The sequence below is a fragment of the Staurois parvus genome, unplaced genomic scaffold, assembly GCF_062004578.1.
Source record: "Staurois parvus isolate SC_StPar_1 unplaced genomic scaffold, SC_StPar_1.0 ptg000376l, whole genome shotgun sequence".
Taxonomy (NCBI): Eukaryota; Metazoa; Chordata; class Amphibia; order Anura; family Ranidae; genus Staurois; species Staurois parvus.
Window position 1 is genome coordinate 2,521,152 of NW_028318172.1, and position 144,179 is coordinate 2,665,330.

At 41.8% G+C, this 144,179-nt stretch overlaps 1 protein-coding gene across 1 annotated transcript; it reads right to left on the minus strand.

Annotated features, from left to right (window-relative positions):
* Positions 1-14,726: 14,726 nt before the first annotated feature.
* Positions 14,727-109,627, minus strand: ECE2 (endothelin converting enzyme 2). Its single transcript, XM_089685495.1, has 19 exons — positions 109,331-109,627; positions 77,518-77,604; positions 63,633-63,777; positions 58,922-59,137; positions 54,928-55,052; positions 51,794-51,940; positions 47,555-47,620; positions 38,304-38,492; positions 37,693-37,835; positions 32,071-32,185; positions 31,491-31,601; positions 31,303-31,401; positions 28,219-28,296; positions 28,007-28,110; positions 27,555-27,665; positions 24,858-24,925; positions 19,845-20,035; positions 19,632-19,727; positions 14,727-19,523 (listed from the first exon to the last, which is right to left on the minus strand). The coding sequence occupies exons 1-19, from the start codon at positions 109,361-109,363 to the stop codon at positions 19,347-19,349; spliced, it is 2,301 nt and encodes a 766-aa protein (XP_089541621.1). The 5' UTR covers positions 109,364-109,627; the 3' UTR covers positions 14,727-19,346.
* Positions 109,628-144,179: the final 34,552 nt, after the last annotated feature.

Consider the following 144,179-nt stretch of genomic DNA (forward strand, 5'->3'; position numbering starts at 1 on the left):
TTGCCAGGCCAATTTTCAGTGCCGTCGCACTTTGAATGACAATTGAGCGGTCGTGCAACACTGTATCCAAACTAAATTTTGATCAGTTTTTCGAGATGAATAGAACTTTCTTTTGGCAGTATTTAACCACCACTGGGGTTTTTATTTCTTGCTAAACAAACATAAAAAGACCACAAATCTTGAAATAAAAGTTTTCTTAGGCTCTGTTATAAAGTTTTGTAAATAAGAGATTTTTCTCCTTCACTGATTAGCACTGATAGACTGCACTGATGGTCATTGATGAGGAGGCACTGATGAGGCTGCACTGATATGCGACACTGATGGGCATTGATAGGTGGCAATGACAGCCAGCACTGATGGGAACTGATAGGCTGCACTGATGGGCATTGATGAGGAGGCACTGATGAGGCTGCACCGATATGCGACACTGATGGGCATTGATAGGTGGCAATGACAGCCAGCACTGATGGAAACTGATAGGCTGCACTGATGGGCATTGATGAGGAGGCACTGATGAGGCTGCACCGATATGCGACACTGATGGGCATTGATAGGTGACAATGACAGCCAGCACTGATGGAAACTGATAGACTGCACTGATGGGCATTGATGAGGAGGCACTGATGAGGCTGCACCGATATGCGACACTGATGGGCATTGATAGGTGGCAATGACAGCCAGCACTGATGGGAACTGATAGGCTGCACTGATGGGCATTGATGAGGAGGCACTGATGAGGCTGCACCGATATGCGACACTGATGGGCATTGATAGGTGGCAATGACAGCCAGCACTGATGGGAACTGATAGGCTGCACTGATGGTCATTGATGAGGAGGCACTGATGAGGCTGCACCGATATGCAACACTGATGGGCATTGATAGGTGGCAATGACAGCCAGCACTGATGGGAACTGATAGGCTGCACTGATGGTCATTGATGAGGAGGCACTGATGAGGCTGCACCGATATGCAACACTGATGGGCATTGATAGGTAGCAATGACAGCCAGCATTGATGGGCACTGAAAACCTTCACTAATGTGTGCTTATGAGGTGGCACTGATAGGCTGCACTGATGGGCAGATGAGAAGGCACTGCTGAGGCTGAACTGATATGCGGCACTGCTGGGCACAGATAGGTGGTAATGACAGCCAACACAGATGGGCACTATTGGCCACACTGATGGAGCTACACTGATTATCAGGGCACTGATGATCAGTGAAGATGTACCCCTGAGAAATGCCGCTTACCAGCTCCCTGCTTCTCACACATTGTCAGCATGAGAAGAAGACTGCTGATAAACGAAATTTCCTATTTGCACTGTGATCAGCTATGATTGGACACAGCTGATCACATGGTAATAGACGACTCTTATCGGCCCTTTACCTGGACACGTGATCAGCTGTGTCCCAAGGACACAGCGATCACAGATTGCGCACGGTGCGCTCCTTAGGGGACGCATGGAGGGGGGGGGGGGGTTTCTGGGAGGACGTCCATGGATGCCCTCCCTGAACTAGCCAACCGTGCTGTAGCCATCTTTTGGCTATACCATGGTCTGGAACTGGTTAATCTGTTCACTGCCATTTTTTGCAAACGTATTAAAAATAAAAATCATGTTAGTCCTAAAAATTAAGTAAAACCCCCAAACATTATATATTTTCTGAAAGTAGACATCGTAGGGAATGAAATTGTGGTAGATTGAATTTTTTATACCACACGATTTTAGCACAACAGTTTAGGAAACTCAGCATTCCCGTAAAAAAAATACACTAAAGTGAATTTTAGGGCACAAAAACACAATATATTACACAATTTCTTGATAAAATGTAGAAGGCAAGGTTGTGCTGAGTAAATAGACACCCAACATGTCAAGCCTTAAAATTGCAGTGACAAACTTTGGTACCCTATATTTTCCATAGGCGGTGCTTTAAAAGCCCTACAGGTCATCATTTTAGAGTTGATCATGAATAATGGGCCTAGAGTAACTGATCTCACATAACGCTCAATCAATGTTTTTGTGCGTAGGCGCCCCAACGCATGCATTTATGTTTGTATGTGGGCTGTGAGCTGTTTTGCTTCCATTTGAGTCAGGTTGTTAGATTTACACACACTGCAACCTATGTCGGTGGTAGGAAAAGGGTTAAAGCCTAAGTTTACTTAACCTCTTGCCTACTGGGCACTTATGCCCCCTTCGTGCCCAGGCCAATTTTCAGATTTCAGCGCTGTTGCTCTTTGACAATTGCGCGGTCATGCAACATTGTACCCATATGACATTTTTAGCATCTTTTTCACACAAATAGAGCTTTCTTTTGGTGGTATTTAATCGCCACTGGGTGTTTTATTTTTTGCGCTATAAACAAAAGAAGAGCAAAAAAATTTAAAAAAAAGTTTTTATTTCCATTATAAAATTTTGTAAACAGGTAATTTTTCTCCTTCACTGATGTGCGTTGATGAGGTTGCACTGATGGGCACGGATAGGCAGCACTGATGGGCACTGATAGGCGGCATTGATATGCAACAATGATGGGCACTGATAGGCGGCACTGCTGGGCTGCACTGACTGTCAGCACTGCTGGGCACCACTGATGGGGGGCACTGGTGGGTGGCACTACTAGGCACTGATGGGCACAGGTGGGTGGCACTGATGGGCACTTGTGGGCGGCACTACTGGACACTGATCATCAGTGCCCTGATAATCGGTGCCGATCTGTCCTCTGACAATTTCTGGTTATCGGCAGTACTTTCCTCATGCTGTGACAAGGAAATTGCAGCTGATAACCGGCAACTGCATTTACCAGTAATCTGCTGTGTCATTGGACACAGCTGATCACGTGGTAAAAGGCCGCTGTGATTGGCCTGTTACCACAACATGTGACCAGCTGTGTCCGTAGGACACAGCGATCAGGGAGATCTCCGCGTGTGTGTCCCTGGAGGCGTGCGGAGGGTGCACTCTGGGAGGACATCATATGGCACCCTCCCAGAACTGGACAACAGCGCTATAGCCATCATTCGGCTATAGCGCGGTTGGCAAGTGGTTAAAAACAAGGAACATCACATATGATCAATGCCATGTGCCCATTGTTCTGCTGTTTGCCCCCCTCCCCCCAATCTGCCGCCAATAGTGCAATGGGAGCTGCCACAGGTTCTTGTCAAGAGTGCCCGATCGTGCCTGCCCAGCTCCTCCATTCATAGAAGCTGTACTACATCTTCTACGTATAAATAAAAAAGGTTCTATGAATGAAGGATGGGCAGATGATTGATAGTGCCACCCTCTCCATCCATAGATCACATTTTATTCATAGAAGCTGTAGTATGGCTTCTATGAATGGAAAAGCTGGGAAGGCTTAGTGGGACACTCTTGAAAAGAGCCTGCAGCAGCTACTTACTTTTATTAACCCTTGCCACATTCAGGCTTTAAAGTGACCCAGTTACAGATGAGTGAAAAGACTTTATAAGTGGTTGTAAAGGCTCAAGGTTTTTTTTATCTTCATGCATTCTATGCATAAAAGTAAAAGACATTCTGTGTGCAGCAGCTCTCCCTATTACCTGAGCCCCATTACAATCCAGCGATGTTCATGAGAGCCTCGTCTCTCTGGGAACTCTCCCTTCTCATTGGCTCAGCCAGTAAGCCAATGAGAAGAGAGGGGGGGCCGAGCCATGGCTCTGTGTGTGAATGAAATGCTCTGGGGGCACTTGGCAGGAGGGAGGGCCCAGGAGCGCCGACGGGGGGAGCCAAGAAGAAGATACTGCTCCATGCAAAACCACTGCACAGAGCAGGTGTGTATGACATGTTTTTTTTTTCGCTGTAGTTAGGAGATTTAGAGGCTTTTCTCGACTTCATCATGGTGGTTTTGCCTCATTGACTTGCATTTCTCAGGCACTCCTATTAAAGTCTAAGGAGACAAAAATGCTTGATTCCGCCCCAAAAGGGGATTTAAGAAAAAAAGACAAAAAAGTTGTAAATTCCCAACCATGGCGCCTCCTGCATGGAGTTTGCATGTTCTCCCTGTGCTTGTGTGGGTTTCCTCCGGGTACTTCGGTTTCCTCCCACACTCCAAAGACATGCTGGTAGGTTCATTGGATCCTGTCTAAATTGGCCCTAATATCTGTATGTATGAATGTACGTTAGGGACCTTAGATTGTACACCCCTTGAGGGTTAGGGACTGATGTGAATGTATGATATATATGTAAAGCGCTGCGTAAATTGACGGCGCTATATAAGTACCTGAAATAAATAAATAGGCAGGGACAGAGTGGGTCAGAGGCTGGCACAATTTGCCCTACAGGTGGGTTTTAAAGCTCGTTTAAAGTGGAGTTCCACTCATGCTGTCAAAAAATAAAAGTCAGCTGCTGATTTTTCAAAAACAGCCACTTACCTGTCCCTCGGTCCCGTGGTGTGTTCCCTGCAGCCCGTTTCACCAGCCGTCCTGTATTCCAGGAGGCCGGCATCTTCACTGTGGGCACCCGGCTGTGAGCCGGCTACCCACTGCGCATGTGTGAGTAGTGTTGCGCTTCATGAATGGTCCTGTAGTCTTCTGGGACCTGTCACGTGTCCCAAAAGACTACAGGGAGGGAGGACACCTAGGCGATCAGACCGGAAGTGGGAGCGGGTACCTGTCAAATTTGGGTACCTGCTCCCCCCCCCCCACCCCTAAAGGTGCCAATCCTTAATGGGGAGCGGGGGAGCAGTCCTTAAAGTGGAACCTCCCCTTTTGGGTGGGGCTCCGCTTTAAGGCTGTTTACTTTTTTTTTTAATTTACCTTTATCAAAATATCACAGAATTACATTTAATTGAAGTTTATACACTACAGCATGTTGCAACCTGGTGCATTGAACTGCAAAAAAATGCAGACATGCTGGATTTGTATGCAGCGCACCTCAACACAGCGTTATGGTGGGAACAGGACACACAGAATAAATTTGTTTTCTAGGCACCCTTGCATTGAGCTGGCGTTGATCTATGCACATTAACGCAGCTCAATAGCACAACCGGAGCCTAAGAGCATGTTCGCATCAGTCTGCACACTAAAACACAAACACATTGGTGTATGTTGGGTGGGGCCAGTGAAGGGCATCAGATTGAACTGTTTAAATTTTATTTTTAATAGGCTTTATTGAAGTTTCACAAAATTACACTTTATTCAACTGACTTGTGCTATGCTAAAATGTATACCGTACATCATTTAATTTCATGCAGCGCACACGAGTACACATGTGTAAACAGCACAAAGAAAACAATTTTTTTGTTATGTACTGAGCTTTCCTTGACCTATGCAGATCAACACAGCTTAACAGACATGGTTTGACTGAGCCCTCACTCTTTGCTAATAATGTGTAAATACTGGAATGTCCATAGTCCAGCTACCACACACATAATCATATAAAAAGCCACTGTTTACTGAATATTCTTTGTGTAATTTAATTTTAAAGAAGGACCCCAGGAATTGCACCATTTTTTAAAAACTGCTGGCTTTCAAGGGGTTAAATCCAACAAGATATAAACCTCCTCAGGCATTTATCTCTTTTATTTTCTATTTGCATTTTTACTGAGCACTGGGAGTACAGCTATTACTCCCAGAGCTGTGCAGAGAAATGCGGCTGCTCAGTGAATGCCCGCACCTCCCCTCTGCTTATTTACAGAATAATTTGTAGTTTTTGAATGGATTCACACAATACAAATTCTTCTGTGATTGGGCAAGAGGAAGAGCAGGCAGAGTGGCTGCACAAAACTCTACAACCGCAGGAGACCAGCACTAAAGTGCCAGTGCTCAGTAAAATAGAAAGTAAATGTAAAAAAGTAAATTAAAGAGATGAGTCCATGAGGTGGCATACAGCTCATTGAACTTAAAGTAGTTCTAAAGCTAAAACATTTCTTCACTTTAATGCATTCCCTGTATTATGGTAAAAAAGTTTTTCCATTTGCTGTTTCACCCCCCACAAACATTTTCCTGGGTCTTATATTGATCCAGCTCTGTGCCCATCTGCAGTTTCTTCCCCCTGTCATTGTTTTCTCACAAGAAGATCAAGAAGCAGTGGAAGCCATTGGCTCCTACCGCTTTCAGTCAAATCATGTGAGCAGAGAGCGGGCGGTGGGGCCGAGCCACACTGTGTTTCTATGAACAGACACAGTTCGGCTCAGGAGTGTGCCAGCATGTCTGCCCCATACCAAGTGGCTTGCTATTGCAGCAGACACTGAAGAGGAGAAGCTGAGAGCATTGATGGAGGACCAGGGGCGGACTGACCATTTGGAAACTCGGGCACTGCCCGAGGGCCCGGGGTCAGTAGGGGGCGCCATGAGATGCCCCTGGTACCTTTTTCGTAGGCTTTTTTGAGTTTGGGCAAGGACACGGGCCTCATGATCCCCTTTTGCCCGGGGGCCCCATGAGTTATCAGTCCGCCCCTGTGGAGGACCCAAGAAGAGGAGGTTCAGGGACACCCTGTTCAATATCATTATATATAGTATACCATGTTTATTATTTTAATTAAAAAAATACCTTTAGAAATACTTTTATCCCTTATAAGCCAGCATTTTTTTTTAACTGCTGCAATTCCTGGTGTTCTTCTTCAACCCTGTGTACAGGACACTGGGAATGTGTCTTGGACGGTGGGTATATTCCCCTAGTATTTGAGTTGTCGTTCCTTAAAGGGGGGAAGTTTTGAAGACGTTGTGTACTCAGGGGTTTTCACCCATGCAGGGTGAGGTGGTTCAGGGTAGTTTGGCTAGAGAGGACTGACTTCCAGTACTCTCTGGATTGATAAGTCTTTATTAGGGGCCCAGAATTTCAGAGGTTTGAAGAGTTTTGGGAGGCAAGAACCTCCAAACCCTGATTACATGGACTCTGGTTCTGAAGGGGTTAGGCCAAAGGCAAGGGGGTCTTGAAAAGCAGTGGGATGGAATCAGCACCTGTGTCACTGAGGCAGAGTGGAGTAGTTCGCAAGCTGTGAGCAAATCTGACAACTGAGATGCTTGTTTCTGAAACCTAACACCAGTGTGGGCCCGTGAAATTGGCGGCGAGCCTGCTGTGTGGTTCCCTTTAAAACTATGTACTGTTTGCTTTTCTTTTTTGCCAAAGAAAATTATTTTTGTTTATCTTCTTGCTTTCAGGCCTGGTTCACACTGTGTGGGTCGGTTGCAGGAATCGCATCTGTTCCCGCACCCACAACCATCCGCAGCTGAATTGCGCTGCTCTTACAAGACGCGCAGGGCTGCCATTCATCCTGAATGGCACCCTCATGCATCTCAGCCTGCAGTGTGATTGGTTTCTTTGCGGATGAGTTTTTGAAAAGGTGCATGCACCTTTTTCCTGTGTGAAACGTAGGCACAGCAGCTCGCACTAGTGTGAACAAGGCCTAAAAAGCGGTTGTTGGTGATCTCGGGACCCCCCATATGGTACCGTATTTGGGCTAGTTTAATACTATTACCCTATAATTGTCTACTATAAATTGTGTATTTTAAAGACATTGGGGGCTGTTTTTCTGTTTAATTTGATTTATTAATTTCAAAGCAAAAAGTAACTGAATTAGTGATGCAGGGGCTACAATAAATGAATGACAAATACGAGGACATAGACTAAGACACAAATGCAATGTCTAAAACAAGTACGTTCAAGGACTCCAACAGTTTTTGCATTATGGAACGTTCTTAAAAGTTAAAGTGAATGAATTGATACAAGGACCAAGTAATGCCAAAAAGATAAGTAATGAGGAAAGAACAGTCAGAAATGAAAGACTAGGAAGAAAGGAGGGGGACACAAGGAGGAAACAAAAGTCCTCTCCCATAAACTCTAAGGGATTCAATTATTTATAGGACACTCAGGCAAATGGGGTCAAGGAGGGCATAGCATCAGGCCACAATTTCTTTAAAGCAGAGGTTCGGTCTGTAAAAAAATAAATAAATAAAAGCAGCTACAAATCCTATAGCTGCTGACTTTTAATAAATGGACACCTACCTGTCCCAGAATCCAGCGCCATCCTCACTGGGGCTAGTTCTTCACTAGCCTCTGAGTTCCTGGCTTCGGCTTCCTAACTGTGAGCAGTCGACTGCAGTTTTCAACTTCACAGTCGGGTGTCCACTCTGCATGTGTGAGTCATACTGCACTCTGTGAATGGTCTCTCAGTCTTCTTGGACCTGTCACATATCTCAGAAGACTATGGGGAGGGATGTTGGAAGGAGAACTTTTGCTCGGATCACCTAGGCGGATACCTGTCAAAACTAGGTACCCGCTCTCCCCCTCCAAAATTACAATCCAATTTAGGCAGAGGAGTGGGGGAGGATGTCTTAAAGCGAAACTTCCCCTTATGGGTGCAGCGCCACTTTAAATTTCAAAATAGTCACTGATACACATTTTATATGGATATTATTGTTTCATAAATTTTTATGATAAACTTACAATGAGAGTCAGACAAACCCCTTGTGGTATACATACACTCTGGCACAGGCTATGTCTAAATAATAATTCTTTCTTTTAAAGTGGTACTAAACATGCATGGGTAGAGGTGAGCACCATAATGTTCAGGTATCACATCATACTTGCACATTATAGTACGCTTTAACTCCTACTGTGATGTCCAGTTCAGAAATAACTGGTCTAGGATCCTGTCAACACTTCATCCCTTGCTTCTACTATCACAACCAATATTTCTTTTGGGTCCCATGGCAATCCTCTCCCATAGGAAAGCCACTGCTAATCTAACGTCTGTCGACATGCCAAGAATGATCAGGGCTTTACATTACCTGCTTGCACTGTGCAGTGTACAGAACAGACCAAAAAACATCACCAGGAGCCAGGGAAAAGGTTTCTTGGCAAAAATTCTACCTCCTGGTGATGTTCTACTTTATATAGATCTCCAGTTTTCTATGAACTTGTGTGTTGACAGGAGGAGGAGAGCAGTCAGGCCACTAACAAGAACAGTGACTCTTCACTTCTACTGTATAGGATCCATATTGTTTAGTAGATGTCACAGATTTCAGTACATTTTTTTTAATTCACAATCATTTTCCAAGAGGATAAATGTGAGAAACCATCAAAGCGTCCTCTGTTTTTCACTATTGTAGTACTTTTGTAACTGACAGTACCATGCCATGGGCCATATACCCTTGAGATCAAAAATAGTCAGATTTGGACTACATAGTATAATGTGGTTTTTTAACAAGATGTCTTTCTAAGATTCCAAGCACAATGTGATTTTCATTAGGCTGCTTTTGGAATTCCCCAGTGTCTAACTTCCCAAAATAATCACCAGCATGACATTATTTAGCTTTACAAAGATATATGGCTCTTGCAGGGTGAGCACTCTCAAAAGCAATTACAATTAAGATAGGAATTTTTCTCTGGTAAAACAAATTGGGCCCTGTTTTATCTTAGGTTTTTATCCTTTGCCTAAATCACCTGGGGAGTTTCAGGATACATTATACTTTTTAAAACTGGCCCCCGCACCTATTTATGTATAGTAATGCACATTAAGACTCACATTTAACACATTACTGCAATGTGATATAATGCTTGCATTGGAGCTCAATAATACAGCATACATCAACACATGAAAAAAAAAACCCACACGTTGTCACATGCACAGATTTGAAGGACACTTAAGGATGAACTCGATAGACATTCGTCTTTTACAATAATAGGTACCATACTCTAGGGGCTTTATAACTATGTTTCCCAAGTGGCATGTTGTGATTTTGTTCAAGGGAAAGCAGCAACCTTCAACTATGCAAGTGTGTACTTAAGTAAGTTACAGAAGAAAAACACATCACTTCTGGCAGTTGTTGAACAACATTGAGTACATCCAAGCTGAATATATAGGTGGGATGTAAGGTTAGCAATATTTTATGTCAATGTGTGCCATTAGTTTATTACCAGTTTTACTGCCCCAATATAATCGTAAAGTTCTGCTTAGATGATAAATGACTGAATTTTTCAAGTTTTGTCATAGGGATACATAGCCAAATGTTCTAAAGATCAATCAGTCTGCTTGGTATCCTGTTTTGATAATAAAATAGTTGTGTTGTTGGGATGGGTACATAGGGATTGATTTACTAAAGGCAGATAGGGCTATTTGCCTTTAGTAAATCAACCCCAAAGAGTAAAGGCTGAAATACTGATATAATAATATTGCAAAGAATGCTTCTTCCCTGCAGCACTTCCAAATGTCTGATGGCTTAGGTTTTTGCACCTATGTTCTCTGCTGAAGGGGAATATCAGTGTTAAAATTGTCTGATTTACTCCTTTAATGTGTTACCAGGACCCTGCATTCACTATATCTGGTCTCCCACAGTACACACAACATGGAAATGGTATTACAGTCAGGTCCATAAATATTGGGACATCGACACAATTCTAACATGTTTAGTTCTATACACCACCACAATGGATTTGAAATGAAACAAACAAGATGTGCTTTAACTGCAGACTCTCAGCTTTAATTTGAGGGTATTTACATCCAAATCAGGTGAACGGTGTAGGAATTGCATATGTGCCTCCCACTTGTTAAGGGACCAAAAGTAATGGGACAGAATAATAATCATAAATCAAACGTTCATTTTTTAATACTTGGTTGCAAATCCTTTGCAGTCAATTACAGCCTGAAGTCTGGAACGCATAGACATCACCAGACGCTGGGTTTCATCCCTGGCGATGCTCTGCCAGGCCTCTACTGCAACTGTCTTCAGTTCCTGCTTGTTCTTGGGGCATTTTCCCTTTTGCAGTATGCTTTGCGTCATTGTCCATCTGCACTGTGAAGCGGCGTCCAATGAGTTCTGAAGCATTTGGCTGAATATGAGCAGATAATATTGCCCGAAACACTTCAGAATTCATCCTGCTGCTTTTGTCAGCAGTCACATCATCAATAAATACAAGAGAACCAGTTCCATTGGCAGCCATACATGCCCACGCCATGACACTACCACCACCAAGCTTCACTGATAAGGTGGTATGCTTAGGATCATGAGCAGTTCCTTTCCTTCTCCATACTCTTCTCTTCCCATCACTCTGGTACAAGTTGATCTTGGTCTCATCTGTCCATAGGATGTTGTTCCAGAACTGTGAAGGCTTTTTTAGATGTCGTTTGGCAAACTCTAATCTGGCCTTCCTGTTTTTGAGGCTCACCAATGGTTTACATCTTGTGGTGAACCCTCTGTATTCACTCTGGTGAAGTCTTCTCTTGATTGTTGACTTTGACACACATACACCTACCTCCTGGAGAGTGTTCTTGATCTGGCCAACTGTTGTGAAGGGTGTTTTCTTCACCAGGGAAAGAATTCTTCGGTCATCCACCACAGTTGTTTTCCGTGGTCTTCCAGGTCTTTTGGTGTTGCTGAGCTCACCGGTGCGTTCCTTCTTTTTAAGAATGTTCCAAACAGTTGTTTTGGCCACGCCTAATGTTTTTGCTATCTCTCTGATTGGGTTTGTTTTGTTTTTTCAGCCTAATGATGGCTTGCTTCACTGATAGTGACAGCTCTTTGGATCTCATCTTGAGAGTTGACAGCAACAGATTCCAAATGCAAATAGCACATTTGAAATGAACTCTGGACTTTTTATCTGCTCATTGTAATTGGGATAATGAGGGAATAACACACACCTGGCCATGGAACAGCTGAGAAGCCAATTGTCCCATTACTTTTCGTCCCTTAACAAGTGGGAGGCACATATGCAAACTGTTGTAATTCCTACACCATTCACCTGATTTGGATGTAAATACCCTCAAATTAAAGCTGCAGTTAAAGCACATCTTGTTCGTTTCATTTCAAATCCATTGTGGTGGTGTATAGAGCCAGAAATGTTAGAATTGTGTCGATGTCCCAATATTTATGGACTTGACTGTATTTTAGTAAATATAAACTGCTAAACACCATCAGTGGTATATAGCAATCTTGTGACTTCTATCAGTGTCCATCTGAGCACTGGTTAATGCTTGTAGGAGTTTTCATTCTGCTCCGACTGTCCTATGAGATTTCATAACCTCTGACCCTCTGTCTGGACAGTGCTGATTGGCCCTGTGCTGATCACATGCACCCTCCCAAAGAAAAAAACCTCTTTAGCTATACACTCTAAACTGAGCATGTGCAGAGTAACTCCTAGAGCTCTGTACTATCAGCAGATTTGGAACAGTAGAAGGGGAGGATCAGGGAAGACAGGATCAAACAGCCTTTTTACACAATGCAGAGGATTAACCCCTTAGATTCCACAGTGAGTATAACAAGCATGCTTTACTGCATATACAGACTGATTTTACTGTTGTGGGTTGTCAGTTCTTTGATCCAGGATTATGCAAGTGAAGTCAGAATTTCTGTCCTGCATGGTTTCCCCATTTAAGAAACATTGAAGCCTCAGGTTTGGCATGACAAGCAGGCAATTACCAGTTTAAGAAGTATTTAAGCAGAAGTTAGCAAAGGAGATCTTCATTTATCCCTGAGCAAATATGACAAGGGGGCTGTTGTTTTCACACATACAGTGGGGATGGAAAGTTTGGGCACCCCAGCTAAAAATTTGTATTAATGTGCATAAAGAAGCCAAGGAAAGATGGAAAAATCTCCAAAAGGCATCAAATTACAGATTAGACATTCTTATAATATGTCAACAAACGTTAGATTTTATTTCCATCATTTACACTTTCAAAATAACAGAAAACAAAAAAATGGCATCTGCAAAAGTTTGGGCACCCTGCAGAGTTAATATCTTGTACTGCCCCCTTTGGCAAGTATCACAGCTTGTAAACGCTTTTTGTAGCCAGCCAAGAGTCTTTCAATTCTTGTTTGAGGTATCTTTGCTCATTCTTCCTTACAAAAGTCTTCCAGTTCTTTGAGATTTCTGGGCTGTCTGTCACGCACTGCTCTTTTAAGGTCTATCCATAGATTTTCAATTATGTTGAGGTCAGGAGATTGTGAAGGCCATGGCAAAACCTTCAGTTTACGCCTCTTGATGTAATCCCCCGTGGATTTCGAGGTGTGTTTAGGATCATTATCCATTTGTAGAAGCCATCCTCTCTTTAACTTCAGCTTTTCCACAGATGGCATCAAGTTACCATCCAAAATTTGCTGACATTTAATTGAATCCATTTTTCCTTCTACTCGTGAGATGTTCCCTGTGCCACTGCCTGCAACACAACCCCAAAGCATGATTGATCCAACCCCATGCTTAACAGTTGGACAGAGGTTCTTTTCATTAAATTCTGTGCCCCTTCTTCTCCAAACGTACCTTTGCTCATTCCGGCCAAAAAGTTCAATTTTAACCTCATCGGTCCACAGAACTTGTTTCCAAAATGCATCAGGCTTGACTATATGTTCATTTGCAAAGTTCAAACGATGATTTTTGTGGTGAGGACGTAGAAGAGGTTTTCTTCTGATGACTCTTTCATGAAGACCATATTTGTACAAGTATCTCTTTATAGTGGAATAGTGTACCACAACTCCAGTGTCTGCCAGATCTTTCTGGAGGGATCGTGCAGTCAAACGTGGGTTTTGAATTGTTTTTCTCACAATCCTGCGAGCTGTTCTGTCTGATATTTTTCTTGGTCTTCCAGATCTTGCTTTAACTTCCACTGTTCCTGATGACTGCCATTTCTTAATTACATTCTGAACAGAGGATATTGACATCTGAAAACGCTTTGCTATCTTCTTATAGCTTTCTCCAGCTTTGTGAGCGTCAACTATTTTCAGTTTCTGTTTTCTAGACAGCTGCTTAGAAGAACCCATGGTGCTGATTGTTGAGGCAAGGTTAGATGAGTCTGGGCATTTAAAACCTTTGAGATTGACATCATCTGGTCTTCCCAGACGATGATTGAGAACAATCCATGACACTGGCAGGTCTCAGCTTTGCAAAGGGGGCAGTGCATGCTATAAATTCTGCAGGGTGCCCAAACTTTTGCAGATGCCATTTTTTTGTTTTCTGTTATTTTGAAAGTGTAAATGATGGAAATAAAATCTAACTTTTGTTGACATATTATAAGAATGTCTAATCTGTAATTTGATGCCTTTTGGAGATTTTTCCATCTTTCCTTGGCTTCTTTATGCACATTAATACAAATTTTTAGTTGGGGAGCCCAAACTTTCGATCCCCACTGTATGGCCAGCATTAGAAAGTATAGAATTTTCCACAGGTGATGTAATTCAGTTTTTGTTATGACTCTCCAGTTATCCATCCTAGTGAAATTGATAACACAGCTCCATATGAAGCAGCCAGAACCCTAAGTTCCATGCACACTAGCGGTTTTTTTAAGCTAAAAAAACGCTGGATAAAAACTGCTGGTAATAGCATTTTATGAGCGTTAGCGTTTTATTAGCGTTTTTACAGTACACATTAGAAGAAAAAAAAAGCTAGAAAAAAAGCTGTTATGAGCATTTTAGTAGCATTTAGGAGCATCTAGCGTTTTTTTCTGCCAGAAAAACACTCCAGAAAACTCTACAAAAGAATTTTTTTTCTGCTCCTAGACGCTGAAGCTCAAAAAATGCTAATAGCCTAAAGTAGCATGCAGGAACACATAGGGTAACACTATTTAGCTTCTAGGAGCAGAAAAAATATGCTGATAATAGCTTCTAGGAGCTTAGAAATACGCTAGTGTGCATGGAGCCTAAAAGCCCATGTAAGCCTGTGTACCACTGGCACTCTATCCAAAGCTATAGTGGTTAAAAAATGCTTTATAGTGTATATCCGTGTTAATGTCTTGTCAACAGTGGAAGAATAATTACAGTGTATGCCCAAATAAAGAATTCTCAAACACAAATGCAAGCAGATTCTTTTGAGTTTAATAGACATGAAAAAATAAACCTTTTCACAGATACACATTAATGGAGAAGCCACGAGCATCTAGTAAACAGTAACATTATATAATGAGGTGATGTGTAGTTCTTACCCACTGAGTCAAATTATAGGATCAGTGGAGTTATATGCAAACATTGCATTATTTGTGAAATATCCTACTGCATGAAACCAAGTAGAATAATGTGAAGCTTACTACAGCCAAGTGATAGTTCACACACAGGTGTCCCTGTATTGTATTTAAATTACTGAGGATTATAACCCATGTGCTCCACTGAGACTTGAGAAGATTTGTGGGTTTAATGACCAGATCTAATGCTACCTAACGGTGCTCAAATTAGAAGCACAAGGACTACACTTACCACAATGCACTGCTTGACAGTCTGAGTACATGGATGAGCAGACAGTACATACCACAGGAGCGAAGCTGTCAATAGTTCAAATGTGTTTTGTGCTGCAATCTCAAGCCATCTGATACTGATCGGAATCTTTTCCAAAAGATCATCTATGATGGCTGCCTCCTGAGTGAAACTCCTTGTATCCTTCATGTCAGCACACAGATTGTGTGTAAAAATGGGAGAAACAGCAGATGTCACAGTGTGAGGTAGGTGTGGAGGGAACAGACAACAGATCTATCGATACAACAGCACATAGCCCCATCCCTCGCATTGAATGGCATGTGCCAACTGGCTTTCTCTGCCTAGAACATGCTTATGCAGCCTTTATTTTAATTCCTAAAAAATGTCAACTGGCTGATCATGTTGGGTAAGACTGTAAATTGAATGGGAAATCTGCAGGCCTCTAGTAAAATTTTGGTAAGCTGTAAATTTTCATGATGTCCAAATCAGGCATACCTAGAGTACTTTCTCTACTGCTGGTGTTGTCTGCTGCGGAACTGTGCAGATTTCAAGCATGTACTTTACAAATAATGTATTGTTTTAATTAGGGTCATGCAAGCATTATTATCCAAAAATCTGGACATCATACTAACTGGTGTTGTCTAAATAGGACTTTGGAAAGAAAGGTATAGTAGTGAAATTCTTCCACAGGTTGTCCTAGGCCTTGTGTCCTATAGTAGTGGTATGGTCTGCAACAGTGGCAGTAGGTTGTCAAATGACAGTCCTCGGGCTGCATATAGCCATTCTAGGGCCTCAAAGCATTTATGACTTTTTGTCTCTAAGAAATATTCATATTATTTCTCCTACAGACTGGCAATGATGCTCCCTTTGCAGTAAATGTAATACACAGGAGGAAAAGAAACATCTTTACCCTGACATAGGCTACTTGCCTAAAAGTGAGAACTCCATAACTGACTAAAACTTCTTCATGCTATGTGGCACTATCTGAATTAGAATCTCTAATATAAATCTCTATGTGGGTGTGCTGGCAATTAAGGCATGGTTTTCATTTTTCTCTTTTAGAGTCCCCTGTGTTTTATGGATCCCCTGTTGTCTCTTTGGGAGGTTGAGGTCTGTCATTGCTGGATCATCTAAGAATGTCACAATGAATTTAGTTCATGCAGTAACCGTGATAGAGCTATGTAAACCCCTTTTCCTGCTACATTTTTGGGTATTGAAAGATAGTGAATGTCTTTAAAATGATTGTATGGTATCCCGGAGTAGCCTGGCAAGAACACCATGTGACGTTAACTCTTTTTCTAGTCTCAAAAGCATGATGCCAGCGTGATATGTGTTCCATACAGTGCAAAAGAGGAGGATTGATGGGGCAATAAGACCCCTCCCAGTATAGGGACCCCCATGACAGCAGACGGTCAGATGTGTGGTGAAGTAAAGCTGACACTGCATTTAGCACCAGCAACATCAACACACAGCATATTTTCTAAGTATACACATGTGCAGCATATTGGTTTTATCACTTAGGACACAGACAGTGTATTCTCATAAAGCACAGTCGTTTCAGATTGCACACACATACAGATAGCTACTGCAATTGCATTACTTCTCATCACATTCATACAGTACCTTCCATACATACACTTTCATACAGGCATTGCGTGTACATTTCCCAAAATGCACTCATCCTACCACTTGGTAAAGTAACTTCTGTGATGCATGAAACATCACATAGCCTCTTTCTTCTGCTCTGAAAACAATTCCAATAAGCGTGGAGCATGCATCGGGTGCCACTGTGACAGTACCAGCAAGGTTTTGGGGCTTGTACCCATCACTTTAAATACCAGCTATGACTCTGTAAGGAATAAAGAAGCATTTCTGTTTATTTCCAGCTTCGGTTATCTGTTGAGTTTCTAATAATTTTATTTAAAAGGAAGAGCTTAACTCCTCTTTAGTAAAAAGTGACAGCCCAAAGGCTGAGATGAACGATGACAGGATCTGAATACCACTAGGGTGCTAGCTACCACATAGTCAATATAATATTATCAGAGCACAAATAGACTGCATATATACAGAGTATGTTCTGTGCTCAAATCAAATTCCAAGTACATCTCTTTTTATACATACACACAAAGTCACCATACTACACTTGCCATCCATTCAGTGCTATACGAGAGATAAATCCTACGCACTCCTGAATACAATTTAAAATACCCATGTCAGTCCACATCCGCATATCAGTCAGTCGTTCATTGCTAAAACACGGTTTTGCATGTTAGAGCAGCTAATAAAGTAGGGGTTTCATAAAAGGCATATTAATGGTAATATGTTCTGGCACTTGATTTGCTTTGTGATAACAAAGCGCTCTATTCACACCATCCATATCGATGTTTGAATGTAGCGTTTTAACCACACCACAATACAAACATTTTTCGAAGTGTCCTTCCATTGATAGTCTAATACGGTTATCAGTTGTGATCTGTCAGGTACATTATGCAAAATAAAGAAAAGTAGTAACCAAGATAACACTTTGTAATAAGCTCTCATTTTAAGTAATAAAGTTACACTATATTAACCAACAGCAACCAATCAGAACTTTTCTTTCATTGTACATATTACCATAAACTGATAAAAATGATGGGTGTGTTAAATAGTGTAACCAATGACTTGGAACTCTCACAGCTCAGTAGATTTATAAACCTGCACATGGTTAATTGTCAAATCCTTTGCTTCCTTGACCCTATAGAAGTTTTATAAATATAGCTATGTTAGCTTTAAAGACTTCTAAGCAATTCAATTATATTTAGTTTTGTAGATAAAAATATCATGGGTGAATAAGCCAAAACTATTTGTAGTCCAATGATGTTGTTCTTTATGCTATTAGAGATAATTACTTTCTCTGTTTGGCACTTAATTTATTGAGCTGCTTCTATCTTTGGTCATAATTATGCTACGTCATCATGATAAAAACAAACCTTTCATATAAACCTTTACAAATCCTGTCTGTCGCTAACAGATCACATCCACTTTTGTACCATCCGTCACACTTTATCACCAATCATACATGACAAATCACATACAATTTATCATCACATTCATATCAGTATCTCACATACTTTAACATAAGACTTAAAGGAAACCTGTTTCTGAGAAATAGAGAGGCTGCCATTGCTGACCTTCATATGAAAATGCTAGTTTCATATTGATCATCTGACATGATCCGGGAACAACCGTGCAAATTAGAAAGTCTGAATGAAAATCTGCATGCTTAATGGTCAACACTTCAGAAACTACTGAAGCTACTGATTTACCATGGCAGTCACGGAACTATGATACATTTTCTGAAAGAGAGGTAAGCAATGGAGACCTAAATACTTACTACATGTTTCCCTTAAGGTAGAACTCCAGTTATTTTTAAAATTCATTTGGATAGAATAGGAAGGGGTTTTAAAACTATTTTATTTATACTGACTCACCTTTGAGAAAATCTCCCCTTACTTCCTGTTTTGTTATTGAATCTATCTGATGGGAGACATAGAGAACAATAAATGCACTTTTATTGGGTGAGTGGATAAAGTTTATAATCTCTGTTGTTGCAATGTATGACTATGTTGAGGAAAATGTTTTTCTTTCTGACATGTCAGCAGAACAGGAAGTGAGGGAAATCTACCAAGAGGTGAACAGGCAGTGGTGAAACCATACAATGTGTCTAACCCTTACCCTAACTAACCAAAATTAAAGAAAAAAGAAAACTTTTGTTAGAGTTCTACTTGAATTGTTTTCTTTATCCAAATTAATGTTGAACAGGTTGAATAACCCTCTAGCTTCTTATATCCTTTGAAGATTCTGGTGGTGATAACTCTGTTTCTTATTTTCCACAGCTATCCCAAAGGGTCTCACGTTCTTTGCTGCATTTTTTACATAAGTGACTTTATATAACTAAAATGCAGTGTGAGCAAGATTCAATATGTAGAGTAGAGCTGGTAAAATAATAGATCATGTCTTTACAAGCTGACAGAACTAAGAACCTAAGAGACCTTCACTTAGTAAAAGCAAACCTTGAAACTTTAGAGATCACACCACTGGAGTTCCTAAGAGATACAAGACAGGGGATGATTCAACCTACCAACACCTCCCATAACTGAAATATCAGTTTTGGTAGAGTTACCATGTAACGTTAATCTCACGTATATGCAGAACAAGCAGCCATACTAATGTGTGCATCTAGATTTTCACCACACATCACAGTATTTTCCTGGGTTCATTGGGGTCCCTTTGGGACAGTTGAAATGTTCAGCAAAGTCTTTTGAGTTTGACAAGGTTCCAATCACTCTGAACTTTGCAGGACTGTGGGGATCCGTAACTAATCCTTCATGGCTACTCTCTGGAGTACGTACAGAGCACCATACCTGCAAAAAAGTAGAAAAAGCTCAGTGCCAACATTAATGTTCACGCAAATCTAGGACAATTACTGTCATTTAGGACAGTCTACATAGGTCCGTTATTTTTCTTTTCACCTGTGCGAATCCAACAAAAAAGAGTTGGTGGTTGGACAGCCCAACTCCAGGCAATCGTTTTTCCTCACCATGTTTCTGCAGCCAAGATTTGTAAGCCTGAAACAAGAATTTGACATATAAAAGTATTTCAAGCTAGTAATCAAGACCAAAAAATGCTACACTAGTATTCATAAAATCTGAACAATGCCTAAGATGATATAATATGTCACTTACATGGTATGCTGCTTTCAGTCCTCCATTGTCTGCTATGTTTTCCCCCAGTGTTTGTCTTCCATTGACTTTCTCTCCATTTACACTGTAAGCATTGTACTGACTGACCATACACTCAGTACGGTTTTTAAATGCTTCCAAAGAAGAATTTTGCCACCAAGGTCGCAAATTTCCATCCTCATCATATTCTCGACCTGCAAAGGAACATGACAGTGGATGACTGGGCTTAAGTGTACTTCATATAACCCATGTAAATCACTAGTACCCTTACCAACAAAAATATATAGCATTACTACTCTTAATTCTTGTTCCTATCGTCTACACAAAGTCATTGACTAATAAGCAATTATTTCTTTTCTGCACTAGAGTAACTTAAAAAAAATCTCCTACTAGTGCATATATTAATTGACACACTATGCAAGTCTTGAACTACTGTACTCCAGCAATGACCTGTATGAGGTCCACACAATCCTTGGTCATTACAGCATGACGGGATGGTAAAGGAGTAAGGCTTTATACTAAGTATTACTAAATATTCTATTGAATACCTAAGTGTAGGGTCTTCTCTGATAACTGGCTTATTGCAAGAAAGTAGAATATGAAGTCTGGACTTTACTCAGCTTTTTTTCATGACAAAATCCTAACCTATGGAGGAAATGTCTCCAAAAAAACATGTGTTAAGGTATAATAATATATTTTTTTTAATTCAACGGATTTTTTTTTCTTGGAGGGCACACAGGAAGTCATTACCTTTGGTTATACTGCTGCCTACAGGAGGATTGGCAAATAATAAAACAGAAGCCAAGGTTAACCCCTCACACTACCAGCATACCTCTGGTCTGTAGCAAAGCTCAATATGAGAGAATTATCATAAACACAGAGGGGTGGAACCTGTGTCCTCAATGGACTCCAAAAACAATTTTCCTGTGGATGCAAAAAAACATTTTTGCTCTTGTCCTTTGTGGAAGAAAAAGGCATAGATCAGAGTGTACTGATCCCCAAGGGGTTCAGGGTTCTGAAGAAGAGGGTATAGCCCTCGAAACACGCAAGACAGTTAGGATCCCAGTGAAGTCCTCCTGAGATCTGGAGTATGCTGAGTCTAATGTACAACTATGCTACGGATGTGTAGCTCAATATGCTGTTTTATTTACATGGTTTGGGAGTATATTTTAATGTGGATTAATAAAAACTGTCACATGGAATAATGCATTAGGCTGGTGTGCCCTCTTTTGTTTGTGTTTTATAGTTGATCCCACAGGGCCACCAGGGCATCTACTGCTTTCACTAGAGGATCCCTGTACCTGGAGGCATTCCGTAACTAACTTTTACCACCACAGAGTTAGAAAATCATCCCGCATGAAACCCAGTGCACAAATGTCTCTTCCAGGCTTTTACAATGGTGTCCAGTCCAGTGGGGCCTGGACATGAATCTCCGAAAGCCAGCTGGAGAAGACTGCACCAAATAACTGCAATTAGAGAGATAAACTCTAACAGCGATGCAGAAAAGAATCTGCATTGAGAAAAAAAAGTTTGAAGAGCTAAAAAAAAAGGGGGTAATATCAAAAAGTTAGTCTTTCGCACAGTAGAGCTGAAAAAAAGATGTCCATCTGCTTAGAGCACTAGCAAAAACTAAGGCACACAATACATGAGAAGGGTTATTTAGGGCGGGCCTACAGTTTGTTGTTTTTCAGTGTCCAGTCTTCCTTCAGGTGACATTATAACTGAAGGTTAAGATTTACTGTGGCCCACAATGGACACACAAAGAAAGAAAAGTTCTTTTAACTCTTTAATACCTGAGCAATTCTGGTTTCTATTTTTTTTCTTTTACACGGCATTGGTTTAACTGTTCTGATCATGATTGACATTAATAATAATTCTGTATGTCAAAGGTACAAATAGGCCTTCTATTGGCAGTAAAATTATATAAATAATTATTTGTGGTCTTAAGAATATATGGGGAAAAGGAAATACAATAAACAGTATTTAGTAGTTGTCCCCTCATTAAAACTGAAGTTAACTTAAAAACATTTTTTTTTTTACAGCTTTAGTTACTTAACTTACCCATAATGAAGTATGTCCCACGAAGAGCATTCTGCTGGATTCTGTAGAAGTCTTCAGTCCTCTTCCCGCTGCTGAACGTGGGAGTTAACAACTTCAAGCTGGGCTGCACTAAAGATGATCCAATGTGGACACGCCCCTCCTGCTCTCTTCTTCACAGGATTCACTGAGAATCTTGTGACTCATCAGACTTCCCCACTCACAGATTGTGTTGCAGGCAGTAACCAGTAAAAGAACATTTCTCAATTAAAGCGGAGCTCCACCCAAAAGGGGAAGTTCCGCTTTAAGGATTAGCACCTTTGGGGAGCGGGTCCCCAAATTTGACAGGTACCCGCGCCAACTTCTGCTGCGATCGCCTAGGCGATCGGAAGCGGAAGTTGTCCTCCTACTCTTCCTCCCCGTAGTCTCCTGGGAAACATTACAGGTCCCAAAAGACTACGGGGCCATTCACAAAGCACAGGGTTTCTCGCATATGCGCAGTGGGCATCCAGCTGTGAAGCCGCAAGGGGTCACAGCTGGTTACCCACACTGAAGATGCCGAAGCCAGGGAGAGAAGACAGCCGTTGAAACCAGCGGTGGTGAGGACACCGCTGGACCGAGGGACAGGTAAGTGTCTGTATTTTAAAAGTCAGCAGCCACAGTTTTTGTAGCTGCTGACTTTTATTTTTTTTTTCCAGGTGGAACTCCGCTTTAGGGAGTAGGCAGGAGGGGGCAAGTCCCCATCATCTCAGCTTTAGTGCAGTAAAGCCTGGAGACCAAAACTGTTAACCCCCACAGAGCCGAAGGTTCAGCAGGAGGAAGTAGACAGGGAAGCCCTGCAGTGAAGATGTCTACAGAATCCAGCAACCTCCACATCATGGGACATACTTCATTAAAGGTATGTAACTAGAGTATCGATCTGTCTAGATTTGTAAATTATAAACCACATACCTGTTAAAACTATGTATTTTCTTGGAGTTTTTAGCATGCACAAACGTAGGTACTGTAAATGCCATTTACACACAGATAAATCTTGCCCCAATAATGAGAATTACATGAAAACCTATTGCAACAATATTTTTTAAGCTGAATAGGATGTCAGATGTTGGTGATGAATAATACTATATAATCATGTTTAAGACTACATTTCTGTACATTTGAATATTAAACACCACATATTTGTACCTAAAGATAGAGGATGCTCTGCTCAACCCATCTCCCTTTTAGCTCCAGAAAATGGTATAATTCAAATCTCCTCTTTACACTCTACAAGGTGACAAAAGGCAGCAGCACATCAGATGCACTAAATGCCTCTTTATTCATTACTCATATGCTTATTACTAGGGATGCATTGATATATCAGCAGCCAAAAATAGTGTTATTAGCAAAATGCTAACAGGAAAAAAGGTGCCGATATATGCAAAGTCGAGTCTCATAGACTTTCATGCAAAAACACTCACTAGTGACTTCAATGCAAAATCGTGTCTCATAGACTTACATGCAAAGCTGCGTCCTCATTGACTTCAATGCGAAAACACCCCCTAGTGACTTCAAAGCAAAATCGCATCTCATAGACACTCATGATGAAACGCTCTCTAGTGGCTTCAATGCAAAATTGCATCTCATAGACTTTCATGCAAAGTCGCATCCTCATTGTCGTCAATGTAAAAACATCATAGACTTAAAAGCAAAGTTGTGTCATTGACTTCAATGCAAAAACGCCCCCTAGTGACTTCAATGCAAAATCACATCTCATAGACTCTCATGCAAAAACACCCCCTAATGACTTCAATGCAAAATTGCGTCTCATAGACTTTCATGCAAAGCTGCGTCTCTATTGACTTTAATGTAAAAACGCCCCCTACTGACTTCAATTGCAAAATCGCATCTTATAGACTTACATGCAAAGTTGCATCCTCATTGACTTCAATAAAAGAAAAACACAAAAGGGCGCACTCTCCTTGTGCATTACCTGGAGTAGCTTTGAAAAAGGGAGTTCAACTCCCGAAACGCTTCAGATTTCCCACTGGGCACCATCATCACAGGACTCCAGTTGTGTGACATTGACCCATTTGGCTTCATGTTTGTTTTTTACATTCGTTTTGTGAATATCCATTTGTCACGTTTTTAATAAATTCATTTGTAACCACGGTAATGCACGAGGAGAGTGCGCCCTTTTGTGTTTTTCTTTTGCTAGCATCAAGACTCCCCCATCTTTAGAGGGCTGCACCTCACCAAGTGACAGTTACCGTTTTATATGTGGACCATGAAGATTAGAGCGCTGATGTTTGTTTCATTTGGATGTCATTGACTTCAGTGTAAAAACACCCCCTAGTGACTTCTATGCAAAATTGCGTCTCATAGACTCTCATGCAAAAACCCCCCCTAGTGACTTCAATGAAAAATTGCGTCTCATAGACTTTAATGCAAAGTCGTGTCCCTATTGATTTTAATAAAAAATGCCCCCTAGTGACTTCAATGCAAAATTGCCAACCATGGTAATTACATTTTTTTTAAAATATAAAAACTGTCTGTTTCAGTTTTGGTCTTTGGCCATGTGCATCCTGAATTTTTGGTTTTGGTTTTGGCACCAGAATTTTTATTTTGGTGAACCACTACTTATTACTTCAGTATGCAGATAACAATACCATACTGTATACTGACTTAACATCCTTAGTTGTCATTCAGTACTCTTACCTGTATCTGAGGTTGCAGCTAAAGAGGAATTTCAGGCATTCGATGTGCTGTTACCTTTTGTTACATTGAACAACGTACACAGTTTGACGTTTTTATTCTTTCACAATAAGCTTTGTAAATTGAGCTTAATGTGTACTGTTGTTTCTTACATTACCTTCAACTGATAAATCAGAATAAGCCTTTTGTTTATATAATGCCAGATATAAAACATTCAACACAATGACATCTATTAGTCACCCTGAACACCATTTCTAGCTGTAGACTGCATAATTTGTCACAAACCTTGATCATCAAATGCATGCGTCAGTTCGTGTCCCATCACCACCCCAATACCCCCGAAATTTAGAGCCCTGAAGAAGAAGAGGAAACAAAAGCATGAGTGAGAGGAGACATGCACTAGAAATGCAAAAGAACAGCTTAGTGTAGTATTAGTGTGGTGGTTTAGTTTTTAATGGCAATAAAGGTCAGTAGAATAGTGGTGAAAAAGTAAGTGATAATTTAAAGATTAGACCCTGATTTCTGATATAGTTACCATAGTAAGGCATAGCAATGGAATGATCAACATTTTGAATTGTGTTTATGTCTACTAAATGCCTGTGACATCTGTTTCCACCTGAAATTTTTTTCGGATAAATAGAAGTTGGAACAAGCATAAGGTAAGTGGATTGCAGAGTGACTACCTTGATCATAAAATGGGCAGTTTTGATTCAGTTTTGGATTTTTGGCAGTTTTGATGTACTGTAATATTTTCCTGTGACTTTAGTTACTGTGAAAAACGTCAGTGGCTGTTTACACCCCTTCCAACCATGCCACTAATCTGAATATAGTAACTGGCAATTGCTTTGATATAATTTTCAGTACATATCTGTGGAAAGTATTTTGGAGAGATTTGAGTTGGAGGTATAGTTTAGTGTGGTGTAGATATACTTTCTGTTTATTCACCTGGAGGTTATGACTACAAGTTATTAATGGTACTGATCCAATCTTTTTATTTTGTGTAAATCACATTCAACCCTTTGTTTCTCTTGCTTATCTTCCAAAACGCATTTTCTTCCCTTTGGTCCAATTGGCTTTCAGAACTTGCTGTCTGTTCCTCAGTTTCCCTCTCCACTAAAAGCTGACTCCACAGCAATTTGTAGGGAAGTCCTTTAACACCAGAAGAGACTGCAAGAGGTGAGAGTGGTGCGGTCTGCAGGTCCTGTACGTTATTTACACGTATATATACAAAGTAATGGATCAGGTGCCAATTCACTGATATCCACTGAGTTAGATTATGGTTTTCAACTGTGGGAACCTGGGAGAGACTTTCATAAGAAGAAAAAAATAGAAATTCTAACATCTAAAATGTCCATAACAGTATAATAAAAATCCCTAAGGCAGCCTGTCGCACCCTTTTTACCGCACAGGAACCCATGAAATTGTTTTCAGGCCTCAGGGAAACCCCATTAAAATTCATAGCACATAGTAAGGCTGGTAGGTCGTAAAGCGTTTTAAATAAAATAATAAAGAATGGGGTTCATGTAATAATAAAAAAATGGAATGGGTAATATTAATGGATAATTATTTCTGTAATTGTTAGCTGCAGTTCATCAGTCAAAGGTTCTGCAGTAACTCTGATCCAAATGAAACTGGCTCTTTGGAAGTTGTATGCACCAGCTGCGATTGACACCCCCTGAAGCCAAGCACAATTGGTCTTGTGGGAGAATGGGCATTTGCAGACAGTAAGTGTGCCTACTACAATGCCCTTTAATGAAAATGAATAAACACGCAGTGATGAGGGAAGAAAATTATAAAATAACATAGCTTTGGCCATGCACCAGAGACATATGCAGATGGGCCAAAATAGGTGAGGCTGGGGTTCTTTAATAAATTAAACCTAGCCTGTAAAAGAAGATATTTACCTTTCTGGGGTTCATGTCTTAAAGCTCTGCTGTGTTGCAGATCTCCAGGCATTGCATGTAACACTTCTGGGTATGTCAAATACCTACTGGCCCCTTTGCCATGCAAGATGTAGGTGCCAGCATTAGGAACCACAGCATGTGGCAGGGTATACATCATCTTCTTCTACAGTCTTGGCTTCATTTAATTTGGTGTGCTTACTAGCAAAGTCGCTTTCACATAACACGTAACCTGACCATTAAATATCACCTTCAGCCTCAGACTTAAAGTAAACTTGCAATGAAAGAAACATGGAAGCTGCCATTGCTGACTTATTCTGAAAATATTAGTAGCCTGACTAAAATACTGACCCTCTGGCTTCAAATCATTGCATTATTTATACCTTGAACAAGTATGCAGAAATGGACAACTTCTCTAAACTTCTTTATCTGTATGCTTGTTTCAGGTTGATGACTTGAAGTATTGAAGCCAATGAGTCAGCAGAAAGCTGGCCATACTTGGCTCAGCCTTTTTCATTTGATTTTGCCATCCGCACATTTAAGGTGAATGGGGAAATCTTCCCCGCTGTGTCTTTGTAATCTTACAGAATACACTGATCAGTTCTGCAAGTGATTTTTGCTGACAAGGTCACTGTAACCCAATAGACCATAACCTTAACCCCCCAAATGCCTGACTGTAACAGGAACCTAATTTGTAACAAAGAACTAACGTCTATAGCAGAATACTTACCTAATAATGCACCTCAAGCAGCAGCACTGAAAGCTACTAGAGCACCGAAATGCCAAAGAGATAATATTCCAAGGTTCATAAGCATATTGCTTGATTTTTTATTCGATTGATTATTGTTTACTTGTTTGCATTTCAAAATATGTTTATTTCCTTTTTATTTAGGGAATTAGGTATTCATCTTATATGATAAAATTTTGAATGTTATTCAAATGAAGAAAATGTTTTTTTTAATATATGTACAGTATATTTAAAGCAAGTAGAGACATTGCAGTGGCACCAAATGCTGATTTCTAGTACTTGCATAGAATTTGTCAATAGGCATTGTTCAGCTTGCAAGTTCAACATACGTACTTTGGATGTGTAGGAGCATAGAATGGAGCCTGAAGTATGCCTGCTGGAAAGACTATTTCATTCTTATTTGGCAGGTAATAAGCATTGACAGTCTGGGGTGTCATACTCCATCTGCAAAAATATTAGATAAATGAATACCTATTCTGTGTTTCAGTACACGACAGCTGTATAAACAATACATACAGGATAGGCAGATGTGTGCAAGCACATTATTTTTTATTTGTTTCCACACTGGGAACCAGATAGCACTATGTGGTTTCCCTGTGGCTGTGATTACAGAAAAGATGCAGGGACCATTTCCCTGCATTTCCCATAGGTGCAGCAGCCTATTCAAATGAATGGGCTGCTGTGTCCGTGCAAACGCGGCTGCTGGGAAACTGCCAAAGTGTGAACCTAAAGCATGTTTAAATCATTCTGTTGGTCTATCTGTAAAATCCAAAAAGTATTCTTACTGTTCTCGGTTAGGTGGCTTTCTTAATTGTTCAGCCATTAGTTTGGCTGAAAAGTTATAGAAATTCAACATGTTCTGAAAGAAAGAGTCATCGGCCACTTCAAACTGGGAGTAAAAAGACAAAAAAAGCAACATTACTGTGAGTTCAATGTGTAATTTTTTTAATTATAAAATTCATGTGTGGGTTTTTCTTTTTATCTAATATCATCTTACCCCATCATACACCTCATCCAGTTCTTTAGTGTCCAGTATGAAGTCAGGAAATCCGATCATGTCATATATGGCGTCTGCCTAAAACATCAGACAAAGATGATCATTGCAGAGCTCTGTATAATTACGTGGACATTGTCAACAGTCTCCATATTTCCCCATCCCCGGATAGGCAGCACTGATAGGCGGCACTGACTGGCACTGATAGGCGGCACTAACAGGTGGCACTGATTGGCAGCACTGATAGGTGGCACTGACTGGCATTGATAGGTGGCACTGACTGGCACTGATGGGTGACACTGAAAGGCAGCTCATATGGGCACTGATATGTGGCATTGATGTGCACTGTTAGGCACAGAAATGTGGCACTGATGGGCACTGGAAGGTGGCATGGATGAGCACTGACACATGGCACTGATGGACACTGACAGGTGGCACTGCTGGGGCTACACTGATCATCAGGGCACACGGATCATCAGTGCTCTGATGATCAGTGTAGATGTCCCCACCGAGGAATGCCGATTACTGGCTCTCCTCTCGAGCTGTCAGCGTGACAGCTCATGAGGAGAGAAATGCAGATAACCGACATTTCCCTGTTTACATGTGATCAGCTGTGATTGGACACAGCTGATCACATGACCGAGCCAACATCTTTGGCTCTTTCTGTGGATCGGTGATCCACTGTGTCCGAGGGACACAGTACACCACCGATCGCCGCACTGCACGCTCCCGGAGCCGTGCATGCACGGTGAGAATGGGAGGATGTCATATGACGTCCTCTCAGAACGAGAGAACCGCCTTGCGCTTGTCATTGTACTATATGGCAGGCGGGAGGCGGTTAAAGAAGTTTACTGAATTCTGATAAAATTGATGATTGGGGGTCAGCAAGTAGATTGAGTAAATTATGCACACATATGTGGTCCTTATAACTCAATCTTCTTGAAGCTAGTTATATGATCAGAACCTGCAGACAACTTTTGTTCTCACCAGATGTCACTAAATTGGCCACATGCTAATATGGGGCTAATATATAAACGCAGGACTGGGTCTTGTAGTCACTGGACTGGTGCCACACATTTACTTTATTTCTCATCTGTTACCTACCCCCAGCCCCCTTCATTGCTTCATGCTTAGATTTCTCTAATCCACCGCTGTCCCTTCATTGTTAAAGCTGTACCCCAAAGCAAACTGCTATATATATAGATTAAATATTAAATTATTTGTGTCCATCTTATTGTTCCAGAAGCAACTTACAGTAACTTACAGTAACTCCCCCAGTCCTAGCTTCTTATTTCCTCTGTAACAGAGCCACGTCCTGTGTGATGCTCACTTTAGGGCTGGCAGAAATCCTTTTTGGCGTTAGCCATGCTTGATGCCTCACAAACAAATGTGGTAAACTTAAAACTAAAAAAACATAAATGAATGAAAAATAAATGGGGCTCAATTGATGGACCACTTGCTTTATTTTGCCATCACTTTGTTATGTTTCTATATAGACTTTATAGGAAGAAACTCCAGTGTCTGGGGTCCATACAAGTACACTATATGCCCAAATGTGTTGGGATGCCTGCCTTTATACTCACATGAAAATTAATGGCATCCCAGTCTTAGTCCATAGGGTTCAATATTGAGTTGGCCCACCCTTTGCAGCTATAACAGCTTCAACTCTTCTGGGAAGGCTGTCTACCAGGTTTAGGAGTGTGTCTATGGGAATGTTTGACCATTCTTCCAGAATCACATTTGTGAGGTCCAGCACTGATATTGGACAAGAAGGCCTGGTTCTCAGTCTCCACTCTAATTCATCCTAAAGGTGTTCTGCCTGGGTTTTCAAAGGTTTTTGGTCCACACAAAGGAGATTTACTGTATATCCTTTGTAAGTATTCAGGACGATTTTTAAATGAAAGTTTTCATGCCCAGAGTTCCGATTTATTAATTAAACATTAAATCTCCTTGTACAGCAGCATGCAAATGTACCGACAAAGTACATGCTGATAGAGTGAGAGAGGAAAATGGTGACTGCAACTGCAGACTTGGATTCAAGCATGTTTTCATTCGTTTATCTCCATTAAATGGAAGTAGTTTATGGAAGAAAGAAAAGATTTTTGCCTTTTGTTCAGCTCAGAGGAAAATGAGAAGGACACTGCATTTCTGGCAATATCAGCAAGCATGCTTACTCTACTCTGTGAAAATGTTCTTGGGCTGACAAATGAAAATAACAATTTAACAATGTGTTATATTTTTGTTCTTCGGTTTAGTTATCCTTTAAGTGATGCTAAGTTTGTTTCTCGTTAAAGTGATGCCAAACCCAAAGGCAAACATTTGTTAGACTGCAGCTTACCAATTACATGTGATAGCTGCATTAGTTTTCCTTTTTAGGCTTTCTTTCCTTTAATTTCATCTAGTGATCCTACCAGTAGCTCTGTTGTTTTTCAACAGAACAAGCTCTCCTGCAAATGCAGCAGTTCAGAGTGTTGAGAAAAACTTTTTACCACTGATCAGCTTTTATTTATTCATGTAAAACCTTTATCACAAAGAAAGCAAAACTATTAACTAGTAACTGCAGTTTGAGATAGTGTTTGGCTTCAATTTGTTAGTGTATCTAAACCTGCAAGTACATCTAATACTCCCCCAGATTAACAATTCTTCTGTCCAAAGGTGCCCCCTGTGCTCCTTCATCCAAATTGGTGGCACGCTAATACAGGTATGTTACTGGCCAGATCACCAGGTGAAAAGCAGAAGGAAGAGGCCTAAAATAGAAAATGAATGCAGCCACCAAATCTAATGAATGATAAGCTGTAATATGTTAATATTTTTGGTTTTGGGTTTAATACCACTTTAACTGTTGAATGCAAGTAAACACAGTCTAGTTTATCAATGTGTCTTGAAATAGTTTTTGCATTGCTCTGTAGCTACCAATCAAGTGACAGCAGTCATTTTCCTGTGCAGGTCTGAAAATGAAGTTAGAAAGTTGATTGTTTGATATGAACAACAAGGATAATTCTGCTTTTAAACTCTTTAACTAAATGACGTTCACAAGTGCCTTGTTGTGAAAAAATAACTGACAGAATTAAAAGCGAAGTACAACACCTTCTCCTTAGCTGTTCTCTTTGTCTTCTCATCCATCCATGATAAACTTGCTAAAGTGAATTCAAAGGCTGTTCGGATTTCAGCAATCATCTGCTCTGCCTGAATGTAATTGAATTGCAAATTATTGCTGCTCCTTGAACACCGATATACAATTACTTCAGAGGTTGCATCCAGTCATGGGTACTTACAATTGTTTTACTGTTCTTATCAAATGTCGATTTAACAAACAGAGATCCCAGAGCAAATCCAAGAGTATCATCTGTATTGGATAAACAGGTCTGCCAGCGAGGGGTGCAGGACTGCAATCAAGAGGAAGAAAATGAGCAAATGACAGCGGGAACATCGAAGTACCTGTATTTTGATCAGAAATTGTTGGAAATGACACTGTACTGGTGCCCATACAAAGCCCCATATTTGCTTTTGTTCAATGGTGGCAGTAAAAAAGTCATATAACAATTTATGTTCAGCAACTTGCAACCAACATTCTGGGAAAAATCCTTTGACCTGTTAGTTATCATTTCCTTTTTCCAATAGAGAACGAAGCAAACCTTTAATCCATATGATCCATAACAGAACAATAGCAGTGTGGTAATGCAAAAAGTCATAGATAGATCTGCCGCAACCCATCACTTTCAGAGATCTGCCACTGAAATATAATAATAAAGGTAGCCTAATATGACCCCACTTTAGAGTTGAACATCTTATGTTTTCAGAAACAAGGGCAAGCCCATTTAGAAGAAGCTAAAGAACACGACTTTGTAATAGTACCTTTTTTGCCCCATACAGTGACTCAAGCAGCTTATCCTGAGCTTTCTCAAATCTGGAATCCAGACTGGGTGACATCTTCTGGACCAGATTCCAAATCAAGTAATTGTTTAAGATCCTAAAGATTGAGACAAGAGAGAAAACATAGGAGGATATAGGGTGAAGAGAAAAAACACCAAAAAAAGATGTCCCATTTAGAAGTTATTGACAAATGTCTGCAAACCGAAAATAGGAAGTTTAAAACCTTCAGTTCCCTTTTGACATACAGTATGTAAAAGCCCAAGTACAGGGGTTAATGTGCAAAAACCTGAGGTACCCACAAGCATGACATGATATTTCTTTATCTGCCTGTTTTCAGCTAGATCAGAAGATGATCCTATGTCTTTAAGAGCTATGGTTACTGTCTAGAGCAGCGGTTCTCAACCTGGGGGTCGCGACCCCTTTGGGGGTCGAACGACCATTTCCCAGGGGTCGCCTAAGACCATCGGAAAACACATATTTCCGATGGTCTTAGGAACCGAGACACCGCTGCAGTCTCCGGCGATGTGTGGGCGGGATGATACGCTGCTGTCACCCAGCCACACCTCCAAGATCGCTCAGCAGCTCCGCCTCCTCGCCGCTGATTGGCCACCGGAACTGTAGCTCAGGAGAGGCACACAGGCGGCCAATCACCGGCGAGGAGGTGGAGCTTGGAGAGGAGGAACCAAGCGGCAGCGCGCGTACATCAAAGAAGACCGAGGGAGCGAGTGAAGAGGAGAGCGGCCAGAGAAGGAAGACAGCTGACAGGTAAGTGAGAGAGCGAGCCCAGGCTGGAGCAGGGGTCAGCAAGGTAAGTATCATTGGTGTCAGTGGGAGGAATAGTGCCCCATCATTTGTGTCACTAATACCAACGATGGGGCACTATTCCTCCCCCCACTGACACCAATGATGGGGCACTATTCCTCCCCCCACTGACACCAACGATGGGGCACTACTCCTCCCCCCACTGACACCAACGATGGGGCACTACTCCTCCCCCCACTGACACCAACGATGGGGCACTATTCCTCCCCCCACTGACACCAACGATGGGGCACTATTCCTCCCCCCACTGACACCAACGATGGGGCACTATTCCTCCCCCCACTGACACCAACGATGGGGCACTATTCCTCCCCCCACTGACACCAACGATGGGGCACTATTCCTCCCCCCACTGACACCAACGATGGGGCACTATTCCTCCCCCCACTGACACCAACGATGGGGCACTATTCCTCCCCCCACTGACACCAACGATGGGGCACTATTCCTCCCCCCACTGACACCAACGATGGGGCACTATTCCTCCCCCCACTGACACCAACGATGGGGCACTATTCCTCCCCCCACTGACACCAACGATGGGGCACTATTCTTCCCCCCACTGACACCAACGATGGGGCACTATTCTTCCCCCCACTGACACCAACGATGGGGCACTATTCTTCCCCCCACTGACACCAACGATGGGGCACTATTTCCCCCCCCCCCTGACCCCAATGATGGGGCACTATTCTCCCCTCCACCACACTGACATCAATGATGGGGCACTATTCCTCCCACTGACACCAATGATGGGGCACTATTCCTCCCCCCACTGACACCAACGATGGGACACTATTTCCCCCCCCCCTGACCCCAATGATGGGGCACTATTCTCCCCTCCACCACACTGACACCAACGATGGGGCACTATTCCTCCCACTGACACCAACGATGGGGCACTATTCCTCCCACTGACACCAACGATGGGGCACTATTCCTCCCACTGACACCAACGATGGGGCACTATTCCTCCCACTGACACCAACGATGGGGCACTATTCCTCCCACTGACACCAACGATGGGGCACTATTCCTCCCACTGACACCAACGATGGGGCACTATTCCTCCCACTGACACCAACGATGGGGCACTATTCCACCCACTGACACCAACGATGGGGCACTATTCCTCCCACTGACACCAACGATGGGGCACTATTCCTCCCACTGACACCAACGATGGGGCACTATTCCTCCCACTGACACCAACGATGGGGCACTATTCCTCCCACTGACACCAACGATGGGGCACTATTCCTCCCACTGACACCAACGATGGGGCACTATTCCTCCCACTGACACCAGCGATGGGGCACTATTCCTCCCACTGACACCAGCGATGGGGCACTATTCATCCCACTGACATCAGCGATGGGGCACTATTCCTCCCACTGATACCAACGATGGGGCACTATGCATCCCACTGACATCAGTGATGGGGCACTATTCCTCCCACTGATACCAACGATGGGGCACTATTCCTCCCACTGATACCAACAATGGGGCACTATTCATCCCACTGACATCAGTGATGGGGCACTACTCCTTCCACTGACACCAATGACATCGCACTACTCCTCCCACTGCAAAATTACAGTTATGAAGTAGCAATGAAAATAATTTTATGGTTGGGGGTCACCACAACATGAGGAACTGTATTAAGGGGTCGCGGCATTAGAAAGGTTGAGAACCACTGGTCTAGAGGAACAGCTGATAGGTAGGTTATAAATCCTGATGTGAACCCTATGGCTAAAAAGATGACACTTATTTGAGCTCAGATGTTATGTTTTTCTGATTGTTGATTCTGGTGTATGAAGGCTGTCAGATGTGCATACATATCCAAATGCCCTTGTAGGTCTATTGGCAGCATTAAAAAGGCAAACCAGCCTAAAAAAGCTCAATAATAAAGACCTTTCATGCCCACATAAATCTGACACAGTTACAGTACATAGTAATGGAGATAGCAATATCTACATTGCTTTATCAAATACCACCTAGTGGACAGCTACCTAAAATGACAACATAGCACTTGTGTGCATAGAAATCAAGTAACTATTGCCCGGAAGTTCCTTTGGCATAATACATTAATTCTCTAAAGTCTGCTATATACCTAAACGTATGTATTGTTAACTCTGCATTTAAAAAATGGATTATTCATTTCAATTGTTTCCATAAATGTTTAGTTAGGTATTTTCATCATTCAGCCTTACCAGGTCAGTACACATTTTACGGTAGTCTGTACTGGGCCATACCATATATAAATGTCAGTGTGACTTCTGCGCTACCTACTGTGTGTTATTAACCATTTAATAAACCAACAAATATCAATAGTAAAGTGATATAATACATATAATTCGTGGTTAGGGTGCTGCTCACATCATTATGTGTTCCCGCACTTAATTATCAGATATTTAGTAGGTAATATGCAGCGCTCCCTCTAGATCACTATCATGGGTTCAGTAAATCAAATGAGCATTCCTAAATGTCATACAAAAGTGCATACACTAATTTCTGTGAATAATAATATAGCAAATGCGCATGCACAAATCTCATGCCAATGTGCCTATAGTTTACTCCTGTAAAAAATTATATAGTCCAGACACCTAAATCCAAACAATCTTTCAATATCCTTTTCTTTAAAAATCAAAAAAGTCCCAATGCCATGCAGTAGAGGAAGATGCATGATTTGCACCATTATATGGCATTGGGACTTTTTTATTTTTAAAGAAAAGGATATTGAAAGATTGTTTGGATTTAGGTGTCTGGACTATATCATTTTTTACAGGAGTAGACTATAGGCACATTGGCATGAGATTTGTGCATGCACATTTGATATGTTATTATTCACAGAAATTAGTGCATGCACTTTTGTATGACATTTGATTTATTGAACCCATGATAGTGATCTAGAGGGAGTGCCGCATATTACCTTCTAAATAACTGGACCATACCATTTAACTCCTCATACTATACTAAATCAGTGGGTTTTGGCACTGGGACCTGTGGTATGTTCAGCACACAGGACCCTAGTGCAGAGAGATGAGTATGCAAACAATGAGTTAAATTTACAGACAGAATTAGTGTTAGGGTTACAGGTAAGGTTAATGTGATAATGAGTGTGAGGGTTACAAGGGATGTTGTGAAGGCTAATGTCAAGCTTACAGGTAGATTTAGTGCTATGGTTAGTGTTAGAGCTTCAGGGAGGTTTATAGCGAGAATAAATGTAATTCGACTACAGGGGGTGGTGTGAGAGGACCTCTCAGCTCCGTTGCACATCACCTGATACTGAAAGGTAATGAGAGACATTTATCAAGCAAATTAGTGACATTAGATGCAAATCAGACCGCCTCCCATTTACCAAACACCTCTCATTTATGCAAAAAATGTATTGTGTATTTGCAACCCCAGATCCCTATTCCCATAATCCTGGGCAGTCAACTGTGACTGATCTAAAAAGGTATGCGATTTTTCACTGTAGATGGGACAGATTTTCACTTTATATAAGGGTTTCTCAACCAGAGTTCCTAAAGAGATTGCTAGGGGTTCCTTGAGCAATTTTTGCCTCTTCGATAAATTCCCACTGACACCATTGATCTATCTGTAAGGTAGTAATGCTTCCCAATGTCCACAAATATAAGGAGCATTTTTCCCACTGACTAACACACCAGTGTATCTAGTTGTAGATATAGTGATTTTTAGTAAGGGTTCGCTGAGACCAGAAAGTTATTTTAAGGGTTCCTCCATGTTGAAAAGGTTGAGAAAGGCTGCATCATACAGAAGCACAATTAAGAAGTGGTGAGGGTCAGGTTTCATTCAGTGGCAGTGCCACTTTAGAGTAGCAAAAGGAAGAATTTATGAATCAAGCTGTAACCTTGAAATAAATCTGACTCAAAATCTTTTTTATAACACTGCCTGGTTGAGTGACATCATTGACAAATGTTACCCAATGTATCATTTAATTAGCACTTCTGTATGCATATATGCTTGGTGAATTTATCATTAGTATTATTTTTTTTTAATGATGAAACTGCCAGTGTATTTTTTCTACTTTTGCACACTGGGGATCATTAGAACCCTAGAACCCTTTGTTGAATCTGGACTTCTTTCTGTGTTGTTCAAGCTTTAAAGGGGCAGAACTTATTCCAAATGAGCTGCTCCCAATTTTCTGCCATGTGTATGTCCTATTTTATATGTTCACAGAGAAGACAGTAAGACAAAACTTTACAATGGTACCCTATTGTGGCTTCACATATTAGTGGAAATGTATGCAACAGAGATCTTTGTGCTGGCTAACTGACTTGATTGCTAGGGAATTTTACTATTGTCCATTTTACAGGTAAGCCTGTCACACCCAACTCTTTCAAGGCTTAAGCCGACCATAGATGATGCGATTTTCTTTCCTGCATCCTGTGGTCGCTCGATTCCTCCATCAACACAGTCAGTGTTTATAGGGGAATCCCTCCAGCAGAGCTATCGTGTTCCCCAGCAATGGGGCACAAGCCGTCCCTGCTGGGAGAACACAGTGATTATTGTTACTGACTATAGCCACTGGCAAAAATTGCATGAAAAATCAAACAGGCAGGTTGTACCCAAGTCATACAATATTTGAATTGGGCACAATCAGCCTGATCATAGATGGTTCCTATCTCGGCCGATCCCTGTTGAACCAGCCGAGATTTGAACCATATATTGTTTGAAGGTAAGGTAATATTACACAGGTATGATATGAACATAAGTAGATGATTTATTAGAATAAAGAAAAAAAATTATATTTCTTACATCGGATCTGTGCTGTTGACAAGGTCTGACACTTGTTGTAGATATTCCTTGCCATATACTACCACAGGCTCTGTTTCATTGATCTCCAATGGTGAGAGTGCAAAATTTAAATAATCCAACCATTCAAATGCAGGTGCAAGATTCTGCAACAAACAAAAGCAATATATGAAAGTGTACATTACAAGTAGTGTGTAGAGTTTCTACTAGTATCTACCTATCTGCTAGTAAGGCCTTATTCACATGGACATTGAGGCCCATACTCTGCGAATGGGTCGCATGTTTATCCAGCTTGAGTTGCCAGGTTCTGCGTGGAAGCATTCCATGTAAATGCACCCTTGTCAAACTGGAACAAGTGACTGTGTCCGTGCAGCCTCTGCATTCCCATACACTTACCGTATATGGGATGCCTGCACACACCACCTGACAGCTCATTTACTGTGCATGGGCCTCAGCACCCATTTGAACAAAGTCAAAAGATGATCAACTTTTGACCATATAGAATTTATCAGTTTTCTTTTGGTAGTTTTAACATAAAATATGTATTCCTTCTCTTTGACAAGGTTGCTCTGTATTACAGTAGTTACAGCATAACATTTTAAGTCTGTGTTCACCTGTAGCTCAGCCACAGTCATGCGGTTGTAGATTTTTTCCTCATCCCGACGCTCATCTTGAGGAACCGTGAGATTCGCCAGCTGGGTCTCAAGTTCCACAATCTGCGCCATCTGGACTTCAACAGAACCTATGGCACCCCCAAGCAGTAAGGCCATGTCCACCATGTATTCCTGGTATGCAGCTAGCACCTGTGAACAAAGACAGGAGAAAGTGGCATGCACAGAGTTTAAAGAGGAACTGTAGCAATCAAAAATATGTTATTACACTCAATATTTAATAGAAGTTTCTGATATGAATTAGAAATCAGTCACTGCCATCTGGAAAGATTTGCTATTATCTGTATGCAAAAATGTCCAACAGCAATGCTTTTCAATGCTTAGCTTCCTGACCCTACAGTGCATACAGGCAGGCAAATGTAGATCTGAAGTGAAAGTTCTAAAGCTGATGTCACAAGAGAGTGATCTTTTTACTGGAGACAACTTGCCAGTGACAGGATCACTAACTTACCATCTACCTATTAGTAGCAAGTCTCTACCTGGCTATCAAGAAAAGTGAGATGTCGCGCCCTCCCTGATCCCTTGCTAGCCAGGGTCATAGGCCAGCATTCTGGGCCAACAAGGAAGTAATTCCATAAAGGCAAGTGGAAGTCTGTCCCTGGCAATTCTGCAGGTGACATCAAATCAAATTGCTCACGTGAAATCAGCTAAACATTTATTTGTCCCTAAGTAAGTAAAGCTGGGTTGAACGGAAAAAAATCTCACAGAATCCCACGTCCACGCATGCAACTTGGACACCTAGATCTCCCCCACTGTGCTATTGTATTCTGACAGCAGGTACTATTCCCGCTGTCAGAATACACTGATCAGCACTGCTGTCGTTGGCTTGTTTTCCAGCAGGACCAATCCACAAAAGGCCAGCCTTTATGTTGAATAGAGAGATACACACAGACTGAAGTTCATCCAGTTTCTGCTGAGCCAGCCAAATTTCAATACGTGTATGCCCAGCTTAATATAGTTTACTATATAAAAACCCTTGTAAATGTCAAAAATAATGTTAAATGCAGTTAAACTTGAGATTTTTTTATGATTCTAATGTTACCCCAACATTACATATTCCTGATATGTGTCTGTTGTATCATGTACTTATGTTAAAAAATGTTCTTTGTATTGCTTTGATGTGTAAAATACTTGGTGTTCCTGACAGTCCCCCTGCTTTCCTATTTCTTAGTTACTGACCACGCTAGTCATAAAAGCACATCCATCTCGATGTGTTCAGTTGTCTGGCTGTGCTGGCAACATAGCCTGCCCATCATCAAATTATCAGACTTGTGCTGATACACCCTCATTCAATGTATGCTTTTTCTCCACCCCTAGCTCTCTAAGCCCCTTATGCAACTGATAGCAGAGGTCTTTTGATCACTAAAGATAATACAAGATAAATAAACATTTAAAAATAAGAAAAGAAAAAAGTTATTAATAATGCATATATATATATATATATATATATATATATATACACACACATATACACTCACTCACACATACACACACACACACACACGCATACACACAAAAGTTGCTTTACAAAGTATGGGTTCACATACAGTTAGGTCCATATATATTTGGATACAGGCACAATTTTCATACTTTTGGCTCTGTATGCCATCTGAATAAATGAAAATTAAACCATCCAAATGAATTTGAAATGCAGACTTTCAGCTTTAATTCAAGGGGGTGAACATAAATGTCAAGTACAAATTTTAGGAACTGCAACCATTTTTATACACAGTTCCTCCATTTTCAGGGGATCAAATGTAATTGGACACATGAATATAATCATAAATAAAATGTTCATTTTAATGTTAATATTTTGTTGAGAATCCTTTATTGGCAATGACTGGCTAAAGTCTGGAACCCACGGACATTACCAAAGACTGGGTTTCCTCCTTTCTGATGCATTGCCAGGCTCTAACTGCAGCTGTCTTCAGTTGTTCTTTGTTTGTGGATCTTTCTGCTTTTAGTTATGCCTTCAGCAAGTGAAATGCATGCTCAATTGGGTTGAGATCAGGTGATGGACTTGGCCATTGCAGAATATTCCACTTCTTTTCCTTCAAAAGCTCCTGGGTTGCTTTTGCAGTGCGTCTTGGATCATTGCCCATCTGTACTGTGAAGTGCCGTCCAATCAACTTTGCTGCATTTGGCTGAATCTTGGCTGACAGTATATCTCTAAACACTGCAGAATTCATCCGGCTGCTTCTGTCTTCTGTCACATCATCAATAAACACCAATGACCCAGTGCCACTGGAAGGCATGCATGCCCATGCCATCACACTGCTTCCACCATGTTTTACAGATGACGTTGTGTACTTTGGATCATGATCTGTTCCAAGCCTTTCCCACACTTTTTTCTTCCCATCATTCTGGTACAGATTAATCTTAGTTTCATCCATTCAAAGAATGCTTTTCCAGAACTGGTCTGGCTTTTTTAGATGTTTTTTGGGAAAGTCTAATCTGGCTTTTCTATTCTTCAGGCTTATGAATGGTTTGCACCTTGTGGTGAACCCTCTGTATTTGCTCTCGTGAAGTCTTCTCTTGATTGTAGACTGACGATGATATGCCCACCTCCTGGAGAGTGTCCTTCACTTGTCTGGAAGTTGTGAATGGGTTTTTCTTTACCATCCTGCGATCATCCACCACTGTTGTCTTCCGTGGACGTCCATGCCTTTTTATGTTGCTGAGCTCACCAGTGCATTCTTCTTTCCTCAGAATATACCAAACTGTTGATTTGGCCACTCCTAATGTTGCTGCTATCTCTCTGATGGATTTATTTAATTTTTGAAGCCCTTTGAACGCATGATGTAGGTTTACAGCAATAGATTCCAAATGCAAATACCACACTTAGAATCAACTCCAGACCTTTTACCTGCTTAACTGATGAAAAAATAATGAAGTCCACACCTGGACATGAAACAGCTTTTGATTCAATTGTCAAAACACTTTTGGTCCCTTGAAAAAGGGGGGATGGCTACTCGTAAGAGCTGTAATTCCTAAACCCTTCCTCCAATTTGGATGTACATATCCTCAAATTAAACCTGAGAGTGTACACTTTCAGCCCATATCCATTATATACTTATAGCTTGAATATGTTTTGGTAAACACGTGAAAAAAAAACTAAAATTGTGCCTGTGTCCAAATATATATGGACCTAACTGTATACTTTAAGTCCAGTAAATGTAGACAAAAGAAAATCAAAGATGGTGTATAGACCTGTTACAGTAATGTAAAATGTGAATAAATCTTGATGCAGTCATATTTCTTACCAAGGCTTGTCCTATTTTTGTTTGTAATGCAATTGTATATACTGTATTTGCAAGTAATTTTGACGTGAGTGGGTTATGCATGTAAGTTCACATGATGAAATATCAGCCTAAATATCCCATTTATCAGTGGAGGCAAATGGGGAAGTGCATCTTGGTTCCAGTTGAGTAATCAAGCAGGAAGCAAGTTAATTATAGATATTGATTTTTTTACAACAATCTTCCCCAACTAATAATTTATTCTCATACAGATACTGTATATGCAATGGAAGTCTGTACATTTTAGGGTCAGTCGAGTCTGTGGTGCACTTTTGTTTGTCAATTGGGTTTAAAAGTATTAATATCATTTGAAGATTTCCCTTGATTCCCCTCAGTGAATACAGGCAGTCCCCTGATTACGAACAAGATAGGGTCTGTAGGTTTGTTCTTAAAGCGGTAGTAAATCACAGCTAAAAATAAACAAATAAATAAATCCCCTGCAAGGTAAGATCATAATGTGCTGGTATGCATCACATACTAACACATTTTGAAGGGCTTACCCTAAAATGAAGCCCTCCAGCGGCGCACTGTTACCGCTGCATAGGTTTCCATCCTTACCTGGTCTTTCTCCTGGGTTCGCGAGCTCTGGCTATATGACTGGCTGAACCATTCCCAATGCAGGTATGGGAGTCCTGGGCCATGGCACAGTGCTCTGAAGGAACAGCACGCCCCAAAAAAATAGCTCCAGCCCAAAAAAATATTTTTACGCTTTTTGGATAGCATAGGGAAGGGTTAACACCCCTGTAATGTTTGTTTTCACCTCACTTTCTGTCCCTGTGACAATTGGATTTTTAAAATTTTGGGTTGTTGCGGAAACAAGGGATTGGTGATAAACCTTCAGCGTAGACACCTTTTTCCCATGATGATTCTTACAGGAGTGAATTTCCCTTTCTAGGGGTAGATTTCCTCTCACTTCTTGTATCTCCCTCCATTCGTACGTACGAGTCGTTCATAACTCGGAGACTGCCTGTAAATTAGTTCCATCTTTCACAGTAAAATCAAAACCTCATTCATTTCATAATAGTGAGCCAAATTTGATTTCCAAAAAAAAAAAAAAAAATTAAAAAAGGCAACTGGGGACCAGTTTAATTATACCTAACAAGGTCAGTCTGGCAGTGTCAGTACATTTAACCCTTGCCAACAGACAGTCTAATTTAGAAAATGACAATGATCCATGGGATCCTAAATGTTATAAATGTAATGCATCAATTAACATAAATGTATATATTTAGTGAGCCTGTTTGAAGTTTATTACTGCAGTGTTGTCTTACCTTTTGATGTGACTTTCACTGAACTCCAGGAATTCAACCTTTCTAAAATGTGCCAGATTTCTATGGGTTACATCCAATGAGGTGCATGCCACCTCGAAAACTTCTCTTTAATTTACAATGTCCATTTTTACCAAGCGCTAGGTGTTCAGCTACTGCTATACTTTGGATGCTATGATGCTTGATCTTTGGGTCTCGGATCCTGCAGCAGCAGAGTCATGTGCAGCTGCACTACCCACCCCTCCTGACCAATCACAAAGCACTTTGTATTATGTAAACCCAATCACAAAATACAAAGCCTTCTGTGATCGGGCAGGGAGGGGAGGGGCGGAAAGAATGGTCAGAGTGCCAGAAAAATAAAGATAGCTGTACATCAGCACTCAGTAAAAGTGTCAGTTGTAAAAAAAAGAGATAAGTCTATGAGATGGTATGCAACTCGATGGATTTAACCTAAAGTAAGTGAACACATTTTAGTAAATTGTCTAAATTCTTAGTGTTCAGCTTTAAAGTCTAATTCAGGAAAACTTTAAAATTATCGCTTGCAGTGGGGCTGCACCCGCACTGCAACTGTTTTGTCTAGGGAAGAGGAGAGAAGAGCTTTTACTTACCTTATCCTCTGCTCTCTAACAGACGGCACTCCCCAGCACTCTGGCCGTGAACTGTCTGGAGTCATCACGTTCAATGGGGAGTTATGTATCTTGCATTGGTCTTGATGACATCAAAACCTTAGAGGAGTAGAGCCCGCGGGGGGGGGGGGGGGGGAGATGCTGTGGGGAGCGGTCGCGCACCACAGAGGACAGAGGAGTGGAGGATCAGGTAGGTAAATCTTTCCTGTGTCCCACAGACCTAGCCAAGCAATGAACTCTTGCAGTGCAGGCACGACCCCACTGCAAGGGATCAATTTAAAATTTCCCATAGCTGGGCTTTACCACTCCCGCTCTTCCATGTTATTGTTATTTCTAGATAAACCACCAGAGACAATGTAGATTACCAATCTCTGTTAAGATTAGATATCAAACACAGCAACAACACGTTTTCAGTCCTTTTTTTATGTGATATCCATACATATGGCAACTTTAAGCAACGTTTAACCAGCTTTTGATTGTTGATATGACTGAATGTGAAACAAAGAACAAAAGGTACTTAGCAGTAATGTATGCGATTGACCCACAGACTTCAATTTAACAGGTTGAAATAGACTTAAAACAAGGAAATAATTGTGATCAAAGAAAATTGATCATGGTAGAAAACAACTAGAATTTCTGCTGTATTTGATTTTGGTTTCTTCAACTTGATTGCTTTGCAGCAAGGTACATCAGACCTCAAGCCAAACAAAAGGTAGTATATTTAGTAATAAACAATGCACACTTTGAAGTAGCATGCCATCAAAAGTAACTATGTAAAATAACAGAACAGGCATGGCACAAACAATACTGTTTATTAAGACATACCATCCTTAACAATTCAAACTGCAGAACTATGGTTCCAGACTTGGCCGAGTTTGGAACTGGGTATCAAAGTGATCTATATTATGTAATTAAGGTTTTAGGATAAACCACTTTTTTTTTTAATTGAATCCTTTGACAGAAACAAAACACAGCACCAAAATCACAAAAGATAGTACATCCTCACAATTAACAGCACATGGTGCCCAAAGATTAAACCAAAGTACCCAGCAAGGCAGGGCTTCACAAATTTGCTTTGAATCTAGGAGCCAGCTAAAAAAGTTAGGAGCCAGGAGGGGGAGCAGCGTGACAGGTGGAGGGCAGCGGGGGCAGTGGGACAGGAGGCAGGCAGCAGGACAAGAGGGGGGGCAGCAGGAAAGGAGGGGGAAAAGTTATGGGAGGGCAGCAGCGGGACAAGTGGGGGACAGAAAGAAAACCATTCTGTGCAGTGGTGGCGAGCAGTATGGTGACAAGCAGCGATCTCCTGTATGGCTTTCAATGAAGCAGCTGAAAGCTGCAGGAGGGAGAGGAGGAGATGCGACTTTCAGCTGCTTCATTGAAAGCCATACAGGAGATCAGTGCTTATCACCACAACCACCGCTACCCCTCCCACACACCCCTAGTCCCGGCACTGCTCGCCGCTCCCACCACTGCACAGAATGGTTTTCTTTCTGCCCCCCATCCCTCCCACTGCTGCTGTGTTCCAGCCGCTGTGTTCTTCTCAATGCCTAGCCCCTCCCTCCATCCTCCGCACCAATAGGAGAAGTGGGGAGAGAGGCTGGATCTGCTCTGTCTCCCCCTGTGCCTGCCCACACTCAGTCCATGCAGCTTCAGGGGAGGTGTGGGTGGGAAACTGAACACAGCAGCTGACAGTCACAGCTCTGATGCTTCTGAAGGAGTCATGGTGAGTTTGACTTACCCATCCCTCCTTCCACCCATCCCTTCCTTCTATCCTTCCACCCCCCCAACCTTCCTTCCACACCACCTCCCTTCCATCTTTCCACCCCCCCTGCCTTCCATCCTTCCAACCCCCTCCCTTCCTTCCACCTCCCCCCTCCCTTCCATCCACCCCCCTCCATTTCATCCTTCCACCCCCCCTTCCCTTACTTCCACCCACCCCTCACTTCCTTCCTTCTTTCCACCCACCCCTCTCTTCCTTTCACCCACCCACCCCTCCCTTCCTCCCCTCCTTCCTTCCACCCACCCTTCTGTAGCACCAATCTTTCCTTCCTTCCTTCCACCCACCCACCCCTTCCTTTTACCCACCCCTCCCTTCCATCCATCTCTTTTTTCCTTCCTTCCTTCCATCCACCCCTCCTTTCCTTCCTTCCACCCACCCCTTCCTTCCACCCCTCTCTTCCTTCCTTCTTTCCACCCACCCCTCCCTCCTCTTTGTCCTTCTACCCACCCCTTCCTTCCACCCACCCACCCACCCACCCACCCTTCCTTCCTTCCTTCCACCCACCTACCCCTCCCTTCCTTCCATCCACCCACCTCTTTATTCCACTCACCCCTCCTTTCCTTCCTTCCACTCACCCCTTCCTTCCACCCACCCCTTCCTTCCACCCACCCCTCCCTCCTCTCTGTCCTTCTACCCACCCCTCCCTTCCACCCACCCCTTTCTTCCACCCACCCCTCCCTCTTCTCTGCCCTTCTACCCACCCCTTCCTTCCATCCACCCCTTCCTTCCATCTCTTTATTCCACCCACCCCTCCTTTCCTTCCTTCCACCCATCCCTTCCTTCCTTCCTTCCTTCCTTCCTTCCACCCACCCCTTCCTTCCTTCCTTTCACCAACCCCTTCCTGCCTTTCACCCACCCCTTCCTTCCTTTTACCAACCCCTTCCTTCCTTTCACCCCCCCCCCTTCCTTCCTTTCACCCTCCCCTTCCTTCCTTCCACCCACCCCTTCATTCCTTACACTCACCCCTTCCTTACTTCCTTCCACCCACCCCTTCTTTCCTTCCAACCACCCCTTCCTTACTTCCTTCCACCCACCCACCCCTTCCTTCCTTCCATCCACCCCTTCCTTCCTTCCACTCACCCTTCTTTCCACCCACCCCTTCCTTCCTTCTTTCCTTCCACCCCTCCATTCCTTCAAGGGGGTGAAGTTGGGGGGGGGGGGGTAAAAATGCAGCTCAGCTGTGAGCTGAACCTCCCAGGAGAAAAAATTATCTACAGCCCTGAGACTGATGGGGGTTGCAGGCAGTTCTGGAAAAGAGGGAGGTAAGAAATATGGGCTACTAAAGATGTAAATATACTATCGGGTTGATTACTAAAATTGGAGTGCAAAATCTGGTGCAGTTCTGCATAGAAACCAATTGTCTTCCATTTTTTTTTTCGTCAAAGCTTATTTGAACAAGCTGAAATTAGAAGCTGATTGGCTACCATGCACAGCTGCCCCAGATTTTGCACTCTCCAGTTTTAGTAAATCAATCTTTTTGTCTTCTGGTGCAGGGTACTAACTTTTAAATACCTTTAGAGGCCTGGCAGGATTTATTTATTGAACGTTAGGTACAACCAGCAATGGGGTTGATTTACTAAAGGATTAAAGAATTTTCACAAAGCTTTGTGAATAAAGTGAAGCAGTGTTTGCCTTGAATACCCAATCACTTTCAAGCAATATTAAAACACATGATTTGAGCCTGCATATAAGTGAAGTGAGCAGAGCTTCACCTTATTCACTAAGCTCAATGAACATTCATTTTGTTAATGAACAGTCTCAAATCCTTTAGTAAATAAGCCCCAATGTGGGTTTCCTGTAATGAAGTATTATCTACAGCCACTCTATATGTAGGAGGGAAGAATTGTATATTTCATTTTGTCCCATAAACCCCTGACACTTCAAACTATCAGCGTCATAATATATGGCATCTTAAACCTCCTGAAACACAAAATACATCATGTACCATATCACCCATTCATGAAATATTCATCAACTAAATGAGATTAAAGTCTGACTGCGTATATTGGAATAAAAGTTATTAAAATCATAAATATGCTATGACCACCTTTATTAAAGGTTCCCATGTGCCAACGTTTGTATTAAAGTGGACTTGCAATCAAATATCTTTTAAACACATACCTTTATGATAAGTGACATAAAACCTAGCAGTGTCAACAGTCGTATAACATTTACTTTCCCAGTCTTTGGACCTCAGCTAGAACAGAACATACTGACTAACCTTTCCATTTGTTGTCTTATTCAAATAATAGTCTCTTGATGGAAGGAAGAGTCCAGACTGGTCCACCTGGGGAAGAAAGCAATGTGAAGTAAAAAAGCATTCTGGGAAATGTAACTGTAATAAAAATACATTGGATGCAAGTTCAGGTGCAAATTTGTAAATCGCATGTTGAACCTGAAGTCGCAGCAGTGTGAACCAGGACTAAAGGGCTTTGTCACAATCTGAGAATAATAATAATTGTTATTTGTCTGCTTTCCATCTATATATATCATTAGTCAGGTATAGTTGTTACCAGAACACAAATAGAAGGGGCATTTTCCAAAGGTGAAACTTGTCCCAAGGACAACTGTCTAAGAGTAGAATTCCCCTCTAGATTACCTCTCACTTCCTGTTGCATTTCTGGAACAGGAAATGGAGATAAATCTTTCCAAAGAGACACAGCTACAAATAAACTTACTTACTTGGAAAAATGTAAAACTATAGTGAGCGCTCTCAATAATTAGCAGCTGAACATTCAAGGAAAACGCATAAAAGTCCCAAGAAATATATATATAAAAGTAAAATGCAGCGCTATTAATATATCATAAATGGTTAAATAGATAATGATAAGACACAGTCCAGTGAAAGGTGCTCGTTGATTCCCGGTGCAAATGGTAAAAAATGCGCACTAACCAGAAGCGTATAGGTCAGTGGTGGGCAACCTTTTTTTTCAACTGAGCCAAATCTCGCCAAAACCACGATTGAAATTTATTTTGAGAGCCACATTTTTAAAACTGAAAATACATCCCCCATATAGTAATTCATCCCCCATAGTAATTCATCCCCCATATAGTAATTCATCCCCCATAGTAATTCATCCCCCATATAGTAATTCATCCCCCATATAGTAATTCATCCCCCATATAGTAATTCATCCCCCATAGTAATTCATCCCCCATATAGTAATTCATCCCCCATAGTACTTCATCCCCCATATAGTAATTCATCCCCCATATAGTAATTCATCCCCCATAGTAATTCATCCCCCATATAGTAATTAATCCCCCATATAGTAATTCATCCCCCATATAGTAATTCATCCCCCATAGTAATTAATCCCCCATAGTAATTCATACCCCATATAGTAATTCATCCCCCATAGTAATTCATCCCCCATATAGTAATTCATCCCCCCTATAGTAATTCATTCCCCATATTGTGTCAATTCACTTACCTTTGCTCCGCGCGTTCCTCTCGCCGTGTTCCCGCGCCGTTCCGGTCTTCAGGGCGGACTGTGAGAGGAGAGGAGTTCGTCTTGCTGCCCCGCCTACATCCTGACAGCCAATGTTTGCCACGCTCCGCAGGCCGGATTAAAAGGTCCGCCGGGCCGTATGCGGGCCTTAGTTTGCCCATTGCTGGGCTAGCTGCAGAGTCCTGACTTTTGGGGCGGCCGCCCGAGAGGAGGGAGGGGAGCGGGCGCCCGGCACACAAAAGAGCCGCATTAAACTGTGTAAAGAGCCGCATGTGGCTCGCGAGCCGCGGCTTGCCGACCACTGGTATAGGTAATACGCATGTGAATAAATATCTTGAAGATTCCCCTCTCCTTTCTGGTCTGATCACAGGAATAGCTGGAAAGAATGAAGATCAAGCGCCCTCGTGTGGTGAAGATGTGGTCCAGCTGGTCAGAGAAATCTTTGCCAAGATGTAGTTCCCCCTCTCAGGAGCTGACACAGGAATCACTCAGGGCTTCATGCCTCCATGAAGAGGTTTGTGAGATTTTGAGCCAAATGCAAAGAGTCATTTTTTTTTGTTTGCATCTTCTTCAACCTTTACAGCCCTGAGTGATTCCTGTGTCAGCTCCTGAGAGGGGGAACTACATCTTGGCAGATTTCTCTGACCAGCTGGACCACATTTTCACCACACGAGGGCGCTTGATCTTCATTCTTTCCAGCTATTCCCGTGATCAGACCAGAAAGGAGAGGGGACTCTTCAGGATATTTATTCACATGCGTATTACCTATACGCTTCTGGTTAGTGCGCATTTCCACCATTTGCACCGGGAATCAACGAGCACCTTTCACTGGACTGTGTCTTATAATTATCTATTTAACCATTTATGATATATTAATAGCGCTGCATTTTACTTTTATATATAAACTTACTTACTTAGATCAATTCTAACTATTCCCTGCTCTATCCAAACCTATAAAGAAGTTTAGCTACACGTACAAAAGCAACTCTTTTCTTTACCAATGCTTACAGAAACCGTTACTAAATAATGCAAAATCAGTAAATACAAATCCTGTTTGAAGTAAACCCGTAGCTAAACTATTTAAATTCACGTATTAACAAATTGCTAACAAGCAGGAAATGAGTTTTAAACACCAAATGTCCACTGTAGATTGCTTTATGGGTGTTAGGGAGGTGCTACTGGAGGTGTTAATAACTTGGGTGCAAGGATAGGAGGCAGTAAATCCATGACTCAGGCGCCTGTTTTTACTGCCCTCAGCTGCCCATGAAAGAGCCCAAAAGGCTGCCAAATCACAGTTGTGAACTGGGGAATGGGTAATTGGGAAATACAATCTTCCAAAATGGGAGGTTTTTATCCATCCTAATCCTAAATAAAAAAAAACAACAATTTTGAAAAAAAAATACAATATTTTTGACTTTTTGCTATAAAACATATCCAATAAAAAATGTAAAAAAAAATCAAATTTCTTCATTAATGTAGGCCAAAATATATTCTGCCACATGCCTTTGCTAAGCAAAATCCCAATATGTGTAAATGAATTGGTTTACAATTGTGTCTACAAATGGCGGTATATATACTGGAATTTTTTTTTTTTGTACTAGTAATGGCTGTGATCAGTGACTTATAGTGGGACTGCCACGGGCATTCTGACACTGGGGGGGAACTGACTAACTACCAATGACATCCCCAGTGCCACTAATACAATGATCAATGCTAATAAAAAGCACTGACACTGTACTGACACTGGGCAGGAAGGGGTTAACATGTGGGGCGATCAAAGGGTTAACTGTGTGCTGTGTGTGTTTTACATTATGTGCCGTGTGTGTTTTACTACAGAGACATGCTGCTTTGTATTTCTCTGCTGGACCGCACGCCACCTACCCGGAAATGCTCTTATCTATGTATCAATTACAGTTTAGCGGGCTGCAGGTTCTTTCTCTATTTCATTGTCAGTTGGCTATGTCTGCTATTTACTGTTAGGATTGTGTGTTTCATTGAATACAGAAGACCTTTTATCACAGCTATTCTAAAATGTGAATGAAGATATTTACTACATTTATACAAACTTTAGGTCTCCTACACATCAGCACTGTTAATCAATGTGTTAATTAGGGACTGTTTTGTTGCTAAAAAGCAACCAGCCAGATTTATTTCAGCAAAAGAAAATGTCACTCTTAAAGTGTTAGTAAACCCACGACCCTGTATTCACTCTATCTGGTCTCCCACAGTACAGAGAACATGGAAGTGCAATTCATTTAGTAAATATAAACTGGTAAATACAATTTCTCATCAGCAGTTAGAGCAATCTTGTGACTTCTATCAGTGTCCAGCAGAGCACATGTTAAAGCATGTAGGAGGAGTTTTAATTTTGCTCTAGGAGGATGCAAAATCCCTGACCTCTGTCTGGACAGTGCTGATCGGCCCTGTGCTGATCACTTGCATTCTCTCAAGAATGAAAAAAAAAAACACTCCCTAGCAATATGCACTAAACTGAGCATGTGTAGAGTGACTCCGCACGATATGTCTTATCAGGAGATAAGAGGGGGACAGTGGAAGAAGGGGAAGATCAGAGAAGTCAGGATCAAACAGTGTTTTTACACAATGCAGAGGATTAACCCTTTAGGTTCCACAGTGAGTATAACAAGCATGCTTTACTGCATATACAGAATGATTTTACTGTTATGGGTTTAGTAACACTTTCATTTTATTGCTAACAGCAAGTAACAAATATGGTTCTCTATCACATATATGTTTGTCTCTTTTCTACAGCATTAAGATCCACAACATGACATGCATTTATGAATGGTATGTAAAATACAGGAGCAGTGAGGACTAAACACTGCAGTCAGTGTCTTTTGGAGAATGGATAACAGTATGTGTTTTGCATTATAAATAGCCAGCTATGTAATTCAGCTATGTCTATGTGCCAGAAACATGCCTCCACTTGATGTATTTATATTGTTCTATTATATATTGTATATATTTACTGTCTAGTCTAATGTTGATACCTGGATAATGTTGCTATTTGAGCTCTTGGAGTCCGCGCTTACAAAGACACTGAAGAATGGTGTCGCCCTGTACGTCCCTGAGACAGTCTTTAGCACAGCCATAAAGTTATCTCCTCTACAGGTACCTGAGATATTCCATCCACCAACCTTAACAGAAACATTAGTTATTGTTACCAGCACAATTATGACAATGGTCTAGAGCAGTGGTCTCCAATCTGCGGCCCTTTGCCTGCCTTTACCCAGCACTTGGGGCACTATTCCTCCCACTTATACGAGACACTGTTCTGCCAACTGACACCAACAATGGGGCACCATTTCTCCCCCTGGTCACAATAATGGGGCACTGTTCCTCCCAATGAGTTCCTCCCAATGATAGGGTTCTGCTCCTCCCCCAATACCAAATGTGGTAATGTTTACTCCCACTGATGCCAGGAACATTTCCACTCCAGCTGGCCACAGTCTGCCCCCCCCCTAAAGATTAAAAAACTATAAACTCGCCCTTTGTTTAGAAAGTTTGGAGACCCCTGGTCTAGAGAAGTACTGGAATGCAAAACAAGGAATTTGGGGTATCAGGATATAATGCAAAAACAAGTTGGATAACACTGTCAATGATATCAACTAAAGATACATATTATATACCAAAAATATTCAAATTTATGTAAAGCCAATTCTTTCTTGTTAGCTTTAGATAGAGTAGGGAATGATAAAGACCTAATCAGGTTTTTATTTTTATTTTTTTTGCTTTGTGTCCACTCGGGGAGATTTCTCTTCACATCCTGTCCTATTAGAGGAGATCTCCTCAAAGCCATGAGATAATGCCTCTTGGACACTTGCCACCAGAGGTGGTTTAGCTAAATAAAAATTTCCCCTCACCTCCAGCTCCTGTGGATTTTTCCATCACTACTTGTCCCTATGAGAATAGTCACCAGGATTAACAGAGAGGGTCCAAGATGGGACACCAGTTGGGACACAGACGGCAAAATAACCCTTCTATACTCTATCTCGAACAGAAAAAAAGTATTGGCTTTACATACAATTTATCAAAACCTTGTCATAAACGTAAAGAAATTCAGGTAAAAGCACACATAAACACTGACTTTAATATCTCTCCCAAACATCATTACAGTGGTATGATCATGAAGAGATTTGATAACTTTAGGATATCAAATTTGCAGTTATCAGTTCATTCTCTTTCACTTCATACTGTAATGGTTTTCAACAAAATATACATTGTAAAGTGGCAATTTTGTCACATTAGTATTGTTTGAAACCAACATGGTATAAAGTAAGATTCCTGTTTAATTGCCAGCTGCATATTTTCTTATCACAAGTTGTTAATACATCAGTTTTCCAAAGTTGGGCATGTGTCTCCCTGACAATGATGGGCAAGGGGATATAAGGCCATCCTTGCACAAACCTGCAGAGTTCTGCAATCCATGTCATTTTCTCCAGTTTCTATGCCAAGGAGTTTTGCGGATATGCTGTCTTCTTCACGTCAGAGCAATATTGCAATACAAATTCTTTAACCACTTGCCATCCAGAAAATTTACCCCCCTTCCTGACCAGGCCATTTTTTGCAGTACAGTGCTGCGTTAATTTAACTAACAATTGCGTGGTCACGCAACGCTTTACATAAATTAAATTTATGTAATTTTTTCCCACAAATAGAGCTTTCTTTCAGTGGTATTTGATCGCCTGTGCGTTTTTTATTTTTTGCGCTATAAACAAAAAAAACCATCAATTTTGAAAGAAAAAAAATGTTTTTGACTTTTTGCTATATAACATATCCAATAAAAACATCTTAAAAAATCAAATGTCATCATAAATTTAATCCACGCCAGTGGCTGAGCATCGGGTTCCCTTCAGCTCCATCCACCGTGCAGTGGAGACCCTCAGTAGGGATTTTATAATCGATGAGCCTTCCAGTCCCTTATACCATGTGAGTTGTTCTACTTGTGAATGCAATAAACCATGTAACAGTTCACACTTAGAGGTGCCTTTCTTGTTCCTTTTGCAATTAAATGTTTCCAATATGTATGAATAACATGATTAATTTGCATTGTGTGAGTCCAACTGCTTTTGGAAAAGTCTTCTAAACGCAGCTAAACTCTGAAATTTAGACATCTGTGTGAATGTAGCCTTAAATGTATAAAACAAGACACTGAATATGGTGCAGCGCTTCATATTGTATTTTACAAACAAAGCTATGGACTTTGGAGGGATGGGGGTCATTAAAGTAGATGTACAGTAAACATCACTAAAATCTCATAACTTTAAGTAACAAGTTAAAGTATAACTAAAGGCAAAACTTTTATTTGTTTTGGACAGGCTTTATACTTGGTGATCCTGTCATTATTAAAGCGATACTAAAGGTTTGCTTTTTTTTTTTTTTTTTGGAAAACAACCAACATGTTATACTTACCTACTGTGTGCAGAGATTTTGCACGGAGCAGCCTGGATCCTCCTCTTCTAGGGTCCATTTCCGGCGCTCCTGGCTCCTCCTTTCTGTCGGGTGCCCCCATAGCTAGCAGCTAGTTATGGGAGCACCCAAGTAAATGTGTTCCCAAGCCGCTGCTCTGTGTGTTCATTCACACATGGAGCCACAGCTTGGCCCTGCCCCCTCTCCCCTCATTGGCTGGCTGGCTGTGATTGACAGCAGCGAGAGCCAATGGCTCCCGCTTGCTGTCTCAGCCAATGAGGAGGCAGAGCTTCAGAACAGCCGAGGCTGCTGTGCACTTCGATGGATCGCGATGGGGCTCAGGTAAGTATAACATGTTTGTTATTTTCCAAAAAAAAAAGTGAACCTATCATGTTGCTTTAATACTTGGTGATCCTGCTAATGCACTTCCTGTTATAGAGTGACAGGGTCTTCCAAATGTTCTCCCATTACATGCACTCCCAGTAGACTCTACAAGTGGTTGTAATGGTCTACACATCCCAGACATAATTCACTATTTGGAAATCCACTATTAGAATGCATATGAAGTTGCTGGAATCTATGCATGTAGACAGTGGCAGGCTGCAGAAGATTAGCCGTGGTTATACAGAACACCATTATTTTAATTTTTAGCAAATTTAATATCACTCAGTTATGATTTTGATCTATTTTAACAAGGGGTTATTAGCACTTTCACCTTCTTTATCAGGTCAGTGAGGGGTTTTTCTTTCAGCTCCTCAATTTTCTGCTCCTTCAGGCAAGACAGGTAAAACCGCTGAGTCTTCATCTCTGCCTCACTACTGGAGTTAAATGTAGCATTCTCTGCAACATATAACATTGTATGTCAGCCACAGTGAAAAATATATAATAAACATTTGTATGCCTATGGCAGTACCCACCCATCTGTACTATCTCCCATGCCGTGTATGAATGCTAATTCACCCCGCACTGCTATATGGTAATCTATACTGCTTTTAAAATCCACCTCTGACTGAAGCTGATTCATAACTATCAATGTTCTTATTGGTCATTTTTACTGCTTCAAAAATCTTTTGCTCTGTCCATATTACTGTGGTGTTTATTTTGCTCTTATTGTCTAACCCAAATTTAAGAGCTGATCCTAATCTTTACAACTCTGCCCTCCTGCTCTCTTAGGCTACGTTCACACTAGCGTTGTGTGCATGCGGCAGAGAGGTGTTTGGGAAGCGTTTTTATCGCTTCCCAAACGCCTCTGCCAATTCTGCACATTACAGCACATGGTGCTGTTCTAACGGGAGCATTTGCGTTGCATCACGGCAAAACGGACACCTCTGGTCGAGTCAGGAGGCGTTGAAGCCTCCTATTCTCGTCTATGGTGCCACTCCACAAACGGCGTTTGTGGTGCGGTTGCAACGCGGTTGCGGGGCGTTTGTGGAGTGGTACCACCACTCAAACCGCATCATAGGCGTTTGTGGGGTGTTATTAACGCTCGGCAAACGCCTAGCAACCGCCGCTAAACAGCGCAAGCGGCGTTTGCGGAGCATTTGCCGAGCGTTAAAAAACGCTCTGCAAATGCCGGACCAACGCTTGCCAAACGCTATAGGGGCGTTTGGCAAGCTTTTTTTAAACAGCCAAGTGTGAACGAGATGGTGTGAGATGTTTGCCCTGCTAGCCATGTGTCTCTGCTATGCATTCCTAATTGATTAATTGACAATTCCCCCACCCAACTCAGTAGAAATTTAGGCCTTCCTTAGGGGAGGCACAGCCAGGGGCAGCATTGGCAACTATCATCATGGATAAAGTGTTGATCTTGAATTAAGTGTTGCACTGTGGCTCTGCACTTCAGCAAATGCACAAAGCGAGAAACAGCAGACAACTTCAATTACTAATCAGACTACAGGTGACCTGTTTCCCCATCCAGCTTTTTTAGCTCTTATCCAGTCTGCTTCATCTCCACTCTGTAACATGCACTCCCTACTCCTCCTTCTCACAGTTGTGTCCTCTCTCTTTAAAGTCATACTCCCATATTACCTCCCTCATACCTGCATTCCTAACATCAACCTTGTATTCTCCTACTTATGCACTCCTTGCAATCTCACCAACTTTCCTCTTCCTCTCTCTGATCACTCCCTTATTAGCTTCACTCTGTCCTTGTCTTCCTCCTCCTTGTCTTCCAACTACCAAACAGTTAACCATAGAAACCTTCATTATCTTAACCCTTCTCTTCTTTTTTCAGCAACAGATTGTCTCTATGACAAAATCTCAGCCCTGTCCTGCCCCAGCCTGGCCACTTCTGTCTACAATAGTTCACTGTCTTCCACCCTGGACACATTGGCCCCCCTCACTACACACAGAATTAGGCCCCGACCACTACAACCCTGGCAAACAGACAATACCAGATGCCTCAAAAAACGTAGCTGTGCTCTTGAGTGTTTATGGCATAAGGCTAAGACCCAGCAAGATTTCGACCAATATAAATCTGCCCTTCAAAAATAAAATTCTTGTCTCCACACTACCAAACAGACCTATTTTATCACTCTCATTAACACCCTCTCACGCTGTCCATGTCAACTCTTTTTTACCTTTAACTCTCTACTTCGTCCTTCTCTACCTCCACCCACTAACTCACTCACTGTCCAGATCGCTAATCACTTCAAAAATAAGATTGATACAATTCGTGATGAGATCCCCACTGTACAGATATCTCCCTCACCCTACAATCCTTGTCCATCTGCACAATCTATACTTCCCTTATTTAACGCAGTTACTATAGAGGAGGTTGGTAAACTGTTTTCTAAAGCCCATATAACCACCTGCCCCCTGGACCCTGTTACCACGCAAATACTACGATCACCCTCTGGCTCTATCCTTCATTCTTTAACTCATATCTTCAATCTCTCCCTTTCTACTGGCATCTTCCCCAACTCTCTAAAACATGTACTAGTCACCCACATAGTTAAAAAAGCCTCACTGGACCCCGCCAATCTTAGCAACCTAAGACCCATCTCCTTACTCCCATTTGCCTACAAACTCCTTGAGTCTACAACCGCCTGAGCTGCCACTTTATTGAAAATAAGCTTCTCAGTCCCCTTCAGTCTGGATTTCACCCACAACACTCCACCGAAACTCCTCTCCTAAAACTCACAAACAACTTACTAACCGCTAAAACCAATGGTCACTATTCCATACTCTTGGACTTGGACCTCTCCGCTGCCTTTGACACAGTTGACCACCTCCTCCTCAAAAAAAAACCCTTTATTTACTTGTCTCCGTGACTATACTCTCCGTTGGTTTGAATCTTACTTATCTCACCGCACCTTCAGTGTCACTTACAATTCTACTTCCTCCTCTCCTATTCCTCTTACTGTCGGGGTCCCCCAAGGTTCTGTCCTTGGACCTCTCCTATTCTTAATCTAAACTTCTTCCTTGCGTCAGCTGATAGCTTCCCATGGTTTTCAATACCATTTCTATGCTGATGACACAAATTTATCTCTCTACTCCTCAGCTCACCCCATCAGTTTCCACACATATCACCGATTTACTAACAGACATATCAGACTGGATGTCACATCACTTCCAAAAACTCACTCTATCCAAAACTGAGCTCATAATATTTCCTCCCCCATATGCCTCTTCCCCTGATTTCTCAGTCAGGATCAATAGCACCACTATCAACCCATCCCTGCATGTCAGGGTGCTAGGTGTAAGCCTGGATTCTAAACTATCCTTTCAGGCCCATATCAAATCCCTGTCCAAATCATGCCGCCTCAACCTCCGCAACATCTCCAGAATATGCCCCTTTTTAACCAATGATACCACAAAGCTCCTAATTCACTCCCTGGTCATCTCTCACCTCGACTACTGCAACTCCCTCCTTATTGGCTTACCTTTACATAGGCTATCCCCCCTCCAATCCATCATGAATACTGCTGCCAGGCTCATCCACCTTACCAACCGTTCAGTGTCTGCTACCCCTCTCTGCCAATCCCTCCACTGGCTTCCACTCGCTCAACGAATAAAATTCAAAATACTAACAACAACTTAGAAAGCCATCCACAACTTTGCCCCCAGCTCCATCACCAACCTGGTCTCAAAATATCAACCAAACCGCTCTCTTTGATCCTCCCAAGACCTTCTGCTCTCTGGTTCCTGTGTCACCTCCTCCCATGCTCACCTGCAGGACTTCTCCCATTCTATGGAACTCCCTACCCCAATCTGTCCGGCTGTCTCCTAATTTATCCACCTTTAGACGATTCCTGAAAACCTCTCTCTTTAAAGAAGTCTATCCTGCTTCTACCTAGTAAACTGCCATTTATTACCTCCATCAGCTCATCCCCCACAGCTATTACCTTTTGTATCACTCAACCCTTCCTCCTAGATTGTAAGCTGTAACAAGCAGGGCTCTCTGTTTCCTCTTTTACCAAATTGTATTGTAACTGTAATGTCTACTTTCATTTTGCAAAGCTCTGCCCAAACTGTTGGCGCTATATAAATCCTGTATAATAATAATAATGCGCAGACATCCAACCAAATCACACACATTTCAGTTAAGACTAGGCCACTTCAGCTGCTGATACCTAGAACCATGGAGTTTTCGAAAGCAGGTGCAAATATGCATTTGTAAACATTTCGTTTTGATTAACTTATTATTTTATCACCTTTTAGTTCCCTGCCCCTCACGTACCCTTACCTTCTACCATTATCCTACTCACCAAGAATATGTTTTAACACCGCTTGGTTCTGGTCCCAGATGCTGTTGAAGGTGTTCCATCTTGACCGACCATCAGGTAGAGGGTTCCTCTTCATCCACCCTCCACAAGCATACAGGTAGAAGTCCTGACATGGTTCTATGTCTCTGTCCAGGGAATCGAGTATACGGCCAGCTACAGAAACACAGGCCTCTGAGAGACACAAGGAGCGAGTCTTGTCTAGGTGGAAGAAGATACAACAGCGCAGGGATGAGATGAATAAAAGCATCTACTGAGGTAGAAAATTAATCAAGTGTATGTCATAAACACTGTTTTGGACTTTTTTTTTTCCAATGGGATCTTGTACGGAAATGTATGTAAAGGAAGGAGCTATAAAAAAGGGCTAATTTTTATTGTCACGATTTTATTAAATTAGAACTATAGGCAGAACTTCTCTTTCATTTTGGATAGAGTAAGGGAGGGTTATAACCAGGGCTTTTCTCAGAGAATAGGTGCAGGAGCTCCCTTCCCTTCTTGCGGAGGAGCACACCGCGTTATAGGGTGGGTGTGGCCAAATTGCAAAGTAGGAGGGTCTTAAAGGGGCATTGTTAAATAAAACCAGGAGTGCATAACACACAAGCACAGGGTTCAGGAGTGCATAATGCACAGCGAGCAGGGTTCAGGAGTGAATAATACACAGTGCATAATACACAGAGTGCTGGGTTCAGCAGTGCGTGGTACAAAGAGTGCAGGGCTCAGGAGGGTGTTCGGCACAGTGCTAGGTTCTGGACTGCATAATATACAGAATGCTGGGTTCAGGAGTGCATAATGCACAGAGTGCTGGGTTCAGGAGTGCATAATACACAGAGTGCTGGGTTCTGGAGTGCGTAATATACAGAGTGCTGGGGGGTTCAGGAGTGAGTAATACACAGAGTGCTGGGTTCTGAAGTGCATAATGCACAGAGTGCTGGGTTCAGGAGTGCATAATGCACAGACTGCTGGGTTCTGGAGTGCGTAATATACATAGTGCTGGGGGTTCAGGAGTGAGTAATACACAGAGTGCTGGGTTCTGGAGTGCATAATACACAGAGTGCTGGGTTTTGGAGTGCGTAATGCACAGAGTGCTGGTTTCTGGAGTGCGTAATACACAGAGTGCTGGGTCCAGGAGTGCGTAATACACAGAGTTCTGGGTTCAGGAGTGCGTAAAACAGAATGCTGGGTTCAGGACCATGTAATACAGAGTGCTGGGTTCAGGTCTGAGTATTACAGAGTGCTGGGTGCAGGACTGCATAATACAGAGTGCTGGGTTCAGGACTGCATAATACAGAGTGCTGGGTTCAGGACTGCGTAATACAGAGTGCTGGGTTCAGGACTGCATAATACAGAGTGCTGGGTTCAGGAGTGCATAATACACAGAGTGCTGGGTTCAGGAGTATGTAATACACAGAGTGCTGGGTTCAGGAGTATGTAATACACAGAGTGCTGGGTTCAGGAGTATGTAATACACAGAGTGCTGGGTTCAGGAGTGCGTAATACACAGAGTGCTGGGTTCAGGAGTGCGTAATACACAGAGTGCTGGGTTCAGGAGTATGTAATACACAGAGTGCTGGGTTCAGGAGTATGTAATACACAGAGTGCTGGGTTTAGGAGTGCGTAATACACAGAGTACTGGGTTCAGGAGTGTGTAACACAGAGAGTGCAGTCAGGTGTGCACTATGTCCAGAGTGCTGGATTCAGGGGTTTGCTAAGCAGAGAGACCACTTCTGCTCCTCATCCACAGCTCACCTCTGCACCCTTCCCTCACAGCTCCTCTCTGCAACCATCTCCGAACCCTTCCTCCACAACATCTGAGCTCTGCGAGCATCTGCTTCATATTTGACCCCTGCTCCCCCACTGCCCTCACCTTTGCACATTCAGCAACCCACCCCCCACTCACCTCTCAGAAGCCATGGGTGTGCCACACAATCCATTTGCAGCTTTGCCTCTCCACCACTGGACAGCAGTAGCGGCAGTGAGATTACTCAGCAGGGGCATCGGCATCTGAGCACCAGGCTGTTTCTCAACCAGCAAGGGATGCCATTTCTGAAGTCCGGAAACACAGTGAGTTCCGGCAGCTGTCCCTCTATGTCTGCCCTGAGTGCCATGCAGTGCCGGAGTCCCGTTCTGGGGAGCTGCCGGGAGAACCACACTGTCTCTTGTAGCACAGAAGCTGGGTGTGTTCTTCTGTGTTTACAAGCGCCAGTAAACAGCGGTGACAGTGGTGAAGAGGGTGATTGCCGGAGGTGCAAGCTGAGAAAATACCCTGGTTATAACCCTGTCAGTTTGGTTTTTGCCATCTATGTTGCATTGGGGAGATTTCCCTTCATTTTAGTCAAGTCATTTTAACATATATTTTTACATATATTTGTAAATGCCAATTCCAAAAATGTAGATTTGTATTTTTAAAGACATACAGTATATTTGAAATGTATTTTTAAAAATATTTTTCATATATTTTGTAATAAAAACACATTTCAACTATATATATATATATATATATATATATATATATATATGTATATATATATTTATATATATAATTGAATATTGCCAACATTTTAGTATTTCAAATATATGTCAATATATTTGGGAAGAATATTTTTAAAATATATTTTTCTTCCATGTGGGCAGCTTTTTTTTCTAGTTTTGAATTTTTTCATCTTCATTAAGGCTCCATGCACACTAGCGTTTTTTTTTTAAGCTCAAAAACCGCTGGAAAAAAATGCTGGATAAAAAACGCTGGTAATAGCCTTTTTAGCAGCGTTTTAGTAGCATTCAGAAACGTTTAGGAGCTTTAGCATTTTATTAGTGTTTTTACAGTATAGGAAAAAATAAAACGGTTAGAAAAAAAACTGTTAGGAGCACTTTAGTAGCGTTTAGAAGTGTTCAACATCTTTTTTTCTGCTCCTAGACACTGAAGCTCAAAAAAATGCTAATAGCCTAAAGTAGTGTGCATGGACACATAGGATAACACTATTTAGCTTCTAGGAGCAGAAAAAAAGGATAATAACAGCTTCTAGGAGCTTCCAAAAACGCTAGTGTTCATGGAGCTATATTGTAAAACTGCTACTAAAACACTAACGCTCCTAAATGCTTGTAAATGCTACTAAAACACTACTAAAAAGTTCTATTAGCAGCGTTTTTTTATCCTGCATTTTTTCCAGTATTTTTTGAAAAAAACTTGTGTGCATGAGACATAGGCAGGCCATACAGTATACAATTTTGCTGAGATTTTTCCTTTAGATTTACTAAAAACCATAAAAACCATATAATATGAGGTTAAACCTAAACAACACTTTCAATTGTATTTAATTAGCAGGTCCTTGCACTACATAGTGGAATATAAATCTAAAGGAAATTGGGCAGAAAATTGTATAGTGTATGGCCAGCCATAAGGTGTCACATATAAAAACTGTGAAATTCAACATCTAGAGAAAAGAACAGAGATTGGTCATGCACTGCAGCTTCTCCATTGAATTGATCTGATTGTTACTAATGATAGCAACAGTCACAAAGGTGATTTATCTTGCTTCAACATTCCTGTAACTGAGACTTCAGTCATTTACCTCCCTCAGGTGATGGCCCTATGAGTTTCAGTGTCAGTTTTAAATGTTGTCTCTACCTTTAGTGTGGAGATCCTCCAGAGAGGAAACAAAAGGCAATCAAAACCTCAAAAATATTCTGACCCTTCCTACAAAAACAATACTGCAATGTCACTATCAGGACAACTTCCTCTACTGCCTATTAAATAGGTAATAGACCTATTTACACCTCTCTTAGGGCTCGTTTTTCCAACTCTTTCCAAACGCCCCTATAGCATTTGACAAGCGTTGGTCTGGCGTTTGCGGAGTGTTTTTAACGCGTTTGCCAAGCGTTAAAAACACCCCACAAACGCCTATAATGAAGTTTGAATGGTGTTAATGCTCCGCAAACACCCCTGCAACCGCGTCGCAACCGCACCGCAAACGTCGGCTGAGTATTTGCGGAGCGGCACCATAGACTTGAATAGGAGGATTCAACTCCTCCTGACTGGACCAGAGGTGTCCATTTTTCTGCGACGCTAACGCTCACGTTTGAACAGCACCATGTGCAGAATTTTCCCAGGTGTTTGGGAAACGGTAAAAACGCTTCCCAAACGCCTGTCTGCCGCTTGCTAACAAGGCTAGTGTGAACGTAGCCTTAAATAGGCAGGAAACTAGCGGAAATTTACCAATCAGTAACGCAAACAGTACCTGATGGAGATTGTAACCCTTCTCCACCCATCCAAAATGTAAAACGTTTGGACAACTTTTGGTGCGGATGACTGAAGTGCAGCTTTTACAGGAGTAATTAACACTGTCATATAGTTGCACCCGCCTGTAACATTTGTAACGTGTTTGTGACATGTCTGATTTAAAAACTTGTGATATTCATATGGGGGATGTTCAGTGATTCTAATGAGAATGAGCATATTTTACAATCTGTCAGTTTAAGAATTGGTGGCATACTCCACCATCCACACCTAAAATATAAAATGACTGCATGTACCCTCCTATTCCCCTAGTGCAGGTACACAGCTGTACACTTTTCAAAAACATTTTTCAGATAAAGTGGTCAATTTACTAAAAATGTGTTCTTTACTTCTGTCTTTGTGGTTTTACAATTGATACCAGGACAACATTCAGGAATGGGCGTAATAATTATGAATCTGAAGCACCTGAGACTTGCTGAACTCCCAAAGCAATAAGGCATCCAAGGAGTAGCAATCCTAGAACAGCACTAAGGGCTCCTAGAAAAACTTCTGACTGAGATCTACCACCAAGTGAGCCAAGGATGTGTCCTCTTCCTTTCCGAAATCCAACCTATTCAAAATAAACACATGATGAGAAAAGCAGGGTAAAGGAAGACAGCTGTAAGTGAACATGGAAAGTTAATAGACTCATTTAATGAGAGCAAATAACACAGAGCAGTGAGCATTCATTTTTGTGATTGTACTTGATGAATGGTCACAACTGATTGACATCTGTGCTCTTTTTAATCTAGAGGGCTGATGTGTGAAAGGTTTGCTACAGGAAAAATGTCTAAACTACCACTCAACTTTAGTCCAAGTTTGAAAATGAAACAAGGATTCTTATCCTGGGGGGGGGGGTGTCAGTAAAATCTGACCATAGAAGCATAGGCACGCCGTGAGTATGCACAGCATCCTGTAACTCCCAACTAGAAAACAGAGACCCAAGGTGACCACACTAGGACAGATCTGTTTCCGTCCTTAGGGCTCATGTACACAGGGCATTTGCAAAACTCTTCTGAACGATGGAAACTGACTGCTGGAAAACGTAGGTTAAAAAACGTCAGTTATACGCATTTATTTGCATTTGCGTTTAGAAGCGTTTTTAAAAGATAACCGCAGGAGACCTTTCCAAATGCCCAGAATGCACTGAAAAATAGTAAATTATTAACTATTTCAGACATTTTGAGAGGAATAGAGAGAGCAGAAGCAGAGAGAGCAGTATGTGTTGAGATGACCTGCCTTTTCTGGTTGTATTCACTATGGATCCCATCATGAACATAATGCAGCACGTTCTACCATTTTTTTCTTCATGCAAAACCTGGAACTGACTGCTGCACTGGTGTGCTAGGTCCATTTGAATACATGGAAAACGCTTTGCACGCATTTCTGAAGACGAAAAATGGCTCTGGACAGCATCTGGACATGGAACAGTTAAAAAACTATTCTAAACGCAAACGCTTATAAACGCAGTTAACCGCGTTTACAAACGTTTGGCATTTGAAATGCCAGTAAAATCTACTCCTGAACGCAAGTTTGGTGCATTCAAAAAAATTACTGTAGACTCAACTGCCTGTAAATGACTATGTGTACATGGACACATAGGAACACATTAGGGGGAGTTTAGGGGCTGCTGAAAAAACGCAGAACAGCTCCTGAACATCAGTTTAGGAGCTGCAGTGTACAGTGGGGATCGAAAGTTTGGGCACCCCAGCTAAAAATTTGTATTGATGTGCATAAAGAAGCCAAGGAAAGATGGCAAAATCTCCAAAAGGCATCAAATTACAGATTAGACATTCTTATAATATGTCAACAAAAGTTAGATTTTATTTCCATCATTTACACTTTCAAAATAACAGAAAACAAAAAAATGGCGTCTGCAAAAGTTTGGGCACCCTTTACCCTTTGGGCTGAATTTATAGCATGCACTGCCCCCTTTGCAAAGCTGAGACCTGCCAGTGTCATGGATTGTTCTCAGTCATCGTCTGGGAAGACCAGGTTATGTCAATCCCAAAGGTTTCAAATGCCCAGACTCATCTGACCTTGCCCCAACAATCAGCACCATGGGTTCTTCTAAGCAGTTGTCTAGAAAACTGAAACTGAAAATAGTTGACGCTCACAAAGCTGGAGAAGGCTATAAGAAGATAGCAAAGTGTTTTCAGATGTCAATATCCTCTGTTCGGAATGTAATTAAGAAATGGCAGTCATCAGGAACAGTGGAAGTTAAAGCAAGATCTGGAAGACCAAGAAAAATATCAGACAGAACAGCTCGCAGGATTGTGAGAAAAACAATTCAAAACCCACGTTTGACTGCATGATCCCTCCAGAAAGATCTGGCAGACACTGGAGTTGTGGTACACTATTCCACTATAAAGAGATACTTGTACAAATATGGTCTTCATGGAAGAGTCATCAGAAGAAAACCTCTTCTACGTCCTCACCACAAAAATCATTGTTTGAACTTTGCAAATGAACATATACAGACAAGCCTGATGCATTTTGGAAACAAGTTCTGTGGACCGATGAGGTTAAAATTGAACTTTTTGGCTGGAATGAGCAAAGGTACGTTTGGAGAAGAAGGGGCACAGAATTTAATGAAAAGAACCTCTGTCCAACTGTTAAGCATGGGGTTGGATCAATCATGCTTTGGGGTTGTGTTGCAGCCAGTGGCACAGGGAACATCTCACGAGTAGAAGAAAAAATGGATTCAATAAAATTTCAGCAAATTTTGGATGGTAACTTGATGCCATCTGTGAAAAAGCTGAAGTTAAAGAGAGGATGGCTTCTACAAATGGATAATGATCCTAAACACACCTCGAAATCCACGGGGGATTGCATCAAGAGGCGTAAACTGAAGGTTTTGCCATGGCCTTCACAATCTCCTGACCTCAACATAATTGAAAATCTATGGATAGACCTTAAAAGAGCAGTGCGTGACAGACAGCCCAGAAATCTCAAAGAACTGGAAGACTTTTGTAAGGAAGAATGGGCAAAGATACCTCAAACAAGAATTGAAAGACTCTTGGCTGGCTACAAAAAGCGTTTACAAGCTATGATACTTGCCAAAGGGGGCAGTACAAGATATTAACTCTGCAGGGTGCCCAAACTTTTGCAGACGCCATTTTTTTGTTTTCTGTTATTTTGAAAGTGTAAATGATGGAAATAAAATCTAACTTTTGTTGACAAATTATAAGAATGTCTAATCTGAAATTTGATGCCTTTTGGAGATTTTTCCATCTTTCCTTGGCTTCTTTGTGCACATTAATACAAATTTTTAGCTGGGGTGCCCAAACTTTCGATCCCCACTGTACATGAGCCCTTAGTTTGGTCAGATTGAAACTGAAAAGAAGAGTAACTGGCATTAACACCTGGTATTTCTCAGCTAAGGAAGAAATAAAAATACAACAGCTTATATTTGCAAATAAATAACTTATAAACACGGACATGGGGTAACATACACTTTAAGGATTCACATGTTGGATAACTATTTACTCATCGCAATATCATTTTTATTTTTTACAAAACAACTTGGTAATATATTATGTTTGTGTGCCCTACAATTAACTGTAGTATATCTTTAACTAAAATGTGATATAAAATCTTCAGATCTAAATTGTGCATTTTAGCATGTGTGCAAAAACTGCAAAAAAAAGGCCCTAGTATGTTGATCTTTCAGAAAATCATAGTTGTCCTATGTCTTCCTTACATTTCCTATTAAAGCACACCTGTAAGTGTCTCTTTGAGCATGTGAGTACAACTCCGACCTGAATCTGATGACACCTTCAAAATCTTGTGATAGTGAAATAGACAATCGTAAATAAAACTCAACTTTATTCAGTGGCATCTGCACTCAGAAACTATATGACATGGTAATAGAAGAAGGGCAACAAACGAAATAATTAAAATGGAATGTCAGTACTGACATTAGAAGATCAATACATGGAATGTAGCAGTTCACTTGGCCTATCTAGTGAAGCTACCTATATATAAATCCTGAACGTATCCATTGGTGGGCTCATGAGTCCTAACCAAATGCACAGATTTTCTTTCCAAGACAACGAGGTAGCAAATAATGTACTGTCTGAAGAAGCAACAGGTGTGCAGTCCCCTTAAGATGATCTCCCTGGCAGCCAGTTTACTTTATCCAGCAGACACTAATATAAAGCAATTATCTGGATTTACCTTCTGCATTTAGCTGACAGTATTGCCTTGACTATGCAATTGTCTTTCACACTAGATCCCATTGAGATGAACAGATAGCTGAAGACAAAGTAGTTTAGTGCTGCAGCAAAGGATGGCAATTCTAGAAATCTAAGAGACAGTCACTGTAGCATAAGGAACATGTTTTTTCAAGACCATATGGCACTTATAATCCAGCAGTCAGCTATCCTCAGCCTTCAGAAAAACAGGTGGAATCTGTTCCACCTTCTCTGAGCAATGAACAAACAGGAAGAATCCAGCAGAGTGCCTCTCCAAAGTCTGCTGCCTTCTTCCCAACAGTGCTCTCATGGACCTCCTTCCGTACAGACTCTCCTGCAGAACATTCCTCGCTCTGATGTCATGGATTCTCCAGGCCAGTACACGTGTCTAGGGGTGGCACCTCATCCCTTTAAACCCGAACACATATTATTTACACAGGTTCTGTGGCTGAGTAGGGTGGTAATCAAACTCACTTATAGCCTTATCTGCATTAAATTAGCATCAGAACCTGTGTAATTAATGTGTTCGAGTTTAACCATTTTCCCGCCGTCCTATAGCAGAAATACTCTTACAGGGTGGCAGGGGTGCGCAAAATCACGTATATATACGTTATCTTGTATTTCTGGGTAGGGGGAGCGTGAGCGCCCTACCTGCGCCGCCATTGGCGGCCTCATCTGTGGATCATCGGGTCCCAGCCGGTGATTCTCCGCTGGCATCTGTAATCAATACAGATCTCTCCCCTGTCAGCTCCTGCACATTGCTTTGTATTGCTTTGCACACTCAGGGAGGCTGAATACAAATGCACGCCACACTTTTCAGAAATTTGTAAACAATTTTGAAAACCATTTATCATTTTCCTTCCACTTCACAATTATGTGCCACTTTGTGTTGGTCTATCACATGAAATCCCAATAAAATATATTTACATTTTTGGCAGTATCATGACAAAATGTGAAAAATATCAAGGGTTATGAATACTTTTTCAAGGCACTATATATATATATATATATATATATATATATATATATATATATATACACACACACATACATAGCCAGGACTTAAGAGTTACTTGCCACCAGTTGCCACACCTGACCCCTATCCTGCCCTGCCCTTAATTCCTGTTCCCATAACTTTGGGAGCATGAAATTGTCCAAAATAATTTGGTACGCTGATGTCGTAAGAGTTCCCTTCAATGGAACTAAGGGGCCAAGCCCAACCCCTGAAAAACAACCCCACACCATAATTCCCTCTCCACCAAACTTTACACTTGGCACAATGTAGTCAGGCAAGTACCTTTCTCCTGGCAACTGCCAAACCCAGACATGTCCATCGGATTGCCAGTCAGAGAAGTGTGATTTGTCACTCCAGAGTAGAAATTCTGAGGACCCTCTGCACACTGGTATATACCCTTTCAAGCAGACTAAGCAATAAATAGGGATATTTAGTTCACACATATTGCAATACATGCTTAAGCTGGCCAACTGTGTCAAAGTAATCCCTCTATGGCCAGTCCTACTCTGCTCTGCCTACACAAATGCTACTGTGGACACAATGCTAGCATAGGGGAAAAGACACAATGGGGAGAGCTACAAGGTTCAGGTCTGGCTACTGACCCAACAATACAGCAAACGAGATATACCTGTGCTCAAATCCCAACAGCTAGTGCATATATATTTAGTGTGAACTAAATATCCCTATTTATTGCATAGTCTGCTTGAAAGGGTATATACCAGTGTGCAGAGGGTCCTTCAGAATTTCTAGTGTTAATATGTGGTTACACCCCTTTAGCACCTGATGGATAAATGCATGCACTAGCTTTTGGGATTTGAGCACAGGTATCTCTTGTTTGTTGTCACTACAGAGAACACATCTCCACTGCTTTATAGTCCAGTGGTGGCATTCTTTACACCACTGCATCCGACACTTTGCATTGCACTTGGTGATCTAAGGCTTGGATGCAGCTGCTCAGCCATGCAAACCCTTTCTATGAAGCTCTCTACGCACTGTTGTGCTAATCTGAAGGCCACAAGAGGTTTGGAGGTTTTTAGCTATTGACTCTGCAGACAGTTGGTCACTTCTGCGCACTGTGCGCTTCAGCATGTGCTGACCCTGCTCTGTCATTTTATGTGACCTACCACTTCGTGGTTGAGTTGCTGTTGTTCCCAGTTGCTTCCACTTTGTTATAATACCACTAACAGTTGACCGTGGAACATTTAGTAGCAAGGAAATTTAATTGATGGACTTATTGCACAGGTGGCAACCTATCACGGTACCACAAATTCACTGAGCTCCTGAGAGTGACCCATTCTTTCACAAATGTTTGTAGAAGCAGTCTGCATGCCTAGGTGCTTGACTTTACACAAATGTGGCCGTGGAGGTGATTGGAACACCTGAATCCAATGATTTGGAGGGGTGTCCCAATACTTTTGGCAATATAGTGTGTATATATATATATATATATATATATATTTTTTTTTTATTAGAGTTTATCTATCCACCCACAACTAATATGTAGAACTTAGTGGCCACTGGTGAGCTGATTTATCAACTGGCTTGTTTCTTAAATTAAATTGGAAAGATCTCCTTTTTGGATATAAAATGCCCCTTCCATTTATGTGCTGTTTCAGTGTTCTAGCAGGGAACCAAGGTAAAGAGTTGGAGTTCTAGAAAATGCAGAGCCTATTGGGCAACTTTGCAAACCAAATGCTGTAATAAAGCAGATGTCACTTCGGTTACTACTAGATTGAATATCACACCTAGATAATCATTTATGTGCTAAAATGAGGATGGGCAACTGGTATTACTCTAGGGGCTTCAATTACCATCCTGCTTTTTCCTAGAAGGATGCTCATGCTCACATCCCCAATATTAAAATAAACAGGAGATCTAGACTAGCCTCAGACAGAGGGCTGAAGGAGAGCTTGCCGGTCCCAGAAAAAGAGCCAGTGTGCTGCAGACACAGTGCAGGGGGAGAAAATGTATTTAGAAATGGTACTGTGAGTGAGCGTTGTCAAAAAAAGGCAAAAAAACACAAAAGAGGAAAACTAAAACCGTCACCACCACGCTGGATATATGCTCTTCCCCTCTCTCCCTTTTTGTTTTAAAATAAACAGAGAAGGATAATATCTGAACCAGGGGCAGACTGACAACTCATGGGGCCCCCGGGCAATAGGGGATTATGGGGCCCCTGTGTCCTTGCCCAAACTCAAAAAAGCCTATGAAAAAAGTACCAGGTGCATCTCATGGGGCCCCCTACTGACCCTGGGCCCTTGGGCAGTGCCCGAGTTTCCAAATGGTCAGTCCACCCCTGATTCTGAACTCTATTAATAAACAGTTGTTTTGGGAACCAGCAGTACTAAGTTTATCAATGGACCTAGGTTTCCTTAAAAACCAGACACATTCAGCAGTGCCGACTATTTCAGCTATAATGTACAAAACAGTAGCGTAGTAGTAGCCCTAGCAGTTCATGCGTCTGCTATGGGGCATGGGGTGAGATGGGGGCCTGTTTTAGGGGGGCTGTTGAGGCAATTTCAACATAGAAAACCTGTGTACGTATAAATATAATACATACCTATCACTGTATTACTAAAGACTACAGAAATTGCTGTTGACACTGACCCTGTATTACCTGTGTCAGACAAAGAGGAGGAGACTCCAGAATTGTTCTCCTTAGTCACAGATCCCCTTGCCAGCTTTGTCCTAATGGGAATTGTTTTAGCGGTCTTAAACTGGTCATACATTAGTAGAATTTCATTCGAAAATCGTTTAAGAACTTTTGTTTGATTTTTTTAATGGTTACTTGGGTCGAATCAACAGCCATTTTGTGACCACAGTGATTAGGTCATTCAAAGAAACAAGATGTAAAGTTTTTTTCAAACAGATGAATGTTTAACAGTGTTTAGCCCAATTTGCAGCTTTGGCAGGAAAAGGCATGAGGAACTCTATTGCAGAACATAGAGCAACCAGTGCCAAGCCGCCCTCCATCCACTAGGGGGTGCACTGAGGATGTGGACTGCTCTGCAGGGCTCAGTTCCATTAATTTACCCTAACTTCCTGCTGACAATGGTTTCACTGAGAAGGAAGTGAGGGAAAATCACAGGACACAGACAGAAATTAAAATATGAGGGGTTCTAGCCTTTTCCCACTCTCATAAAAATGTTTTACTTCAGTCTGTGAGCAGTACTAAAAAAAGTTTAGATGGATATATACTTTAATGCATAGTAAATTAATTATATCCCGATGTAGAACGTACAGTACTTGTCTTAGCAGCCAAATTGAGTTCTCAAAACAGTGAATTACAAAGCAGAACTGCTTTTTTTCCACTAAATTACACTTGTATGTTTAGGAAATCCAGCTAAACTATGATAATGTATTATGCAGTTACATAAAACTAGTATGTTGTTACATACATTAACCACTTGCCTACCAGGCACTTATACCCCCTTCCTTACCAGGCCAATTTTCAGCTTTCAGCGCTGCCGCACTTTGATTGACAATTGCGCGGTCATGCAACATTGTACCCATATGAAATTTTGATCATTTTTTTCTCACCAATAGAGCTTTCTTTTGGTGGTATTTAATTGCCACTGGGCGCTTTACTTTTTGCGCTATAAATAAAAAAAGTGCAAAAAATTTGAAAAAAAAAAAAAGTTTATTTGTTTCTTTTATAAAATTTTTCAAACAGGTATTTTTTCTCCTTCACTGATGTGCGTTGATGAGGCAGCACTGATGGGCACTGATAGGCGGCACTGATGGGCACTGATAGGCAACACTAAAGGGCACTGATAGGCAGTACTAATGAGGTGGCACGGATAGGCGGCACTGATAGACAGCACTAATTAGGGGTCACGGATAGGCGGCACTGATATGCAGCACTGATAGGCGGCACTGATAGGTGACACTGATTATGGGTACTGATAGACGGCACTGACTGGCACCACTGCTGGGCACTGACTGGCGGCACTGACTGGCACAACCCCTGGGCACTGACTGGTGGCACTGACTGGCAGCACTGCTGGGCTGCACTGGTGGGTGGCACTGGTGGGCAGCACTGGTGGGTGGGCACAGGTGGGTGGCATTGGTGGGCACAGGTGGGTGGCACTGGTGGGCACAGGTGGGTGGCACTGCTGGGCACATGAAGGTGGCACTTCTGGGCACAGGTAGGTGGCACTGCAGAGTGGCACAGGTGGGTGCACTGCTGGGCACAGGTGGGGGCACTGCTGGGCACAGGTGGGTGCACTGCTGGGCACAGGTGGGCGGAGCTAGTGGGCGCACTGCTGGGCGGAACTTGCGGGTGTCACTGCTTGGCACCGATCATCAGGGCACTGATCATCAGTGCCCTGATGATCGGTGCCGATCCCCGCTCTGACAACTGCCGGTTCTCGGCAGTACTTTCCTCACGATCTGACAACGTGAGGAAAGTGCAGCCGAGAACCGGCACTTGCATTTCCCTGTGATCAGCGTGTCATTGGACACCGCTGATCACGTGGTAAAAGGCCGGTATGATCGGCCTTTTACCACATCTCGTGATCAGCTGTGTCCGTAGGACACAGCGATCATGGAGATCGCCGGGTGCGCGCCCCCTGGGGCGCGCAGGAGAGCGCGTTCTGGGAGGACGTCATATGACGTCCACTCAGAACTGGCCGGCCGCGGTGAAGCCGTCATTCGGCTATGTGCGGTCGGCAAGAGGTTAATGTCCTAAAGCACACAAATATACATCTAACAAGTACAAATACATGCAAGGCTTGCAAATGGAAAAAACATTTAAAAAGTTTCCTAGCAAGCCAATTAGAAATGTTTTGTAAATGAATATTTAGGCAGGTCTGCATTTTGATAACACTCTGCCCCAGACATATAAATGATGATTCCAATTTATTTCAGTTCCTTTCCTTTTGTTATTAGCACAGTAGAATGATTATGAAAATGAAAAGATCCCGCAGAGGACCTCAAACTGTCTGTTTTATATGCAGAGCTTCCATTGGACTGCAAGTGATTTACAGTAACTATAAAAACATATAGCTGTCTGTCAGCATAACCTACAGGGTAGAATTCAAAGGTAGAAAGCAACACTGTCTAGTGCAATATCAAAAAGAGAATGGATTGGCAAATATGAATTCAAACCAAACTGGCATGGAAACTTGGATAATAACCAACAGCAAATAACAAGTGTCGAGAACATAGCTCTAAAATTGGAATTCTCAGAGGGTAAAAACCATTGGATCTGAGCATACTGGGATGGCATGCATGGAAGGTCAGACAGGCAGCCCACTTCAGAACATGTGTGTTCCTCTTTCAGAGAAGGAAACATGCCTCCTGCAGAATACATAAGCCTTGTTGGATTGTTATTGTCCATCAGGCCAATTTTTATTTATTACAGCTATTTATATAGTGCCAACAATTTATTCTGTTCATTCACATCAGTCTCTGCCCTCAAGGAGCTTACATTCTAAGGTCCCAACCTCACATTCATACATACATATACCAGGGACAATTTAGACAGGAGCCAATTAACCTACCAGCAAGTCTTTGGAGTGTGGGAGGAAACCTACGCAAGCATAAAGGAAAGATGCAAACTCAACATAGGATGTGAATAAACTGTTGCTCAGCGTCCAAAATTGATCAGAAAGTCCGTAGTCTCATATTTTAAATTCATATGGTAAGTTCTTATTTTTCATGGAATTTCACCATGGGTCTTTAAGTGCTCAGCTCCTACAGTTGTGCTCAAAAGTTTGCATACCCTGGCAGAAAATTGTGAAATTTTGGCATTGATATTGAAAATATGAATGATCATGCCAAAAAATGCTCTTTTATGGAAGGATGATGATCATATGAAGCCATTTATTAACAAATAGTTGTTTGGCTCCTTTTTAAATCGTAATGATAACAGAAATCACCCAAATGGGGCTGATCAAAAGTTTACATACCCTGGAATGTTTGGCCTTGGTACAGACACACAAGGTGACACACACGGGTTAAAATGCCAGTTAGAGGTTAATGTCCCACATCTGTGGCTTTAACTCCATTACCTTGTTACGCAGGAATTTTGACAGTTCTTTTCTGATCCCCATGGCTCAGTATCTAGCCTAGTCAGTGCTTCCATGTAAGAACTAACAAACTCATTGACTATTTATACACTGACACTAATTGCAATTTAAAAATCCACAGATGTGGGACATTAACCTCTAATTGGCATTTTAACCCGTGTATGTCACCTTCTGTGTCTGTACCAAGGCCAAACATTTCAGGGTATGTAAACTTTTGATCATAGCCATTTGGGTGATTTCTGTTATCATTATGATTTAAAAAGGAGCCAAACAACTATTTGATAATAAATGGCTTCATATGATCATCATCCTTCAATAAAAGAGCATTTTTTGGCATGATCAGTCATATTTTCAATATCAATGCCAAAATTTCACAGTTTCTGTCAGTGTATGTAAACACTTGAGCACAACTGATATCTCCAAGACAGTGTGGTCTTCTTCCTCTTTACCCCTCAAAAATAATATTTATAAACCGCACATAGTGCATTATCTCTTTCACATATAATAAATCAAAATTAAATTACCCTTACACAGAAGTGCTCAAAAAGTGCCAAAACTTCACCAAGTGTCACCATACTATGTCCGTAATTCCTATTCTTTTTTTTTTTTTTAAACAAATGAGGTTTATTCAAAGAAGCATATCATAGAACATCAATGAACTACAAAACTGCTTTGCATGGTATGAAGTCATGTAGTACATGGTGACAAAAAATGACTTCAGTAAAATTCAGTAGTACGGTTAATCAATGGTCTATATTTATATGAGATATTCACATATTGGAATGGTTACACATTGCAAATATAAACATCAAATCTGACAAGAGAAAGTGCATGAACAGAAGGATGAAATTGAAAAGAGAAAGAAAAAAAAGAGCAATTGTAAGAACAGATCCATTGCCACAAGCAGTGTCAAATTTCCACAAGCATGATACGCACATCGAAAAGCAAAAAAAAGTGCTATTCGCCCATCAGCCCTCTATACGTTTCTGAAAAGGTGAAAGCATACTAACTTCACCATAGTATATGGAATCTGGTAACCATGTCATTGGTCATAGTCAGTGTCCTTTCCAGCTCCTGAATTACGTTAACCGCTCTTACCAATCTTGAATCGAGGGGGCATGAGTGGTCTTCCAATGCCTGGGGATTAAGGACCAAGAATTGTTTGTACGATTTCATGGAGCACTCAGAGATATGGAGGAGACAACATTCAGGGGTTAAGGGTAACGCAGTCTCAGTAATAGAGTATGTCAACTTGCGCACTTTGTCCCAAAATTGCATAAGCCGTGGGCATTGCCACCAAACATGTAACAGGGAACCCTCGGCTAATTCACAGCGCCAACATAGGCCTGACATCTGGGGGAACCTCCTCTTTAACCTACCAGGAGTAGCGTACCATCTTGTTAACAATTTATAGGAGGTTTCTTGAGTCCTAGTGCTGCTGGAGCATTTGTGAGCAAAAATGCAGGCTTTTTTCCATTGCACATCAGAGAACTCTATCTGAAGGGCTGATTCCCAACCAATCTGAAAATTGTCAGGGGGATCAGGTTTTGAAGCCAAGAATAGGCCAGAGAAGTGGTTTTGTGAATGGGCTTCCCCTTTAAACAAAGCGATTCTAGGGTTGCAAGGGGACTAGAAAAAGCTTATTTCCATCTGTGGTTAGTCAAGAAATTGTGCATTTAAAAATAAGTCCAGTATGGGAGAGAAACCTTTCCACATAATTCCTGGAGCTCAACCTTGGACTTAATTCCCCCACATTTGAGGCAGTGAGTCTCTAACAGAGATAAGCCTGGCTCATGCACTGGAATCACTCCCTTCTCCAGCCCGGGGGAAAACTCTGGGTTATCAGCTATAGGAGTGAGAGGACCAGGAGAATGAGCAAAGCCCACAACCCTTGTGACATCATGAAATGCCTCTAATTTTGCTCCAATTAAGGGATGTGCTAACAGACGCTTTGGATAGGCAGACTTTGACAGCCATGGTGAAAATCTTAAGGGGGCCGAAGTATAAGAGCTTTCCAGGGAAACCCAATGTTTACGCAATTCCTACTCTTACCCTCTAGTCAAAATTTCTTGCTTTATAAAGGATAAGAGTATGACTTATGGACATAGTATGGTGACACTTGGTGAGGTTTTGGCACTTTTTGAGCAATTCTGTGTGAGTGTAATTTAATTTTGATTTATTACATGTGAAAGAGACAATGCATTATGTCCCTTCCCCCTTCCCAGCTAATATCCTCTCTCTCTTCAAATCTAAATCCACCCAGCCCACCCCCCCTCAAAAAAAAAAAAAATCGCTCCTCCTAGCACATATTCTCTGCTTCTCAAATTTTCCCTCCAAGTACACATCCTCTCCCCCAAACTCCAAATCCCTCCCTCCCAGCACAACCCCCCCGAAACAGAATCACCCCTCCTAGCACAAATCCCCCAATTTCCTCTCCTAGCACAACTACCGCCCAATTATCCCTACTAGCACACATACCACCCCACCAAAAAAATAAATATTTCCTCTCCTTGCACAAATCCTCTTCCCCCCTCCCAACACAAATCCTGCCAAATCACCACTCCTAGCACACACGCCCCAAATTTCCCTTCCTAGAAAAATTCCCCTGCCGCCCCCCAAATTCCCCCTTCCTAAGCAAGCACAAATCCTCTCCCATTCAATCTCCATGCGGTGCCCCCCCACTTCAAATGATACTGCAGTGCCCAGGGCAGCCACCCCCTGTCCTGGCCCTGCTTATAGTCCACTGTTTACTTCCTCCGACTCTATAAAAGAAGGTCCACACTTTCATATAGACTTAAGGCTGGAGGAAGAGTCTACAGAAGCTGTGAATTGCACCCGCAATCCGCTGATCAGGGTTGCAATGCTTTGCAGGCTCCAATGCAAAAAAAATTAAAAAATTCAGTTTTTTCCAATTTTGCAATACCGGTGCATTTATTTTTCTTACAAAAGGTGGAATGTACCTTTTAATATCCATTGTCTCTTGGATAATGCATTAGGATCATTATGTTTTCTTTTGCTGATTTATAGTTAAAAGCTGACAGCAAAATGGTAACACAAAAGGTTCTTACCTCTACAGTATCAGGAGATGAAGCGGTCTCCCCAGTAGGGTCCTGGACTTCCTCATCATGAAATGTGGCACGTTTATAGTCGGACATCTGAGAACAAAAGAAACCGAATCAAAATCAGTATACTGGCAAATGAGTATAGAGTGTATAAAGGCCACTTTGATTAGCACGATTCTGAGTGAATGTGAAGATTTTCAATGCTGGTTTTCTCTGCTGGAAGAGAAATCATAAACAGCAACTCTAACAAAAAGCTTTGACTTTTCAAAAAAGAGCTTCTGTATACAATCTATTACACGTCACGTCTGCACCAAAAGGGATACATCAATGATTTCATCTGTGGGTTCACCCAACAAAGCAAAATAAGTATCCTTATAGAACTAGGGTGAAATAGATGAATGTCTTTATAGAAAGCCCTCTCTCTGTAGGACAGGATAATGACTTATGTTTTTATTTAAATTCCCATATAAAACAATTTAGGCAATTAATAGTCTGGTTCAAGTCCATGTAATAGAATTTTATAATTTTTATTCCCCCTTCATACCTGTCCATTCAGTTGCAGCGTATTACTGCACACTAACATGCAGTACTTTGTCCGTTAACAAGCATTGCATTAACGGGGCCTTTATTTAGATTGAACTGCCAATGCATTGCAGCCTATTTTTGTTTTTTTTTTTTCTTTTTTTTATTCTTGAGCCAGTGGTGTGGTGTGAAAAGACAAATACCAGAGCGAATCAATACAATGCATGTCAACACACACAAAAAAATACACTAGGGTATGTCATATGGTCTCCTCCAGAAGAGGAAGGACCCTCCTCTGCCTCCCCCCCCCAACCCGGCTAAAACTCCAAGGCACACTCTGGTACACCTAGCCTAAAGACACCTCTCCTCATGATCAGCTGAAGCCAACCACTGAGTACCAGTGATTGGCTGCGATTGATTCCCTCATCAACACAGTCAGTGCTAATGGGGGAGCTATTGTGTTCTCCAGGCGAGGGGAGTTGCTCCCGACAGGAGAACACAGTGATTATTGCTAGTGGCTATAATAGCTGCATGCAATAATCACATGTAAAATCTGATATGCTGATTGTACCCAAGTCTTACAACAATTGGAACAATCAGCCTGCCCGTAGATGGTTTGAATCTTGGCCAGTCCTTGCTGAACTGACCGAGATCTGAACCATCTATGGCCAGCTTAAGTTGCTCTCCCCAAGAGAGACCCCCAAAGCAGGGGAGGAAGTAACCTAAGGACCACACATCCTTCCGCTAGACTTCAGGGTAGAAGACTACTGGTAGATCTTAAAAGGCTAATTTAACCTTTTACAAAAAAATAATAAGCGCACTCATATTGCAAAGAACAGCTCAGTTCTGTATTGAGGTACAGACCTTCAGTCATGGAGCTGGAGCATGTATCAATGGACTACAAGTGCAGTAGTGTTACTGTACATGTGCTCCATTGAGATCTACAAGTTCCTCTGTCACAGTTGCAGATGCGACTTGCCATTTTTTAATTCTCAGATCCCCAGAGCTATGCAAAGCTGTGCCAAATTCAAATTTGACAGGAGCTGGCAGAGAGCAGAACCCCGTGATTCTCTTAGATTGTAAGCTCCAAGGAGCAGGGCTCTCCTAACCCTCTTGTATTAAACTGTATTGTTGCTGTATTGTCTCCCTTTATTCTGTTTCAATATTTTTATTAAGAAATGTTTGTTTTAAGAATACAACAAGCTCAAGATATGCCCACGCAGGGGCAGAGCAGAACAATAACACATAAACAGATACATCCTGCTGACCTGTATTAGCCAAATAACAAAATGTCCATTGACATCAAGAAGGGACGGCAAAAAGCCAAACCAAATAATAGCAGCAGCAAATTGTCTCCCTTTATTTTGTAAAGCGCTGAGTAAACTGTTGGCGCTATATAAATCCTGAATAATAATAATAATAATTCTTTAAGGGAAGTAGGCTGAGTATGTTTCATGTTACACCATAAATATGCTGTATGTGAGATGAAACATGGTCAAAACGTTGAACTTCGCTTTTAAATATATTATTATACCATGGACAAAACTTGTATATTGTATACAGTCAGGTCCATAAATATTGGGACATCGACACAATTCTAACATTTTTGGCTCTACACACCACCACAATGGATTTGAAATGAAACGAACAAGATGTGCTTTAACTGCAGACTGTCAGCTTTAATTTGAGGGTATTTACATCCAAATCAGGTGAACGGTGTAGGAATGACAACAGTTTGCATATGTGCCTCCCACTTATTAAGGGACCAAAAGTAATGGGACAATTGGCTTCTCAGCTGTTCCATGGCCAGGTGTGTGTTTTTCCCTCATTATCTCAATAACAATGAGCAGATAAAAGGTCCAGAGTTAATTTCAAGTGTGCTATTTGCATTTGGAATCTGTTGCTGTCAACTCTCAAGATGAGATCCAAAGAGCTGTCACTATCAGTGAAGCAAGCCATCATTAGGCTGAAAAAACAAAACAAACCCATCAGAGAGATAGCAAAAACATTAGGCGTGGCCAAAACAACTGTTTGGAACATTCTTAAAAAGAAGGAACGCACCGGTGAGCTCAGCAACACCAAAAGACCCGGAAGACCACGGAAAACAACTGTGGTGGATGACCAAAGAATTCTTTCCCTGGTGAAGAAAACACCCTTCACAACAGTTGGCCAGATCAAGAACACTCTCCAGGAGGTAGGTGTATGTGTGTCAAAGTCAACAATCAAGAGAAGACTTCACCAGAGTGAAAACAGAAGGTTCACCACAAGATGTAAACCATTGGTGAGCCTCAAAAACAGGAAGGCCAGATTAGAGTTTGCCAAACGACATCTAAAAAAGCCTTCAAAGTTCTGGAACAACATCCTATGGACAGATGAGACCAAGATCAACTTGTACCAGAGTGATGGGAAGAGAAGAGTATGGAGAAGGAAAGGAACTGCTCATGATCCTAAGCATATCACCTCATCAGTGAAGCATGGTGGTGGTAGTGTCATGGCGTGGGCATGTATGGCTGCCAATGGAACTGCTTCTCTTGTATTTATTGATGATGTGACTGCTGACAAAAGCAGCATGATGAATTCTGAAGTGTTTTGGGCAATATTATCTGCTCATATTCAGACAAATGCTTCACAACTCATTGGACGCCGCTTCACAGTGCAGATGGACAATGACCCAAAGCATACTGCAAAAGCAACCAAAGAGTTTTTTAAGGGAAAGAAGTGGAATGTTATGCAATGGCCAAGTCAATCACCTGACCTGAATCCGATTGAGCATGCATTTCACTTGCTGAAGACAAAACTGAAGGGAAAATGCCCCAAGAACAAGCAGGAACTGAAGACAGTTGCAGTAGAGGCCTGGCAGAGCATCACCAGGGATGAAACCCAGCGTCTGGTGATGTCTATGCGTTCCAGACTTCAGGCTGTAATTGACTGCAAAGGATTTGCAACCAAGTATTAAAAAGTGAAAGTTTGATTTATGATTATTATTCTGTCCCATTACTTTTGGTCCCTTAATAAGTGGGAGGCACATATGCAAACTGTTGTCATTCCTACACCGTTCACCTGATTTGGATGTAAATACCCTCAAATTAAAGCTGACAGTCTGCAGTTAATGCACATCTTGTTTGTTTCATTTCAAATCCATTGTGGTGGTGTATAGAGCCAAAAATGTTAGAATTGTGTCGATGTCCCAATATTTATGGACCTGACTGTATGTGTAATCAGATTATGATTAGTCTTGCAATTGAAAAAAAAAGTTGTAGCTCTTTTATAAGACTTAACCTGACTTAACTTTATAATATGTTCTCTTTACTAAATGAATGTTTCTTGCTTTTAATTTCCTACGATCGCTTTTATTGTGCATGTCATCATATGTTCCTTTGAGCAGCCAGCACACATTTTTTAGAAATCTAACTGTTCAACAAGCCACAATATAAACAAATCCCATTCAATGTGCTAGGCTAACTATAACCTTTGTACAACAAGCTGAGCAGAGCTCTTATAATACGGCTTAGATGGGTTGAATAGAAAATGTTACCCTCATAGCAGGATATTTGAAATAAATGTGTCTGAATCTTGTTTATTGCAGGTCAGTGTTATGTCAAGGACAAGGCCCTGAGGTTGGTCCACCTTTGCTACAGACAATAAGTACTGTAAATGCATTGTTGAGAAGGGGCACTGCAATGACCATGAATGTAAGGGGGCACTTCTCCACTGGCCACCAATGTAAATGGGTCCTTCTCCACTAACCAGTTATATAATGGGGACTACAATAACCACCAATGTTAGAAGAAACTTCACCACTGACCACCAATGTAAAATGGGCACTATGCTGACCATCAATGTAAAGGGGCAATACAATGACCACTAACATAAAGGAACACGTCACATACCATTAATGTAAATTGGTCTTTCCCCACTGACCACTGATGTAAGGGGGACTACAATGACCACCAATGTTACAAGAAATTTCTCCACTGACCACCAATGTAAAATGGGCACTATGCTGACCATCAATGTAAAGGGGCAATATAATGACCACTAACATAAAGGAACACGTCACATACCATTAATGTAAATTGGTCTTTCCCCACTGACCACTGATGTAAGGGGGACTACAATGACCACCAATGTTAGAAGAAACTTCTCCACTGACCACCAATATAAAATGGGCACTATGCTGACCATCAATGTAAAGGGAAAAAACAATGACCACTAACAAAGGAACACCTCACATACCATTAATGTAAATGGGTCTTTCCCCACTGACCACTGATGTAAGGGGGACTACAATGACAATGAACAATGTTAGAAGAAACCTCTCCTCTGGCCACCAATGTAAAAAAGTACACCAACCACCAATGTAAGGGAGCATTTCTCCACTGACCAAAAATGTTAGGGGGGGACTACACAAACTTCTGTGCAAAATGCATACCATAGAAACACACCTGCCTGCTTGTATAGAGGGGGTGAGTGTTAAATACAAATATCCACTGCAGGTGTCAAATACAGTAGATATGCCACTGTGGTAATTTGTCCTTCCTTTCTAGTACATGTTGTCTAACTTGGCAGGCTTCTACATCATAGCTTTATTTATTTCTCCTGTCTAGTGTTTCTAATGTTGGACAATAACCAACATACAGTTATCATACCTTTCAATGGAAATAAAAGCAAAATGCAAAGTGCATTTACCCACAGCCACAAATCAAAATTAATTTCTCACAGATCTGATTTCAAATCTTAAATAGTCCCTCATCAGTTAGTCCCACTATTAAACTGTTTTCCATCTATTTTTTTCACAAGATGGCAAGAAAATAGACCTTCAGCATCATTCCATTAAGACTCTTTAGCAGAAAGATTGAACATTTAAATATGATGGCCACAATTAAATATTTTACATCTTCGCAGCATTTAGAGTTCTAAACATTTATGAGTCATTTGGAGAGCAGACATTTCTCAACTTTCCTCATAGCTGATTCTGCTGTTGGCTTTTCAGAGCCAGAGGAGCTGAATGCCCTTTCTTGGAAGAAATACCACATCAGTTCTTCAAAAATAAAACATTAACCAGACATTCTAGAAAGATAGTCAATGCATTTCCCTCAAATAAACACACACCTTCTTTTTACTCTTCTGCAAGCAATAAACCACAAATGGCTGTCACAACCTGAACTACTGTATCTGAAATACTTAAAGGATAAGTTTACCATTTGGACAAAAATAATAAAGGAGCCTGGAAAGCAGTGCGCCGGAGATCAGTAGATCGCTGATGCCATGCAGGTTTCCTGCAGACCTGTCATGATATCTGCTTGCCGTACGGAATGTACGGGCAAGCAGCTATTCTGACAGGAAGCTTCAATGAACTACCACGGCACTCCACAGCGCCATGGTAGTTCATTGGAAACTACAAGCCTACAGCCGCTAAGGTTGCCGGGACTTGTAGGCACTCATTCAGAACTCTGTGAATGAGTGACAAGGCCGTGTGGGCTGACAGATAATATGGGGAAACTTCTCCTCGTGTTCTGTCAGAGGGGGGGGGGGGGGCGGTGTGTGCTGCTGCAGCTATGGGAACATGTTACATGTTCCACCCTATAAAGGGGTGGAACATGTAACATGTTCCAAAGGTGAAGTTATCCTTTAAGCCTAGTACACATGATCTGAAAGTCGGACAATAAATACCGCTTTCAAAATGATCGTACGATAATCTGATCATTAGTGCACAGCTTTCATCCGAAATTATTCGATGGGACAAACACCAAATTTTTTTTCATATGATACCAGATCATACGACTTTCATTTAATCAGTACAGTATTCATCCGAAAAAAAAAAAATCGGAAAAGCAAGACCGCGCTTTCTCAGAAACAAAAGAATACATTCAAATCAGTACCTAACCCTCAAGAGGCGTACAATCTAAGGTCTCTAACTTACATTCATACATACACATACTAGGACCAATTTAGACAGGATCCAAATAACCTACCAGCATGTTTTTGGCGTGTAGGAGGAAACTGGAGTACCCAGAGGAAACCCACACAGGCACAGGAAGAACATGCAAATTCCAGGCAGGTGGTGCCGTGTTTGGGATTTGACCAACAATCCTAGTACTGCCAGACGGAAGTGCTAAAATGTACAAAATATATGTAAAGCGCTGGGTAAATGCACTATATACGGTGGATATAAAAAGTCCACACACCCCTGTTAAAATGTCAGGTTTCTTTGATGTAGAAAAATGAGACAAATATAAATAATTTCAGAGCTTTTTCTACCTTTAGTGTAACCTATAAACTGCACAACTCAGTTGAACAACAAACTGAAATCTTTTAGGTGGAGGGAAGTAAAAATAAAAAACATAATATGGTTGCCAAAGTGTGCACACCCTTAAATTAATACTTTGTTGAAGCACCTTTTGATTTTATTGCATCACTCAGTCTTTTTGGGTATGAATCTATCAGCATGGCACATCTTGACTTGGCAATATTTGCCCACTCTTCCTTGCAAAAGCACTCCAAATCTGTCAGATTACAAGGGCATCTCCTGTGCACAGCCCTCTTCAGATCACCCACAGATTTTTGATCGGATTCAGGTCTGGGCTCTGGCTGGGCCATTCCAAACCGTTCATTTTCTTCTGGAGAAGCCATTCCTTTGTTCATTTGGATGTATGCTTTGGGTCGTTGTCATGCTCATTCCTCTTCATATTCAGCTTTCTACCAGAAGCCTGAAGGTTTTGCGCCAATATTGACTGGTATTTGGAACTGTTCATAATTCTCTCTAGCTTGACTAAGACCCCAGTTCCAGCTGAAGAAAAACAGCCCCAAATGATGATGCTGCCACCACCATGCTTCACTGTAGGTATGGTGTTCTTTTGGTGATGTGCAGTGCTGTTTTTGCGCAAAACATATCTTTTGGAATTATGGCCAAAAAGTTCAACTTTGGTTTCATCAGACCATAACACGTTTTCCCACATACTTTTGGGAGACTTCAGATGTGTTTTTGCAAAATTTAGCCGGGCTTGGAAGCTCTCTGCGGACCCTGGCTTTTGCTGTAGGATGTGACTAAGAAAATGTCTGTGGACAGTGAAATACTAGACCAACCTTATTTAACTGGGGTGCTATCTGGGTTTTTCAGGAATGCCATGGCAAAACACTTAAAATTGCCCAATTGTCAACAGGGTGGCAGGTAGATCAAGCATGCCTTTTTTTTCATTAGACAAAGCCACAGCTGTTTATTGTGCAGTATTACAACCTTGGGAACTGTACAGACCAGCCAATTAACATACTAGTCAGTTTTTGTGGTCAAAGGTATATTTGCTTTGTAAAAATAAATCACCTTTAATGTTGGGTGTCTTATGTGCGTGGATGTTGCTGCATTATGTAAAACTATTAGTTTTGTTTTTCTCATTTTAGATTGGGATTCCTCAAGATCGTGCTTCAACTGAAAATGGGTGCCTTGACTGAAAGAGGGTTGAGAAACACCGTAGTAGACCCTCCTGTTATTTATGATTGTTGTTCTGGTATGTATCATTGTTTTCATTGTAGGTGGGATGGCTTGTTGTAATTTCCCTTTCCTAGCTATCTGAGCCATCACTGTTAATGTTTCCGCTACTAAGAGACGTAAAAAAAAGGTTATATTCCCTCATAAAAGTACTTAGCAAAGCAAAAGGTAATTATGCTATTCAGACTACAAAGTGTGTATACAGTTGCTGTCTTCAAGAAATCTAGCGAAAATAAACTGCAAAGGATATGTGTGGGGTAAGTAATTATATCATTGTTTTTTTCAACTATGATGTTTTTAGGCTTCACTGCCCACACCACCCACCCATAAGCTCAGTCCCACCATTACCAATAAGCTACAGAATTCTTTATATGGGTACTAAAATTGATTATTTTGAGAAAGAGATCAAAAAGATATTCTGAAATGCTAAATGACAATTAAAGTAGATGTAAAACAGAAGAAGGACATTCAAGTTTCTAAATGCTGTTTACCATAAACACTTCCCATTTTTTAAAGTGATTGCAACATGTCATAATTACCCGCTCTGTGCGAAAGTTTTGTACATTGCAGCCCTGACCCTCCTCTTCCAGGGTCCTTCACTGGCACTCCTAGCTCCTAACATCCCGACGAGTTCCCACATAGCAAACCGCCTGCTATGGGGCATTTGTGCAAACTCACTCCCGAGTGTTGCTCTGTGTGTCCATTGACACACAGAGCGTGGCTCTGCCCCACCCCCCTCCCTTCTCACTGGCTGTGACTGACAGCAGTGGGAGCCAATGGCTCCCCTTGCTGTCTCTGAGCCAATGAGACGGGAGAGAGCTGAGAGAGCCACTGCTATCATGGACAACACTGGTTCAAGATCGAGCTCAGGAAAGTATAAGGGGGGCTGGAGGACCGCTTGCCGACAGGCCTATAGCAGTTATACTGCTACAGGGCTGCCACTCTGTGTAGAATCACATATATAAACATGATTCTGCATGTCAGGGTAGGGGGCTCACATACGTGTGCCCGCCTATCCACACTGTCAGTGGCTCCTGTAGATGTCAATCACCGGGTCCTGGCCAGCAATTCATGGGTGGGACCCGGCGATCGGCAGAGCAACTGACAAGAGAGAGATCTGTGAATGTAAACAACATAGTTGTGAAATATGGGTGTGAACCTCCTGTGCTTCTACGTACAATACATACAAATAACAGAGAGAAGCTGCTAACATCCAATCATATACCAAATAATCAAATAAATGAGATAAGAAAGAAATGATGCAGCGCTACTCAATAGCAATAAATCACATATTATGAACTAATATATGCATAATATAAAAAATGTGAAAACAATATATAAAGTGACACAACGTGCAAAGAACATAAATGTGACTTGATCCACATGGGATCTTTTCACTTTTGTACCATACTTGTTGCAAGCATTGGTTCACATATTTCTGTTATTACCATCAGTGTGGTGGTGTATTATCCACTTTGTTCACTTCTGGATCTGGTGAGGATCAGGTCACAGTCAAACAACACAGTTCCCTCTCCTGTCAGTGGGAATGTGCTATTTTATCTCCCTGCAAAGCAGGAAACTAAAAACCAGTACACCCCATAGTAAAACACCACAGTAAACTGTAAAATGACTCACTAACACACAGTTAACCCTTTGTACGCCCCAGATCTTAACCCCTTCCTGCCCAGTGTCTTTAGGACAGTGACAGTGCTTTTTATTAGCACTGATCACTATATTAGTGTCACTGGAGATGTCAGTGTCAGTCAGTTCCCACCCAGTGTCAGAATGCCCGCATTTTGGCCTAAATTTATGAAGAATTTTTTTTACTGGATATTTTTTATAGCAAAAAGTAAAAAATATATTTTTGTTTTATTTTCTTATTTTTCCTGTTTATACCTCAAAAAATAAAAAACCCAATGGTGATCAAATACCATCCAAAGAAAGCTCTATTCATATCAGGTCTGTTGGCTTACCAACAGAAGAAGGCTTCCCATTTGTTTTTGTTGGCCACTAGAACAATTGCTCAGGCATGGAAGAGTCTGTCCGTCCCTCCTCAAGGGTTGAGGGACCGTTTGACCACTCTGATGCTCAATGAACAGATGTCGAGTATCTGTAATGACTCCCAAATAATGATATAAATTACATTTGGGTACAGTGCTGCGTGACCGCATAATTGTCAGTTAATGTAGCACAGCGCCCAATAGCAAACAATGGCTTGGTCATGGAGGGGGGGGGGGGTATCTTCCTGCTTATATGCATGCACTCAAGTGATGATTGTAAGGCATTTTAAGGACAGATTTTCAGGTAGGGACAAACGTGGCCAGCCTAAGTAATGTGTGTTGAAAAAGCCACATTAAAACTGGCCATACATGAATTGAAATTCATCCAATTCAGCAGGACCCAGTTGAATTTAAATCAATGTATGACTGTTACCTTTTCGTATTCATAAAAAAAAATGAAAAATTCATAAACCGAAACGCAGTTTCCCATAGGAATGCATTGAAAACCAATTAATCTGTTCTGGAGGTCAGAAAAAAGTGAAAAAGTCTTTTATCTGTTCAAAACTCTTTATAAAGTGCACTTTAAAGGCATAAATACTGTTCAGGGACATGATTAAAAATGAATTCGTAAATGCATTGAAAGCCAATTAATCCATTCCAGAGGTCAGAAAAAAGTAAAAAAAAGTCTTATCTGTTCAAAACTCTTTATAAAGTGCACTTTAAAGGCATAGTACTTTACAGGGTATGATTAAAAAAAAATTGTAAATGCATTGAAAACCAATTGATCCATTCGTATTGCAAAAAAAAATCGGAAACTGAGCCATTATTTTCAATGGATTTTCATTCGTAAACCGAAAATTACGTTAACCGAGGCATTCGTAAACCGAGGTACGCCTGTATAATGGGGGGGAGGGGTGGTTGGTTACATTGGTAAGGGTATCTATATGTTTACACCAAGTTCCAAATTATTGTGCAAATTATATTTTTCTTTTACCTAAATAATTGATGTAAATAACAGTCAGCATAATTCTCATGTTATCAACTATTAAGAGTACAATTCACATTTTATTGAACAAACCTCCTAATGATAACAGTATTTTTTTTTAACATAAAAAACTTACAATGCACTGTTCCAAATTATTATGCACAGTAAGTTTCAAAACACTTTATAGGTTGTAAAGAACTGAAAATTGTCATTTGTTGTGTTTGCAGCATATTTACTGAAATCAAAAGCTATTTCAATCAAACTTTTAACAACATTTTAACTTTTTAAACATTTTAACAGGTCACGTTACATTTTAACATAGGACCCCTTATTTGATAGCAGCTTCACAAGTCTTCCATCCATTGAACTTGTGAGTTTTTGGACAGTTTCTGCTTGAATTTGTTTGCAAGATGTCAGAATAGCCTCCCAGAGCTGCTGTTTGGATGTAAACTGCCTCCAACCCTCATAGATCTTTTGCTTGAGGATGCTCCAAAGGTTCTCATTAGGATTGAGGTCAGGGGAGGATGGAGGCCACACCATGACTTTCTCTCCTTTTATCCCCATAACAGCCATTGATGCAGAGGTATTCTTTGCAGCATGAGATGGTGCATTGTCATGCATGAAGATGATTTTATTACGGAAATAATAGTTATTCCTTCTGTACCAGGGAAGAAAGTGGTCAGTCATAAACTCCACATATTTGCAGAGGTCATCTTTACACCTTCAGGGACCCTAAAGGGGCCGAACAGCTCTGTTCCCATGATTCCGGCCCAAAACATGACTCCACCACTGCCTTGCTGACGTCGCAGCCTTGTTGAAGCAGGGTGGCCATCCACCAACCATCCACTACTCCATCCATCTGGACCATCCAGGGTTGCACAGCACTCATCAGTGAACAGGATTGTTTGAAAATTAGTCTTCATGTATTTTTCTGCCCAACGCAGCCGTTTCTGCTTGTGAGCATCGGTTAGTGGTGGCCGAATAGAAGGTTTATGCACAGTTGCAAGACTCTGGAGGACTCTATACCTTGATGTCCGTGGGACTCCAGAGGCACCAGAAGCTTCAAAAATCTTTATGCTGCTATGTAATGGTATATTAGCAGCTGCTCTCTTGATTCGATGCATAGATCTGGCAGAAATATTCCTCAATGTGCCTTTATCTGTACAAACCCGTCTGTGCTCTGAATCAGCCACAAATCTCTTAATAGTGCGATGATCACGCTTAAGTTTTCGTGAAATATCTAATGTTTTCATAACTCGTCCAAGGCATTGAACTATTTCACTCTTTTCAGCAGCAGAGAGATCCTTTTTCTTCCCCATATTGCTTGAAAATGGTGCTCTGCTTAATAATGTGGAACACCCTCCTTTAGTAGTTTTTTCCTTAAATTGGGCTCACCGGCCAATCTAATTATCACAGGTGTCCGAGATTGTTTTCAGTGATCAAAAGAGCCCTGACACACAATGCCATCCATGAGTTAAACTGAAAAACAAAATATTTCATCTTTGTGACACTTAAATAGAATTTGCATAATAATTTGGAAAGCAGTGTAGTAACATTTTTTTTATATTTGAGTGCACGTGTTCTCCTTGTTCTTTCTTTAGTAGTTTTTTTTCTTTTTTTTTTGTGATATAGTATTTAGGGGAGCGCATGTTAGTTATTTTGTTAAAAAATAGGGGATGTGGCAAATGCAATTTTATTTATTGTTTGGGTTAAACATATTGATATTTGTCTCACTGTACTGCATGATAATTTTTTGATATCAAGATATGGACCTATCTCGGTGTTTTTTTTTTGTTTTGTTTTTTGCCATGTCCACATTCTTCACAATTACTACACACATACTGTATGTGTGGGGTATGCTGTTAACAGTGTTATCATGTCCTGAATACAGAACAGTTCTCCCATTTTTTTCAGGGTGCTAAGTGTGTTTTAATGGGGTTATTTATTACTATGGTATTTTGCTGTCTTATGTGCAATAATTAATCTTGAGGAGGACGCATCTCTGTAATACGTTTATTTGAAATGAGATTGCACAATATTACAATTGTAATAAACCTATGCATTTGGTTTGTTGTAGTCTATAAACTGTGTTTGAGTGTTATGTTTGAAATTTAATATAGATCCTGGCCCTGTTAAAGTATTTGCAGGCCACCAACTTATCTTCTATATTATAGCTTTTATCCTTATATACAAATCTATACAGAATGGAAGAAGGCCCTGTAGTACAGAACAAATTACTATATCTAATTCCCTGCAGGCTATTACAGAGGCATTATTGTTTCAGCTTTGGGGCCCCAATTATTGCATGCATATTTCAAAGTGAAGACTCCATGCTTCAGAAAAGTACAGTATGATGTTTGCACAATAGGAGGCAGGCTTAGGGAGAAACAGAACAGAGCTGAGTCTGGAAATTGCTGCCAAACTACACTAATTTATCCTGGTTATGTGAATCTAATTGTAGTTGGCCTGTCAGTTACTATTAGGTTCAGTTTATATTGGCTCTGCTAATTCTTGGAATAGCAGGATAAGAATGTTACAAGGAAATGTAAGACATAAAGACCCAACCATTTAAACAGGAATAATGGAAATCTGGAAAACTAGCAGCTCTGGTAGTTTTCAGGAAGGCTGGTGACTATGGAATGCAGTTTTGATAAAAGCACCTTTACTGATATTCACCATTCAATGTTAATTTGCAAGAATTATTTCTCCTCTTTTCTTAGCAAAATTTTGTAAAAAAAAAAAAAAAAAAAGGAAACCACCACACAGTGGAGGGATCACTAGTATCCATGTTAATTGTATGGGATACCCACAAGCTTGACATTGTCAGTCCCTGCTTTAGGATCACCCAGCTAGCACATTTCACCCAATAGGGCGTAGTCATAGTAGTCTACAACTAAGCCCTATTGCAGAAGACTTAAAGCAGGGACCGTCAATGTCAAGCTTGTAGCTATTCCATGCAATTAACATGGATACTAGTGATTCCTCTGATGTGTGGTGGCTTTCTTTTTTCAGCATCTAATCTGTGAGTAGAGAAACCTTGTAGTGCCCCGGGCACCCGGGCTTCAAGTAGCAGTGGAGAGGAGCAGCTTAGAGCAGAGTCTTTGTTTACTGTAAGCATCTAAAGATTCAGTCAAGTTCACATGTGGAATGCTTCCCTTAATACTGTATGCTAAGTGGAAGAATTGACATGGGTCTAGATGTGGCCAGAATATGAAGCTACATTGAACCCTTAGTACCACCTTCCTGGCACCTTTAGTGCACATACTAGGATCTCTGCACAAATCACTGTTTTGGGAGCAGTGGTGCATTTAGGTCTTGTGCTGCCTTAGGCAACACAAAAATCGGTCCCCCCACGGAGAGACCCTGACACCGACCAACACCCCCCTCCCCCACGAAGAGAGCCTGACATTGACCAACAACACCCCAGCCCCCACCTGTGAGAGCCTTCCACTACCACCGCCCCCCATACACTAGCAACCCCACCCCAGAAAGAGAGAGAAGACACTCACCTCCGGACATCCCCAGGAACAAGAGTCAGGCTCTGCATACACCATCAAGCAACCCGCAGCCTCTCTCAGATCCCACCTGGTCCCCATGCTTCGTGTCTCTTCTTCCATCCCTTCTTTCGGGCACTGCCCCCCAGAAAAATGCCACTGCCCCCTGAAAAATGCTGCCCTAGGCAAATGCCTTGTGGTAAATATGCCCCTGTTTGGGAGGGCTTCTGATGCCTCTCCAAATAGGGTTTCTTTTTGCGCTTCCAGTGATCTTGACATAGGTTGATGTTGCTTTACTGAGAATGACTGAGAACTAGACAAGGAATTCAGCTGATGCCATGGCTATTTGTTAGTACCAGTATCACTAATCACAGAAATAGTTCTCAAAATATATGCCAGGACAAAAAAAAAACATGTTCAATACTTCTCTGCATTAAATGCATATTCTCCCATGTTTTATTCCTTTAAAAAAAGACTGGAAGCACAGAAAAATAGCTGGATTTGCCAAAAATCCAGTAAGCTCTTTATTTGCTGACAACATGGAGCCTTTGCTGGACTGAAATACCAAACAACATTTCAAGCCCTGCCAGCTGGACTACAGACCTTCTTCTATCCACTCAACCCCTCTTTGACCCATTCCACATGCATACATTGATTTCTATTTTAAAAAAAAACAAAACAAAACAAAAAAATAGTGCTGTTGTCTTGACTCCCAGGAGCCTTTCTACAGCACACACTATATGTAGGGAGTGGCTCTTGGGTGATGTAGTTGTGGGGGTCTGGGGGAATGTTCTTATGAGTATGAACAAACCTCCCCGCAGCTGCCCCTGACAAAATGTTACAAGTCTATTGAAAATGGCACAATAATAAAAGCTGTATCTTACTATATGAACAAGGTAAAAGAGAAAACTAACACTTGGACATACCCTAGAGAGGTATGTATTGTACAAGACACTGTGTGCAAGACCATTTTGATTTTGCTAATATATTTGATTATAAATTATGCAATTTATTAACAAAAGCGTACATTTCCTTTATACACCAGCCAACCCGGCAATAATTTAGCATCACACAATTAAGGTTATCCACCAGATTTTTCAACAAAAGGGACTGTCCCCATATCCCTCCTCCCTTACCCCAGTACTCTCCAATCCCGCCCTTCCCCTGGGAAATAACAGTAGGCAGGTACGTCCCCTGGGGGAGACAAGCTTTACACAGTGTAGGCATTTTACGACTCAGCGGAACTGGATGTCCCTTCAGACGCTAGCACTCTGGTACAACCCCCTTTAAGTGCCTGATTGGCCTAACAGTTGTGTCACTTGGTACATTTGATTCCAGGCTTGGACAAATATACCAGATCACTTACCCCCTTTGAACATCTGTGTGCCACAAAGGAGTATACACCTCACCTTCTATCAGTATTATATAAAATGTTGAACAAGCCGGAGGAGACATTTGTCTCATCTTACGTGCACAAATGGGTGAACTGGATCATTCAATTAGCTTATAACTCCTCAATAGCTAATTGTTTCCAAGAGTAGGGTTACAAACGTCTGTCCAGGTGGTATAAGATCCCGGTGCTACTGAACAAATTTTACCCCTCAGTCTCCAGATTGTGTAGGCGCTGTCAGAAGGAAGAGGGCACTTTAGTGCATATCTTCTGGCAATATCCTTTGCTGAATCAGTTCTGGATAAAAGTGAGGAACTTAGTTTCACAGTTGACCTCAGTGGATCTGGGAACAGACCCATTGGCCTACCTCCTTCAGCTCAACTCGGTACCGTAACGTCGCTAAAAACGCTCTCTGACAGTTCATCTTCTGAATGCGGCACGGGCATGAATTCCAGGTCTGTGGAAGCAAATCTATCCCCCAACTATGGGTCACTGGTTTGCAAAGTTGAATAAAATTAATTCTATGGAAAGTCTAACTGCCTCCCTTAACTACAAGGAAGATGTTTTTTGGGAAATGTGGCGGCCTTGGAAGATGTACATTTGCTTGGCGCAATATCTGGGCATGGTGCCCACTTCCCCCGATCATGGTTGAGTCCTTCTTGACATAATCTTCCATAGGTTAAACCTTGAACTCTATGAATGGGCAGGTCTTATGGGGGAGGAGTAGAAGGAATGTGGGGCTCCTGTTCCTCTCTGCTCCTCCATCCCCCAGATCTGCATTTAGTACTGCCAGTGAGCTCTCACCCCGTCCTCTCTCTCTCGTCTCTTCCTCCCCTTTTGGCATCTCCCATTCATTCCGCACCCCCCCCCCCCACACACACACCATCTCACCCCCCTTTTTTTTCTCCCATTCCCTGAGAGTTAAGAAAATAATATTTTTCTACGTAATGTTTTCATTATTTTATGGTCCCATGATGCGAGGGATCGATTTCTGTGTTTTAAAATAAACAAAAGTTTGAGTTAGACTTTATGTATTTCTGGTTCATTACCCTACATTTCCAGTATGAGTGGCATTATAATAGTTTATGCAACAGACAATTTGTATCTAGCCTAACGTTCCTGGTTACTGAAATTGTGATATGTTGTGCCATAATGTGCCCGTAAATGTTTTCTGTGCAGTTTATGTTTTCCCATATTATTTTACTGTGTGATGGTACTTCCTTGTAAATGCACAATGTCTGAATAAAGAATTACAAAAAAAAATAATTTAGCATCAGGCTTCATTCTTAAGTATTTTTATCATCCATTAAGTCAATATACTATTCCACAAGATAATAATACATTTTTCTAGGTAATTTGATTTACATCCCAGGGCCAATTTTTAATTGCTAACTGCAGCCTTGATACTGACCCAAGGATCTGTAGGTGACCAAGTTCTAGAGAACAAGCTATGAAACAGGAGGAGGCCTTGATGTGTCTGATTCTAAGTACCATACTTGTCCTTCCCATTATGCAGGCAGCAAGCAAAGATAAAGGTCACATTTAGGATGAATCATAGAATAAAAAACATCATTGCAGCTGCTGGCACTTTTATCAATAAAACATTTAAGGGGTATTGGATGGTATGTGTGAGATGGTTATAGGGTTTCCTATAAAGTCTAAACCAGTGTTTCTCAACCTTTTTTCAGTCAAGGCACCCTTTAAAACTATGGATAATCTCAAGGCACCCTTTAAAACTATGGATAATCTCAAGACACCCTTTAAAACTATGGATAATCTCAAGACACCCTTTAAAATTCTGCACAATCTCAAGGCACCCCAATCTAAAATGTAAAAAACTTTTCTACACACATCCAGTACACCTAGCGTTAGAGGTGATTTATTCTTCCAAAGCAAATACAACTTTACGCACTGGTACTGACTAGTATTCCAATGTGTCTCTCTAATTTTCTCTCCCTCACTCTGCTAATGTGACCCCAGTGCTGACGGAGAGGGGAAAACAAGTATGAAGTGCATGCACCCGATGTCCTCCTTATTAACTAATCATGTCATTGGTTGTTAGGATGCAGGCAGCTAGAAGGTCATAAAAGTGCACAATGAAAACTTGTGGCTTTGTGTACTAAAAGGCAGGATTGATCCACCTGCTGGCTTGTATACAATTTTTGGGCATTTTGTCAATGCACCCCTGAAGAAGCCTGAAGACACCCCAGGGTGCCTGGGCACTCTGCTTGAGAAAATCTGATCTATACTAAACCTGAATTCTACTTGGTCTCCAAAACCGATTACAGCAGATTTTGTGCATAATTATACTGCTTTGTGAAGTTCCTGAGAAAAACATATACATCAAAGTTAAAAATTTTACCCTAAAATGGTATTGTACCCAAAAACAAAATTGTATTAAATTGCAGCTTATCAATTCTTAGATGTGGTGGCTGCTGCTTTTGTTCTTTTTTTTAGGCTTTTTCACATGGTGATCCAGCCAGTAAGTGTATTGTTTTTCAACAAAAAGTACTTTAACCACTAGCCTACAGGGCACTTATACCCCCTTCCCGCCCAGGCCAATATCCAGCTTTCAGCGCTGTCACATTTTGAATGACAATTGCATGGTCATGCAACACTGTACCCATATGAAATTTTTATCATTTTTTTTGGGACAGATAGAGCTTTCTTTTGGTGGTATTTAATCACCTCTGGGATTTTTATTTTTTCTTAAACAAACCAAAAACCACTGAAAATTTTGAAAAAAAATTGTTTTTTCTTAGTTTTTGTTATACAATTTTGTAAATAAGTGATTTTTCTCCTTCACTGATGTGCGCTAATGAGCCACTCATAGGCTGCACTGATGGACACTGATAGGTGGCACTGATGGGCACTTGTAAGGAGGCACTGGTAGGTTGCACTGATGGGCATTGACAGGCATCACTGATGGGCACTGATACATGACACTGATATATGGCACTGATAGGCGGCACTGTTAGGCAGCACTGACTGGCACTGATAGGTGGCATTGACTGGCACTGTTAGGCGGCACTCACTGGCACTGATAGGTGGCACTGATTAGCAGCACTGATTGACATTGATAGGTGGCACTGACTGGCACTGATGGGTGACATTGAAAGGCAGCTCAGATGGGCACTGATGGGCACTGGCACGAGGCACTGATGGGCTCTCACAGGTGGCACTGATGAACACTGACAGGTGGCACTTCTGGGGCCACACTGATCATCAGGGCACACTGATCATCAGTGCCCTGATGATCAGTGTACATGTCCCCTCCGTGGAAAGCCGATTACCGGCTCTCCTCTCGAGCTGTCAGCGTGACAGCTCGAGAGGAGAGAAATGCCGATAACCGGCATTTCCATGTTTACATGTGATCAGCTATGATTGGACACAGCTGATTACATGACCGAGCCGACATCTTTGGCTCTTTCCGTGATCCGAGGGACACAGCGCACCGGCGATCGCAGTGAGAATGGTAGGATGTCATATGACGTTCTATCAGAACGAGAGAACCACCTTGCGCCCGTCATTGTACTATAGGGCGGGCGGAAGGTGGTTAACCTCTTGCCGACCGCGCATAGCTGAATGACGGCTTCACCGCGGCCGGCCAGTTCTGAGTGGACGTGACGTCCTCCCAGAACGCGCTCTCCTGCGCGCCCCAGGGGGCGCGCACCCGGCGATCTCCGTGATCGCTGTGTCCTACGGACACAGCTGATCACGTGATGTGGTGAAAGGCCGATCCCACCGGCCTTTTACCACGTGATCAGCGGTGTCCAATGACACGCTGATCACAGGGAAATGCAAGTGCCGGTTCTCGGCTGCACTTTCCTCACGCTGTCAGATCGTGAGGAAAGTACTGCCGAGAACCGGCAGTTGTCAGAGCGGGGATCGGCACCGATCATCAGGGCACTGATGATCAGTGCCCTGATGATCGGTGCCCAGCAGTGACACCCGCAAGTTCCGCCCAGCAGTGCGCCCACTAGCCCCGCCCACCCGTTCCCAGCAGTGCCCCCACCTGTGCCCAGCAGTGCCCCCACCTGTGCCCAGCAGTGCACCCACCTGTGCCACTCTGCAGTGCCACCTACCTGTGCCCAGAAGTGCCACCTACCTGTGCCCAGCAGTGCCACCCACCTGTGCCCACCCACCTGTGCCCACCAGTGCCACCCACCTGTGCCCACCCACCAGTGCTGCCCACCAGTGCCACCCACCAGTGCAGCCCAGCAGTGCTGCCAGTCAGTGCCACCAGTCAGTGCCCAGGGGTTGTGCCAGTCAGTGCCGCCAGTCAGTGCCCAGAAGTGATGCCAGTCAGTGCCGTCTATCAGTGTCACCTATCAGTGCCGCCTATCAGTGCTGCATATCAGTGCCGCCTATCCGTGACCCCTAATTAGTGCTGTCTATCAGTGCCGCCTATCAGTGCCCTTTAGTGCTGCCTATCAGTGCCCATCAGTGCCGCCTATCAGTGCCCATCAGTGCCGCCTCATCAACGCAAATCAGTGAAGGAGAAAAAATACCTGTTTGAAAAATTTTATAAAAGAAACAAATAAACTTTTTTTTTTTTTTCAAATTTTTTGCACATTTTTTAATTTATAGCGCAAAAAGTAAAGCGCCCAGTGGCGATTAAATACCACCAAAAGAAAGCTCTATTTGTGAGAAAAAAATGATCAAAATTTCATATGGGTACAATGTTGCATGACCGCGCAATTGTCAATCAAAATGCGGCAGCGCTGAAAGCTGAAAATTGGCCTGGTAAGGAAGGGGGTATAAGTGCCTGGTAGGCAAGTGGTTAAAGCGATGAACGTTTAAATTTAAAAATAAATAACAAACATGTTATACTTACCTGCTCTATGCAATGGTCTTCTCAGGTCCCCTGCTCCGGGCTCCTCCCGCCCCCACCAAGAGTGCCCCCATAGCAATCACTTGTGCATGCTCGCTCTCAGGCCCCGCTCTGTATGTTCATAGACACACAGAGCTGGCCTCAGCCCTGTCCCCACTCCCTCCTGGCTGTGATTGAGAGCAGTAAGAGCCAATGGCTCCTGCTGCAATGTTTGAGCCAATGAGGAGGGAGAGTACTGGGAGAGCCTTGGTTTTCCAGATCGCTGGATCTGGCTCATGTGAGTATAAAGGGGGACTGGGGAGGGAGCTGCACACTGAAGTTTTTTACTTTAATGCAAAGAATGTATTAAGGTGCAAAAACCTTCAGAATTTAGAACCACTTTAACAGACCAAGCTGCCCAGACAAAGTGGCAGTTAGCGTGCTGAGACAAATCATTTAACACTGACAGGGGGTACTTACAACAATCAGCCTTTATTTATTTATGTAAACATTTTATCCCAGAAGGAAAAAAAACTGTTTTGCTGTAATGCATTAGCTGGAGTTTGGCTTTAACCAGTTCCTGACCGCGCAATAACCAAAAGACAGTTACAAGGCAGTCACCTAGTTCTGGGAAGACACCCATGAATGTCCTCCCAAAACCACACCCTCCATGTGCCAATCACAGCTGATCACAGTGCAAACAGGAAATGCCGGATATCGGTAGTCCTCTTCTGACAGTGCGTGAGGAGAGGAGAGTCGGTAAGCGGCATTCTCAGAGGGGACATCTACACTAATCAGTGCCCTGATGATTAGTGTAGCCCTATCAGTGCCCATCAGTGTGGCTACTAGTGCCCATCAGTGCTGGCTATCAGTGCCTCCTCAGTGCTGAATGTCAGTGCCCATCAGTAATGTCTGTCAGTGCCGCCCATCAGTGCTGCATATCGGTGTAGCCTGATCAGTGTCTCCTCATCAGTGCCCATCAGTGCAGCCTATCAGTGCCACCTATTAGTTCCCATCAGTGCAGCCTCATCAGTGCAGATCAATGAAGGAGAAAAATCACTAATTTATAAAACTTTATAACAGAAACTAAGAAAACTTTTTTTTCCACAATTTTTGGTCTTTTTCATTTGTTTAGCAAAAAATAAAAACCCCAGTGGTGATCAAATACCACCAAGAGAAAGCTCTATTTGTCTCATAAAAATTTAGTTTGGGCACAATGTTGCATGACTGCTCAATTGTCATTCAAAGTGCAACAGCGCTGAAAAGTGAAAATGGGCTTGGGCGGGAAGGGGGGAAAAGTACCCGGTAGGCAAGCTGGATCACCAGATGAAAATAAAAGTGAAAATAAAGTTTAGAAAAAAGAAAACTAATGAAGCTAACACACAAGGATTGTTAAACTGCAATATATGACATTTTTGTTTTTGGGTCTATTGCTGCTTTAATTCTTGAGTGCTAGATCTTTCATTCAGTACATCTCAGCAGTTTTAGATGTAGTAATCTGAATTCTATCATATCTTTCTTTAGAAACCATGGGGTGTTACTAAAACAGTAATATCACCTTGGGCTGGTTTCTCTTCAAAATTAGGTTCAGCAGAATTAAACGCAAAAATCCTTCAATTGAGAATTTGAAATGAACACAGGCTAGGTGAATATTACTCATGCAGTATAGCTACCAGAGTTTTCACAAGGTACTTCCACTATGACTACATGGACAGGTGCTTAAGGGTCCTTGCGCACAGGGCGGACCCATTTAGCGGATCCGCTTGCTCAGTGGAGAGCTCTCCGCTGATCCCCGCTGAGCAAGCGGATGACATGTCTGTGTCTGCTCCGCTGCTGCAGAGCGGGCACAGAGCAGCTCGCTCTCCTCAATGGGAAGAAGGATGAAAACGGATCGCCTGTCCGTTTCCATTCGACCTGCTTCAACGGACGGAAGGAGAATTGGATCTCCATCTGTCCCTTTTTGCAGAATGGATTGGATTGGATGTTGGTGGGTGTAAACGGACACATGTCCATTTACTCTCGCCGCTCCATAGAGGAGACTGGAGGTTCCGATCAGGTCCGCCTGAAAAAGGGCACGTGGACCCGATCAGAACTTTCATGTGAAAAAGGCCTAGCCTGTTATTGTCTTTAGGGACTTTTTTTAGCCATTCAAGCTCCCAGCTCTTCTGCTCCACTTAGAGCATGTTTAGACTTGCAATTGGAGGACATTAAAAGTAGACAGTTGAGCTGCATTTTTTAGCCCCCCCTCCTGATCTACAATGGCAATGGATGGGGTGCTCATATGCTGCTCTTGAGAAGCTTTTCTTTGTCCAACATATCGAGCTCCATTCAAGCAACAGAACCAAGAAAGCACAGCAAACGCCTGTCAACCACATGCAATGCAGGCAATTTTGGTGTGTTTGTGTGGCAATTATGGGGTTAAAACTGGCAATGATGAGGCATCACATCGACTCACCACCTGCCGAAAGTCTCTGAAAAGCAATCTGAACGCAGATTGCTTTTCAGAGGAGCGTCAGTTTAGATGCAAGTCTAAACCTGAAGTCTTACCATTTGGCTAGGTTTAGACCTGTGTTTGCGATGCTTCCTCATTCTCTGGATTCACTTTCGGCGGGCTTGGATGTCTGGTCATTTTTGCTATAGACATGAAGTGAAGCATCACAACCATGGCACGCGAACACCCTCAACTGCTTCATTTGCAACTTAAAGGGGGCATTTTGGGGGTGCTAAAAATGTGGCTTCATTGTGCGTTTTTTATACCCCCCCATCCCCAACCTCAAGTCTAAATGAGCCCTTTCAGTTGCATTTTCTTGGAAAGAAAATAAATGAAAAATTCAGCTCTGTGTCTGAGATTTGCTTCTAATGTAATGGGTTGAGGACGTGAAAAGTCTACTGTAATGATCCTGGTGCAAAAGTTATCAACAGGTATAGGGAGCCAATATAAATCCAAATATTAGTTGTTAGTACATACATCACACAACTTTACTTTGTAAGTAACAGTTAAAAAAAAAATGAATTTACGCTTAGTAACATGGTCAGAAAATATTTATACACAGATAATGAAATACAAAACACTTTCAATATACATAATCCAAGTGATGGATCTATCCTGTTTGAACCTCCTAGCATACTGGAAATCTTTATTTCCTCTAAAGCCCAACTCCGGACAGATAAAAAAATGGTACCTTGCAGGGAGGATGTACCTGCAGCATAGCTCCTTTTGTCTGGGGGAGAGGAGAAACAGATTACCTAATCCCAGCAAGTGGTGTTCCCCTGCGGTCCGGCGCTGAACTGTCCCTCAGCATCCTCATGTCCAGAGCAGAGCTGTGGACCCTAGTCTGTTGACATCAGGACCCTAGACCATGAGGGGTGCAGAAGCTGTTGGGCCAGCTTAGCTGCAGGGAGGAGCAGAAGATCGGGTAAGTATATCTCCTTTTTTTGTTTCCCTGGACATAAACAAGCAATGAACCCCTGGAGTACAGGTACATCCCCACTGCAAGCGACCATTTTTTATTTGTTCGAAGTTGCACTTTAGGTCTACACACATTTTCATGCAGCAATTGCATGTAACAATAACTGGGCTAACCAATATCTGTATACCGTGCAGGATATAATCATTTTAGCAAGTCTATGTCCCTAGTAGCAAATCAGAACCAATAAAACTCAGTTACTAAGATGCAAAGTAATGCCTTTTTTTTAGGGGGGGGGTCGCTTTTTTTGGAGACCAAGTAGAATTCAGGTTTAGTTTAGATCAGATTTTCTCAACCAGAGTGCCCAGGCACCCTGGGGTGCCTTCAGGCTTCTTCAGGGGTGCTTTGGCAAAATGCCCAAAAATTGTATACAAGCCAGCAGGTGGATCAATCCTGCCTTTTAGTACACAAAGCCACAAGTTTTCATTGTGCTCTTTTATGACCTTCTAGCTGCCTGCAGCGTAACAACCAATGACATGTTTTTCAGAGCAAAGATTTATACCAGGCACTTTTAAAACTGAACTTTAGCCATAAAAAAAAAAACAAAAAAAAACCAGAAAACCTTCTAAAGCTTTGGTGACCTTACTTTAGGTCTTTATCGATTCATATTTGATGACATCACCTGGGTGAACCTGTATTTGTTTATAACAGCTGTCATATGCCATACCTGTCAACTGGCAGAAGCACAGTGACAGATAGATGTGCAGGAACAATTGGCGGCTATCAGGGTTTTTTTTGTCTTTCGGTGGGGCATTGTGCATCATGATTGACGTGGATCTACATCACTTGACAACATGATTGACAGTGGATTTACATTATGGGACATTTTTTTTAACCACTTGCCCTCCAGAGGATTTACCCCCCTTCCTGACCAGGCCATTTTTTGCATTACGGTGTTGAGTTACTTTAACTGACAATTGTGTGGTCATGCAACGCTGCACCCAAATTAAATTAATTCCCTTTTTTTCCCATGAATTGAGCTTTCTGTCATTGGTATTTGATCACCTGTGCGTTTTTTTTTTTGCGATATATAAAAAAAAAAAGACCGACAATTTTGAGAAAAAAAACATTATGTTTTACTTTTTGCTATTAAACATGTCCAGTAAAAAAAATCTAATTTTCGTCATACATTTAGGTCAAAATATATTCTGCGACATGTCTTTGCTAAAAAAAAATCCCAATATGTGTAAATTAATTGGTTTACATGAAAGTTGTAGCGTTTCCAAATGGCGGTATATATACTGGGATTTTTTTTTATTTTTACTAGTAATGGTGGCGATCAGTGACTTATAGCGGGACTGCTGTGGGCATTCTGACACTGGGGGGAACTGACTTGGTGTTACTGACATCCCCAGTGACACCAATACAGTGATCAATGCTAAAAAAAGGCACTGACACTGTGCTAAAGGCACTGGGCAGGAAGGGGTTAACATGTTTTGTGTTTTACTAGGGGGCGGCGGTGTCCATGTGCTTCACTGTAAGCACACTGCTTTGGATGGCTGTGCACAGCCATCCAAAGCAACATGCACGAGCTGACTGGGAGGAGAACTGTTTTGTTTACATACAGTTCTCCTCCCTGTCAGAGATCCTTGGAAATCATTGGGCGCCGGCCGCGCGCCCCCTACTTGGAAATGCGAAATCACATGTGGGGAAAAGGCCCTTGTGTTCATCAACATTGGAACAAAGAGCTTTGCCTTTTTTTTTTTTTTTAATTGCATGGGGCCCGCTAAAATTCATACTTGATCTGAAGTTCCTGGTACAAATTAGGAATGGGAACCCCATGCTGTTTTTTTTTTGTGTGTGTGTGTGTGTGTGTGGGTGTCTCCATTAACATCTATATCAGATCCTCATCTAGGAGAAGAGTCTGATAAAAACAAAGGGAATCCCCATTCATTTTGATTGTAAACAGAATAAAGCAGCCAGGAGCTCTCATTTTATTGGTAATTTAAACAATTTTTTTCTTTGCAATTGTCAGTGTTACAGTGGTAGGTTATATCCATCCCATAGATGCACAGCTTCGCAAGGCAGGGTCAGGTCATCCCCCAGGTATGTTATTAAATGCAATTTTGCATTTTATTGTTTCACTTTAAGCAATATTAAAGTGTTACTAAACCCAGGAATCTGCATTCACTATATCTGGTCTTCCACAGTACACAGAACATGGAAATGCAATTATTTTAGTAAATATAAACTGCTAAATACCTTTTCTTATCAGCAGTTAGAGCAGTTTTGTGACTTCTATTAGTGTCCAGCAGAGCACAGGTTAGGGCATGTAGGAAGAGTTTTCATTCTTCCCTGATTGTCCTATGAGGCTGCAGGACCCCTGACCCTCTGTCTGCGCAGCACTAATCGGCCCTGTGCTGATCACATGCATTCTCCTAAGAAAAAAGAAAACTCTCTAGTGATACACACCAAACTGAGCATGTTGCGCTTGTCCCTAAAGCTCTGTTCTATCAGCAGATGGATTGGAGACAGTAGAAGAAGGGGAGGATCAGAAAAGACAGGGTCAAACATCCTTTCTGCTCAATGCAGAGGATTAACCCCTTAGGTTCCACAGTGTGTATAACAAGCATGCTTTACTGTATATGCAGACTGATTTTACTGTTGTAAGTTTAGTAACACTTTACAATTGCTGATAACCCCACCAAACAGAATATTTTTTGTTCACTTTGTTACTGAGGCAGTGGCCAGCCCCCAACACCATTTGTTTGACAATCCCCAGCATTTTGTCCTAGAAAATGACCTTTAATGATTTTTAACATTCGTCTTCCATTGACTTCAGGAAGGATTGGATTCAGCACTCAAACCTTAGTCATGTTCATAGAACCCTGCTTTAAATGAACCAAGCCATAGATTTTTTGATGGTTACATTTCAGCTTTTAATTCAATTACTGTTGATTGACCCACTATTGGAAGTCTTTCCCCAGAATCCATGACTCTTTCAGTAAATTAATACCTTCTAATGTTACCTTCCCTCCTGCTACTTTGAAGAGACAAATTTCCCCACTTTATAAGCTGTGATGTCATTTGGCATGATGTAAAAAGATGGCTGCACAGACACATAGGGGTCTATTTAAAAATGTCTTCACATACTGTATGATTTACAGAACTTTCATCCACAATTCACACATTATTCCAGCTAAAAAAAAAAAGAAAAATGTGTGAATCCTGGGCGAAAACTGTGTGACTCCTATGTGAAAAAAATGTATACATAGACCCCATAGTTAGTAGTAATGTGTCAATAGCACTGCTCCATCAAGATGAATGGCTTTTATTAAATATGTATCAGAGTAACAGGCAAACACAAGGTTTTAAGGTTTCACAGGAGTCTCCCTTCAACAAGGCAGCAGTGATCAGGCCAACTTTAAAGTGTTACTAAACCCACAACAGTAAAATCAATCTGTATATGTAGTAAAGTATGCTTGTTATACTCACTGTGGAACCTAAGGGGTTAATCCTCTGCATTATGTAAAAAGACCGTTTTAGCCTGTCTTCTCTGCCCCTTCTCTTGTTCAAATGTCCATGTCCATCTCCTGATAAGATAGACTGAACCCGTAGCCATTCTGCACATGCTCAATTTAGTGTGTATTTCTAGAGAGGTTTTTTTTTATCTTGGGAGAGTGCACAGCACTCAGCACAGGGCCAATCAGCACTGTCCAGACAGAGGTCAGGGGTTTTGCATCCTCCTAGGGCAGAAATAAAACTCCTACAAGCTTTAACCAGTGCTCTACTGAACACTGATAGAAGTCACAAGACTGCTCTAAGACTAGGTTCACACCTATGCAGGTTGTGTTTGAGACGTTTCTGCATTGTGTTTTGCAGCTGCGATTTTGCTGAATTTATGATGTGGGTTCTTTTTTCATTTTTTTTTATTCTTGTTGCTAGATTAGATTTAAAACGCGAAATGCAGCAAAATCGCACTACATGCTTTTTTGCAGTGTTTCCATTGAAGTCTATAGAACCAAAAACACAATTTTTTGTGTTCAAAAAAGTCCCTGACCCCTTCCAAAAAATGCACCAGGTGAAAACGCAGAGATGTGAACATGTCCCATAGGAAATCATAATAAATAGACTGTACTGGGTTTCTGCAAAATGATGCAGAAAACGCTTAGGTGTGAACCTAGGGTAACTGCTGATGAGAAAAAGGTATTAAGCAGTTTATATTTACTAAAATAATTGCACTTCCATGTTCTGTGTACTGTGGGAGACCAGATAGAGTGAATGCAGGGTCCTGGGTTTAGTAACACATTAATGAAGATTGAAAAAAAATCTATTTGTATGTATTAAGGAGTGCCACTGCCAGGGGCAGACTGACCATTTGGAAACTTGGACGCTGCCTAAGGGCCCCATGTCAGTAGGGGGCCCCATGAGATGCCCCTGGTACCTTTTTCATAGGCTTTTTTGAGTTTGGGCAAGGACACAGGGGCCCTATCATCCCCTATTGCCCAGGGGCCCCATGAGTTGTCAGTCCGCCCCTGGCCACTGCACATATATACCTTAGGAGAATTGGACACCAATCTTTCTGATGCTTCAACACCCTATGTATGTGTACATACAATATATACATTCGGTGGTATCTATCTCTCTGCGATTTTCTGGGTGAGCGCTTTGGGTACCATGTCCCAGCACCCTATAGCAGTCACAGTCACAGGCTGTAAGGTGCCTCTATAAGATACATAAGGCAATGAAAGACTGCAAAGAGATGAATATATAGATGTGAACATTCAAAAAATAATACATTATTGTGGTGCCAAATACTAGATATAAAATACAAAATAATGAAGAATAAATTGGTGTTTAATTAATATTTTTATGGAAATAGGATTAATATATGGTTATTGATTATATTGTTTGATGAATACAGAAGTTCACCAATGGGTTGTCCACACACAGATAACCAATATCCAGCAATTATATTGGGTTCACTTGGGTGAACTCTTGTTCCTTTTTTGCACAGCGCCTACATATTCATTATTAGTTCTCATGAATATATATATAACTACATTGGATGCAGCAATGGCAATCTTGCTCTACAAAGTTCAATTCTCTGTAAATGACCATAACTATTGCATTGATGACAAGGTACTTAATAAAAAAATCGCTATGTATGTAACACAATAAAGCGGTTGTTGAAGGTTAATATTCCAGTGATGTGAACATCAAAAAAAACATGCAGAAAACTTTAATATCCTATTAGAAATTATTGTAATTTACTATGTCATACACAGGAAACTACTTCATTAATACTTTGCATGATACTTTTAATAATTATACTTTGCATCCTGTTTAAGTCAGTAATGAAGTAAATTGTTTAGAATAAATGAAGAATGAGGATATAAAGTAATTTTCTTACACTATATATATCGGACTATAAATGAACAGGTATTTCTAATCAATGGACATACAGCACCTAAGATATGCAGAACAACTTTATGCATTGAAACGCATTTAGTTCCGAATTTATGTGCAGCTTAAACCATGAGCTGGGAGGAGACGAATTTATTTATTCCTGTTTATCTCTCAGGCTTTGTAACTAAAGACTGCATAACCCGCAGCCTCTCTGCACTTAGCCTCGCTGCAACTGTACTTGAAATTCAGGAACCCTGCTAGGATAATCTGAGATTATTCATGGTGTCTAAACATTATCCACATTTGTGACAATATCCATTCTAGTTTTTTCTGTATCCATCTATGTATTAGGTATCGCTCAGCTGTGTGCTAGAGAAATATAGTGATGCTTCACTGTGCCAGTATGGATGGAACATTTAAAACACCACAAACAGAAAATTTTCTTCATTTTCTAATAATAAAGCCTGCAGCTTTATGTTCATACTGACATTTTAATTTTTCATTTGCATCAGTTAGAATCTACAGAGAGGTAATGCTACCTATAGAAAACATTTGATCTAGCCAGTTTGAGGGACATCTGTATGTCTTTAGGCCTTCACTGACTGCGGCACAGATAGCCTGCCTGAGCCTTCTTGGGGGGAGGTTGTTGATCAGCAAGGTTTGATTTTTTTTTTTTCTGTACTCGAAAAAGGAAAAACCGGAGATAGCTGTAGGGTGCACCCCTTACCTCTCCATAGGCTCAAACCTGCACGTGTGGTGTGCCCAGTGCAAACTTGTATGTCTGTACAATGTTCTTTCATTAAAAAGATTGTTTCTCAGCCAGATAGTGCACGAACCAGCTTCCTGAGGTCGTTAATGCCTGTAGGAAACTTAAAACTTTCATAATGAAACAGCAACCTAAACTGACAGGTACACTGTTCAATACATTACACACCACACAGGTCATGCAGACCATCATTAAGGTGTTATTGACCAGCCTCGCTGTCATCCTTTGCAGTTATTGATGAACCCCTGTGATTCTGATCATCGTTAACCTTGTTACTAGCTGGAGCTGACAAATCACACTGGGGGCACTTTTGAACAGCACTAACTCATATTAAACTCATTGAGGATTAAACAGAAGGAGGCCACACTCTGAGAAATAGTTGAACTAAGATAATGGATTCTTGGCTTAGATGCTGTAATTTTATCCATTTAATAAGTTATTAAGAAAGAGATGTGTCGTAAGTACAAATCTGTAGCAAAACACAAAGGGGTTGATTTCCTAAAACTGGAGAGTGCAAAATCTGGGGTATCTGTACACGGTAGCCAATCAGCTTCTAACTACAGTTTGTTCAATTAAGCTCTGATAATAAAACCTGGATGCTGATTGGTTTCTGTGAAGAGCTGCACAGATTTTGCACTCTCCAATTTTAGTAAATCAACCTCTAAGTCCATGGAAAAGACAAGAAGCAATGTGTAGAATAATGTAGAAACCAATCAGCGTCAATCTGTCACTGACTGCTGTCATCTCACAGATCACAAAGTCATTAGGTGCCGTGCATAATGGTTTACCAAAGTTTTCCAGAACTAGTTTGATAAACTGAGATTTGAATTTATTTCTACCCTTTAATGGTATTACGTTTGCACATAAGAAGTGTTCCTTTGTCAGAAACAGCAATGTGCGTGGAAATGGAACGGTTAAATTGTCAAAAACTTTAGAGTACTGTCCGTGATACTTTTTTTGTTTGCACTAACAAACAATTTTGAGGACAAGCTTTCGGGGAGTGTCCCCTTCTTCAGGTCCAAGCAGTACTGATCACAAAGGTATAGCAGAATGTTAGAAGAGATGTAGGGGATGGAAAAAAAAAAAGAAAAAAAAAAAAGAAGAGAACAGAGATAAGACAGCAAAAGCAAAGTCTGGGGGGTTCAAAAACTTTAAAAACTATTGTAGGAATGACAACTGCTCTGTATGAAAGCAATACAACTCTACGGGATAAATACTGAAAGATGTGATCAGGACTTTAAGCATCATACAAACCCCAAGACTACAGATGACACATAACAGATAAAATGATGTGTAGTTGTGGCCTATACTATGCAGCATCACATGGTGTGTTGGGATGTATGCCATTTTTGGTATATGTTTGTGTATGCAAAATGTGAATGCAAGCACATCAGTGAATCAGTTGTGCAGCCGATATGTAAAAACACAGCCGCACATCTGTACACGGTACGTACAGGCCAGAAATCAGCTTGCACCCAGCGTGTACATGTATGATGAGACAGAGCTTGCGTCCAATAGTGAACATAGACCCCCCAAGTGGCACTCACGCTGTTGCTGAGATTCTGAAGCGCAACGTTCATCCTGGTGATGATGGAGCAGCCTCTACAAGAGCCAAGCCAGGGAATCCAGAGCCATGCGCAGGAGCCAAGGGATACAGCACCCGCTGCCCATCCCTGGATCACCCTACAGATCCTAGCCAGCCTTGGCAAACTGCAGGGAGATAAGGCCTGAGAGAGGGGGAGGGAGAGGCAGGGCGAAGGAGGGAGGGAGTGAAGCTGGGGCTGCTAACTGGGAACGCTCTAGTTACCATGACAAAACCCTATTGTATCCTTCAACAGGAAGGACAGGAGAGCATCAGATGTTACAGGGAGGGAGGGAGAGAAAGAAAACAGACTATGGGTAATTTGTAAAGAGGAAAGAAAGTGCCGTTATACGTACTGAAATGGTGGGAGGCAGATGACGAAAAAGGCACCATGATAACAAGAAAACATACGTCAGATAAAAGATAGAATGTGATGATGTTATGATCTGTCAAACATTGTGAATGGAGATACTCTGGATCTGGTCTTACGCTTGTGTCTGAATAAAGGTGATGCAGACATCTTCATCTAGGGTTATCATGAGCAGGGGCGGACTGACCATTTGGAAACTCGGGCACTGCGCGAGGGCCCGGGGTCAGTAGGGGGCCCCATGAGATGCCCCTGGTACCCTTTTCATAGGCTTTCTTGAGTTTGGGCAAGGACACAGGGGCCCCATGATCTCCAATTGCCCTGGGGCCCCATGAGTTGTCAGTCCGCCCCTGATCATGACCTGTCCTGTGTGCTCTGATATATAATGTAGGCTCATAGATCTCTTATGGCTGCAACCATGTCGCTAAAACAGGTCAATTGATCATTTCATTAGAAACTGTCAGTCCCACTGGAGAATCCTTTATCACTTCCATGTGCAGTAAATGTTGGGTGAGCATAGCATTTAACCACTTCCCCTCCAGAGGATTTACCCCCCTTCCTGACCAGGCCATTGTTTGTGATATGGCGCTGCGTTACTTTAACTGACAACTGCGTGGTCATGCAGCGCTGCAACCAAATGAAATTTACTTTCTTTTTTCTCCACGAATAGAGCTTTCTTTTGCTGGTATTCGTTCGCCTGTGCGTTTTTTATTTTTTGCGCTGTAAACAAAAAAAGACAATTTTGAAATAAATATATATATTTTTGACTTTTTGCTTTTTAAACATGTCCAGAAAAAAGACAGAAGATTTACCCCCCTCCCCTTCCTGACCAGGCCATTTTGTGTGATACGGCGCTGCATTATTTAAACTGACAACTGCGCAGTCATGCAACGCTGCGCCCAAATTAAATTTTCTTCCTTTTTTCCCCATGAATAGAGCTTTCTTTTGGTGGAATTCCATCGCCTGTGCGTTTTTATTTTTTGCGCTGTAAACAAAAAAAGACAATTTTGAAAAAAATATATATTTTTGACTTTTTGCTTTTTAAACATGTCCAGTAAAAAAGACAGAAGATTTACCCCTCTTCCTGACCTGGCCATTTTTTGCAGCACAGTGCTGCGTTACTTTAACTGACAATTGCATGGTCATGCAATGCTTTACATAAATAAAATGTATGTCATTTTTTTTCCCACAAATAGAGCTTTTTTTATGGTGGTATTCGATCGCCTGTGTGTTTTTTAATTTTTTGCTCTATAAACAAAAAAAGACAATTTTGAAAAAAAAAACTATATTTTTGACTTTTTGCTTTTAAACATGTCCAGTAAAAAAGTTAAAAAAAAATCTAATTTTGTCATAAACTTAGGCCAAAATATATTCTGCTACATGTCTTTGCTAAAAAAAAATCCCAATATGTGTAAATTAATTGGCTTATGTGAAAGTTATAGCATTTACAAATGGCGGTATATATGCTGGAATTTATAAAAAAAAAATTTTCCTAGTAATGGCGGTGATCAGCGACTTATAGCAGGACTGCGGCGGACATTCTTACACTGGGGGGAACTGACTTGGTGTCACTGACATCCCCAGTGACACCAATAGAGTGATCAGTGCTAATAAAAAGCACTGACACTGTATTAATGGCACTGCGCAGGAAGGGGGTAACATGTGGGGCGATCAAAAGGTTAACAGTGTGCTGTTTTGCTATGTGGGCTGTGTGTGTGTCAATGAAAGCACACTGCTTTGCTATGTACTTTGGAGGATGGAAATCAAGAGAGCTTCACCACCTTCACTAAACTCTGGGGAAAATTAGCGCAACTGCACTTGCAAAATACACAGTCTATTTGCTTTTAGTAAATCCTCCCCCTTAGCATCCAATACTCAATGGTAGTTGCAATTGTTTCAATAGAATAAGTTGCATAATGTGACACAATGACTCCATGTTTGAATGTCTTAATCATATGTGTTCTGTCAAAAAAATGTTAGTTTTTTTTGTCACATGTTCCTAAAATGAAGAGTGCACATTGACTGACATTTCTTTTATTTATTACAGGTACTTAAATAGTGCCATCAATTTACGCAGCACTTTACATACATATATTGTACATTCACATCAGTTCATAAAGTGGTTCTAAAGGCTCAAGGTTTTTTCCTTCATGCATTCTATGTAAAAAAACCTTCTCTGTGCAGCATCCCCCCAAACCCCCCCAATACTCACCTAAGCCCCCTTCTCGATCCAGCGATGTGCACTGGAGTCTCGGCCATCCTCTTCTCATTGGCTGAGACAGAAGCAGGAGCCATCAGCTCCCATTGCTGCCAATCACAGCCAATGAGCCAATGAGAAGAGAAATGGGGCAGGGCTGAGCCGCAGCCTTGTGTGTGAGTCAACACACAGAGCAGCGTGTGCCCCCATAGCAAGCAAGGAGGGAGGGGCCAGGAGCGCCAGCAGGGGACCCCAGAAGAGGAGGATCTGGACTGCTCTATGCAAAACCACTGCACTGAGCAGGTAAGTATACGTTTGTATACCTGCACTGAGCAGGAGTATGGGAGGAAACCAGAGTACCCAGAGGAAACCCATGCAGGCACAGGGAGAACAAGCAAACTCCAGACAGGTGGTGCTGTGCATGGGATTCGAAGCAACGTCCCTAGTACTGCCAGGCAGAAGTGCTAACCATTTAGCCACTGTGCTGCTACAATACTTAGTTATATAGAAATAGAGACCCATGCAGGATCAGTTACCATATGCATGAAATTAAAGGCTAACTCTAATATTGTGGGAAAAAATATAGCAAAGAAATAAAAATATTATATATATATATAGTGTATGCAATTGCTCCACAAACCATATTGTAATTGAATGTTATTAAAAAATGACCTTCCCTTTTCAATCTGCAGCGCTGTCATTTTCTGTAAAATTCAATGCATTATGGTAACTTAGCAGCATTCTTTTCACTGTTGGCGTACAGCACACCCACCAGAAATGTAATATGCTGCTTGAGCAATTGGCTTACTGATTTTCCCACAACTTTGCACTAAGATACAAGTCAGATTTTAGGCATCCTGTGCAACAAGAATGTCATTTTTGGTGAGATACTCCTAAAGGGTTACTCATTTCTAAAGGGTTGCTGACAATGCAACTTTCTTCATTATAACACTGCATGTGTATCAGCTGATTGATACTAAAAAAGTCACTCCGAAGGGGAGGGGTATGAGCATGGCGCTCCTCAGTGGCAGAGGAATCATGCGATTGGTCAGGTGACAGGGAGGAGAATATGAGAGTCTGGAACTGAACACCAGAGAGAGCAGCATGGACCCGCTCTGTCCCATTCCTAAACAGGCCATTGGCTTGGCCCCTGAGCAGTGCAGTAGATCCTCTACCGGGAAAGCAGAGCATTGAGCGGTGACGGCGGCAGAGTGGCATGGGGGGAGATCGTTAAGGAGCCGGTCACAGGACCTGAGGAGGAGACTGACGGCCCTGGGAGCCCCTTCACACAAAAGATGATCCAGCAACAGACGAACAGTCAGTGTGAATAATATACAGGAATGGGTGAGTGGCCACGGGAGGCGGTAAATCCCCAAAGCTGAATATTTGTTTACCTGCATGCTACAGCAGAGGCTGGGGGCACCGAGGACACAATACTAAACATTTTTTAGGATGTATAATGGAACAAGACAGGGATGTCCCCTGTCCCCGTTGCTGTTTGTTATCTCCATGGAACCACTATTAGCAACTGTTAGAAATAGTGTAGATGTCAGGGAGATGTGGATAGGGAACAATGAATATAAAGTAGCAGCGTATGCAGATGATTTGCTGTTTTATATTAAAAACCCCAGATTAACATTACCGAACCTAATGAGAAAATTAAAAGAATATGGGGAGCTATCTTGAAAATTAATCCCTTGAAAAGTGAGATATTAAACATAAACGTTTCAAAGGCTGAGAAACAAATTCTACAAAAAGAGTTCCCCTTTAAATGGAAAGAAAAAGAATTAAAGTATTTGGGAATAATATTAACATTGCATATAAAAAATCTGCATCAGGCAAACTATATCCCACTAATAAATGAGTTAAAAGATGAACTGAGGAAAGCTTCTACGGAGAAGCTGTCTTGAATAGGTCGGATAAATATAATTAAGATAATTATAGTACCAAAAGTGTTATATAAATTTAATATGCTTCCAATACACCTTTCTTCAGGTTTCTGTGCAGCAATAAAAAAAGGGGGATTAAATCTTACTAACATCGAGGAAGTCTCCAAGATCCTCTCTGATGCCCGCCTCACCACCTGCCCCCTCGACCCTATCCCCTCACAACTCCTACAACCTCCCTCCCCCTCCATCCTACGCTCCCTCACCCACATCTTTAATCTCTCCTCCAGCTCTTTCCCCTCCCCTCTGAAACATGCACACATCACCCCCATACTTAAAAAGCCCTCCCTGGACCCCAATGATCCAAACAACCTCAGACCCTTCTCCCTGCTCCCATTTACATCCAAACTCCTCGAGTGCCTAGTCTACACCCACCTATGCTCTCACCTCAACGACAACAACCTCCTCGACCCCCTACAGTCCGGCTTCCGTTCCCTACACTCCACCGAAACTGCCTTACTCAAACTCTCCAACGACCTGCTAACCGCCAAAGCTAATGGCCACTATTCAGTGCTCCTACTCCTTGACCTCTCTGCGGCCTTCGACACAGTTGACCACCCCCTCCTCCTCAAAAAACTACACTCCCTTGGCCTCAGAGATTCTGCTCTCTCCTGGCTCTCATCCTACCTGTCACAACGCTCTTTCAGCGTAACCTATAATGCTACCACCTCCCCCTCACTCCCCATCTCTGTTGGGGTCCCTCAAGGCTCCGTCCTCGGGCCCCTTCTCTTCTCCATCTACACCTCCTCCCTTGGCCAACTCATACACTCTCACGGCTTCAACTACCACCTATATGCCGGCGACACACAAATCTATCTCTCAACCCCCCACCTCACCCCCTCAATCTCTGCCCGAATCAAACACCTACTGAGCGACATATCAGACTGGATGTCGCTCCACTTCCTTAAACTGAACCTCTCCAAAACCGAGTTTCTTGTCTTCCCCCCAGCCCGGACACCACCCCCCATTGACTTCTCCATCATGTCCAACAACGCCACCATCAAACCCGCCCCACAGGCCAGAGTACTTGGTGTCATTCTGGACTCCAACCTATCCTTCCAGCCCCAAGTCCAATCTTTAACAAACTTGTGCAGACTCCACCTCCGCAACATCGCCAAAAGCCGCACGTTCCTAACCCCAGAAACCACTAAACAGCTCATCCACTCCCTCATCATATCACGACTCGATTACTGCAACTCCCTTCTTACTGGCCTACCTCGCCGCTGGCTATCCCCGCTTCAGTCGATCCTGAATACGGCAGCCAGACTCATTCACCTTTCCAACCGCTCCATCTCTGCCACCCCCCTCTGCCAATCCCTCCACTGGCTTCCGATTGCGCAACGGATCAAATTCAAAATCCTAACAGTGACGTACAAAGCCGTCCACCACACTGCTCCGAACTACATCACTGACCTAATATCAAGTACCACCCAGCATGCACACTCCGCTCCTCACAAGACCTCCTTCTCTCTAGTTCCCTGGTCTCCTCCTCCCATGCCCGCCTCCAGGACTTCTCCAGGGTGTCACCCATCCTCTGGAACTCCCTGCCCCAACCCATCAGATTATCACCTACTCTCCTCTCCTTTAGGCGTACCCTGAAAACCCATCTCTTTAGGGAAGCCTACCCCACCCCCTGCTAACTTGCCGACCTCCTCCACTCTTCCTACCACTCCATCCCCCACAGCTATCTCCTCATGTGCCACCATCCCCTCCCTCCTAGATTGTAAGCTTGAAAGAGCAGGGCCCTCAATCCCCTCATGTTTTGCTTTGTATTGGTATTGTTCTGTCACATGTTCTGTCCCCCTTTGTAATGTACAGCGCTGAGCGAACTATTGGCGCTTTATAAATACTGTATAATAATAACCTAACGGCCATCCTCCCTCATTCCTCCCACCACTTCATCCCCCTCAGCCACTTCCTACTGTACCTTTTACCCCCTCCCTCCTAGATTGTAAGCTCGTAAGAGTAGGGCCCTCTTACCCCTCGTACATTGTTTGTTGTTGTTGTACTGTGCCATGTATTGTCCCCCCTATTGTACAGCGCTGAGCAAACCCTTTGGCGCTATATAAACTCGTAGTAATAATAATAATAATAATAATAATAATAATATGCCAGATTCTAGGAGATATTATAAATCGGTGCTATTATCACAAATTGTAGACTGGCTACACAATATAAACGGGAGAAGCTGGGTAAGAATGGAAAGTGCACTTAGTAATGCACCATTAGAAAAGTTCATTTGGATACCACAGGAATTTTGTATTTGGGACGAGGACACATGCAATTTAACACAGAATGTATATAGGATTTGGGATAAAATACATAAGGAGAAGGATTGGAAATTTAAATTACTGTCAATTCCGTTGGTGGGAACTAGGTTCCCCCACCCCGGGAATGACAATTTTTCAGGGAAATGGATAATGGATAAAAACGAGTTGAAGAATAAGAAGGAACTATTTTCTAAACTGAATGAGTGGCGGTATTGCCAAATAAGACATTTTGTTGCAAAGCTCCCACAACCACTAAGGAATGAGGATGAAATGTATCCATTAGAGCAACTGTTGAGTATAAACAGAATACAGAAACATACTACCTCAAGGATATACAGAATACTTACTGGAATAGAGGGACCAGCATCCCAAAATTTTTTGGAGAAGTGGGAAATGGAGCTTAGAACAAAATTCAATGAGCAACAAAAAAATAAAATGTTTAGTTTAACACATGGGGCGGTGAATATGAATATAGTTGAAATGAATTATAAGTGCCTAGTAAGATGGTATATTACACCCGATGTGAAGCATATATTAAGGCCAGAAGTTTCATCCCAGTATTGGAGGGGATGCAGGAGTAAGGGTACAATGGAACATATCTGGTGGGATTGTCCCAAAATACAGGAGTTCTGGAGGGTGATAATGCAATATATACAAGAGAACCAGAATATTAGTATATCGATAGACCCGTGGGCTTGCTTATTTTATAAATCAGAGCTTTCGGTGAAGCAATATAAAAATTTTGTTTCATCTTTTAAATGCAGCTAAAAGCCTTATCCAGAAATATTGTCAAACATCAGAAGCCCAAAAATAAAAGATTGGATGGATAGGGTGGAGTACATATATAGAATGGAAGAATTATATCATATAGACGAGGATAAAACAGAACAATTTAAGAAGATCTGGGAGGGATGATACAATTTCAAAAAATCTAAAAGATTTCTAGAAGCGGTTGGAGGATAAGGGGAAAAAGAAAATAAACAAGAATTTGGAAATTAAAGAAAAGATAGAGGAAAAAAAAGGAGGGGAAATAGTGAGATAGATTAACAAAAGAAGAACAAGAAGTAAATGGCAAGATTAAAAAGACAAAGGGAAGGGGCGGGAGAGTAAACATGGGGAGGGGGACTGTAATTAAATATGGATTTTTATATTGTATGTTGTTGGTCTAAAATGGATATGTATTAAAAAAAAATTCAATACAAATAATAAAAAACAAAAGTCATTTCAGATTCCCAACAAACTGCTTTTTCATCAGAGCAGAAGCGGGTAGGAATCTGCAACAAATTTGTTAACATACCTGCAATGTACATTAATCAGTCAGAGGGGGTTGTTGTTTTTTCAACAAAAGTGGGGTACTCTTTAAAGCTGAACTCCAGGTATATTAATTAAATACCTACATTGGTCCAGCTCAGACTAGGGGTGGACTAACCATTTGGAAACTCAGGCACTGCCTGAGGGCCCGGGGTCAGTAGGGGGCCCCATGAGATGCCCCTGGTACCTTTTGCATAGGCTTTTTTGACTTTGGGCAAGGACACAGGGGCCCCATGATCCCCTATTGCCCGGGGGCCCCATGAGTTGTCAGTCCGCCCCTGGCTCATACAAACATAAGTATACTTTACTCATACCTGAGATACCCCTGTGAAATCTGCCAATTACTGTAGTAGTTGGCGCTGCTACAGTGATTGCAGAAATCTTCCAGGTCCTGCGCTGAATTGTGATTTTACCACACCTCCTCTCCTCCTCATCCAATCAGGTAATGCCTTATATTCATTGAAAACAATACGAGGCATCCTGTGAATGACCGTGGTGCCGAGAGAGTGACCACCTGTGTATAGTGTGCAGAGGGGAAGCTGCTTGAGCAGGACTTGGAAGATCATGCTGATTACTGTAGAGGTGCTGACTACTACAGTGATTGTCAGCTTCCACAACAGTTCCTCAGGTATAAGATATGTGTACTTACACTGGTCGAAGCTGAACCAATAAAAGGATGCAATTAAGATCATACTTGGAGTTCAGCTTCAATCAATCACCTGGCATGTAGACAATCCACCTAAGCTTCTCCCTCACGCGTTTCACTCAAAAGGAGCTTAAGAGATGCTTATTCCATTGCTCTGACTGCTATAACCTGATTAAAACTAAAAATTCACACAATTTTGTTCTATGACTTTTACATTTTGTCACGCCAAGCCTCAAAATGGAGTTAAATCAATTATTCCTAATGAATGCAAACATAAGATAACCCAAGATAAAATTGTGAAGACATAAGTGGGATGAGTGCCTGAGCTGTGAAAATGTATGAATTAATTTGTGAATAAAAGCTAGAAAAGAAAAAAAAGGATGCTGTGAGATAATAGCCCTGACAATGAGCTTCTGTCCTCTGTATGCAGCACACACTTGTTATTCCAAAATACATCACTGAAATGAATATTTTTCAAGTGAATCAGTTAGTATAGTAGTGACACTTGACTTCTAACAATAAAGATAACTCTTACTGAGAGAAGTTTTAGGCTGCTGTTACCGACTTCCTCTTCTGAAAATGTTATTTGCCTGGCTGTAATGCTGGTCTGATCACTTCAATGATTTCTGAGGCACAGATATGAAACAACTAACTATACTGATGATCAGTTTGACTTTAATTTCTGCACTCTTGTTCTCAGTCAGTGACTGAGAAAGTATGGAAGCCAGAGACAACCAGGTAACCAGCATTTTAGAAGGATATCAGCAATGGTATTCTCTGTATTTCTCTTAGTACAGGTTTCTTCTGACTATTTTCTAGCGGAGCAGTTTCCTAATTATTTGCACACATGTTAAAAGCAGAATTATTTGCAATTATATATTTTCTGAAAGAAAAGGCCCTGTAAAATAGATTTGGTTGCAGTTGTAATTTTTTAGGTCACATGATATTTGCATAACTGTTGATCAAATCTATATCTTCAGGAAAAATGAATTTTAGTGCACACAAACACAATATAGTATCCAATGCTGCTAAAATATAAGCAATGAGGTTGGGTTGAGTTAACCACTTTCCCGCCGCCCTATAGTGGAACTAATGCTACAGGGTGGCAGGGCTGCACAAAATCACACATATATATATAAATTATTTGCATTTCCAGGTAGGGGGAGCACGTGCCCCACCCTACCCATGCCACCATTGGCAGCTACGGATGTCAATCACCAGGTCCCGGCTGGAGATTCCCGGCCGGCACCCGGCAATCACTGTGTGGAACTAACAGGGGAGAGACCTGCGTGTAAACAACACATGTCTCTCTCCTGCCAGCAAGGACATGCTGCTGTGTATTTCTCGCTGATTGCGGCCATTACTAGTAAAAAAAAAAAATTCCAGTATATATACCATCATTTGTAGATGCTATAACTTTCACATAAACCAATGAATTTACACGTATTGGGTTTTGTTTTAGCAAAGAAATGTAGCAGAATACATTTTGGCCTAAATTTATGATGAAACTGGATTTTAAAATTTTTTTTTACTGGATATGCTTCATAGCAAAAAGTCAAAAATATTTTTTTTCAAGATTGTTTGTTTATAGAGCAAAAAATAAAAACCGCAGAGGTGATCAAATACCACAGAAAGAAAGCTCTATTTTTGGGGAAAAAGGGCATAAATTTAATTTATGTACAGCATTGCATGACCGCGCAATTGTCAGTTAAAATAACGCAGAACTGTACCGCAAAAAATGGCCAGGTCAGGAAGGGGGGTACATCTTTTGTAGGGCAAGTGGTTAATTGATGCCAAACATATTCAAACCCTAAAATTGTGCGCACTTATGAAAAATTACAGTGCCCAAAAAGCCCTTACAGGTCATCAGTGAATGATGGCCCTACAATTATTGATCCCACTCTGACATTTACTGTGATACCCAATTTGTGTTGTGAAATTGCTGTTTACATATGTGTTCATGTTTGCATTTATGTATGTCCGTAACAGAGTTGCAATTATATATATACAGGTGAAACTCAAAAAATTTGAATATCGGTCACAAGTTCATTTATTTCAGTAATGCAACTTAAAAGGTGAAACTAATATACGAGATAGACTCATTACATGCAAAGCAAGATAGTTCAAGCCGTGATTTGTCATAATTGTGATGATTATGGTTTACAGCTCATGAAAACCCCAAATCCACAATCAGAAAATTAGAATATTACATGCAATCAATAAAACAAGGATTGTACATGGAACAATATCGGACCTCTGAAAAGTATAAGCATGCATATGTACTCAGTACTTGGTTTGGGACCCTTTTGCAGCAATTACTGCCTCAATGTGGGGTGGCATGGAAGCTATCAGCCTGTGGCACTGCTGAGGTGTTATGGAAGACCAGGATGCTTCAATAGCGGCCTTCAGCTCTTCTGCATTGTTTGGTTTCATGTCTCTCATCTTTCTCTTGGCAATGCCCCATAGATTTTCTATGGGGTTCAGGTCAGGCGAGTTTGCTGGCCAATCAAGCACAGTAATCCCACGGTCATTGAACCAGGTTTTGGTGCTTTTGGTAGTGCGGGCAGGTGCCAAGTCCTGCTATAAAATGAAGTCAGCATCCCCATAAAGCTCGTCTGCGGAAGGAAGCATGAAGTGCTCCAAAATCTCCTGGTAGACGGCTGCGTTGACCCTGGATTTAATGAAGCACAGTGGACCAACACCAGCAGATGACATGGCTTACCAAATCAACACAGACTGTGGACGTTTCACACTGGACTTCAAGCATCTTGCAGTGTGTGCCTCTCCATTCTTCCTCCATACTCTGGGTCCTTGGTTTCCAAATGAGATGCAAAAGTTGCTCTCATCAGAAAAGAGGACTTTGGACCACTGAGCAACAGACCAGGTCTGTTTTTCTTTAGCCCAGGTAAGACGCTTCTGACATTGTTTGTTGTTCAGGAGCGGCTTGACAAGAGGAATACGACATTTGAAGCCCATGTCCAGGATCCATCTGTGTGTGGTGGCTCTTGATGCACTGACTCCAGCCTCAGTCCACTCCTTGTGAAAGTCCCCAACACTTTTGAATGGCCTTTTCCTGACAATCCTCTCCAGGCTGCGGTCATCCCTGCTGCTTGTGCACCTTTTTCTTCCACACTTTTTCCTTCTACATAACTTTCTATTAATGTGCTTTGATAGAGCACTTTGGGAACATCCAACTTCTTTTGCAATTACCTTTTGAGGCTTTCCCTCCTTATGGAGGGTGTCAATGATGGTTTTCTGCACAACTGTCAGGTCAGCAGTCTTTCCCATGATTGTGATTCCTACTGAACCAGACTGAGAGACTATTTAAAGGCTCAGGAACCCTTTGCAGGCGTTATGGCTTAATTAGCTGATTAGAGTGGGACACTTTGAGCCTAGAATATTGCACCTTTTCACAATATTATAATTTTCTGAGATTGTGGATTTGGGGTTTTCATGAGCTGTAAGCCATAATCATCACAATTATGACAAATCACGGCTTGAACTATCTTGCTTTGCATATAATGAGTCTATCTCATATATTAGATTCACCTTTTAAGTTGCATTACTGAAATAAATGAACTTTTGCAAGATATTCTAATTTTTTGAGTTTCACCTGTATATATATATATATTTTTATTTATTTTTTTAATATGATTTAAGCATTTTTTAAACAATTTTTCCATGAAACTTTATTGCCTTCACAAAGGGGCTAACAAAAACCTTCTTTTCAGCTTGGATTCTGACAACTCTGAACCCAGAAATGATCAGAGCTGAGAGCTCTGGTGTTCATTGATTCGAGAGCAGAGCCGGGGATGGACATTGACTGATTTGCTCCTGCTCACCATCCTGACCGCATTTACCATGGTTCCAGGCTCCCCAGAGAAGCAGGAGGGCCCAGGAAACACAGAGGGGGAGGGGGATGGATTGCAACTTCACAGTCGCATAAAAATGAACAGGTGACTCTCAGGGGCGGACTGACAACTCATGGGGCCCCTGTATCCTTGCCCAAACTCAAAAAAAACTATGAAAAAGGTACCAGAGGCATCTCATGGGGCCTCCTACTGAGCCCGGGCCCTCGGGCAGTGCCTGAGTTTCCAAATGGTCAGTCCACCCTGGTGACTCTATAGCCAGTCCGATCACTTTTACATAAAAGGCAGGAGCCAGCTGAACAAAAACTGTAACAGGCTCATGCCAACTGCTGGAGCCATGAGCTGGTTTTCATCTCCAATTGCAGGTTTAGTTTTTATTTTGTTACTTGTTATAAAATAAAGAAGCATGATGAAATATGTGAAGTAAAATAAATAAACCATATCTAGGCATATGAAATGTTTGAAATGAGGGTGCATAAAAGTAAAATATTCTTTTGTTTAGGTTTTTTTCATTAATATGCTTAGCAGGTCTTCCATGGCAGCATGCTGAAGACCTGGACCATTATGTTCTGTGTGAGAATGGTAGTCCAGATCCTAACTGTCTGCCATGCCCCCTGCACAATACTCTAATCAGCAACGTTGCTCAGGGAGTATGTGCATTATGGAATGGAGCACAGCAGTTGTGTATGTGTAGGGGATTTGAACTGCTGTTGAGATCCAGACCACATGCTAGCATGTGTGTAGGTGCATCGTGGTGTGGTGGAGTAAGTACACAGTCCAGTTGCAGGAGCAATAACTTGTATTAAAGAAAAGGCTCAACTCAACAGACAGCCCAGTGGGAGAGTGCCACGGCACAGAAGCACTCACAGTTTTGTGTAATTTAAGAACACAGCTGGTTTAGATGCACCAACAGTGTCTGTCTCAGAGGATGGAATGCGTCTTGGCCAGTCCGGTCCCAAATGGGGAGACTTTTGAAGTAGATGCCTGTCCTTAGCCTGTCCCTCCTTATCAAAGACCCCTTCCTGCCGTTACCACTTTGGCTAACAGACGGGTGCTTTTTCCCTCTCTTATCCACTTCGCAAAATGCGTGCCAAAACCTGAGGGCAGGGACCTTAAAAAGACTCTGCTGACCCAAGATGGCCACCAGGAGTAACCTGAATGCAGCATAGCCAACCGGAACTCTGCCTCAGGAGACAAGGAAACTATAGAGAAGCCAAGTTTTTCCTGACTTCTTTTCTGGCTGCGATACCATTCCGCTCAAGTGCCACCTACAGTAGAGAAAGCAGAATGCACCTGCCTACAAGCACAGAAGGTGTGCTATGGATTAGTTTGAAGTTTACTTATAAAATAGGAATCGTGAATTAGTACCACTTGCCCTCCAGTGGATTTTCCCCCCTTCCTGACCAGGCCATTTTTAGTGTTACAACGCTACATTACTTTAACTGACAATTGCGCGGTCATGCATTGCTGCACCCAAATGAAATTTACATCTTGTTTTCCCATAAATAGAGCTTTCTTTCAGTGGTATTTGATCACCTGTGAGGTTTTAATTTTTTGCGCTATAAAAAAAGGCTGACAATTTTGAGAAAAAAAGCAATATTTTTGACGTTTTGCTATTAAACACACCCAGCAAAAAATCTAAAAAATCTAATTTCGTCATAAATTCAGGCCAAAATGTATTCTGCTATATGTCTTTGCAAAAAAAATCCAAATATGTGTAAATTTATTGATGTACATGAAAGTTATAGCGTTTACCAATGGCGATATACAGTATATACTGGGATTTTTAATTTTTTTTTTACTAGTAATGGCAGCAAGCAATTCCCATTTATGACGAAATTAGATTTTTTAAATTTTTTGCTGGGTGTGTTTAATAGCAAAACGTCAAAAATATTGCTTTTTTTCTCAAAATTGTCAGCCTTTTTTTATAGCGCAAAAAATTAAAACCTCACAGGTGATCAAATACCACTGAAAGAAAGCTCTATTCATGGGAAAACAAGATGTAAATTTATAGCAGAACTGTGGGACTGTGGCAGGCATTCTGACACTGGGGGGGACTGACTTGGTGTCACTGACATCCCCAGTGACACCAATACAGTGATCAGTGCTAATAAAAAGCACTGACACTGTACTAATGGCACTGGGCAGGAAGGGGTTAACATGTGAGGGGATCAACTGGTTAACTGTGTGCTGTTTTACTGTGTGCTGTGTTAGTGCTTTCAACTGTAAGCACACTGCAGAGCCATACAAAGCAATGTGCAGGAGCTGATAGGGGAGAGAACTGTATCGTTTACATACAGTTCTCTCCTTCCTTCGGTAATGCTCTGTGATCACCGGGTGCCAGCGAGTAATCACCAGCCGGGACCCGGTGATTGACAGCCAAGGCCATGAATAGTGGCGCAAATAGGGCGCATGCACGGCTTGCGTGCGCCTCTGCTCGGAAATGCAAAATCACACACACACATATATATATATATATATATATATATATATATATATAAAATTTGATTTTGCGCACCCCTGCCGCCCTGTAGCAGTATATCTGCTATAGGGCAGCGGGAAAGCAGTTAAAATGATAGCTAACCTGTGTACATACAGTGATGTGTCTTGAACATGTACATTAAAACACATAGGTATGAATGGGCCATTTCACTTTCAATATTTTGATGTAATCATAATACAAGGGTTTTTTTTAAATTGGATATAAATCACTGAACATATTTGTAATATGTAATGCTATTAATTAAATCCTAAACGGTACTCTTAATTCATGCCACTTGTCACTTCTATGTGATTTTTTTTTGTTCTATAGATACAGTAGTATCAATACAGTAATATTAATAATTGTGTATATAAAGAATGATTGCTATAAACTCCCCACTAATAGATCTCACACAAACATCATTCATATCATTTACACTTACCTTCTCACCCCAGAAAGAAGCCTTATACAGTCATTCAAATCCAATGCAAGGAAGCATTAGCAGAGCCATTCAAGCATTATTGTTGCCTTTAGTTACTCTGTTTTTAAGGCCTTGATCACAGAGCAGGAAGGGAGTTTTCCTTTGGCTGCACTTAATGACTGTTTAAACAAAAATAATGAACAATAGTCCATTAAATACTCTAAAACAGAGGAGAAATGCTTTGGGAAATGAGATAACGTTTGCTTAGACGAACAGCAATTTCTGCATGCCATTCAACATTTGAGTTTCATGCTGCCCATAGACATGACCTGACAGCTCTCAGGGTAAAAAAGCTTCAGTCAGCCCATAGATTATTCTACGAGCTATTCTATTTTATTCAGCGGGTTGAACAAAAAAAAAAAAATTCCTCCATCCACACACTTATTCCTAAGCGGACAGAAGTGTAAAGTCTCCAGCGCCTCGAGGGAGCCAATGTCAGGGGAAAGCAAAGGGAACAAGGGGTGTGAATGGCTTATGGATAACTTTTCAGAGATGCAGCCCTCCTCAGATGGGGAGATCAACGAACTGGAAGAAAGCATACAGGTGGTGCAAACACCTAGCGCATTATCCAAGGTTTATTAAAACATATAAAAAGACAAAGAATATATACTCACAAACATAGTGCATATATAAAGCCATAGAGATGGCTGCAAAGTTGGCAGAGCATCCGACTGATGGTGTGGTCGGCCTTCTGACGCATTTCAGGGATGAATCCCTTTCCTCAGAGCTATCAGCACTCAGTACATTACCCACTCCTGACCCCTGTACTACATACATTAACGAGATTCTGTATATAGCCCTACAGAACAAACAGTGCACAGTCCACACTTGCTTTTCTGCGTCACCGCAAACAGGAAACAGGAAACTTTATTTTATAGAAAAGACAGAGTTTATCATAGATGCAGCTACAAAGTTATAAACACTGCCATCTACTGGTTGAAGAATATATCTCTACTGAATAGTGATGTAGTTGTACAAAATACATGAACATTGTATTCCAACACCCCCACTCAACAACTACTCCTTATATTAGTAACATTTCGGATCTCAGTTCTATAAATCTGTTTCTTGTAACCGGTTATATCAAAGCATCTGCAATCATGTTATTAGTTTCGCAATACATAAGCACAAGTACATTTTATTCAACCAGATCATGCATGTAATGATATCTGACATCAATATGCTTTGTTCTTGCATTGATCTTCTCATTGGTGTCTGGTTTGATCCATCCTTGATTGTCCTCATATAAGATTGTAGGCTGGAACATTGGCTGTCCAAGATCTTCAAGCAATTGACATAACCACACAGCTTCTTGACTGGAATAGGCAGCAGCAATGTATTCTGTTGAAGACAAAGCTACTGAGATCTACTTCTTGCTGGACCAAAATATAGGACTGTTTCCTAATTTGAACAAGTAACCACTTGTGGATTTTCAAGTGCTTAGGTAACCTGCCCAATCAGAGTCCACATATTATTTTGAGGTTCAGCTCACCAAGTGCAGACAGTTTCAGACTCAAGTCTTTCATTTGTTTGTGATATCTCATGACTCTCTTGACTGATGTCTAGTCTCTTTTACACGGTTCACTCACGCATCTCCAAGGAAGCAACATGACAGCGCGATGTCTGGACATGTAGTGGCTCAAATATAAAGCAATGCCCCCACTGCTTGTCTGATCATTATTAAGAATAAGATCCTCATCCCCTTTTGTTTTTAGGTATGCTGTGCCCATGGGAGAACTTGCTTCTTTAGTTTCAGTCATGCCAAACTGCTGAAGCACTGCCCCAGTTATAGATTTATGATGTAAGCTGCCATCTTCTTTATGCTGTACGTTAGTACCTAGATCAGGGCCACTGTTAGAAACCACGGGGCCCCATACAGCCCCCCCTCCCCCCAAAATAACACAGTTTACTATGCTGCTTTTATGAATGAACACAGTGAGTGATAGGTACTAATCACTCATTGTGTTCATTCAGGAAAGGAAGTGGCTGGTAAATGTGACATATTTATTAGACCCCTCTCCCACTCTCCATCCTGAAGGACCTATGGGGGTCTGGGCAACAAGGAGAAAAGTATGGTGCACAGGGAGAGTGATGGGTGCTGCAGGGGAGGGCAATTACTGGAGCCGATCTCCTGTATGTGTCAGGAATCCCAAGGTTCGCCACGGCGCGCAGGTCTGCGCACACGCGGTTTACCTAGACGCACGAATCTGCAAGTGCGCAGGATCCCGACAAGACCTACAGGCAGGCGGGCACTAGGACCCGGATGCACCTGTCACCAATGACGGCGCCGGGCAGGCACTAGGACCCAAACGCACCTGTCGGATCTGGGTGGGCTATTTAAACTGGCCAGTGCAATGTCCAAATTGCCTTATGGTCTTTCCTGCTGTTCCTGCTGTATCCTGTGAGATTGCTTTGTTGCCAACCCTGCCTGACCCCGATTCTGTTGACCGTCTCCTGCTCTGATCCCTGGCTCGTCCAACCATTCTTCTGTCTGCTCCTATACGTTTTGACATCCTGTTACCGAACCCGGCTTGTGATCCGTTTATCCCTTTGCCTGCTGATTTTGTACTGTTACTCCTCCACTGTTACCGAACTGGCTTGGCTGACTTCACTTCCCTCCACCTCTTCACATCAGGCTATCACCTGCTACATACCACTGGCAGGTACCTCTACCACAGCTGGTTGTACCCAGGAGCCGCGACCTGGTTTCGTCCTGCTCCAAGTCCATCCCCACCATCAGGGGCTCTGGTGAACAAGCAGGTCGGAGCTTAGATTCCGCGCCCTGGGGAATTCTGGTCTGTGGGGCGCTAGAGGTTACCGCCGGTTGGTCCCTAACAGTATGGTTCTCTCTGCAGAGAAGCAGCTTTCAGCTGGGGATCAGTTCCAGTAATCCCCCCCCCCCCGTTATGCTGATTACCCTCCCTGCCAACATCTGATTCTCCCAGCTGCCTGGGCCCCCTGCTGACCTGGGCCCCATACAGGAGGACTGGTGGTACCCACTTATCCATGGCCCTGGCCTAGATAATATGTCACATCCCCAAGATCTTTAGTCTCAAAATTCTGGTTAAGCACTGCAGTCAACTTTGCAATTTCCTCATCCTTTTTGCGAGCAACAATCGAGTCATCCACATAGAGTAAAATATACATATATTCAGAATATACAGATTTTGAGTGTAGACATGGGGTCAGCTCTGTTTCGTTTCAATCCTTCGTCTAGCAAGACTTTATTTTTAAAATCCATGCTTGAGCTGATTGCTTGAGTCCATAACGAGATTTCTGCAACTTGCACACAAGATTCTCCATTTTTCCTTCTGGCTGTGTCATGTATATTTCCTCTTCGATATCACCATTAAAGTGTTACTAAAACCACAACAGTAAAATCAGTCTGTATATGTAGTAAGCATGCTTGTTATATTCACTGTGGAACCTAAGGGGTTAAATCTCTGCATTGTGCAAAATGCTGTTTGATCCTGAATTCTCTGATCCTCCCCTTCTTCCAGTGCCCCCTCTTATCTCCTGATAAGACATATTGTGTGGAGTCACTCTGCACATGCTCAGTTTGGTGTGTAATGCTAATGTCAGGGCTCCAGGGTATGACCAGAGGTATGTGAACTGCCGCAGGGAAACGCAGGCTTCAGATATGTTATAAACAATATAATTTATTAACACTAGCAATACATAAACACAGTGCAATACTAAAACATAACACAGTGCAAACGAACCAAACCAAACCACCCACAGATAACAATACATACAATGCAAGCGTCGTCAGGCAGGCCGGGTCAATAACAATCGGGCAGGTAGGAACAAGAGGAGCAGGCAGAGAGTAGTCAGGTCACGAGCCGGGTACAGCAACTAATGGGCAGGTAGGTACAGGGGGTCAGGCAGAGAATGGTCGGGGTCACAAGCCAGGGATCAAACAGGAGAAGTCAGCTGAGGTCCGGATCAGGCAGGGTCGGCAACGAATCAGTCAGACAGGAACAGGAATGCAGGTAACAAGATACAGGGGCCCAGGAAAAACACACACCAAGGCACAGACTGCAGGTCTGGCCATCCCTTAAATACACCTGCATAATCAGCTTCAGGTGTTTGGCTGGCTGCAGGGTTGAGTCTCTGATTGCTGGGAGCACCCGCTGGCCAGCCCTGGTACTGCAGCCCACAAGGCAGGTGAGTCCCACCATTACTGGCAAGTCCATTCCTGACAGCTAGAGAGGTTTTTTTTTTCTTGGGCAAGTGTACATGATCAGCACAATGCCAATCTGCACTGTCCAGACAGAGGTCAGTGGTCCAGCATCCTTCTAGAGCAGAATGAAAACTCCTACTTTAACTAGTGCTCTGCTGGACACTGATAGAAGTCACAAGATTGCTCTAACTGCTGAAGAGAAAAGGTATTTAGCAGTTTATATTTACTAAAATAATTGTACTTCCATGTTCTGTGTACTGTGGGAGACCAGATATAGTGAATGCAGGGCCTGGGTTTTGTAACACTTTAAGAAAGGCTATTGTGATATCATGATGCTTCACAACCATTATTTTTGAGAGAAGCTGCCACTTGTTATCAGTGTATGTACTGAAAGTACTTTGTTTTGCAATTGGAGCAAAAGAAGCATCATAATCCTCACCAAATGTTTGTACCCTTTTGCCACTAACTATGCTTTGTATATATAGACTTTGCCTTCAGAGTTGCATTTGACCTTAAAAACCCATTTGCAGCTGATTACACGCTTACCATGAAGTAGTTCTGAAAGTTTCCATGTCTTCAGTTCACTAAGAGATGTCATCTCTTCATCAGCAGCTCTGACCTACTTTTGTTTCTCATGGGTTGGAAGTCTTTGTATCTCATCCCATGAATCTGGCTCTAGTTTTAAAGCTACGCAAACAACATAGGACAAACGTTTGGTTGGGATGCCTTTATTGCTTCTGGTGGATTTCCCGATTGAAGCCTCTTGTGGCCTGGACTCTTCTTTTACAGTATTTGGATTGTCTGCATTAATATTTATTACTGTGTCACTTTTTTTCTTTTGGGATGTGCACATAGGCTTTGCTTCCAAAAATGTTCAGATGGTTCAAATTTGGGGCCTTCACATTCCACAGTTCATATGAAGTTTTCCCATACCCATAAAAAACATAAGCCCAGGTCTCAACCAGCCAAGAATTCAAATAGTAAAAAAAAATTAAATAGGTTCATGGTAATAGTAGCATGAGTGCTCTTAATGTCAATTCTTTATTGGCTACATAAGTAGTAACACAACATCCAGAATGTTAACACATTTCAGCTTATACGGCCTTCCTCGTACCATACAAAAAATATTTTAAAATCCAATATATACTGTATATTCTAGCAGCTCACTAAACAGAGGGGTGGCATTGCATTAATTAGAAGCAATTAAAGTAATTAATACCACATGGAGAAAACAAACAGAGAGAGCACTCAAGCATGGATTAACATACCGAACCCATAATAGACAGTATTAGAGTATCACAAATTATTTTCACATATATACAAGTATTACAAGCTGTATGTTAATCCATACTTGAGTGCTATTGCTTTCTGTTTGTTTCCTCCATGTGTTATTATTATTTAAATATTTTTGTATGGGCAGGCATTTATTTTGCTGTTTAAGTTGTATTTCCCTGACCAGGTGAACTACATTAGAACCTAATATCTGACTCTGCCCATGACTGTTATTTATTGTTTTGTTGATTTTTACAGCCTGTACAAGCTGTGAATGCTTTATTTGTACGTTTTCAAATAAAAATATATTCAAACATAATATTTTTGGATACTATGAGGAAAGCTGTATAAGCTGAAATTAGTTAGCATTTTGGATATTGTGTCACTACTTATGTAGCCAAGAGAGCTATATACAGGGGCGGACTGACCATTTGGTAGGGGGCCCCATGAGATGCCCCTGGTACCTTTTGCATAGGCTTTTTTGAGTTTGGGCAAGGACACAGGGGCCCCATAATCCCCTAATGCCCGGGGGCCCCATGAGTTGTCAGTCCTCCCCTGGCTATATAGAACTATAATTCCTCAATATACTCCTGAATAAGCAAGAAACTGCAAAACATGTTGAGATTGTCTGACTACAGACTCACCTTTAGTGTGATTGTAGTACAGCCTATTTAGAGGGAGTTTTAAACAAACAATTTTGTGTTTATATCTTTCTGTAATAAAAATATGAAGTTTAAACCTTTAAATGTCTGTGTCTTGGTTGGTATCAAGAAAATATTACTGCCCCTGTTCTTTAGATCTTTTGAAGAGCATTGTTTATGTGGGGTCTTACTGGCAGAATCACCAGGCAAAATTTAAGGAAAGAAAGAAAACCAAAAAAAAGAAAAACTAATGTAGCCACCAAATCTACAAATTGGTAATCTGAAGTATATTAAATATTTGCTTTTGGGTTTAATACCGCTTTAAGTTTTCTAGTCAAAATTGAACTAAGCCATCATTGAAAATGGTGAAGTTTTTTAGCCATGGGTATGATGTAGCTCAAAGTCAATGAATCCATATCATATCAACTTGTGATAACTGTTTATTCCAATCACCACCTCAAGGATCTTGGTGTACCCTATACACAGCCACAAACTTTACATATGGAAACCTATAGATGTGGAAGACTGCTACATGCCATCTGATGAGTAGACTTAAATTGCCAATTTGCATAGCATATACATGATCATATATACAGTACGTCTCCAAAAGTGCCTCTCTGTTTTGCCTATATAAAAGGCTCCACAATCCCAGGTACAGTGGGGCAAAAAAGTATTTAGTCAGCCACCAATTGTGCAAGTTCTCCCACTTAAAAAGATGAGAGAGGCCTGTAATTGGCATCATAGGTAGACCTCAACTATGAGAGACAAAATAAGAAAAAAAAAATCCAGACAATCACATTGGCTGATTTGGAAAGAATTTATTTGCAAATTATGGTGGAAAATAAGTATTTGGTCACCTACAAACAAGCAAGATTTCTGGCTCTCACAGACCTGTACCTTCTTCTTTAAGAGGCTCCTCTGTCCTGCACTCATTACCCATATCAATGGCACCTGTTTGAACTTGTTATCAGTATAAAAGACACCTGTCCACAACCTCAAACAGTCACACTCCAAACTCCACTATGGTGACGACCAAAGAGCTGTCGAAGGACACCAGAAACAAAATTGTAGATCTGCACTAGGCTGGGAAGACTGAATCTGCAATAGGCAAGCAGCTTGGTGTGAACAAATCAACTGTGGGAGCAATAATTAGAAACTGGAAGACATACAAGACCACTGATAATCTCCCTCGATCTGGGGCTCCACGCAAGATCTCACCCCGTGGGGTCAAAATGATCAGAAGAACGGTAAGCAAAAATCCCAGGACCACACGGGGGGACCTAGTGAATGACCTTCAGAGAGCTGGGACCAACGTAACAAAGGCTACCATCGGTAACACACTACGCCGCTAGGGACTCAGATCCTGCAGTGCCAGACGTGTCCCCCTGCTTAAGCCAGTACATGTCCGGGCCCGTCTGAAGTTTGCTAGAGAGCATTTGGATGATCCAGAAGAGGATTGGGAGAATGTCATATGGTCAGATGAAACCAAAATAGAACTGTTTGGTGGAAACACAACTTTGTGCTTGGAGGAGAGAGATTGCTGAGTTGCATCAAAAGAACACCATACCTACTGTGAAGCATGGGGGTGGCAACATCATGCTTTGGGGCTCTTTCTCTGCAAAGGGACCAGGACGACTGATCCATGTACAGGACAGAATGAATGGGGCCATGTATCGTGAGATTTTGAGTGCAAACCTCCTTCCATCAGCAAGGGCATTGAAGATGAAATGTGGCTGGGTCTTCCAACATGACAATGATCCCAAACATACCGCCAGGGCAATGAAGGAGTGGCTTCGTAAGAAGCATTTCAAGGTCCTGGAGTGGCCTAGCCAATCTCCAGATCTCAACCCCATAGAAAACCTTTGGAGGGAGTTGAAAGTCCGTGTTGCCCAGCGACAGCCCCAAAACATCACTGCTCTAGAGGAGATCTGCATGGAGGAATGGGCCAACATACCAGCAACAGTGTGTGCCAAGCTTGTGAAGACTTACAGGAAATGTTTGACCTCTGTCATTGCCAACAAAGGATATATAACAAAGTATTGAGATGAACTTTTGATATTGACCAAATATTTATTTTCCACCATAATTTGCAAATAAATTCTTTCCAAATCAGCCAATGTGATTGTCTGGATTTGTTTTCTCATTTTGTCTCTCATAGGTCTACCTATGATGCCAATTACAGGCCTCTCTCATCTTGGGAGAACTTGCACAATTGGTGGCTGACTAAATACTTTTTTGCCCCACTGTAAGTAGGTACATTATGCCTGTGTTTTACAGTTTTGCTAAATGTTTGGGTCTCAACCTATTGCCATCTGGTAATATTATGTGTGTCCTGGTGTCAATATACTGGTAATATCAACAACCATAGGTACCCCTCTCTGTACATGGGTCTCATGTTGGCTACTTTTCTGATGGCTATACACTAATTTATCCTTCAAAGAGATGATCCTAAACGTAAATTAGAGAGATTCTGCTTCAAACTGACCAACTAACGGGTCATCCTTTAATAAGTGCTGGTATTTCTGTACAATGCCTCTAATAACTCTGTGTTGTCTACATTATCCAGTGATGATTCTTGTTTCCTTTTTCTGTTTGGGTATTGGTCTTGTATAGTAGGCCATCCCAGGGTTGTTGCATGACTCTATTCATATTAGGACTTTAATAAGAAATGGGAGGATAACCTATTATGCTCCCAAAATATGGTCTAATTGTTGACATCTGAATACCGACAACAATGTGTTGGATAAAGATGTACACCATTTATTTGCACAGGATGTGTCTTTAAAATCTCGCAAACCTTGCAGTGAAAGTGATAAGGAACTAAGAGACCATGTGGAAAAATATAACAGACAACTCTTAGTCATCAGAGGAAATATTGCAGAGACAATGTAAGCGATACCAAGTGCAGGTATCCAGCAGCAGGGATGACCAGTTCAGTGTAATTCTACTTAAAAAACTGAAACCACACTGTGTACAATAAAGATGCCAGGACCAAAGGTGTTACAATGAATTTGTGGGGAAGGCTTTAGATTTATTCTTACACCACAACATACTCAGCTTTGGTGGTTCCCACTACCTCCAGTTGCAGGGAGCGCGATGGGCACTTGCTGTGCCTCATCATATGTGAACCTGTACTTGGGAGAGTGGAAACATCAAATCTCCAAGATTTGTCAACACACGTGTCATGTTCTGTCCTGGCATTGGTATATCAATGATATCTTTGTGGTCCGGGATGGGACTGAGAGCTTGCTTCAAGGATTCATAAAGCTGTTGAACTATTCAAATGCTAAATCATAGCTTTACCATGACATATTACTGTGATAAACTTACATTTTTGGATGTGAAGATGTCTATACGGGAGATTAGCTGCATGGTTAGTGGCCTTTTCTGTAAACTCACTGCTGGGAATACCATTTTGCATGCCACTAGCTTCCATCCCACCTGACTTGTTATATCCATATCTTATAGCCAGTACTTGGAAAGTTTGGAATAAAACAAAATTCCTCCAAAGAAACCAGGTTTTGAATGGAAGCTGACTAACTTAAAAAATGCCTACAGGATAGGGGCTATAGCCACACCTGTTTAAGAAGCATTTCATAGGGTCATACAACAACCCCTGGATGGTCTACAATACAAGACCAATACCCAGCAGAAAAAGGAAACCAAGTATCACTGGATACTGTAGACAACACATAATTTTTATTAGATGCAATGTACAGAAGTACTGGTACTTATTAAAGGCTGACCTGTTAGTTGGTCAGTTTGTGGCAGTCTATCCCCAAGGCATATTTCGGAGGGACAAAAATTGGTGCATAGCTACTACATAGGCACCCAATGGGGGAACCCATGTACAGTGAAGGGTACCTATAGTTGTAACTGCAGAAATTGCCAGTACATTGACACCAGGACACATATAATATTACCAGATAGCAGTAGACTGAGACCCAAACATTTTGTAAGCTGTAAAACCATGGGCATAATATACTTATTTACCAGTGATTGTGGGGCCTTCTGGAGGCAAAACAAAGACAGAATTTTGGAGATGCATAAATGATCAGGGATATAATGTGCAAATTCACAATTTTGGTGTAGCACCCTTCTCTAGTCAGGCAGCTAAGTTTAGTTTCTGGCTTCACTGCAGTGAGCGTAGCAGTGATTGTTTGTTTGGTGTTTCCTAAACTGAGGGTTTTGATTCCTCCCACCTGCCTCTGAAAGATGTTTCCAGAGTATAGGGCAGAGAGATTCAAATAGCCAGCATGAATATTTATCATGCTACAGCAAATCCCTAGAAGGAGGTATCCAGAAGGTGGCTGGGCAGGTGATAATTGTTTGGAAGGCCTGAGCAGAGTGTTCATTCCTCTCCAGGGAGGGTTCTAGTTCTCCCAGAACTGCTGCCCATAGAAAAGGAATGCTGAGATAAGAGATTGCAGCCCGGGCCTCAGCAAGAGCTGGGCTGAGTGCCTAGAGGAGAATTTGAATAGACTTTTTGCAGGAGGGAAAAAAGTCCTGGTCTAGAGAAGGATTTTTTATTTCCCACACTGAGGATCTACTGTGGATGCTGAGTGGCAGACAGCTGGAACAGCTTGTAAGACCTGATTTGGGACTATATTGTGTGCGTGCTCCTGAAAGGATATTTTCACTAAGAAGCTTGTTCTCCTATTGATTGCTAGTTCTTTTTTTTGCAGAATCCTGTGACTCTAAACCCCCTCTCCTGTTAAAGTTCTTCAGCAATAAATACTAAAAAAGATATCCTCTAGCCTGAGCCTGAACTGGTGTGTTTGGAACTGTGATTGTGACTGTCAGCCTCTGTACTAGCAAAGGAGACCTGGATCATTCTCATCTGCCCCTTCCATGATTTGGGCTACATTTGAATAGAGTGAACAGAGATTAAACCACCTGTCAGGGTTTTATTGTTGTCTTCTCCCCTATTAGGAAGATTCACCTTCTCTATTCTGCTTACTGTTAACACTGAAAGTGAAAGTAAAAGAGTAAAACCCAAAGTTTGGGTTGTCCCAAGAACAAGAATAGTGGAGATATCTTCAAAAGGGGACACTAGCTCTAGTGACACTGGTAACAACTAGGGATTCCCTCACTTTAAGGGATTATCTTTCACCTTTCCCTTCCTGTTGTGGCTATGCGACATGAAGTGACGGGAAACACAGATGGAAGAAAGAAAACTTTCAGGGATATACAACCTTCCTTACTCTATCCAAATAAAAAATTTTTTTTACCTTTCTACTACTACTAGTTCTATTTCAGGCCTACCCATTGGACAGCATGTTGCAATTTTCCACAACTATAGGTTCCTGTGTGTTAAATTAGTGGCTTTGGGTTGGGTGCACCAAGACCCTTAAGGTGGTGATTGGAATAAACACTTATTACAAGTTGAAATTAGATGGATTCATCGACTATGAGCTACATCATATCCAGTTGAATCCAGTTTCAAACCCTTTTTTTAGTATACGGAATGATGATGGCTTAATTCCACCTTGATTAGTAGACTTAATGAGGATTTTTATTAAGTTCATTGTAGACCCTAGAGGAATATGCTTTTTTTACATCTACAGTATGTAGATTAGTTTCTGTAATCATAATATCCTCATTTGCTGGTGACAGTATAAGCTTTATTAGAATTTTTGGGGGGGGTTTCTTTAATGTTGATTGAGAGAATTTAGTTCTTCTTTAATTAAAGCAAGAATGAAGGAAAAGTGCAATATTAATAAAGGTACTGACATTTCTTGCTTACCTATTTAAGTTAGCCACCAGTTCTAACTGACATCTGGCAGCTGGTTCCCTTGCTGACATATTCCCTTGGTTCCCTCCTTACACCCTACCTTTCAGATTGGGTATAATAATACTAAAGGCACTTCTGCAAAATATACTGCCTGAAACAGAAAAATGCTCTTTATGAGCACTTCCTTCTCACGCAGAAAATGTATTTCACTTTTATAACTTGAATTTTTTCTCCATCCTTGGTATATAGATGTATTTCCTATTATGTATTACCGTTCCTTATTGGAACAGTTATACTTGCTGTTATTTAGGTGTTTGAATCCCAACATTGTTACTGTGTATTTTTTTAGTTAGTTTCTCTGTCCTGAACACTAGCCTTAAGCTGGGTACACGCTATAAAAAAACAACAAAACAAAAAAAAACAAAATCAGGCAAACCTTTATCCAGTTTTCCTCAATGTTTCACAGCAAGTCGAACCCGAGGCTGGTACTAATTGTACAAACATTTTTGAACAGCAAAGGCTTTTTTTTTGTTTGATGTAAAAACGTTGTAGCAAAGATTATTGTTGTTTATTGTTTGTGATCATGCTCAGTGTTTTGTATCCGATTTTTCTCCTACAAAACAGTACACAATAAACCAAAATCATTAGTTCTGTTTTCATTTGGAAAGTCTGAATCAGATGTCGAAAGTTGTGTACACACTATACAAAAATCGAACGATCGCTCCTTTTTTCTGATTTTCTCCGCTCTAGTTGGACCTCCAGGCTTGTCTCCATTACTGTCTTCTGCAGGGGTCTCCAAACTTTTTAAACAAAGGGCCAGTTTACTGTCCTTCAGGATTTAGGTGGGCCGAATTGTGGCCAGTGTGAGTAGGAAATGTCTTAGCATTGATGGGAGTAAACAATGCCCCATTGTTGGTTTTAGCAGACGGAATAGTGCCCCATTGTTGGTGTCAATGTGAGGCATAGTGCCTATCTACAGTATCAGTGGGAGGAGTAGTGCCCCATCATTGGTCTTAGCAGGAGGAATAGTGCCCCATTAATGGTGTCAGTGGGTTGAGTGGTGCCTCATCATTGGTGTCAATTCGAGGAATAGTGTTCCAAGGGCCAAATAGAGTCAAGCAAAGGCCCCCCCGGGCCGCAGTCTGGAGACCACTGGTCTACTGTCTTCTGTTTGTTTCTTTATCACAGTTGGCTTACTTGTTTGTAATCCCTTGTTGTTTCAGTTCTTGGCTCTTTTTGTGAACCCCTTCCTTAGCCCAGGCTTGACATCTATTCTGTGCACTCTCTTCTGTTTACTCAAGATTGTATTTCCCCTGCTCTCCCTGTTCTCTTGCTGTTTGATTGTTCTTTGTTACCACCTGTGTTATTCCTTTTTATCTGTTTCCTGTCTGCAGCCAGTCAAGTAGCACCATGGTAAGTTCTGACAAACACTGGTCACTGTAGTTTTGCTCCTCAGTAAAAAGATTTTTTTCATGCACTGGTGTCTTTAGTTCATCGGTCTCTTCTAGTCTTCTGCTCCCTAGCTGTTATTTCTGCCTTGCCAATCTGCTCTACAATTGAAATACCGGCTTTGCTGCCAACAAAGTAACCACTTCCATGCGCAAAGTCTGAACTCAGACTCCCAAGGGATCCCATATTTGCCTTTGCTATCCTGGAATAATTGAACCTAAGGCCTAAAGGGCAATGAGTGATTCTTTGGCTTTGACCACTATTATCAATTATTAATAAGGGTTACTTCAGTCTAGTTCCTCTTATAACTTTAAAAGAGCTTGTTCAAGAGTAAAGTGTGGACATTTGATGTAGCACAGTCTTTCCTAACACAATGCACAACCCCACTCTTTTTTGTACAGATGTCAGACAGGAAGTGAAAGAAAATTCTCAGTGGGGTCACTAAGCTAAACAAAATTCATACATAGGAATAAATGAATGCACAGCACATGCCTGGCTCATAACATTTTGACAGACAATGTGACCACATTGGCTATAACCTACTGTATTGGCGACAGGTGAATATAAGGTCATGGGAAAGGGTGTTTTGGGGACAGGAAAACATAAAATTTAACTGCAACTACTTACACTTGAAAGGGAGGGGGCCTTATCATGAGCAAAGCACAGGTTCATTGTCAATGCAAAATAAGAACTTGATTTGTAACATCAAAGTAGGCAGGTGAAGCATGTAGGGTTCTGGTATTTTATTGGGGAGCATTCTCATTAAATGATATTTAAATGCTGCTTCCCCTTTAACACTGGAAAGAGCAGTGACATGTTCAAACTCGAATATGCAAAGTCATGCCAAAAATGTTTCAGAAGGTACCATCTCAAAAATATCGACTCTGGGAAATGAATACATCTAGTGCAGACTGCTTAGCAGCAATTCCATGATTGATTTGCTGGACTACTGTCAGAGAAATGAGCCGTCAGTCAAGTAACATCTATTTTCAGTTTAAATTTAGTTCTTAAAATAGTTCACCCAAGAGTGAAAGCCTTGCAGAGCTGAAAACTGTAGCTGAAGAAAAATCCATATTTATTTAATCATTTAGATCAGCTTCCTCCCCTGCACAAGCTGGAAATGTGTGAGGTATAATCCGGCAAACAGAGAGCCAACAGAGACTTAATAGTGGGTGACTCTGTAAATTTAGTACATTTAAACAAATACAATTTTAGTTGTTAAAAAGGTTTTATGTACCAAAACGTGAAATGAAATGTAGACGAGACAACTAAGAATACAACGATACCGATATCCATATCGGTGCTGATACCGAGTATTGTCATGGGACTCGTACTTGTGAACTGCTCACGATACCTGAAACCGATACTTTGATGTGTGATTTGCGCCAATACAAAATGTATGGACGCAAATTGCACCGCAAAATATAGCATACAACTTAAACAGAAATGCGATTCCTGTCCAAATCGTATGCGGTTTCCCCACTGTTCCTGTGTAAACCCAGGCACAGTAGTGGTGCGGGAAACCTCCTTGCCCAGATCTCATACTATCACAGAAGGAAAAGCTGGGGATTTAAAATCCTCGCGACTTTCTTTCCTCTCAGTGCAGCGGTGCCAGTACAAGCTAGACAGCTTATTATTGGTCAGCACCGCCACTGTGCTGATCAATCAGAAGCCATCTGGCCCGTACTGTTATCCCTGCAAGGAGAGGAGAGAAAGTCGCTGGGATTTCAAATACCCAGACCTGTAAAGTGGTTTTCTCTTCTTTCCTCTCAGGGATGACACCATGGCAGTGCTGACCAATCAAAAGCCATCTAGCTGTACTGTCATCCCTGCGCTGAAAGGATTGAAAGCCACAGAGATTTAAATTCCACAGGTTTTCCTTCTACGACAGTATGGGATAGATGCAGGGAGATTTCCTGCACCACTCATGTGAACTTCAATTCTGGCAAACCTGGGTTCCACAGGAGCAGTGGCAAAACTGCATGCATATTGGACAGGAATTGCAATCCTGCTCAAATTGCATGCTATTCTTTGCAGTTCAATTTGCGTCCATACATTTAGTATTGATGCAAATCACACCGAAAAGTATCTATACTCAGTATTGGTGAGTGCTTGACCGAAAGTATCATTACTCATACTCTCCAATCAAAAAAAGGTATTGGTGAATCCCTAGAGAAAACCATTACAGCTTTGGTCATGTGTGAGAATTTCATGTATATCTTTGGCTTATGTCCAGCAAATGGCAACTCACAGCATAAAACAATCAATATGAATGCTGCTGCTAGACTCATACACCTTACCAACCGATCAGCGACTGCTGCCCCTCTCTGTCAATCCCTTCACTGGCTTCCACTAACCCAATGTATAAAATTAAAAATACTAACCAAAGCTTACAAAGCCATCCACAACTCTGCCCCTAGCTACATTGCCAACCTTATCCACAGATACTGCCCAAATCACCCACTCCGCTCCTCGCATGATATCTTCCTCTCTAGCTCCCTCATCACCTCCTCCCACGCTCACCTCCAAGACTTCTCCAAAGCCTCTCCCATCCTCTGGAACTACCTACCACAGCATGTCCGGTCAGCCCCCACCCTGTCTGCCTTTAGGCGATCTTTGAAAACTCACTTCAGGGAAACCTACCCCACCTCCACCTAAGATCTGTACTTGAATCACCTCCACCAGATCATCCCCTGCAGCTATCACCTTTTGTATCACCTCCCCCTTCCTTTAGATTGTAAGCTCCACGAGCAGGGCCCTCACTTTCCTTCTGTAATGAAATGTATTGTAATTATACTGTCTCCCTTATATTGTAAAGCGATGCGCAAACTGTTGACGCTATATAAATCCTGTATAATAATTATATTTAATTAAAGAAAGCTAACTTACATTTTCACATTGTACACATTATTTCAGTTACCAATAAAAGTTTAAAGCTGAACTGTGGGAAAAATAAAAAATACCCTTTGCAGTAGGACTTCCCCTGTGCTGCAAAGGTTAAACTCCCGTTTCACCTAGGTGAAACAGAAAAAGCAACTATAATGACCTTTGCCCCTTCTCCATTGGCTACCAAGGCTCTTCTCTACTCTCTGGTGCTTCAGGTTGTAGACAAGGTCTCTCGCCCTCATTTACAATGCAAGATTTCTGGTTCTGGATTGTACGTGTTGATATTAAATTGCCTCTGACTGAGGGAACATTAAAGAAAAGCAGCTTTGGTGGAAAAAATATGCAACTAGAAGGAAGCCTGTCTGAGTGAAGAGTAAGGAAAGGTTAGTTGCTTTTTATGTTCCTCCTAGACCAGGGGTGGGCAACCTGCAGCTCTCCAGATGTTGTGGAACTACATTTCCCATGAGGCATTGCAAAGACCGGAAGTTACTAGCATGACTCTACAGGTCCCGTGAGACATTGCAAAACTGACAGTTACAGCTATGACTGGCAGAGGCATGATGGAACTTGTAGTCCTGCAACAGCTGGAGAGCTACAGGTTGCCCACCCCTGTCCTAGATAAAACAAGCATTTAACCCTTGCAGTGTGGTGGGAACCCCACATATATGTGGTAATAGCTCTGCCCTAACTACCCACAGAACTACCCATAAAACTAGTGATATCTTTAAATGTTTTCTTCAGACACACCCATTTTCGTAAATATTATTAATATTGAAGGGTAAGAACGTGTTTAGGCATCAAGAAAGGAAATTACAGTGAATTTGCAACAAATCTACATTTTCTTCTTGTCTGTATTTCTGTTGGAGAGATTTCTCCTTATTTAATGTTAAGACAAGAAGTGATGGGAACATTTCTCCAACAGGGACACAGACCACAATAAAAACATGTACCTAAGGTGTAAGATATACCATGTCAAGCAGTGTAGAGGGCTATGGGACCACGCTAAGGAGGGTCAAGTGAAGACTTGAATCTCCGCAGAATTTTCCTCCTCATTGGCCTCATCTGACAACTTCACACCATGTTTCAGGGGAGTTCAGAAGCAAATGAAGGGGGACATTCTAAGGCTAGGGGGAAAGGCAAACAGCGGTAAAAGTGCTGAATCCCACAATCATAGGATGCCCATTTTTCCTCATATCTTCCTTCAACAGAAAACATATGAGGGAGGCAATCTGTAGAGGCTCTGGGGAGAAGGTTTTTCATCCTGCCAAGGGTGATTTGTGCAGAAGGTAGTGAAGTGGATGACAAAGTATTTCTCTTCTTACTTCTCCTAGGTACAGATCAGCCACTTGTCTGCAAGTGATAATAATCCACACTTTTCCTCCTCCTCTTCCTCACGAGCACATAGCAGCCAATTTCTTTTAGAGTGCTGCTATTGTGCCCTTTTCCTCTTCTTCCTCCCTAAGGGTAGACAGCAGCCATCTTCTTTTAGAGTGTTGCTAATTCACCGATTTCCTCTTCCTCCTCCTCAAGGGTGCATACAGGGCCACCATCAGGGGGGACAGCCCATGTACATATAGGGGGCCTGGGCATCCTGAGGGGCCCGGGCTCAGGAGCGGACTGACATCTTGGCCACTATCCATCAGAGGCTCCTGTCCTGGTCTTCACTCCTGCTTCAGACAGATCGCTGCCCTGATTGGCTGAACGCGGTCCTTGAATGACAAAAATAGCAGAAAAGAAAAGAAGCTGCTATATGAAAGCCCAGAAAACTGTAAAAAAGAATTTAATAAAAGTAATTGCTAATATGATCACCATAAACTATGATCTTCCTAATCATTATGTATATTTGTGCATTCACATATACACTAGATTGCCAAAAGTATTGGGACACTCCTCCAAATTATTGGATTTAGGTGTTTCAATCACCTCCATAGCCACAGGTGTCAAAAAATCAAGCACCTAGGTATGCAAACTGCTTCTACAAACATTAGTGAAAGAATGGGTCGCTCTCAGGAGCTCAGTGAATTCAAGCGTGGTACCGTGATAGGTTGCCACCTGTTCAATAAGTCCATCCATTAAATTTCCTTGCTACTAAATATTCCACGGTCAACTGTTCGTGGTATTATAACAAAGTGGAAGCAACTGGGAACAACAGCAACTCAGCCATAAAGTGGTAGGCCATGTAAACTGACAAAGTGTGGTCAGCGTATGCTGAAGCGCACAGTGCGCAGCAGTCGCCAACTGTCTGCAGAGTCAATAGCTAAAGACCTCCAAACTTCATGTTGCCTTCAGATTACCACAACAACAGTGCATAGAGAGTTTCATGAAATGGGTTTCCATGGCCGAGCAGCTGCAACCAAGCCTTACATCAACAAGTGCAGTGCAAAGCGTCGGATGCAGTGGCGTAAAGCATGCCACCACTGGACTCTAGAGCGGTGGAGATATGTTCTCTGGAGTGACGATTCACACTTCTTTGTCTGGCAATCGGATGGAAGTGTCTGGGTTTGGCAGTTGCCTGGAGATCGGTACTTGCCTGGCTGAATTGTGCCAAGTGTAAAGTTTGGTGGAGGGGGTATTATGGTGTGGGGTTGTTTTTCAGGGGTTTGGCTTGGCCCCTTAGTTCCAGTGCAGGGAACTTTTAAGGCGTTAGCATACCAAGACATTTTGGACAATTTCATGCTCCCAACTTTATGGAAACAGTTTGGGGATGACCCCTTCCTGTTCCAACATGAATGTGAACCAGTCCTGACCTCGACCCAATAAAACACCTTTGGGATGAATTACTAGTTACACAGTCTGGCTGAAAAAAGACAAGTCCATCCAGTTCAACCATTAAAAAAAAAAAAAAGTTATAATCCTATAACCACAGTTGATCCAGAGGAAGGCAAAAAACCCAGCAAAACATGATTCAATTTGCTCCTGCAGGGGAAAAAATTCCTTCCTGATCCCCCAAGAGGCAATTGGTATTCCTTGGATCAACTTTACCTATAAATGTTAGTAACCAGTTATATTCTGTGTATCCAAGAAAGAATCCAGACCTTTTTAAAGCAATCCACTGAGCTGGCCAGAACCAACTCTTGAGG

Coding starts and splice junctions, on each gene's coding strand:
- ECE2 (XM_089685495.1), bottom strand. CDS start 109,363: ATGAACGTTGCGCTTCAGAATCTCAGCAACAGC. Junction 32,186..37,692: donor GTCAACAGCACAGATCCGAT/GTAAGAAATATA, acceptor CTCAATCTTTAG/GATCTTAAACAATTACTTGA. Junction 31,602..32,070: donor CACTGTATGGGGCAAAAAAG/GTACTATTACAA, acceptor TCTTGATTGCAG/TCCTGCACCCCTCGCTGGCA.